Raw genomic sequence first — 114338 nt, forward strand, 5'->3', positions numbered from 1 at the left:
GAGTAGATCTACAGATTCCCTCTGTGTTAGCTACTTGAATATCCCTAGGGAATAGGAACCTACTTCCTCCCAGTTCAGCCTATTCATTAGACATTTCATCTACATAGCACTAAATTCTGTCTCTATTTAACATAGAGCTCAACTGCCTCTATTGAACATCAGTTCTTTGTTCATCTGTCCCTTGATTTTAACACTTAAAGGCAGCCAGCAGGCCCTTCTGCCAAAACCTTCTTTTTTTCCAAGTTAAACACTCACTTTTTCTTCACCATTATTCTTCTTCAGGACAGTTATTAGTCAGTAGGGAAATGCAAATCAAAACACAATGAGGGACCACTTCGCACCTATTAGGGTAGCTAATGTTAGAAACAAAACAAAACAATAATCCACAACAAGCGTCGGTGAAAACGTGAAGAAATTGGAACCCTCATACACTGCTTGTAGAAATGTAAAATGGTGCAGCCCACTTTGGAGAAGTTTGGCAGTTCCTCAAAATATTAAACAAAATTGCCCCATGACCCAACATTTCACTACAAGGGATATACCTAAAAGAAATGAAAACATATGTCCACACAAAACTTAAACTTTTAATAGCAGTATTACTCTTAGTAGCTAAAACATGGAAACAATCCCCAAAATAACTCATTAATTAAATGATAAATAAATAAACAAAATGTGATATATCCATACAATAGAATATTATTCCACAATAAGAAAAGAATAAAGCGGCCCTGGCTGGTGTAGCTCAGTGGATTGAGTGCGGGCTGCAAACCAAAGTGTCACAGGTTTGATTCCCAGTCAGGGTACATGCCTGGGTTGTAGGCCATGACCCCCAGCAACCGCACATTGGTGTTTCTCTCTCTCTCTCTCTCTATCTCCCTCCCTTCCCTCTCTAAAAATAAATACATAAAATCTTTAAAAAAAAAGAATAAAGCAATAAAAAGAATGAAGGACTAATAGATATTATAGCATAGATAAACTTTGAAAAAAGTCTTGTTAATACACTAAGTGAGCCTTGGCTGGTGTGGCTCTGTTAGTTGGAGCATTGGCCTGTGCACTGAAAGGTCACAGGTTCAATCTCTGGTCAGGGCACATACCTAGACTGACAGTTCAGTCCTCAGTTGGGGCACATATGAGAGACATTTAATCAGTGTTTCTTGCACATATTGATGTCTCTCTCTTTCTTTCTCCTTATAAAAAGAAAAGAATCAATAAATATATCCTCAGGCAAGGATTAATAATATATGCCTATTAAAAATAAAGCTAAGTAAAAGAAGCCCAGTCACAAAAAAACACATATTGCACATATTGTGTGATTCCATTTCTATGGAATGCCCATAATAGACCGATCCGTAGAGACAGAAAGTGGACGAGTGCTTGCCGGGGGCTGGGAGGAGAAGGGAGTGGGGAGTGACTGCTGGTGGGTGGGGGGTCTTTTCAGGGCAATGAAGAGTTCTGAAGTCACACATGGTGATGGCTGCACAAATTTGAACACACAGAAACCCTGCTGAATTGTACAATTACAGGATGAATCATATGATATGTAAAAATATGTCAATAAAGCTGTTATAAAAAAGATGCTCAAAATCTTTTAGTATTTTGCTTTATCATTTACTATCACTCAGGCCTTGTGAGCATCAATGTGGTTGTGAAATGAACCTTTCAAGGTGTCTAATGTGGAATCTCCCATTTAGAGGAATGAAATTTCAACAACATAATTTTTAATGAATTCTGAAACTTGTCATATTAGACAAATTAAACCAAACTATTGAAAGCATGAGGTTGAAAAATAATAAACCTTTGGTTTAAAAATGTTTTTTATAACTACAAAGCTTGGTTAAAGTTTTTTGATAAATTAAAAACAAAGAAAAGTGAAAGCATATCATCACTGGTATTTATTAACTTTGAATGTTATGAAAAGACCTAAAGCAGTTTATTTGACTTGGCTGAACATGTATTAATTACTTAAAAATAAAGCATAGTCTTAAAATAACAGGTCTAGAATGCCTGTTCAGTGACTTAGAGCTAATTTCCAAATAGCAATCTATTGCTAAATCTTTACATTTGTTTTACTGAAGTTCACTAAATTAGTTAACATAAACTCAAGTATAGCATATTTCTAGCACATTTTTTATAAAATGTGTCACAAATATACACTTTCCCACATATGTTTAAAATTGTTAATAGGAAACTCTTCTTTCATGGTATTTTCCAGGAAAGAAATTTATATGCAGGAACTTTACTGTAGAGCGGTCCCAGGAACAAAAATTGTGAGGAGATAGGGAAGCAGGACTGGGCAAAAGAAGGTGAACTGTGATGAAACTGCAAGAAAGACCTCCGCAGATCCCCTAAGAACTTGCAATGGTCCTTCAGAGATGTCCCAAATTAAGGTAAAAGGACTGGATTTTTGTATCTCCACCTTGACCAGAGATTGGATATGGGCTGCCCCTGGGGAGTGGGCATAGTCTTGGGCGATGCCATTCCTTTCATCTGAGAGTAATTAAGGAGTAGTTTAATTTTTAATGGACAAAGGGGGAAATTTCATCCCATGCTACCTACCTACCACTTTCCCCGTAATTAGGGTGAAAATTTATTCAGCCAAGGTGCATTAAAAAAAGAAAAAAATCATTTAAAGGTGTATAACCAGTGTCTGTATCCATACCATACCAGTTGATAACTATTTTGTTTACCACACATGAAATTTGATCATTTAAAGGTAAGTTGTAGAGGGACTGTAAGTACAGCAAGGGAATATAGTCAATAATACTCTAATAACTCTGTATGTTGTCAGATGGGTACGAGATTTATCGAGATGATCACTTAGCAAGTTATATAATGTCTAATCACTGGAGTGTACACCTTAAATCAATATAATATTGCATAGCAACTGTAATTGAAAAATAAAAATTATTTAAATAAATAAAAATAAAATAAATAAATAGGTAAATAAATAAAATGTCTTCATATAGGAATATGTGTATATGAGCTCCAAAATAAAAATGTGCAAAACTGAATTCTGTAAATATTTATATATTTAGAAATAAAGCTTCATGAACCTATTCATTATTTTTTTAAAGATTTTATTTATTTATTTTCAGAGAGGGAAGGGAGGGAGAGAGAGAGAGAAACATCAGTGTGTGGTTGCTGGGGGTCATGGCCTGCAACCCAGGCATGTACCCTGACTGGGAATTGAACCTGCGACACTTATTCATTGTTAAATTTAATTTAAAAAAAGAAGAAGAAAGTAAGTTGTAGATACACAAAGTTGATTAGTCTTTTTTGCAACAAATACAAAGAACCAGTCTGGAATCTATTTAAAACATATTTAACAAGTTCACCTCTGCTATCAACTAAAATCCTTCGGTACACAAGAGTATTCTTTTTTTGATAAACTGTCTGCTTATCCACTTTTTGCTAAATCCAACACTCTGTGTTTAATTTGAGGCTATTTTTGTCCTGCATCTATCCTTATTTAAAACGAGATCCACTCTTGACTCTGACCTGAAGTTTTTCGGGCAGCCTGAGCATCCCTCAAGGAAACCAGGTTCCTCCAGGTGCACAGGGGGCACCGGTGAGTCTCAGAGAGATTCTGACCACTTGGCCCAGGCGGCCTGAGACACGGCCACCAGGTCTTCTGTAGTCTGCTGGCAGGGCCAGCTCGGCACAGTCCTGACATTTAGGGAGAAAGGCCAAATGGGTGTTAAGAAACTAGTTGCCTGGCCACCCAGCAATCACTTAAAAAGTTATCGTAGGAAGCTAATTTCACTCTTACATTTCAAACATAATATTGATACTTATAAATTCAACCAGCTAGAATAATCGAGACCCACCTGGCAGCAGGGGGGCTGATGAGGACAAGTAGACAAGCCAAGGAACACAAATCACTCCTTTTGTGAGCGCCCAGATAAGACTCTACCCTCCTTTCACTTCCTCCTGCCTCCTCCTTCCTCTCAGACTCCAAATCCCTCCCTCCCCCTCTCTGCCCATCCACCGCTGCCGCTGGTTCCAGTACCAGGACTTCCAGCACCAGTTATCATTTAGATGGCTGCGTGACCTTGAACAAGTTACTTCTTTGAGTCTCAGTCTCTTCATCTACAGAACGCACACAGTACTATCTAGCCCTAGGTATAAAGTAAAGGAAATAACATTAGCGAAGCACCCAATGGAGGTGTTCAGTAAATGCTAGCTACACCCAAAATCCTTCTCTGTAAAAGATGAAGTCTTAGAACACTAAAACTCTCAGTTACAAATCTAATTATATCTTCCACATAAAGAAATTTGCCTTGTTTCTCAATTGCCCTGAGATATTTTACACTCACATCATAGAGTATAAAATAAATGATTTAAATATAAAGTTAATTGAACACTTATAACACTGGTCATATTTATTCTAAGTGATTTTTTCAGAGAACTGAGGAGGCAAAAGAAAAAGTTCTAACATCATACAGTGTTACATCATATGTTTAGTTTTAACATACATTGAAAAGGATCTTAATCTTATAAATTAATAATTATATATTTAGACTATATTTCCTTTTTAATACTTATTTATTCAAGAGTTTGTTTATCCATTTTTAGAGAGAGAGGAGAAGAGGGAGAAAGAGAGGGAAAGAAACATCAATGTGTGGTTGCCTCTCATGCACCCCCCACCAAGGACCCTGCCCGCAACCCAGGCAGGTGCCCCAACCAGGAATTGAATTGACAACCATCTGATTCACACACCAGCACTCAATCTACTGAGCCACACCACCCAGGGCCCCTTGTTAATATTTAAATAAACTTAGAGCCACTTAGAAATGTTAATACCAATATTTTAAGATATTATATCATCCAATAAGTATTCACTGCTTTAATTTTAAAAAGTAATATTAAAATAATGCCATGGCCATATATGTTATTGATTAAGTAAAGAGCTACTAAACAGGTAGTAATATTTTGCCTCATATACAGAGGAAAGAATTTTAACCAAAGGTTAATCTTCTTTCTTATTTGACTTGGAAAGCCAAAGTTGAATCTATGTGACAACTTTTGGATCAAATATAATAATCGAAAGATGATAAAATTTCTTCTTATTATAATTATCAACTTTCCATCTTCTCCCCCACCCAAAAGAACCTCTCTCTGGTTCTGTGTACTCAGCTTAATTTAAAGTATGGATTTAATGCATAACACATTTGCCTTAGCTTTGCAGAGCACTAAGATGATACAATACTTCTTTATATGATAATGAGAATGAATGTGTAATCAAGAATGCTAAAGTGTTTAAAGATTATGAAAGTTTAATACACCATGTCCCACTGCTTTTAAAATGGTTGATACTTTTCCCTCTTTGAAAATTGTTACACTTGATAATGGAGCCTCCTTGTGGGGAATTAATAGTATTTCAGGCTTTCAAATCACAGATAAAATGCTATTTGAGTTGCTTCCCCCTTCAAGTGTGAGTGAGTCCACTCAAGAAAACATGTCCGTGCCCGTGTACCCTTGATGCCCAGAAGTGGGCAGGCATTACTGACCACAGGGAGTGGCGGACTCTGCTGTCTCTCCTTGGTCTCTTGTCACTGAAGGTAAAAAGGGTTAAGAAAATGTTTTCCAATGAAACTGAGCGTTATGTTCCTTGGAGAGAGAACAAGCCGACTGACCATTGTTTATTTTTAAACCGGCCTATGCAGAGAACATATTAAATTAGGCAGATACCTGTTTTGCCTTAATATAGTGGAGATATTTCTCTGCTTTTGACCAGAGAGCATATTCCTCTGAGAGGAAAGGTGGCCGTGTTCACACGCGCCCAGTGCTTTGGGAGAGAGATGCTAGCCCTCCAGGTCAGCCCGCCCCACTCCGTGGAAGAACGTCTAACAACTGTTAGAATCTGTTAGAATCGGTCGGCTTGTCTTTCTTAACCAGCGTTAGAGGGAGACCCAGCTGACGCTGACGGAGGAACAGGCAGGACGGGAGGAGTAGCGATGTGATGAGCTCATCTTCCTCCCCACTCCGACGTACAGAGGATAAAGCAGGGTATTGGATGCATAAAATATCTGAATCCTTGGTCTATTTTGTTATTCATAATATAACAAAGTGATAAAAAGTAGAATATAAGACTGGCTTCCTAAAGTTTTTACAGGATTTTTTAGAAACTACTTAGACACACAGGTTAGAAGTGTTCCTGCAGTGGTGTGTTCTCAGGGGCCCAGGCCGGCAACTCGGCCTCAGGCGAGACTCCCGGGCCATTGCCGTGAGTACCGAAACGATTCCACTGCTTCCAAGGCCAAGTGGAGGGACTCTTTCACCATGGACCCCTCAAGATGCTCTTTTATGGTTTATCTTTACCATTCACCTTTGAAAAGTAACAGATGCTTATTACAAAAATATAATGGGATAAATTATTCACCACTAAAGAGTACCTATAATTTTATAATTTGGTAAAAATATTTTTGGTAGCAATAACAATATTTGTAGATATCCTTTCAGATTTATACCAATGCAAGTTTGTTTTCCAAAACTGAGATCACTCTATACTATTTTATAATGAACTTTTTACTTTAATAACATACTATGGGTACACATACAAAATTTCACATAGTGAATAAAGATTTCATAATAAAAAACAGCATTTAGTGCCATGTACTCTGTGCAGGCGTCATGCTAGCACTCTGTATGCATATGAATCCCTCACCTTTCTGCCTAGGGCTGTTTTCCAGACTTCAACATCCGGAGGCTGAGCCCTAGTAAAGCACGGTGGTCTTGCCAAGCTGAGACAGTAAAGATCAGCGTTGAGGCAGCTGAAGTGACTGGAACATGTGGACCAGAGAAAAGCAAATGACACTGGATTGAATGGTGCTGGAGTGACAGTCCAACTGGAATGGAGAGATTTCCCTGAGCACCTCAGACATTCATTTAAGACACCATAAAGGCTCTACCTTGAGAATGACGATTATGCCCTAAAAGAAGAATCACATCCAATGACTAAGGACAAAACTAAAGTGTATATTTAGTGTATTCCCAGCATGCTGCGCCTGAGGTTAAGCATCTACCCTATGAATGGGGGCCCCCAACCTCTTTGCTGAAATCACCTGGGATTTAGCCTTTGCCACTTGTACCTAGAAAGGTGAGAAGATCTCATGGCCTGCTCCTCCTGGCAGCACTCACCTGAAGTGAAGTTTCTGTCACACTGAGCTGGAGCATGAAGGAAGGGAAAGGGAGGGAGAGGGAGGGAGAGGGAGTTTTAAATCAAATCCCATGACTTTAGCTGTTCTTACCAAGCCATAGTAGACTTCCTTGAATAAATATTCCTTCATCTGCTGTACACTCTTAGGATAATTTTCAGAGACTTCAAATGGTTGCTTTTTAAATACTTTTCAGCAGTTAATACGTGTTTCACTGGGGAGTAGGTCCACAGAGCTCCTAACTGCCATTCCATAAATGGAACTCCCAAAGTATCCTTTATATATACCTTTGATTTATCGACCCAACAATATTAAATGTCCCAAATAATCAAAAACATGAAGAAATTATTTTTAAAAACAGCCTGGAACAGCACTACAGATGTTGTCACAGACCCCGTGGCACCGAGACGCAGTAACAATCTTTCTGCGTCCAAAGAAGAGCTCCAAAGAGGTCCAACACTAGCGCGGGGTCCTCTGGGACTGCGTGGGGATAAGCACACAGTAAACTGTGGATGTGACTGGAGAGAGACTGACCGGTGCCTCCGCGAGGCCCACACGGATGGGTGAGCACCAAAGACCTATGCTCACCCGTGTCCCGGTGCTAAATGAGCCCCTAGAACCTGGATGTTGCCATCTTGAGTTTTGCCATCTGGCAGAAAAGGAAATTGGGGAGAGAAATGACTTGCATAAGAATGACTTTCTCGCACCATGAAAACTGTGGACTGGGCTTTAGGTCACCAGTAGAGGTGCAATCAATTCTTCAGTCAAATTTAGCTGAACGGAGGGAGCCGAGGGAGAGTAAAGGGGAGGGTGAATAGTAGAGGCCTTTTTTTTTTCTTATAACTGAGAGCTTAGAGCATGCTTAAATGCTCAGTGGAGGGATCTGGATCAGGGGGAAAGGCTAACAGCACAAGGAAAGGAAATAATTGATAGCATGAGATTTAGGGGACTGGTTTATTTATTATTGGCAAGATAGAGCTCAGAACTGGTATAAATTCAGTTTTGTTATGTTTAGTAGCTAAAATATGGGTGTATAGGTGTCTGATGCCTTTTATTTTTCTTTTACTTTATATTTTATTTTATTTTATTTTATTTTATTTTATTTTATGTATTTTTTGGTGAAGTAGGAGCATAGGTCATCTTCCAAAAGCAAAGGGTCATTTAAAGGTTTGTGTGAAGAAAGTTTGTGGAAACATACAGTGAGTACAAAGATTGAGCTGATAAGCAAAGAGGTTCAGGAGGCAGAGCAGGGTGGAGGCCCTCCCTGGTAAGGCTGTGGATTGCAGCTAGGTGCAGAGGGTCTAACTGATCTGACTTTATAATTTTTCTCCAGCTGTGCTCAGCTGCCCTGGAGCAGAAATAGAGAAGACAGACCATTGAGATCACCTAGGCGTGGGGTTATAAGTAATTGCTAAGAATCTCTTTTTTAAAAAACTTGCTTTTCTTTTCTTGATTTTAGAGAGAGACAGGGAGGGAGAATGAAAGGGAGAGAAGCATCCATGTGAGAGTGATCTGTTGCCTCTCACACACGCCCCAACTGGGAACTGAACTTGTAACCCAGGCATGTGCCCCAACCTGGAAATGAACCTGTTATCTTTCAGTTTGTGGGATGATGCCCAGACAGCTGAACCACACCGATCAAGGGCAAGAATCTCTCATATATTTTTAAAACACACGTCTTATGTAGCTGCTCTCCAAATTAAATAAATCCTTTACTTTAAATTTTATGCTACCTATTTTCCCATCCCTTTTGTGGGAGGCCACTCTGCGTGGTGTGGGCCCAACCCTCACTGGGAAATGCACAGGACCCACACCCACAGATAGGTTCTCCCGTGGGGAATCTGGCCTGCAATGCACCTAGGTTGCTATAAGTCTTGCTTTTTGCTAAAACTCCCTCACCCTGAATTGAGGACATTTACTGCAAAGCAACTTCCTAAAAACCATGCTAAACCTTCCACTGATGAGTGTAAGGGATCCAACTACTTTTGCCTTTTCATTTGCAAATATCCCTTTTCTGTGATGTGATCGCCAGCATCCTCTCCTTTGTTTTCTGTATAAGGTAACCACTTAAAGTGAGCCTGTGCATAGTTAATGAGGACCTTCTTGTAATGTGCCAGTAAGACAATAAAAGCTCATTGGAGCAAGGGCCCAAGCTTTTGCTCCCCTTGAGAGAAAAGCCATGCTGTCCCTTTTCCTCCACTGGATTCGGTAATCCGTGTGAATGTCTCTTTTTCATCCATAATGATGTGGACCCCACGAGCTGAGGTCTGCATCACCTTTGATAATTGTTTTTAACTCCTCTGGCTCTTTTCTAGATTTCCCATATTCTTTTACAAATTAGAGGCAGACAATGCAGTGGTTACCCAATCTGCTAGGTACAAATCTTACATCTAGCATGTACTTGCTGTGTGAACATAGGTAAGTCTCACGGCTCCTCTGTGCCTCAGTTTTCTCACTTGTAAAATTGAGGGAGTAATCACAAAAGCATCCCCCCTCAGAAGGTGGCTTTGAGGACTAAATGAGCTAAGGCATATACTATGCTGAATATGACGTGCTGCTGTTACTGTAATTCAAATGAAATAACTCAAGTTGGGAGCTGAATGACATATGAAAGGTTACATTCTGGCCTTTTTGTTTTATGCCACATTTAACACATCCCAATATTTCATACCTTTTCTACATGTCTTTTGCTTCCAAATCCATCAGCTTTGACAACCACTTCTAAAAATGCTGCACCTTTTCTTTTCCACAGGTGAACTGAAGAGTCCTGATAATGGGCAAATTTTATAAAGTACAAGGTCCTTAATGAAGCTGTAAGCCTTCTTGAGGCAGGTACTGTGATTTCCACCTGTTAGTAGGCTTTGTACCCAGGAAGCTGCCCAATGTAAAGTAGGAAATAAAAACGGTGGATGATAATGATGATGATAGTACCACAATTTCTCATCCTTAGTTTCCCTTACCATTGACCTCTGTGGGGACCACAGGGGGCAGAGAAGGAGCATAGCACTCTGAGCCCAGAAAGACCATGCCTCTATCCCTGATGAGCTGTATCCCTGACTAATTGTATCACCTCAAATTAAACAAACACAATGTAACCGGAAAAGACACCGGTGTTCAGGCTGCCTGTCACTACCAAATCCAATAAGCAATGACAGTGATTGAATCGTTTATAGGTGCTTTATTCAGATGGCCGGCGATCCGAGAAGATGGCGGGTTCATACCCTAACAAACCATATCACTCTCTTTCCTAGCCAGATCTTTTATAAGGGGGTTGGGGGAGGGCAAACAAGGTGTCAGCGAAAGCCTTTGAAATTCAACGGTTGCCTGCAAGGGGGTAGGGTAGTCGCTTGCTTCTTCCTGGTACAGACCTCTCCAAGAGGTCATCTGCTTACTCTTAGGCACCAAGATAGGCCTTATCTGTAGTTACTGAAACAAAAACTTAACATACACATTACTTGCTAGATTTATGACTATTTACCTTAAGCTAAATTTTCCAAGTTTTGAGTCCCCTATCAACAACACTCTAGACTATTCAGTAACTTATTAACAACTTTCTCTTTCTCCCCTCCCATTCTTGTCAGCCATTAACATATGGACTCTTCCCCAGGCCATCCCTTTCCTAAAACATCCATCTGACCACTGTCTACCAAAGGTTAGGGTGCGAATTTCTTCTCTGTCTTAAAGTCCTTCATGCCACCACTTTCTGATCTGTCAGATGTGCCCTTCCTTCACCAGGCAGGTTTATCCCATTTCATGATTTATTACACGTTTGGGAAACACCTTCCTTTAGCTCTTCATCCCAGGCAATACCCTACTTTGCAACGTGCTCACCTCCTTCCATCAAGATCTCTAACTCTTTTTCTGCCCTTTATTCACAGTTGCTGAATTCCTTTCATGTGATATCTTTCATAACTGGAATATTTTTTTCAATTGTTTCTCTCTAAATTGTAGAGATGACTTCCATTTTCTCACAATGCCAAAAATATACGACTTTTTTGCCTTTAACCGGCAAATAGTGTAGATATCTGTTAAGTGTCTGTTTGGCTGCATGAAGTCTGTATATGGTTTATAACAACTACTGAAGAGGAGAGATGAGCTCATCTCCTTGGTACTACACTGAGTGTTGCAAGATATATACAGATAGCATAAATTTCCAATTGTGATGATGCCTTGAGGAGAAAAATTAAAACATCTTTAGCTCTGATGCGAATACGTATTTCAGCTTTTGATGACAAAATAATGACATACACCCACCGATCACATAAAAACTTAAATATAATAAACATCTTTAAACACTGTAAGTAGCCACAAGAAAAAAGGTGGCTATTTCACATTAAAACCTTTATATGATAGCAGATGTTTCATATCAAGTTGAAGGTACTCATTCTATAAAGGCTATAAAATGCTGAAGAAAAGAAGCGCAGGATGGAGCAAAGGAAAGAATGAAGGAGAAAACGCAAAATACCTCATAAAAGTCTGAGTAAATGAGTGACTTCTGATAAAATTTTATATACACAAATCTTGAATTGTGCTTCTGAATTTTTTTAAAAGCATCTTTGTTCTATACCTTTCTCAGGATATCTCTATATCTTAATTGAAGTACCTCTCTGACTTGCCTAAGTTATTAAGACCCTTTTACATTATATAATTCAGTATACCTAGTCTCCTTTTCTAATAAAGGTTGAATTGTTTTAGGAAAGTCATATATATAAAGTAAGGATCCACTGTTTATTTTTTTTAAGATTTTATTTATTTACTTTTAGAGAGAGGGGAAGGGAGGGAGAAAAAGAGGGACAGAAACATCGATGTGCGAGAGATAGATCGATCATTTGCCTCTCACATGCCCACAACTGGGGATCTGGCCAGCAACCCAGGCACATGCCCTGACTGGGAATCGAACCAGTGACCTTTCAGTTCACAGGCCTGTGCTCAAGCCACTGAGCCACACCAGCCAGGGTGGGGTCCATTTTTTTAAAAAATGTAACCAAACTTCCAAATGTAGGAGAGTATGGTTCTCTTAGAAAGCTCTATATTTATTCCAAGTGCCACTTCTCAAAATATTTTTAGAATTCCTCTTAGGAAACATCTTCAGTTAGCTAAAAAGCCATGTGACATGGGTAGGTGGGCTGGGATGGGAGTAAAGGACAGAAAACTGTACTTGAACAATGATTAAAATATAATTAAAAAAATAAATTAAAAGAAAAAACATGTGACAGAGTGAAATCTTGTTACTTTATAGAGATTTTATACATGGGGTCTGGCACAAATAATACCCCTTTTTTATTATAAAATCTTTTATTACAAAATCATAAGCATGTAATTCTGTAACATAACAATATCACACTCAAGCACACCATATGACATTTTAGATGAAATGTTCAAGTAAAAACTATGATCGATTACACCCATGTTATTATCCTACCACCACACTCAAGCCGGCATCACTACTGCTGGACCCTGCATACTCACCCGATTCTGTCAACCTGACTTCAAATTACATTTCTGGCTGCATCCAAAAATTATTTTATCTCAATGGACAAAGATTTTCTACTATAAAAGTTATTTTTTTTAAGTGTGAAAGCATCCTGAGAGGGGCACCCACCAATTTATTAGAAACAAAGAGTCAGGCTAGAGTTAGGGCAGAGCCTCAGAGCTGGACCGGGCAGGTGATTCTGAGGGTAGGGTGAAGAATATTAGTTTTTAAGGATGATCTTCGAATACTTTTTTTAAACAGCCACACTTCTTTATTTTCATACTGCAGGTGATTCAATTTTATGACAATAAACCACCTTTTCAAAATCCTACAATGGTTTTATATGGAATAGGAATTTTTAATTTCCCACAGATTGTAGAGTACACCAAAGTGTGTAAAGATAAGAATTTTCTCCCAATCTAAGCACCTCGTGCACGTGTCAGAGTAGCATATTCTAGGAATCTGAAGTTTTGTTGAATGTCGGTGACTTAGAGGGGTGGTCAGCAATTCTGAGGGTGTCTGTTCTTTCCTGAAATTCTAGGTGTTTGAACAAATGCTGATCGCATTCAACGATTTTGTTTGTTTCACAGTGTGAATCCTGTAACATGAGCTTTTCGGTAACTGTGAATTTTATTTTAGACATTTTTGGCACTTCCAGTTCACAATGCTTGGTTGTGTGGTTTAAGATCACTTTAATGTTTGCACTTTACATTCCCTTTGTCCCTTTTGAAGAAGGGGACATTGTCTTATATGTTGTCTTGGGGGAAGAGGGGTAGGCCTCCTCCTCTATACCTTCTTTAAGTGTTTGGCTTTATGAAATACGCGCTTTCCCCCAGAATCCCGTATCGTTTATAAAGCCGGTGAAAATTTGCCTTCACAAACTGTGCGTGCCAATCCTTCTTAGAGGCTGGTATCCCCGACTTCAGATTTAGGCTGTTTGGCCAATGCTGTCATAGGTTCTGGTGGCCCTTCCCGGCAGAAAAGTACAACTGGATTTCTGCGAGCCCACAAGGCCTCGTCCCCAGCCACCCCGCTGGTTGGATTGGAAGAGGTCATTCTGCTGCAGGCTCCCAGCCGGTTGTCACAGCGGTTTCGGTTTCGCAGGCGATTGCGCCTTCTAGCCTGCAGGCCTGGGCCCTGGTTAGGCAGGGAAGCATCTGCGTTCCTAGTCCGGTAACCCTCTTCCCGACTGCGCCCTAGGAGCATCGATATGTTGGGATTGCGAATGGCATAGATGACAGGGTTGATGGCTCCATTGGCCCAGGTCAGCCAGACAGCCACCACGTTAAGGAGCGAGGGGGCCTGCGTGGCCTGGGCCTGACGGGCAGCAGCCAGCAGCACCAGGAAGCAGTAGGGTCCCCAGCAACATATGACGAAGACGATCATGATGAGTACAGTGGTGGCTGTGCGCACCTCGCTGAAGAAGCGCAGCACGCGTGCGTAGGTGGTCATAGGCCGCACGCGCACATCCGACAGGCGCACAGCTTTGAAAATGTGGTAGTGGCAGAAGCACATGAGCAGGAAAGGCAGCAGGTAGCAGGCGACCACCAGCCCCACGCTGTAAGCCGAGCCCAGCTGCGCTGGGTCTGGGGTCGTCCGGTATAGACAACTGTGGAAGCTCTGCACTGCCGGGGGCTCCCGGGGCGTGTGGAGCAGCTCCCAGGGCAAGGAGAAGCCCAGGGCCAACAGCCAGACGCCCGCCAGCAGTTGGAGCGCGCGGCGACGACCAATCTTCTCCCGGGGCGACCGCACGATGGCGCAGTAGCGGTCCAACGAGATGAGGGCTACGCTGAGCGTGGATACGATGCCGAAGCACGAGCTGAAGAAGCGGCTGGCAGTGCAGAAGCCGCGCCAGGGGATTGTGGCGGCGGCGGAGTCAGGCTCGGAAACCCCGGGCGGCGTGAAGAGATCCAAGAAGGCAGCAGGCAGGCATAGCAGCGCTGTGAGCAGGTCCGACAAGGAAAGGGACAGGATGAAGGCGTTGGTGACGGTGCGGAGCTGTCGGTGCTTCACGATCACCCCCATCACCGCGCAGTTGCCCAGGCTAGACAGCAGGAAGATGAGCAGGAGGACGAGCGCCTGGGCCGCCACCGCCGCCCCGTAAGACAGCAGCGGCCTCCCCTCCACCCCAGCCGCCCCGTGCCAGCCGAGGCCGTGGCCAGCCGAGGCGCCAGTGATGTCGCCTTCGGTCCTGCCGCTCTGGTTCCCCAGCGCCGCGGCCGCCGCGGTAGCTGTGGTGCTGAAGGAGAGCACGGCCGCCGTCTCCGCGGAGGAAGTCCCGCCAGGTGTGCCGGCCGCGGAGGGGGCGCCGGAGCGTGGGCTGCTGGACAAGGCCATGCACAGGGGCTGGCGGCCCTCCGGCGATGGCGGCTGCTCCATGGGGCTCCGCGGCCGCCTCGGGGCTGCTCATTACGCACCAGGGGAGGCTTGGCCTGGGCGAGAGGCTGCTGCCGGTAGTCGGGGTCTGCTGGAGGGCTGGCTGTCGCCCCGGACCCCGCGGAGCCTTTAGCTTGGGTTCCAGGCGTTGCCTCGGGAACCGCCTGTTTACGCTGGAGCGTGGGGCGGGACGCTGGAAGTGCCTTCGGGAAAGTCAACACACAACTTCACCTCTCCCCGAGGTTACTCAGCACGGAGTCTGGGCTTTAGAGAATGCCAGATTGACCTCCGCAGGGACCATTGGCCAGATAAAGTGGGAGTGGCTCTCATATAAATGACCGAATTCAACAAGGGTTCATTCTCAGGCTCTCTTCTTGGATACAAAGGTCCTACAGGGTGGCCTTCGTGGGGGAAACTTTGCTTCCTGTGGGTCTTTTTGGCATATACAGGTAGGGAAGGAAACAAGAAACTGAAGTGAAAAACTATCCAAATCCGGAGATCTTAAACTTGAGGGGCTGAAAAATTTGAACCGGGTGTCCTCAAACTTGAACGTGTGCCAGAATCACCTAGAGTTCTTGCTGAAACATAAGTGGCTGGGCCCACAGAGTCTCAGATTCAGTGGGTCTGGGGTCCTGTCCTAGAATTTGCAGCTCTAACAGCTTCCCAGGTGGTGATGATGTCACTGGTCTAATGACCACAATTTGAGAACCACTTATGTCCTGTGCCTATTAAAAAGCAAATTCAGCCCTGGAGGGTGTGGCTCAGTGGATTGAGTGTTGGTCTGTGAACCAAAAGGTCACTGGTTCAATTCCCAGTCAGGGCACATGCCTGGGTTGCAGGCCAGGTCCCCCATTGGGGGGCATGCGAGAAGCAACCACATGTTAATGTTTCTCTCCATCTCTTTCTCCTTCCCTTCCATTCTCTAAAATAAATAAATAACTGACTGAAGACAGGCCCATGAATCTGAACCCTGCAGGTGATTCCGACACAGGTGCTCTGAGGAGCTAGGTTATGGGCCTAGGAGGCAGGATGTTACCTTGTTTTAAAGAGCCTGGATCTCAGGACCAAAACTGGCTCACACATGTGTAGGGGGAGAAGGGAGAGCGGTTGTTCCTTACCCTGTGGCTTGTCCTCTATTAGTTCTCTGGAATGTGATCTATTCTGAGTCTAAGGTGCACCAACTAGACAGTCACCACAGAAGCAGCTCCAGATAGGTAACTGGTTGGAAGACATAGGAACAGGAAGGGCCTGACTCCCCAGGGAAGCTTCTGGACATGTCATGTTTCTGGACATGACTTCTAATGGGGAAAAGTGTGACCAACCCTCAGGGTCTCCAAGGCTGTGGTTTGCAACATGTGGACCCTGGACCAGCTGCATCAGTATGATGTGGGAACTAGTTGGAAATGCAGATTCTCAGGCCCTGCCCAAAATCAGAATCAGAAATTCTGGAGTGGGGCCCAGCCACAGGACCTGCAAATGATTCTGACACACAGTCGAGTTTGAGAAACACTGCACTGAAGAATGAGGAATACATTTACAGATCTTAAAATCTATGACATTAGTGCTTTGGTTGCTTATTTCAATAAGGAAAAATATCTTACTGGAAATTTACAGCATAAATAGGAATTCATTTAAGGTGGTAAACCAAGGTTGGGTTTCTCAGCCTCTGCATAGAATCAACATTTTGAGACAAGTAGTTCTTTGTTGTGGGGGCTACCCTATGCATTACAGATGTTCAGCAGTATCCCTAGCTTCTCTCCACAAGATGCCTGTATGACAACTACAAATGTCTCCAGACACTGCCAGATGTCCCCAGGGATGGAGGGGGGGGGGGAATCAACCCACGTGAGAATCAATGAATTAAGACAAAAACATAATAGATTAATTTATTTAGCAAGTCTTCTCTGTGCTAAGTTTTCAGAAACAACAAATAAGGATTCCAGCTGAAAGAACTTTAGTCTCAGGTAAACACAAATATATTACAATGTTATAAGTGTTGTTAAAAAATACAGAAATTAAATTTATGGAAGTAACTAACTCTTCATAGGGTAGCTGATGGAGACTTCACACAAGAAGTGACATTGGACTCTTTGAAAGAAGGGAAAGGAAAGGAAAGGGGAAAGAACAAGACAGGAAGGAAGAGAAAGAGAGAAAAGAAAAGAAAAGAAAAGAAAAGAAAAAAGAGAAAAGGAAAAACAGAAGGACGTTCAATGCATGTGCAAAGTCTGAGGGTTAGGATCTAAGTACTTTACTCTTGGGTACTGGTGAGAAGTTTCTGTATCTTAAGGTACATCGGGGTAGGGAGTGAAGAAGGAAATAAATAATAAAATAGATGGGGACCCTCTTAGAAAGGGCTGGTGTGCAGTACACACAGTGAAGCACAGAGATCGAACTTCACTGGGAGAAGATGGGGAGGTAGCACTAGCACTGAAAGACTTTAAGCAAGAGATGGCCATACTCAGGTATGGTTCCGAAAGACAAGAGTGGCCTCACGTTGTTCTCCTGGTTTCCCTCCTTCCTTGTTTGCCTCAGTGTCCTCAGCCAGTTCATCCTCCCCCACCGACCTTTAAATTCCAGAGGCCTTCAGGCCCAGTCCTGGGCAGCTCTGGACTTCCTCCGTCATCTCACTCACACTCACAGCTCTGAAATCTGTCTTTTCACAACTCTAAATTATGTCGCCAGCCCCAAACTATCTTGCTACTTGGCATTGCCCCATGATGCACAAAAGCACCTCAAACGCAACATGACCAAAATGGAATTCATGATCTTTCCTAAAAACCTTGGTCCTCAATTTTTGCGTCTTCAAAAGTGGCACCACTTTCCATCTAGTTTACTAGCCAAAAACTTAGGGCTCTTTCTTGATAAATTATTCTTCCTCGTCTTCAGCCCATCTTCAATCACCAAGACCTGGGAATTTTACTTGTTAAGTATCTTTGTAGCCATTCATTTCCTCCACCACTTAATCCTCCACCTGAATCTTAGCTCGAATCTTCTCTTTAGACTACTACTGTTGCTTCCTAACTGGGTCTCCCCACATCCAGCCCCTACTCCATGCTACAGACAGAGTGCTCTTTCGTTTTCAAATCTGTACATTTTCACTTATTTATTTATTTATTTAGAGAGACGGGAAGGGAGGGGGAAAGAAAGGGAGAGAAACATCGATGAGAGAGAGAAACAATGATTGGCAGCCTTTTGGCCTGACTGGGGACTGAAACTGCAACCTAGGCATGTGTCCTGACCTGAAATTGAACCAGTGACCCTTCACTTTGCAGAACAATGCCCAACCAACTGAGCCACAGCACCCAGGGTGGCACAATGATCCTTTAAACAAAATAAATCTGACCATCCCACCCATTTATTTAAATATTCTCATGGCTTTCTCCTTTTAATTTAGGGTAAGAACTCCAATCCTTAATATCTCCTACAAGGCGCGGCATGATTTCACACCTACTTCCTCTCTAGTCTCATTCTGGGTCACCTTCCTCCTTTTTAGCTCACGCTGGCCTTTTGTGAGTTCCTTAGGGCATCTGCACCTGCTCTCCCTTCTGCCAGGAAAGCTCCAGCACCACCACTTCCCCCGGCCCCCGAGGATCCCCATCTCCGAGTGAATGTGAGTCTCTCAGGGGAAGCCTTCCTTGGCTTGGAGGACATACCACTGTCTATAATTATGCTTTCGTGACTATTGCTTGCTTCCTATGGTAGATTGTAGGCTCTGTGAAGACTAGGATTTTGTCTGTTTGTTTTTTTATTAGATTCCTAGCACTCTAGAAAACTGCTAGAAACAGGAAAAAAAATTAAGTGACTGTAGAAGAATCTGGCAACTTGGAGACCAGTTAAGAAAAGGCATTGTAATGGCCCAGGGGAGAAATGAAAGAGTCTGAACTCAGGCATTTACAGCAGAGAGAGGAGATTGTAAGGGTAGTATATGGATTGAGGTATTTGGATATAAGCAACACAAATAGGGCACTGTCTCCCTTAAGTAAGAAAGGAATTTCCTGGAAGGATAGGGGAAGTTCAGACTACAAAAGGATAGTCTGACAGCCAGCCCCAAGGACAAGAGCAGTCAGGGCAGCTCTGTGGGTAGAGAGAGCAGAAACTAACAGAGGGTGACCTCTTTAGGGCTCTGTCAGAATAAGTCTGTGTCAACCATGGTGTAGACCTTCCGTCATTTCTCTCACAATCCCAGGACCCGGGGGAAAGAGCCTGTTTGGCGCACCTCTTGCCTGGTGGTCCCAGCAAGGCTGCATTCTGGGGGTAAACCGTTTCCCAGAGAAAGGAAGGTGTTGACAAAAGGAGAAAGTTAGTGATAGTGTCATTTTTTAGAGAGAAGTGATTTCTTTACCATAGAATGTTATAGAGAATAAGCGGAAAACATTACTTTTGTGTAATTAACTTTGGTCAGGGAAATCCATCACAGACCTAATAACTGGGTCTGTACAGACTTGCTGGATGGCAAAGCCAGTTAAAATGAATTAGTTACCATATTTTTCTGACCATAAGATGCACCTAGGTTTTAGAGGAAAATAGGAAAAAAATTTTGAAGCAAAAATGTGGTAAAATATTTAATAACATAAGTAATATAGTATTTCACCAATGTAAATGCAAACAGAACTCAACAGCAGCATTAACAACCATTATTCCTCCCAAATTGGGGGAGCAAGGGGTGCGTCTTATAGTCCAAAAAATACAGTACTTCAATTTCTGTCTGCTCAGAAAAAAAGATACTGCTCACCTCACAACAGAGTCTAATGAATACTGAGAGGGCCACATGTTGAATAATTTTTAATACTTTATTTTATAATGACTGATAATGATCAAATTTATTTTTAACAGGGTCATAGACAATTTACTAGCAAGGATACCAAGAGTTAACATTTCTTTCATGTTTTCGATTTAGCTGGCGTGTAGTTGGTCGAGTGAGAGACTTGTCCCACTGTAGTGACTCACTACTACGGACCCTTATTTCGACATTGTCACACACAGTCCCTTTCATAAGAGCCTTAAAGATATAGCAAAAGTGTAACTATAGGTTGGTCTTCTCACATCAGTTTATGGAACTCAGTTCCCTCAGTAAAGCTGGCGTTTGCCAGACGGAGAACGCCTGGCCGCGACTGTAACAGGTACCCAGAGAAGCTGGCCCAACCCACTCCTTCCCAGGCTGTGGACGTCAGGGCTTGAGTACCTTATAACGATAACGCATTCTCCTCACCAACACCTTAGGGAGAGGGCATTATCTCACTCAAAAACTGGAAGACTAAAATAATGAACTGGTAAGAGCCCTCATTGTTTTGAGGGTGACAATTCAAGCTTATTATGCCAAGAACATTTAGAAACAGTATTATAATAATTACCATAGAGTAATTTTTAAAACAAGAACTAAGGTTTTATTTTACCTGATATGTTAGTAACTAGAAAATTATGTTGGCATTGTGTTGCTAGACATTGTGTTGCTAGACATGAGATTTATGCCTAATATAGGCAAAGATGAGGTATAATGACTTTATATTTAGCCACAGTGTCCTATTTTAGAAAGAATGGAAGTTGGCTTACATGTACAATTTGGATATAGGTTTCCACATAATTAAGAAAAAAATTACTTCAAGAAAACAACTGCTTGAAAAAGAAAGGTCTTCAAAGTCACAGAAGTCACTTGAGAAGAAATCCATCCTGCAGTGGGTCATCGGCTTCTACAGTGAAACTCGCTGTACCCGTGTAGTGGGCTCGCCCGGACACTTCCACTATAACAGCATTATAATCACCGCATTTTGCTTCCTGGAAAAAAAATATGAAAGGAGTACAATATCAAAATACTGCATTCATATCTGGCTTTAAGTTATTTTGTGGCTTTTTTATCATTTTAAAGAAAACCCAAGGGTTATTTCAACAGGCAATGAAAGGAGAGCAACCTGATCAGGTCTGTGTTTTCCGTAAGTTAGGCTGTAGGGTGGGAGACAAACTGGAGAGGAGAAGAGAAAATGCCCAGAACCCTTTAAGAGGTAAGCTTAATTCAGTGATTGAATCTAGAGTCACTGGGGTAACTTTTAGTGAGGATGGAGAAAAGCAAAACAGAGATACTGTGGAGGTGGAACTGACAGGCCTGGGCACCGATGTATGTGGGACGCGAGGAAGAGGAATACGTTAAATGTGACTACAGCTTTTAGCTTGAAAGTGACGTTGACTCTACCATTAAACAAGATGGGGAACACGGCAGGAGAGGCACATTTAGGAAGGGAGGGAGGGAGGACTATTTAACAAGTTGAATTTGCAGTATCTCTGGGATAATTTTGAGAGTTTACTGGACAGTTGGGAACACACGTGTTAGACTCAGGAGAGAAGCCCAGGGTAGGCACTGCCGGGAGGAAGGTTTGGAGGTCATCATCAGAGGGTGACTGAGAGTTGAAGCTTCAGAAGTGGGTGAAATTGCCCAGGGGCATTAAATTACAGAGGGGATGAGAAGGGAGCTAAGGATAAAATGCGGGGGACCTCTAAGTAGAAGGACAGGGAAAGGAAGCTGGGGCCGGGAAAGGGAAGGAGCAGATACTGTCAGAGAGCCTGAAAGAGCGCAGACAGAGAGGATAGGTAGGTGGTGCAGGTGCCGATGTTCAGGCAAGTATGATTAGTAACTATTACATAAACAACTTCAAATCTTAACTACAGCGTGTCTTTAATTTCTAATTTTTAAAAATGAGAATAACTGAAGCTTAAGGTAAAATGTCAATTATCAGGTTAGGGTACAGTAATTTTATTATCTTGTTATAAAGTTGCTATAACATAAAGCCTCACTGAAAACTTGCTTTGTCTAAGAGCAATGTAATGTAATGCTTAACAGTGTGGGGTCTGCTCAGGAAGACCCCACTCCTAGTCTGGGTCTGTTACCTACACTCTTAAATTCTCCGATTATCACCTGTTAAAGAAGAATGATACCAGCACTGACTTCCTAGAATTCCTGTGAGGCGATGGTGGGCATACAGCACAAAGTGCTGAGCTTGGAAGTTGGCATGTAGTGAAACACCCAATAAATGACGTACAGTAGGGGTGTCAAACTCATTTTCACTGGGGGCCACATCAGCCTCGAGGTTGCCTTCAGAGGGCCGAAGGCAGTTTTAGGACTGTGTAAATGTAAGTACTCCTTAACTAGGGGCAAGGAGCTCTACATTCGGCCCTTTGAAGGCAGCCTCAAGGCTGATGTGGCCCCCCGTGAAAATGAGTTTGACACCCCTGATGTAGTCTTCAATTGCAGACTTGAGACGATATATTCTAAATTTTTGCACACAACATAAATGGTTTGGTATCTCGTAAGTTCATGTACTATATAGGAATGCCTAACTTAAATAAATAAAATTCAATACTCAGAATAATAACCAACCTTTAAAAATAGCTATATTAGGATATAAAAGTCTGTGTTAAAAATAGATTGCTATGTTAAAAGACTCTTTATGAGTAGATTCATTTACTAGGTGTAAATAAGTCATCCTGTAGATTTCATTTATTAATATGAGTAAACTCACTAATTAGCTCTATTAGCTAGCATGTTTGATATTTGACTGCATTACAAAAATTCTACTTCCTGCAACTTTTCAGGACTTTCACATCCTGTTAGAAAATGGAACACTTCTATAGAACAAAAACAAACAAACAAACAAACAAATTCAAACTGTAATTTAATGGTTCTAAAACATTTTGGTCCCGGAACCCTTTTATACCTTCTTAAGGTCTGAAGACCTCAAAAGAGGTTTTGTTTACTTAGGTCATATCTATTAATATTCGCTATTTTGGCAATTAAAGATCTTTGTTCATTAACTCATTAAAAAAACAAAGTCATTACATGTTAACATAAACAATGAAATTTTGTAAAATTTACGTTTGCCAAAACAAAAACATATTTAATGAGAAAAATAGCACTGTTTTACATTGTTGCAAACAGACGAGGGCTAGATGCCCGTATGTGCTCCTGCACTCAGTCGGCTGGGCTACCACGTCATTTAGCCTCCGGAGAACTCCACCGTCCGCGCACGCGTGAGAGAATGAAAGTGGACAGCACATAATGCCTTGGTGTTACTACGAGTATAGTTTTAAGCTCTGGACCCACGGAAAGGACCTTGGGAACCCCCAGGGCTTTGCAGACCACGCTTTGAGAACCAACATCTGAGTGGAACAGTTGTTACAGGCCTGTTTTAAAATTCTCTTCTGAATGCTGAGTGAAGAAACTCATTTCACACCCCACTTACACCTCTTCAGTCTCAAAAGTAACACCGTTACAAAGAGCCACGGGTGTCACTCACCCTCACGGCCTTCCCTGTGAACACTGACCCAGTTGCACTGCTTTTAAAGGCTCTGGTCTGGTCCAGCTCCAGGAGCCCTTTGTGATACTGTAAGGCAATGCGGGCTGTCACTCCTGAGCCGGTAGGACTTCTGTCAACCTGTTTCAGAATAAATGCAGAAAAGCCTGTTCATAGTGCTCCAGTTTCACATTGCATGTCTTTTGTGCCTAGAAATTACAGTTTTAATACCTGTTCATCCGCAAACACACAAATGTTGGTGGTTGGCTCCTCACTATAAGTGTCTTTTCCATCCGTTAATATAGTTCCATATAGAAAGGCAAGGTCTTCACTATCAGGATGAGTAATTTTAAACTGCAAATAACAAAAATTATCAACCACATGTAAATATTTCAATTCAAATATATTTTAAAAAATTTTTTATTGATTGATTTCTTTTTAGAGAGAGAGGAAGGGAGAGAGACACAGTGATATGTTGTTCCACTTACTTATGCCTTCACTCGTTGATTACTGAATGTGCCCTGACCAGGGATTGAACCCACAACTTTGGCATTTTGAGATGATGCTGTAACCCACTGAGCTACCGGGCCAGGGCTAAATTTATATTTTAAATAACATATATGGAGAACTGTTAAACATAACTTTTCCATCTTTATCATTTTAAAAATACCTTTCGGGTCAAGTTACTAAATGCTAGAAGTGACATTTTTGTCTAGATGAATAAAGAAAGTTTTATTAAAAGTTACAATTGTTATGCTCAGAGTCCTTCCTAAAGGGTCGCCCTGCACATAGCCTCTAGAACGGCCCTATTTTGTACACACATGGCCTAAACATACACACTCCACGGCACGGAGCCATGGCTGCTCAGACAGGAAGAGCTAAGACAATCATCCTTACACTAGGGAGCTTGAAGGGATCATGGAAAAAAAAATCAGGCAATGAGAATCTAGAGCTGAAGTTAATACCACTGATAGAGACAAGACTGTGAGAAGTCACAAGCAAGCAAAAGTTACAAGGATGCAGATGCTATTAGGTAACAGAAACAACTGGACAAAAAAAAGATTAATTGTAAAGGTTGAAGTCAGTTTGTATCATAAAACGCAGCAGATACACGCAGAGAGAGGCAGGCACCCAAAGGATAACTAAGTCACGTCCAGGGCAGAGAATGGTCAGCCTAAAGGTATACTGCTTCCTGTTCCCAGAGGCCTGGTGGTTTAATTTTTCCTGGATTTTGGTAACTTCTGCTAGTTTGACCAAGATGACTGTAATTGTACTTCCAAGAGTATCTTTACAGATAGTACATTCCACTACCCCTTACCTGTCATTTAAAGTAGTTGAAGAGGTTTGGATTCTTAGAATCCAAAGACTCCATTTATAACCAAGTTATAGAGGCTTGCATATTGGATCTTTGTTCTCTGTTCTCTTAAAGCCCCTATGCCCCCCTCTACTCCAGCACCATCCAACACCACGTTGTTCACTAGTGTGCTTCCCTCCCTACACCTGCTCCTTGAAGGTGGGCTTCATTCTCCCTTTGTGCCTCCGGCATCTAGCATAGTATCTGACATAAGTAAGTTCTGGGTAAGTAAGTGCTTGTTAAAAGAATGAATGGATGAAGATGCATTTATATCATACTAACTTCAGCCCCACTCCCAATGGCCTTTCCCTAAATCTAAATCAGCATATGAATGGTCAGCAATTCACAAAGTACTTCCACTGCTTGATTCATCCCTAGTAAAAGTTCTGCTCACATTTTTTGCAGAATCCCTCCTTCTTCAAGTCCATCTTTCACAACCTTGGTGAGAAGTTCAAGCTTCGATGAGAAGTTCAAAATTACTTCTATTAAGAAAACTATGCCTTTTCCTTTTGATTTCATTAAAAACAAGTTGACATCATTTCAATGCCAAACTGTTAACTTAAACTATTAATTGTCTGCTTGACAGAACAGAGAACTGATGTAAATTCAGAGCTTCAGGAGTTACAATGACAAAACAATTTTACATATTGGTATTGACGGTTCTGGAAAAATAATAATTTAGAGCAGGATAAACTATATATTTTAATTTTGTTATTTAAGTTATAAATTAAGTTAAAGGTTGAGATATGTTTAATTGGCTCATTATTAGCATAAGTATATTAGATACTATCATTCACAAGCTATCTTTTATTTAGAATAATTAAATTATCAAATACTAAAACATTCAAACAGTGTATATGAGTTATTGGTAGGTCCCAATTTCAAAGTAAAATAACAGACTGGTGCTAGAAATGAAAGAATATTTGAAATTTGTTTATTATCTGAATTGATTTTGTTAGAATTGTTTTCCCAAGCCAAAACTAGAGTTACCTAAGTAGTTATTTAATTAACTTCTTAGCAATATAGGAAAATTCACTGATTAGGAATTAATGTTCTTTGTAAATAAGAGAAGGACTGATCAGATTTAATGAAATTTAATTTGTAATCTATATTTTATATTCATTATTTTCAAGTTTTGTAGAATGATCATATATGGCAAAACATGCATTTCAAATTAGTATAGTGGAACCCTATACTATGATACATTTACTATATTTTTAAGTAACCACAAATTTATTAGTATATATGTATTCTTAAAGTTAATAATAGTTATCATTATTGAACACTTATTATGGGCTTGGCACTATACTCTTCTAAACCTCTACAGCGCAGGTATTTCATAATTTCCATTTTACAGATTGGAAAACTGAGGTACCTGAGGTTACATAACTTGTTCAAGGTTATAAAAGTTACAAGTGGCAAAGCTGAAACTCATAGGTTGTCATGCTCTACAGCCTAAGATTCAAACCAGTACCCTATTCTTAGTACAACTAATAATTTAAATACAAAATATAGGTATTTAAATTTCTACATAAACATGTAACTAATATTTCCTTCATGCCACAGAGAAAGGCGATTGTTTTGATGGCAGCGCTTGTACTGACCTGAGCTTTCACTGCTTCTGTCACTGCACTTGCTGCATCCACAAGGTCCCTCGTCTTCGCGGAACCAACATCCAGTCCTAACTTCTCGGCGCTGACAAACGCATAAAACGCACCACCATATGCAATGTCCACTACCACCTGTCCGTGCCTAGGAACATCCACCAGCAGATCTAAAAGAAATGTGTTTGAAAATAAGTTTGTGTTAGTACTTTAACAATAAAAATCATAGAATATTTCATATGTGTATGCTGTGGGGGTGGGGGATCTCCTCCCTATCATAAAAAGGAATGAAACAAAAGTCCATCTTCAAAATAAGCATCAAGTAAATAATGATAAACCATCAGCTAAGTGCATCTTTGTTTTTAATTTGATGTTTGCATACATTATACACGTGAATGCCATGTTTTCTTAACTTACACATGCATATTTGTTAACTATTCTGAGGATCTTTTTTCCAGGAAACATCATAAAGGCAGAGAGAGGAAAACCCTGGGACATCAATGTGTGAAAATTATGAAGGAAAATGTAAGTTCCCTCTCATACTATTAGGAATGGTTTTATTTTATTTATTTTTACAAAAGATTTTATTTTTAGAGAGAGGGGAAAGGAGGGATGAGAAGAAGAGAAACATCAATCAGTTACAATCTGGGACCAAACCCACAAACTAGGCATGTGCCCTGACCAGGAATTGAACCAGCAACTTTTTGCTCTGTGGGACAACACCCAATCAACTGAGCCACACAGGTCCAGGCAGGAAGAGTTTTAAATAGTGAGGATTTGGAGTCCTATTTACAAACTGGTTTTCTACAGCTCTAAAGTCAAAACAAAATGAAAAAAGATTTTTTTCCTATATGTTATATATAAACACTTATTCACTTATATATTTCATCCCATGAAAGTATCTGCAGACAAATACTGAGAACAAAGCTATTGCAGAATCACTGGCCTTTAGGGTGTTATTTTGCATCAGGATTTTAATGAGTATTTTAAGCGTCCAACATACCCAGTTTCACCTGGAGGTCAGTTGTTTGAAATCCTGAATAGGTATTTCCAAAGGAATGGCGCAAGGTGATATTTTTGGATCGTATAACTGTTTTTCCCTCTCTTCCTCCAGTTCAAGTGGGCTTGGTTATCAAAGTGTCTGGGGGAGGCTTATGGCAGGGGAGAAAGCAGATTTTGTGGAAAACTAGGGACTCGGAGGAAAGAGATTTGTTGTCAAAGGAGTGTTCTGAAGGGAGAAATGTTTCTCCTGGTCAGTAGAGAAATTGCCTCTGGACTGAGAAGAGTCTGGGGGTCCTGAGTGTGGAGCACATGTCTTCCCCACAGCACCATGGGGAGGTTACAGGGTGTGGGGGGGGGGGGGCAGATAGGGGCAGATTGTCAGAAGCTGCAAGGAGGAGGAAGGCAAGGGCAGAGGATGCTTCCTTAGTAACCTGTGCAAGCTGAGGGCCAAAAGGTCCTCCTCTCCAAGGCCTCGGCTTATACATACCAGGAAAAGGGGCACCAAGTGGAGGGATGAAGCTGAGCCGGGTACAGTCTCGAATTCATAAGTAAAGTTGTGAAAAATAAAGTATTTCTTGTATTCCTGAGTTTGCACAGTCATGCAAAGGTACCAGTGTGCTTCTAGTTACAGGCTAGCCGACAGAGCCCTTTTTACATGTGATGGGTGAAAACACAGATAATTTTTCACCGAAAGAGTAAAACGTATCTGTGGAACAGCAAAATTCAATGAAAAAGGTCTTCATCTGGATGCTGGTACAACATGAAAAGCACATTTGATGAAAGAATAAGGAATTAGATGGAAATAGGGGACTGCAAGAAAGCTAAGTGTGTCTTTGGGGTCCCCATGTGTAAAATGGAATTGCTAGTCTCCCCACAAAAAAAAACATTTGAGAATTCCATGTGATAATGTGTAGGGAGTGCTTCGCACTGATGAGATATGCAATAAATGTTAATATTAAAGCCAGAAGTTTAATTTCCAATGGGAACAGGACTCTTAAGAGGACAAGATATTTACATTTGTAAATCAGCATGTCCTCTAAATTTCATTTTAGCTACTCACTCAACAAAAGTTGACTTTCTCCTATTCTAGCACTTGAACACAGTGAACAAAACTTGAAGTTTTCATTTTAGCAGGCGGAGTGGAGGTGGACTCAGCAATTCTCTGAGGTGGGCACTGTTGTCATCTTCATTTCACAGACACGACATTGAGGAGTAGAATCCCTTTCATGAGGTCATGGAGATGGAAAAGGGCAGAGCAGTGATCTTGATTGAACACTGTCAGTCCACCTTTTCTGTATAGTTCTAAGTAGAGAATTTAGGATTTCATTTTGTTAATGATGCAGAGTGACCATTAATGCTCACCGATTATCATACAGTTATGCTGCGACGCTCTCTGGAACTACTGTGCTTACAGGATTGGCTGCCCTGCCGTGACCATCCCAAACTGAGGAAGTAAGTGGTGATCCTGCTGCCTGCTGTCATTCCCCACTAGAGCTGGAGTGCTCCCCTGTGCTGCTTGCATGGCATAGTTAGCCAGGTTAAATTGCTGAGGTGTTGGAGATGCAATCCCAATGCAGATGTGGCACGGTTCTCTCCTAAAGGAGAAAGTGGCATCAGTTTGCTCTAAGACAGACAAATGCTTGCTTGGGCTATTATGGAATCATTCAGAATCAGGCTAATCCTGAATTCAAATCCTAGAGGAGGACCAGGACCACTTGATAGAATAATTTGCATGATCTGAAGACTTTGAAAGAAAGAGGTGATAACCCTGCTCCTGTCTGGACTAAATTACCCCCCAGCTCACTTCAGTCATGACTACTAAAGCATCCTCACCTATACAATTCAGCCCTTTGGAGGGATTTCTATGTAAGGATGACAGTTATTAGACAGCTGTTTTATAGGACATACAGCTTCAGTACTGGGAGCCCAGAAGTTCAGCACACCTAGAGAACTAATTAGTAACCTTGCATATTCTGTAGTCTGTCTCTAGGAATATATATATTCCTAAATTCTAAGTAGTGCCTTATACATACTCATTTAATTCTCACAAAAAACTCCATGAGATAATACACAAAAAGCATAAATAAGGAGAGGGTTAAGTAATTTGAGTAAGGTTGCACTGCTTTAGGGGTTGTCAGGCTTTGAACCCAGGCAAAGTCTGTTCCTGTTTTTAAAAAGTAACAACAGAGACATCCATCCCTATTTTAATGATTTATAAATGGCTTAGTTCATTCTCACTTAATTTCCCCCCAAGCGGGGAAGCATGTTTTACAGATGAGTTTTCCAAACTTACACTTTGTAACTTGTCAGGGGGTATAGTGTGACCAGCGAGGGTATTCTGAGCAAGCCAGGAACCCAGTTAAATTGGTTGTTCTTTGCAACGTCCAAATTGGTTAGACATTGCTTGGCCCAACTGTGAAATCTCTAGGAATGCCTGAGAGTGGGGACTAGGTGCTACGAGAGAAACGCGGAATTCCGTGCTTCCCGAGGCTCTCAAGACCACAGGGCGGCAACTGAATTGCGTGCACCGCACAGATCCGGAAGGCTAAGATGCCGACACACCCGCAGAGACTTAGAATTACCATTTTATTAAGTGCAAAGGCCGTGGGGGTGGGTTAGTTGCTCCATGTGGTTCCAGCCCAGAGATATAGTGTAGTTAGTTGTGTCTCGGGTTGCTGCCCAGGGCTGGGAGGGTCCCTCCGGTTACCTGTGGCCAGCGCGAAGGCCGGGACGCTGTGGAAGCGCACCCGGCCGCGGCTGAGGCCGCCCTCGCACTCCACGAAGGCGGCCACCAGCCCGCACGGGCAGTGGATGTTGACACGGGCCTCGTGGGCGCCGGCCGGAGGTGCTGGCACCAGGCCGAAGTCGAGGGCGAAGCGGCCCAGCGCCAGCACGGCGTGACCGCACATGGAGCTGTAGCCTTCGTTGTGCAGGAACAAGACGCCCAGGTGCGCGTCAGGTAGCTCGCTCGGCACCAGCACGGCCCCGTACATGTCCCGGTGTCCCCGGGGCTCGTGCATCAGCCGTCGCCGCACGTAGTCAAGATGCTGGCGCATGTAGCGCCGCTTGGCCAGCAGCGTGGGGCCCACCACCGCCGGACATCCCCCTAGCACAATGCGCAGGGGCTCGCCGCCCGTGTGCATGTCCACCACGGACAGCGTCGGCGTCCCCGGGTCGTGCGGTGGAAGCCGGAGCCCCGCCAGCGTGCGGTCGGTTGTCTGCATCAGGGAATACGACCACCGACCGGCGTCGTGGCCTTCCCCAGGGCGCACTGGTTTACTCAGCGCGAAGTGGTGAGGACGCGAGGTCTCTCCAGGGGGAGGGGCCTCCGAGCACAAACAAGGAAGTGTGAGGAGGGAGGCGGGTCTTCGAGGCGGTTGCCCGGGTTACCAGGAGACGGAACTACAGAGACGTCTGTGCCCCGGAAGTCTGGGCCCTGTGGCCGGGTCGGCTAATCCTGGAGCATCTCCAGGATAATTTAGGAGCGGCCAATGGGTACGTGGTAGCCGGGGTCCTGGGAAGCGTTTGTCATTGTCCCCGGTTTTTCCCTAGGCCGCTGGCTCTGGGCTGAGCCCCCGTGGGCGGCCCCCAGGTAGCGGCTCATCCTAGCTTTTTGCTCCCACCCGCCCTGGGGCTGGGCCCCAGACTCTTCCCGGGCTCTGGGATGGAGTGAAATGGGATGGGGAGGTGTCGGCTCCAGACCCGCTGCAGAGGGGAAGCCGAGCGCGTGCGGGGAGTGGGAAAGGCTAGGCTTTTGTTCTGTTCAGAAGGTCATTTCAGTTTCTGTGTCAGTCCCTTTCTTTAACATTCCTGAGAGTTGACTTTAAAATCTATATGCGGGCGTTAGTCTGGGCAGAAAAACAGTCAAGGAAGCGGAAGCTACTTGCCGTATCACTGTTGTCTCTTGCTTCAGCATCAAACCTCAGCTAACAGGGCCCTTAACAAAGGTTGGGGGTGGGGGGAGTCAAAGTTTCAGCTCTCGTTTACAGAAGGAAATGTAAGGGAAAAGTGAACGGATAATGGGAGTCAGGCTTTTGTTTGGCTGATGATAAGTTGTTGCTGGTTTTCAGGACTTGAGGTTTGAAAAACTTGACATTACTTACATTTAAATGTATTTATTAAGCATCTACTAGATGCAATGCCTGGGTAGAAGAAACTTCCAATTCTTTAACTTATGCCTTCTCAAAAAATCTGAAACACTTCATTTCCATCTATTAGTTTAGAACATTGTAATTACAATTGATTTAAAAATAAGGGCCAAATAAGGTAAAGAAGCCCGTGGATTTTCTTTAAATTTCAGAAATTTGATAAATGTGAAAATATTACAGTTGAGGCATTTTTGTCAGTGCTAGGTCTTTTTTCCCCCTCAGCAGCACAAGGAGAGAAAAAAAATTAAAAGTCTATTCGAATTTGAGAGGAGAAAGGGTATTGTGGATCGGTCCATTTCCAGACTGTGAATTCATGAAGAATTTGGAAAATGATTGCTCAAGAATAATTGTAAAAATGCATAGTTTTCATATTAAATTACATTTGACCTCAGTTGTTTTGGATTTTTTCCACACTAGGCTGTGGGTTCCCTGAAGGCAGGGTCTCTGTCATGTTCCTCTGTGGACCATTAGTTGCCCCTACCCAGTGGAATGAATCGGGCGCTTAATCTGTGGATATTGAATGACTAGATCAGTGAATGAAGGGAAACATGCCACTGATGAGAAATCCTGCCTCAGTAACTTCTACCTGTTGGTGAGGTCAGAGACAATCTGTAGGTCCTGAGGTTGTTTTGTTTTTGTTTTTGTCTTTTTGTAAAGAAGAGCTGCTTTTTATTTTCCCTAAGCCTTGAGATCAGGGGATTGATTCCATGGCAGGGGTTCCCAAATATCGGTCAGAGGCCCAGTGACACCTTGCTGAAATTTTCTCTTGTCCCTGACAAAAATGACAAGAGTTAGGACAATGTAATAAGCTTTTTATAAAGGTGAATTTGTTGACTCTACAGGCCTGCCCTTTATTCTGAAACTATGTCCTTTATGCTTTTTTGGTGGTAAAATGTGTTCTATGACAGAAGAGGGTGATAATCAGTGTTGCATGCATGTGCACAAGCACAGGCACTCACCTTCCTACCAGAGCAAAATGAAAAGCAGTGATCCTCCCCTAATCCTCTTATTACAGACAGACAGTGTGCATTCGGCAGTCTAGACCACCTGATGGAGGGGCGGGGCTAGGCTTTGAGGTCCAGGGATATCTCTTGATTTGCTGGTAGAGGACTGGGGATGTTAATGATAAGAAACTGTATCAACATCAGAGTTCCAGTATAACTTTCTGCAGTGCCCCAGTGTAAAGGAGAAATTTAATTTTTAAAATAAATGCATCAAGACTTTTGTCATACATATGATTTTTTTAAATTGAAAGCGTGTTGATATTTCTGCCAAGTGCTTCAACTTGCACTATTTTTTATAATCACAAGAGATGTTACTGTACTGGCATTTGTTTTTAAAAAGCTGTCGATATTCAACCAGCATGCCTTGGACTTTACTGTGGGAAGACCCTGTTATTTAAAAATGGCTCAACGGAAATATATGGAGAATGTGGGGTAAGTCTTCATGTTTGTATGCTACTTCATTTGTAAACTCTTCGCTTTTGAAATATTTTCACACATAGAATATCTTTTTTCTTCAGTCTATTCATTATTTCATAAAAGAATATGTAGGCATTAATAAAATATTTGTGTCTTTGTATTGATTGATCGATGGATACTACATCCTTTTTGACAGTCACAGTTATTGTGTTTTTTAAAACATTTTATAATTTTGTAGTAATTTTTAATTTTTATTAATGATATAGTACAGTGACTTGAACATCCAAGTAAATTAACTTTACAGTTCCAGAATACTTGTTTGCAATTATTTTTACACACTATTAATAACTAGGTTTTCCATTTACTATTAGTAAGCTAATTTAGTAACTTAGTGAAAGAACTCCTTTAAGAGCATTACACAGATATAGGCAAATACACTGTAGATTTCTTTTTATTTTACTTATGCTTTCTCTTTGTTTATTTCTAAAAAATGCACATAGAAACAGATGTTTAAATAGAAATAGAATATCTTATTTTGGGGATGTTGATGTTCTCAAGCAAGCAATAGCTGTACACACTGTTTTTATACATTGTAGGTGTGTCCAAGAGGACAGAGAACAAATGCACAGAAGTACTGTCAGCCGTGCACAGAGTCCCCAGAACTTTACGATTGGCTCTATCTTGGATTCATGGCTATGCTTCCTCTGGTTTTACATTGGTTCTTCATTGAATGGTACTCAGGGAAAAAGAGGTTAGCACTTTCTGTGAATGTATCTGGATGGACTGATGTTGGAATAATTATCACTTAGAAGACCTTATCAAGTAATTATACTACCTTTCTTGTTTTAGTTATTTTTTATTTATTTATTTACTTTGTTTTAGAGAGAGGGGAAGTGAGGGAAAAAGAGAGGGAGGGAAACATCCATGTGTGAAAGATACATAGGTCGGTTGCCTATCTCACACATTCAGCTGGGAGCCTGGCCCCCAGCCCAGCATGTGCCACTGGGAATCAAACCAGCGACCTTTCAGTTTTTAGGCTGGCACTCACCCTACTGAGCCACACCAGCCAGGGCTGTTGTTTTAAAAGTGGTAAACCTGTTTTTGCTTTATTTTCTGATTACTTTTGATTGTGGCAAGAAAACTTAATGATAGGGCATGCCTCAGTAATTATTAAGGGAAGTATCTGTTGTCTGTTTTACTTTAAATGAGCTTGAAGAAATTTTTTAAAAAGTATTTGACATTTTTTAAAATAGATTTTTTAAAATCCTAAATTATCATATTTATAGCCCTGGCTAAGTAGCTCACTTGGTTGAGGTGTCATCCCAAGTACCAAAAGAATGCAGGTTCGATTCTCGGTCAGGGCACTCACCTAGGTTGTGTTTCAGGCCCATCGGGGTGCCTGCGGGCGGGGACTGCTCAGGGTTCCTCTCGCACACCGGTGTTTCTCTCTCTCTCTCAAACCAGTAACCATATACCAGGGTGTGGGTTAAAAAATTTATAATCTTTATTGGTTTTTTACAAAGAATGGCTTTTGTTTACAAACTTGATTGTTCTAGAGCAAATACTTTGGAATTGAATTTGCTACTAGTAATCTTCTGTAATGTAGTTAAAATGATACAGCTGCAACCTAATTATGAAAACTCACACTAACACATTAACTCCATAAACATTTATGAAGCACTGTGTTTTGCGTTGAGAAGATCAAAGGAGGTGGTACACAAATAACTGACATGGTTTATAGCCGTAATCATGTAGCAAAGACAAATGTATACAAACGAAATGTAATATAAATCAATCTTAAAAGTATATAAACAAAAAGTGTATGGAAGCATTGTAAACAAAATGCTCTGGAATCACAAAGAGTGGAAGAGATAAATTGTGCCCACTAGGATCTGAAAGACATGAGGAAAAAACGTTTTAGGCAGAGCAAACAGCTTGAACAGTGTGGCACAGAGGTACGAACCATGTGCCCTGTTACGGTGGGAATGGAAGGAATCCCTGTGGTCGAAGTGTGGACTGTGTGTGAAAAAGAGGTAGCGAAAAGGAGAGTGGGAAGGGTAGACTGAGGCCAGAATGTGAGGTTTTCTTTTTATTTTTTAATTGTACCCTTTATTTTTTTAACCTTATTCTATTACAGTTGTCTCAATTTTTCCCCCTTTGCCCTCCTTGCCCATCCCTCCCCGAGCCCCCCGCCCCCACAGTCAATCCCCACACCATTGTCCATGTCCATGGGTCATTCACACATGTTCTTTGACTAGTTCCTTCCCCTTCTTTCCACCATTATTCTCCTCTTTCCTCTCCTCTGGTCACTCTGTCTGTTCCATGTTTGTATATCTCTGGTTCTGTTTTGCTCATTAGTTTATTTTGTTCATTAGATTTCTCTTATAAGTGAGATCATATGGTATTTGTCTTTCACCAGCTGGCTAATGTCACTTAGCATAATATTCTCCAGTTCCATCCATGCTCTTACAAAAGGTAGAAGTTCCTTCTTTCTTTTGCTTCATAGTATTCCATTGTGCAGATGAACCACAGTTGTTTGATCCACTATCTACTGATGGACACTTAAGTTGTGAAGTTTCTTGATGAGGATGGGAACTTTATTCTGTTGGGAATGAGGAATCAAATTCTGCCCTAGTATATTTTAGCCACACTGGTGTTTAGTTCCTCCGACTTCTCAGCATCTTTCCTGCTTTAGGTCCTTTTCCTTTCCCTAGGCTCTTTTTTCTGACTGGAATACTTTCTTGTCCCTCTCACTGCAACTTTTTACCTCTCTGCCTTTTTTCCTTCAGGTTTCAGTTTAAGTTACACGTTGGAGAGGTCTTCGCAAGCCAAGCTAAAGTAGATCTGTGCTCTTATGTTTCTTTTTTAATAGCACTCTTCATTTTGTTGTTTCTGTTTTGTGTTTAGCACTCAACACAATTTATAGTTAGTTATGTTTCTTTTTCTCAATTAATGTTCTGCCCACCCCTGACTCGAAGCTGCAAGAGGGCAGTGGCCATCCCTGTTGTTCTCCACGGAATCTCCGAGACCAGCTTACAACCGCTGGCATGTTGGAGATGCTCGCTTAGTATTTACCGAGTGAATGGTTTATTGGCGAAGGTTTACTTGAGGAAGATACCCTCTGTGGAGGGTGGATGAGAAATCAGAGGGCTGTCTGAGAAACACTGATGGCCAGATTCCGGTCCCGGGAATGGAAATGGAAGGGATGGTCAGATGAATTAGGATCAGCACTTCTCTGCATTCTGCTTAATAAAGCCACAGTGATTATCTATGTTGAAAGAAACTTTTTTCCCCCCAGAAGAATCTGTAAATTGATTTTTAAAAAGCAGCTCTTATTCTTTTAATTTTTGTTATGAGTAATGAAAGATTATGATGAGAAAGGTGTGAATATGTTAAAGCCAATATAGAATAAATGCTCAGTTAATTATTGGGACTTCTCAGGTCAAAGTAGAGAAGAGGTGGTGGAGGAAAGGGGGTACCTTCCAAATGCATTACAACTAAAACATCAAGTATGTTTTGAGGGATAATTTGGAGCAGATAGAGCTTTCTTTTCTTCCCTTCCCCTTCCTCTTATTGATTCCAGAGAGAGGGGAAGAGAAGGAGAGAGGCAGAGCAACATCAGTTGACTGCCTCTTGCACACACCCTAAGTGAGGACCAAACCCGCAGCTGAGGCTTGTGCCCTGACCAGATTCATACCCAAAACCTTTTGGTTTGTGGGGTGACACCCAAGCAACTGAACCACGTTGGTCAGGGTGAGGGTAAAGCTTTGTTTCGTAGGTAGAACAGAGGAGTGGTCAGCGCTTAGGCAGGAACAGTGGACTTAAAAAGGAGTTGCGTCACTGTGCTTACCCTACCTAGTAAGTTGGTAACAAGGAACACAGAGGCCTTCTTTTTCATTTTCCTGAGACGTTGGACTTCTAATATAGGAAGCAGGGGCCTGGCTATCTGAGGCTAACTAGTGTTTCTCAACCCCTTTGTCACTGTCACCTCTTTAATTCCATAATTCCACCTACCCCCATGAAATTTATGTTTATCTGTTTATGTAGTGTATGTACATAAGTCCTTTATTATGAAAAGTGGAAGAGTATTTTATCCTCAGGAGTTAACAGTGAAAATTTCTTTTAGAAACCATTTCTTGAGTCCTGGCTGGTGTGGCTTAGTGGATTGAGTGCCAGCCTGTGAACCAAAGGGTCAGTGGTTGGATTCCCAGTCAGGGCACATGCCTGGGTTGTGGGCCAGGTCCCTAGTAGGGGGCGCACAAGAGGCAACCACACATTGATGATTCTCTTCCTCTCCTCCTTCCCTTCCTCTCTCTCTAAAAAAATAAATCAAGTCTTAAAAAAAAAGAAACCATGTTTTGAATCATATCCAGGTTTTATAAAAAACTATTTGGCACTAACACTTTTTTGGTAATTGTGCTTCTTTTTTCTGTTAGCTCCAGTGCACTTTTCCAACACATCACTGCATTATTTGAATGCAGTGTGGCAGCTATTATCACCTTGCTTGTGAGTGATCCAGTCGGTGTTCTTTATATCCGTTCATGTCGAGTATTGATGCTTTCTGATTGGTACACAATGCTTTACAACCCAAGTCCAGATTACGTGACCACAGTGCACTGTACTCACGAAGCTGTCTACCCACTGTAAGTATGTATTTAGACTAAGGATCTTTTTTTAAAAAATGATAATTACTGATTTCATTTATTTCAACAGGTTGAGCATTGTAAAATGGTATCTAGGCACAGGAGGAAATACACAGAAATGATTTTCTTAAGGAACATCATCTGATAGGAGAAAATAGAAATACATCGTAGTATAATAGAAGTGAAAGTATTTTTGTATTGGTGTTGAAGTATGTGTAGACACTTACAAATTAAACCATACATGTTTCTTAAAAAGGGATTTGTAAGGAAAACCTTTCTGATATGCAGCAGAGAAGTAATATCTAACACGCAGGAAGGAGTATGGGCTTTGGAGTGAAAAACAGGCCTGAGTTTGAATCCCGGGTCTCCCAGTAGTTGTGTTAGCTGGAGCCTGTTCAGAGCCTCTTGTAGCTCAGTTTCCCCATTTGTACAACGGGAATGATGATCCTTTACGAGGTGGGGATGAGGGTTAAATAAATCCGTACACGTCAGATGCAGTGCAGCGCCTTACATGTAGGAAGCACCGAGTAGTGGCTGATATTGTTAGAATGTTTGGGCTAGTGTTCTTTTTTTTGTTTGTTTGTTTTTTCCCAAATGCCATTTCAAATGTTTTATTTTAGAAGTATCAAATTCATAGTATTCTGTATAATACCATCCCAGACTACTTCATTTTTAGAATTTTTGTAAGTTGCTGGTGTTCATTTGATGTGTTTTTGGGAAAGTTCTTAATAGTACTAAGTGCCAAAACACACATATACATATGTAAAAAGATAGTTTTCAAAAAATGAGATCCAGGTATAAATATGTCAAAATCTTTTATACCTGCCCAACTTTAGCCCTACAAATTATTTATTCCACGTATATATTCTCTCTCTCTCCATCTATATGGCTAAAATACACACATACACATACACACACACGTATATGAAGGACTGATAAAGCCCCTTGTTGATTTTTATAGAACTGTACCCTCAGCTTCAATGAATGAAGTAATAGCTACATAGTATTCCAGCATGAATGTACTATAAAATTTAACCAGTTTTCTGTTGTTGAATGTTTATTTTTTTCCTGAGTTTTCTTTATTACGTGATCCAAAAAAACCTTATTCATGAAGTTTTTTTTGTGTATCCTGGAACATTTCCCTTTGATAAATTTCTACAAGTAAAGTTGCTGGACGAAAGGATATAAACATTTTAGGATTTGGGATGCACATCTCCAGACTGCGTCCTGGAGAGGGACCAGCATGCACTTCTCACTAACGTATGAGAGTCCTCTTGGCTGGCCTTCCGCAAATATGAATATTCAACGGGTAGAATTAATATGTTTTTTAACCTTTTTTTCTTTTTAAAAAATATATTTTATTGATTATGCTATTACAGTTGTCCCATTTTCCTCCCTTCACTCCCCTCCACCCTACACACCCCCTCCCACCCATATTCCCCCCCTTAAGTTCATGTCCATGTGTCATAAGTTCTTTAGGTTCTACATTTCCCATACTATTCTTGCCCTCCCCCTGTCTATTTTCTACCTACCATCTATGCTACTTATTCTCTGTACCCCCTCCCACTCCCCTGTTGCTAACCCTCCATGTGATCTCCATTTCTGTGGGTCTGTTCCTGTTCTAGTTGATTGCTTAGTTTGCTTTTGTTTTTGTTTTAGGTGTGGTTGTTAATAACTGTGAGTTTGCTGTCATTTTACTATACATGTTTTTTTATCTTCTTTTTCTTAGATAAGTCTCTTTAACATTTCATATAATAAGGGCTAGGTGATGATGAACTCCTTTAACTTGACCTTTTCTGAGAAGCACTTTATCTGCCCTTCCATTCTAAATGAAAGCTTTGCTGGATAGAGCAATCTGGGATGTAGGTCCTTGCCTTTCATGACTTGGAATACTTCTTTTCAGCCCCTTCTTGCCTATAAAGTCTCTTTTGAGAAATCAGCTGACAGTTCCCATAAGGGAACTCCTTTGTAGGTAACTGTCTCCTTTTCTCTTGCTGCTTCTCAGATGTTCTCCTTACCTTTAATCTCTGCTAATGTAATTATGATGTGCCTTGGTGTGTGCTTCCTTGGGTCCACCTTCTTTGGGACCCTCTGAGCTTCCTGGACTTCCTGGAAGTCTATTTCCTTTGCCAGATTGGAGAAGTTCTCCTTCACTATTTGTTCAAATAAGTTTTCAATGTGTTGCTCTTCCTCTTCTCTTTCTGGTGCCCCTATAATTAGGATGTTGGAATGCTTAAAGATGTCCTGGAGGTTCCTAAGCCTCTTCTCATTTTTTTGAATTCTTATTTCTTCATTCTTTTCTGGTTGGATGTTTCTTTCTTCCTTCTGGTCCACACCGTTGATTTGAGTCCCAGTTTCCTTCCCATCACTATTGGTTCCCTGTACATTTTCTGTTATTTCACTTATCATAGCCTTCATTTATTCATTTAATTTGCGACCAAATTCAACCATTTCTGTGAGCATCCTGATCACCAGTGCTTAGAACTGTGTATCTGATAGGTTGGCTACCTCTTCATCGCTTAGTTGTATTTGTTCTGGTGCTTCGATCTGTTCTTTCGTTTTGGCCATTTTTTTTGTCCTGATGTGCCTGTTACGTATGAGGGGCAGAGCCTTAGGTGTTCACTAGGGCAGGGCAACAAGGTCGCAGTGTTGTGATGCTGTATGTGGGGGCAGGGTCCAGGAGGGAACACTGGCACTTGCTCAGCTCTCTGCCTGATTTCAGTCACTTCCCCCACTTCCCATAAGCAAAGTGAGCCCATCTGGTGCTGATTCCTGGTAGGTGGGCTTGTGAACATTCTAGGATCCCGTAGGTCTCTCCAAGGAACTCTCCTGTGAGGCTGGGAGTTTCTTCCACTGCTGCCTCAACCCCCACAGGTGTTTTTAATCAGAGGTTTGAGGCTTTATTTCCCCGCACCGGAGCCCTGGGTTGCTCAGTCTGTCTTGCTCCCTGTTGTTCCTCCCGGTTTATCTGCACATGAATGTGGGACCACCCCGTCTGCCACTGAACCTCACCAGGTCTGCCAGCCGCCACCTTTCAATGGGTCCTCTCTACCCTGGCTGCCTGTCTCCGCCCCTGCTACGGGTCTGGATGGATGTTTCTTCTTTAATTCCTTGGTTGTCAGACTTCCGTTCAGTTCGGTTTTCTGTCAGCTCTGGTTTTTTCTTTTTAAATTGTTGTTGTCCTTATTTTGCTTGTGCGAGGAGGCAGTGTGTCTATCTACACCTGCATCTTGGCCTGAAATCTACTTTTTTAACCTTTTATAGGATCAGTCATAAACTATTTCAGAACATATTTTTGATAATATAATTTCTTATTTTACAGCTATACCATTGTATTTATCTATTATGCCTTCTGCTTGGTATTGATGATGCTGCTCCGACCTCTGCTGGTAAAGAAGATTGCCTGTGGGCTAGGGAAGTCTGATCGATTTAAAAGTATTTATGCCGCACTTTACTTCTTCCCAATTTTGACCGTGCTCCAGGCAGTCGGTGGAGGCCTGTTATGTAAGTTTGCTGGGAAAATAGCTCGTGTAGTTACTATACGTGACGAACAATATTTTCACTGAGTATAATTTTTGCACTTTTCTTTAATGTAGAATTTCTTTATATTCTTGAAAATTAACCATAGTATATATTTTTGCTGAAATATAATAAGCCTTATTTTGAAAAATGATGGGTTTTTTGGAATTAAATAGAAATTCTCAAGAAATCAGTGGCAGCTAATCAGAACTGATGTCTGTTTACACAGTGCTTTGTATTTGAAGCTTATAACCTTAACAGGAATATTTTGAAGACCTAAGTATACATTAAAAAACAAAAACTGGTGTTGGCAAATAATATATGGAAGTTACTCTTGGTAATGTATCCTATTTATCATTGTTAGGTCTTAGATTTCTAAGTTTCTTTATGGAAGCCTTTTTAATACAGTAAAAGAAGCTTCAGTATATTTATTTTATTTTATTATTATTATCTTTTATCCTCACTCGAGGACATGCTTATTGGTTTTCCAGAGAGTGGAAAGGAGGGAGAGAGTGAGGCAGAGAAACATCAATCAGTTGCCTCTTGTAGGCACCCTCCCCCAGGGACCAAGCCCGCAACCAAGGCACGTGCCCTAACCAGGGCTCGAACCTGTGATCCTTTGGTTTATTAGACAGTGCTCCAACCAACTGAGCCAAACCAGTCAGGGTGATTCTTTATTTTAATGTAACTTTTCATGCATGTACCCGGCACCCAGTTAGACTAAACTGTCATGCAAAGGAAGAAAAAAAGTTGGCATTAAAGGGCTCACATACTACTACGAAAGCTGCAGTAGCTGAGAGGACGCAGTCTGACACTGACCGTTGTTGCAGGGATGTTAGGTACCATCTTTGATGTGGGGCCTACCAGGGTAGAGGGCAAACCTGGCCTAAAGGAACTAGGCAAGACTTGGCATCCATAAGCAAGTCATGTAGCTTGGTAATGAATTTGGTTCAAGATTAGGGTGGTGCTTCGAGGGTAAGGCCAAGGGAAATTGCAGAGTAGTCAGGGCTGTGTTGCCTCATATTCTGGTTTACAGATGTATCATTTTCAGCTGGACTGCATGGTATTTGAAAATCTGTGGTTCCTTCTAGCTCCTGTCATTCTCTGCTTCTTTAGATTTGGCCCAAACTTCAGCTATGAACCTGCCTGGCTGGCCTCTGTAGGCTTCTGAGGTTGCTATTCTTGCTCTAGAGAATAGAGACCTACTCTACAAAGGATTTTAGACAGAAGAGAGACATGACTAGGTTTGCATTCTACAGAGAAAACTGGGGGGCAGCATGGAAGATGGATGGCAGGGAAGCAGAACCTGGGGGATCAGTGGAGAGATTATGAGCCAAGTCTGCCTGACCTAAAGCAGAAAGACACTAGGAGTGAAAATCTCCTTTGAAGGTAGAGCTAACTGAACTAGGTGACACTGCATGCAAGGGTTGAGGGAATGGGAGGAGAACATGATAAAGTAGCTTTCTGACTTGGTAACTGGTGAATGGAAAAACGGAATATAAGAAGCAAAGAGGTTGGCGAGAAGTGAAGTCAGTTTTGGCTGTGCAAGGAGTGGGCAACGGATTACAGGTTATTTACACCTGTCTGGTGCCAGGGCTGGGATGACTTAAGAATTGTCAGCTTTCAGATCCCTGTGTCCTCGGCATGGGTCTGTCACGGGACTGGCTGAAAGATTTTCCAGTTATGGGGACAACTGTACTGTTTGAATTTTTGTTTATCCAGAAAATGTGCTTAATTTTCAACAGAATGTGAATGTTTGTTTTCCAGATTATGCCTTCCCGTACATTATACTAGTGTTGTCTTTGGTCACTCTTGCTGTGTACATGTCGGCCTCCGAAATAGAGGTAGGAAAAGCTTTTTCCTCTGTTAGAGGTTTTTTCACAGATTTCACAATTGAACAGGAGAATAATACATATGACAGCACAACGGATTGTCTCAGTGATCCTTGGCTACTTGACACTAAGTAGCTTTTAGCTCATTGGCTATGTTTATGAAAGGTTGTCTGCCTGGGAATTAGTGAAGTAGTCAGCCTCAGCTATCTAGCATGTTGGAGAAAAATATCCTTTCAGTTATTTGTCCATAGAACATACTTCATTATGAAATGTTGAAACTTACTAACATCATTTTGAGGGACACATAAGAGTGCTTTATTGCATACAGCACTAATTTTATACTATTTATCGTGGCAGCACTGCCATCAGTAATTATATTATGCATTCTCCACCCTTCTGTGTTGTGTCCCCAATTTTATTTTTTTTATTTTGGGTGTTTATGTTTGTCCTCTAATATCTATAATATTTTAGTGATTTGGAAGTAACATTAGTTCTGATACTGTTTCTGGTTTGAGATATCCATTTTGTGCCTCTAACTTATTATTATTTCAGTGGACGGTCAGTGTTAGAAGGCCCTTTATTTTGAGGCTAAATTCTAAAGGAATAGAAGTGTCAAATACCTTAGTACTAACTGTTCCACCTCGTACTCGATGAGCTGCTGTTTATGCACTGTCTTTAACTGCCCACTGCACTGGGCAAGAGAACATTCTTTCTCATAATTCTTAACTTAAAAGGGCTCGACCCAGAGAAAGTAAGTTGTAAACTATTTTGGAATGATTGCTGTTGATGCTTCTCTTTCTGTTACACCAGTGAGAAAGGGAGTGGGAATGACTTTTAGACAGAAAAATACTGTAGAGGAGCTAGACAGAGTATTTTGATGGTGATTTTTCACATGCTCTCATATGTACGCTGACCTCATTTCTCCTGTGATCTTTAATCAGTAATGCAGTATATATAAGTAGATAAGCAAATTAGTTTTGGCACTTTTTTCAACTCTAGAGAAATATTTGAGGGGGAAATGATTATTTGAATAAAATGCAGCTTTTGCATTTTTGTTTGTTATCCATAGCTACTGTGGGCAGTAGTTATGTTAGCTTGAAATCTGTTTGTCTCTCTGCCCCTGGGAATCTCTCCTGTGTAAAATGTCTATGTACTTCAATGAGCACTCTACTCATAAATCAGAAGTAGAGACCTGCAGTAGGAAAAGAAAGTCTAGCTGTAGCTGAGTAGATGAGCCCTTTAGTAAAAGGAAGTCATGTAATATTGCAAATTATACTTCAGAATGTTTATTAGCGCATGCAGCTATTACTTTTGTGATAATTTGGTCCTTTTAGCACATTATAGAGCTACATTCGAGGTTAAAAGGAAATCAGAGTAGTCACATGTCATTTCTGCTGCCTTCTAATTATGCAGGAATGCTGGAGGGGAAGAAACTGGGTGTTCGCACCTCCTGTCTCTCAGCGGCAGTGGATCAGGGCAGGCAGAAGGCACATCATGGGGGGGAGTTCCCCTTCTGGTTCATTCTTTCTGAAGAAGCCATAGAATTCCAGCGCCCAGTGGTGCTGTACACCAGCGCTTAGAGACATTGCTGGTGCTGCCTCTGCCTGCCCCTGGGACCGCTGGAAGCCTCCTCTCCTCCGCTGTGCAGTGTAGGGGCTGGTGTGAGTGCTCTCATAGGTCCCTTTTAGCTCCACTGGTCAGCGATTCTGAGATTATGATTTTTAAATACATTTAATTAAAATATAATAAATGATCTAGCTGATTCAGTCTGATAACGTTTCTCTTTTCTTTCTTTTGTAAAATTACATAGAACTGCTATGATCTCCTGGTCAGGAAGAAAAGACTCATCGTTCTCTTCAGCCACTGGCTACTTCATGCTTATGGAATAATTTCCATTTCCAGAGTGGACAAACTCGAACAGGATTTACCCCTTTTGGCTTTGGTGCCCACGCCAGCCCTTTTTTACTTGTTCACTGCAAAATTTACTGAACCTTCACGGATACTCTCAGAAGGAGCCAATGGACACTGAATATAAAATGCCAAAAAAAACCTAAGAAGTATTCTTAATAAAAAAGTAAAGAAATAAAAAATATGTATTAGTATTCTTCTGCGATACATGGAAATAAGACTGTCAGTATATCTTAATGTTTTTGGTTTTTTGGTTTGGTTTTGCTTTTGACTTGAGACTTGATGGTTAGACCCGGAAAACAGACTGCACTGTCCCACAGTGGAACACACCAGACACTCACAACACACCGTTCCGTGGCACTGGGAGCCTCAGGAAGCACTTGACTCGCAAAGGTTTAAGTTACTGTTCAAAGTAAAATCATGTTCCGTGTACCTGCCAGTATGCTGCTTCTGTTTTTAAGGAAAACTTCAAGTGTAATCTGAAACCCTTAGCTTCGCCCCAGTTGTGCATGCCCATTGTGTTTCAGCCGGTTTCCCAAATGTAGTGAATTACAAAGACACACACCTGAGGGGTCTGGTAGCGAACATGGAAATAAAGTATGTCGATCTTACCTATTTATTTTGACCAACACAGTATTTTGATCTAGTACAAAAATAGACCACAATTTATATAACAGGTTTTCTGTTTATGGGTAGTTTGCTTGAAGTTATCTTCGGGTTATTCCTGTTTATGTAAAGAAAAACAGTCATGAAAAACTTAACTACAGAAAGCCTCAAATGTTTTGCATTTGTATTTGCCACAATAATCATGGAAATTCAGAATGTTAGGTAGTGAGATGAATGTCTTTTTCCCAAATGAATAAACACGTGTACTCACATACTCCTTCTTACAACTCATTTTTTTTTTTGCGGAACATCATTACTTTTAAAAAATTATTGTTCAGTTCTAGTTGTCCCCACTTTTCGCCCATTACTCTCACCTACCCACCCCCACCCCGCCCCGCCCTGTGGCCTGTGTCCACGGGTCCTTTACACAGGTTCTTTGACTTGACCCTTCTTCCCCTTCTTCACCCCATTGCCCTTCTCAACCCATCCTCCTCCCTTCTGGTCACCCGTATTTATTTCCATGTGTCTGGTCTATTTTGCTTGCTTGTTTTGTTGATTAGGCCCCACCTATAGATGAGACGGCTCATTTTTTAAGGATGCACACGCATGCCATATTTTTGGATTCTGAAGCACTGTTTTTTCCCTACATTGTGATATCTCTGAATCTTAACAATTGATGGCTTCTTAGATTTAACAAAGTACAGAAAATATACCGGGTATAAACTGTTCTCCTGAGGTGGTTATTGATGGGTATGCTGCTTGTCAATTTTTATAATTGTAACCATGGAAGCAAAAATAAGATTTTTAGTGCTTAACCTGATAGTTTGACCATGTTTATTCTTTTGTATTGTTTGGGAGGTTATTTACCGATTCTGCTATTGGTGGGGGTTACACAAGTTTGTTAAATTTCAAACTTTAAGACTTCTATTGACAGTTGCAAATTGTGAAAAAAGTACACTCACTTTTTCTGTAGTTTATGCCTTTTGAATTCACAGCAGTTGTATCCTTGAAATTATTTTGTTAATGTTTTTTGCAGTACTCCAGCAAACGGGAAACAGGCTTTTTTGATACGTCTTTCTTTCTTCTTTTCTGTAGGAATAAAAATAAAATGTAAAACTCCCATATGTATCTCGGACAGGTTTGGGTGGTTATCAGTGTCCATTAAAATTCCAAGTCGCCCAAAGGATCCCAGAATTGGGTGTTGTACAGTTGGAAAGGGGAGGCCTGGTGGGTTATGTATCTGATCCCTGGGACTATTTTTGCCCCACTGCATTTGGGGTCACTTTAAGTCGTGTCCTGTTCTACGAGAAAAATGTGTATGCAGAAGGAGAAATATAAGTAATCATGATTACAAGTCCTCGAATGCAAAGAACTTCAGGAATACTTAATATATATCTTTTTAATTTGCATTTTTAAGAACATGATGAATAATTAAAATATAGTTATTAAAATATTCAAAAATTACCCTTGCCCTAGCTCAACTTAGTTTTGGCTTAGGTCCTTGTATATTACAATCCTCACTACAGTAATTACTTCCTTAACCAGTGCTGGCTAGGTAATTTAAAAGTTGAAATATTTTCTTGATTAATTTGGGCCAATTGACCAATTTAAGTTACAGTGTTACATTTTTGTCTAAAACCATTAGTTTGCAAGACTTGACAGTACATTGGAGCAGCTGGAGAGATTTCCAGAACCCGGCCTGGGTCCCCCCCAGCAGCTCCCGTGGCGCTCTGTGTGGGCCCAGCCCGGGGGTTTCTAAAACCTCCCGGCGACTCTGATATTTGGGAACCATTGTCCAAACGCTCCTCCTAGTTAAAAATCTTAATTTTCCCAAGAGACCTTTTCACAATTTCTGGGAAAGTCATTTTTTAAATTACTTCTTACTGAAATTTTGATTCTGCTGGATTATAACTGTTCTTTTCCAGGAATAAATGGTCAAAATACAGATAATTGTGTATCTTTTTTCCATTACAATAACAACTTTAACAGACACTTACATGAATTATTTAATATTTCTTTTGAAATATCTCTTGGCCTGAAAAGTGTCTGTAGAGCAGATAGCAAGATAGCAGATAGTATTTGGTTAATACACAAATTGTTTATCTGCAACCTTAATTGTAGTACATGTATATACTGTATAGTATATAATTCAAGGGCTTTTGGAATTTTAAAAGAAAATAATATTACTTCCAGCCAACATGGAGGCGTAAGTAGACACACTGTTCCTTCTTGCACAACCAAAATAAGGACAACAATTTAGAAACAAAAAACAAGTACCGACAGAAAATTGAACTGTATGGAAGTCTGACAACCAAGGAGTTAAAAAAGTAGACCCATTCATCCAGAGTGGCAGCTGGTGGACCCAGTGAGGTGGGGGATTGTGGAGGGGCGCAGCATACAAGATGGCAAACCTGGCAGTTCCACATTCGCATGCAGATAAAACCCGGCGATACTGGGGAGCGAGGTAGACTGCGCAGCCCAGGACCCCAGAAAGTCATAAAACACTGATTGAGAACATCTGTGGGGGTTGAGGTGCCGGGAGAAACTCCCAGCCTCACAGGAGAGTTCCTTGGAAAGGCCCACAGGGTCCTAGAATGTGCACAAGCCCACCCACACGGGAATTAGCACCAGAAGGGCCCACTTCTTGTGGGTAGAGGGGAAAGTGACTGAAAGCCAGCTGAGATCTGAGCAAGCGCCATTGTTTCCTCTCAGACCCCTCCCCTGCCTACAGCATCACAACCCAGTGACATGGGTTGCCCCACCCTGGTGAACACCTAAGACTCTGCCCCTTAGTACATCACAGGTGTGCCAAGACAAAAAAATATGGCCAAAATGAAAGAACAGATCGAAGCACCAGAACAAATACAACTAAGCGATGAAGAGGCAGCCGACCTATCAGATACACAGTTCGAAGCACTGGTAATCAGGATGCTCACAGAAATGGTTGAATTTGGTCACAAATTAGATGAATAAATGAAGGCTATGATAAGTGAAATAACAGAAAATGTACAGGGAACCAATAGTGATGGGAAGGAAACTGGGACTCAAATCAACGGTGTGGACCAGAAGGAAGAAAGAAACATCCAACCAGAAAAGAATGAAGAAATAAGAATTCAAAAAAAATGAGAAGAGGCTTAGGAACCTCCAGGACATCTTTAAGCATTCCAACATCCTAATTATAGGGGCACCAGAAAGAGAAGAGGAAGAGCAACACATTGAAAACTTATTTGAACAAATAGTGAAGGAGAACTCCCCCAATCTGGCAAAGGAAATAGACTTCCAGGAAGTCCAGGAAGCTCAGAGGGTCCCAAAGAAGGTGGACCCAAGGAAGCACACACCAAGGCACATCATAATTACATTAGCAGAGATTAAAGGTAAGGAGAGCATCTAAGAAGCAGCAAGAGAAAAGGAGACAGTTACCTACAAAGGAGTTCCCTTATGGGAACTGTCAGCTGATTTCTCAAAAGAGACTTTATAGGCAAGAAGGGGCTGAAAAGAAGTATTCCAAGTCATGAAAGGCAAGGACCTACATCCCAGATTGCTCTATCCAGCAAAGCTTTCATTTAGAATGGAAGGGCAGATAAAGTGCTTCTCAGATAAGGTCAAGTTAAAGGAGTTCATCATCACCTAGCCCTTATTATATGAAATGTTAAAGAGACTTAACTAAGAAAAGGAAGATAAAAAACATGAATAGTAAAATGACAGCAAACTCACAGTTATTAACAACCACACCTAAAACAAAAACAAAAGCAAACTAAGCAAACAACTAGAACAGGAACAGACCCACAGAAATGGAGATCACATGGAGGGTTAGCAACAGGGGAATGGGAGGAGGAGAGAGGGGAAAAGGTACAGAGAATAAGTAGCATAAATGGTAGGTTGAAAATAGACAGGAGGAGGGTAAGAATAGTATAGGAAATGTAGAAGCCAAAGAACTTATAAGTATGACACATGGACATGAACTTAAGGGGGGGAATATGGGTGGGAGGGGGTGTGTGGGGTGGAGGGGAGTGAAGGGAGGAAAATGGGACAACTGTAATAGCAAAATCAATAAACTATATTTAAAAAAAACAAAAAGAAAGAAAATTCTTTAATATTTTCAAAAAATCTGTGCTCAACTACTATTTCATTTAGGTATACACTAAGAATTAACTTGTTTACCTTTGTTTATGAGAAAGAATATTAAGGCAAAAAGGGAGGATCGTAGTTTCAGAATGAAGGCTGTCACTCATGTTCTGACAAGCTAATCCCCGACTCCTGCCACTTGGTGCCCCCAGCAGATTGCCACTCAGCCAAGCTGTTGCAGTTCTTGGCCGGGTTATGTTGGCTGCTCCTTTGGGAAGATACCCCTTTGTGTTCCCAACACCCAAAAAGACTTAGATGTCCCTCTTCACCCTCTCCTACAGCCACTCATTAGAAGAGGTCCACTGGATTCTAATCACCTCTTGTCTCATTCTCACAGTATGTGCTCTATGAAGTTCAGAGACTGGGTGTCATTCAACTTTAAGGGCAGCATTTGCTCTAGTGTCAGACTCAAAGGTGCTCAATAAGTTAATGAAACCAGTGCAGTGTTTCTGAAGAGGAGGGTTAGGACCTGCAGAGCTGCAGTAACATCACATGTCCAGAAGAGGGCAGGGCAGAGCTGCTGAGCTAAAAAATCAAGGGCTTGTCTTGAAGTCCTGTGAGAAGCCATTCCACTAGAACCTTCAAAGCTAGATTACAGGTAGCTCAGAGATGGCCAAGTAATTCAAGGAGTCAAGGTTGACCTTTATTACCTCAGCAAGGTGATGGATTCCAGGGATCCAATGAGTGCCTAATAAAGGCTTAATGTTGTATTACTGCTGTTATCATTTATATTTTCCAACCAGGGAAACTGAGGAGTGGAGGTTAAATAACATGTAAGCAGCAAAGCTGAGGCTGGATCCCACCTGGGGCCAGTGCTCCAGGAGCAGAAATATGTAGAGTTAGGGGAGCGAAATCTTCCTGCAGATCTCAGAGCCCACCTCCAGTTCTTCAGAGACCTCTCCAGATTCCTCAGCTAGGCCAAGGCTCCCTGCTAGGTTCTCCAGTTCTTAGGCCCCACCTTCAGCACACCTGTGACACTGACACTCTACACACATTTGTGTAACACCTGATTCTCCCAAGTTACTGGGGTGGGCAGATCACACTTGAGGGGCAACTCTGCTATCAGGGCACAATGGAGTAGTTGCTACAGAGACCGCTAAGGGCTGCTAAGGCCAAAAAGACCCTCTGGTGCTCTACAGTGTGCCAGCCTCTGAGCCTGGCTGTGATTTCCATTTGAGCAGGAGCTAGATCTGTCTCCATTTACTATTGTAACCCCACCATCTAATATAATATTTGTCACAGAAAAGACACTCAATAAATACTTGTCATGCAGTTTACAGTTAATAGGGAAACATGGATGGAACCTAAAAATGGGACCCATGAGAGAAAGGCAGATACGCCTGCTAATGGGCCAGATCGCACAGGATTTTCTGCTCCCAGCCAGGCTGCTCCCAGCCCCCGCAGGCCGCCAGCCCCATCTGCGCCCACTGGAAGCCTTCCCTTTTGGTTTCCTGACCAAGCTGCCCCACTCCCCTGCCTGCCTTTGCATCTCTGCCCAGTGCAAGTGGGGATGACTCTGACCGACCGCCTTGCCATCCCACGCCTAGTGCCTCTGCTCGTTCTCATTCCGGTGGCCTCCCTCTTTCCACACTGCAGTTCTCCCTTTTCCACAGGTTATCAAGAAGACAGTCCTCCAAATATGTGAAATAGGGAATATGACAGCAGTTGTTCAGTGACTTCTTCAGACTGCCTTCCTCAGTGGCCTGTTCAGACTCTTCGGTAGAGTCTGTTTAGCTTTGCTCCAACACAGAGATTCTATCAGACTTCAGACAAAAATGGAAGATTCGCTCATGTGATAATAGTGCAGTCGACACTCAGAGATGATGTAGCTCTTAAAATTCTGCCCCATCTGTGGTCGCTGGGGATGGCCAAGCCTTGCAAAGGAAATGCAACGTGAAGCAAGGCACGCCAGGGGCCCATTGCGCACTTACAGGCAGTAAGTGTCGCCAGGCACTGGCAGGAACACCCCAACAGCTGTTTGGCTGACAAGGAGAATACCCACAAAAGCCTTCATTATTCTCCGAAAACATTATTTCTTGTGTCAGCAATACCCTCAGATCATTGTTCTTTTTAACCAAATATTGATGAGTTTTTAATTCTATTGCTTTTTCTCATTTTACTTTTATTATTTCCTTTGACTTTCTCCAACCCATCTAATGGCGATGCTCTGTATGTCTTAGAAGTTAAACCTTAATAACCTCTAATGAGCCCATACGCTAGCTGAATGACATTTTTTCATTGCATGACTCCTGTCCCCCACACTCTATTTTCCAGCCTTCTCCCCAGCCTTCTCTACCTCCACCGTCCCACGTGATGGAGGGGTTCCACCCCTGGAGCCTCCAGGCTGTACCTGTGCAAGGGCTCACCTCGGTTTCTCCCTGCCCCCTACTCTGGACAGAGCCCTAACAGGACATGAGAGTAGGAATGAGGATGATGTTGCTATTGCTCTGGAGAGACCTGGCTGGGGCGCAGGGGGCAACCGATCCTGTGGTACCGGGTGTATGAACATCTCAGAAGCCCCAGGGGGCAACACTGGATTTTTGGAGAAGGCAATAGTCGCAGTTTTCAATGCTAAACTTAACCCGGGAAGAAAAGGTAAAATGATGCTCAGTATCTCCTATTTATGAAGACAAGGAAATATGTAAAAGAGTTTCAAAAGATCGCTTTGGAAAATATTTTTAAGAAGGGTTTTTAAAAATGAGAGAGAAGTTGAGATTCAGTCACTTAGCGAAAGCCCTTGAGCGGAGGGGAGACGAGTCCGGCCCTGCAGCAGTGGCGCTTGAGCCCACACGCGGGCGCGGGGGCGCACTTGGGTGTCTGCGGCAGGACGAGGGACGGATTACTGGGGAGATAACTAAGTTCCTCAGGAGGCTCTCTTATTTGCCGGGGTTGGGAGGTTCTTTTTTGATGTCTCCAGCTACAGGAGAAGAACAGGAAGTTCTTTCTTACCCAAAGTTCTTGAGACGCTACTTACCAGGAGGGTCCATAGTGGCCAGATGACGGAGCTCCTCCAGATTCCCTTGTAGCCAGACACTGATGCTCTCGACCTTTTCATCTCTCTCATGTAGTTTGTCTCTTAGATACTTTATTTCTTGCAAGGTCTTGAGACCATCTTGTACAAATCCCTTTAAAGGAAACATTTTTGGGTATGTAAATATAAATTGTAATAAAATAAAAAACATTCTGTGCAGTGAGTGTGTATACACAGCGGATTCATGAATTTCTATGACAGAGCTCAGGAAAATGGATTAGTAAATGAGATTTAATAAATGGCTCACTGAACTCAAAATTATTTCTCAATGATTAACTTTTCACTGAGCTATATTGACATATAGTATTACATGGATTTCAAGTGTACAACGTAATTTGATATTTGTGTATGCTGTGAAATGATTACAATGATAAATCTAGTTAACGTCACAACCACACACAGTCACAGAATTTTTTCCCATGATGAGGACATTTGAGATCTGCTCTCAATAACTTTCAAACACACACAGCACATTATCATGAACTATGGGCATCATGCTGTGCCTTGTGTCCCCATGATTTATGAAGGTCGCGCCATGTGACCCTGTCCCCCACTTCACCTCTCATATCTCCACCCCCACCCATCACCCCAACCACTAGTCTCTGTTTGCATCTGTGAGTGAAGGCGAACCTTTAACTGCTCCCCCTCAGGGCAGTGCAGCCCTGAAGAGGAGATTTAGCACGACTTAAAGTTTGAGAGAAAGGACTTTGGAAATCAGGCTGGATCTGAGTTTTAAATCCTGTGAGTTCACTCACTGGTTGGTTGGTCTTGGGCAAGTTACTTAAACTCTCTGAGTCTCAGCTTCATCTGAAAAGGCATTACTGACATTTCCCTGATCCAGAGTTTTGAGGGTTAAATAAGCATCATATTAAATGGTAAATAATTCGGAAGTGGCAGAGCCAGGACAGAAACTGCAGCAGCCGCCTCTGAAGGGGGCGGCTCGGGCGTGGGAGTGTTGCTTGGCTGCTGAAACTCTGAAGATGGATGGAGAACAGAACTGATGACTTTGTCCTAAAACAACACATTCAAATTCAGCTACCCAAACAAAACAAAGCAAAACAAAAAAGGCATGCCCACTTTAATTGAAGTGGTACAGTGGGAAGACAGTTTCCCAAAGGACTGAGATTTCATAGCGACATTCGGCATAAGCAACACGTTTTAGGATCGGACGGTCGCACTAGCTCTGTGACTCCCCAGTCATCCTGACCTCCGACTTTAGGGATGCCCGTGCACACACACATGCACACACTTGTCAGGTAGGTAAATACTCTTAGAAATATGGTACAGAGATAACCCAGAAAACTCACCTTGACAGTAATCTGGAATTCAGCCCACAAATCCAAATATCGTGCTAAAATAAAGATTTTCAAAATGGTAAGGTTACTGAAACAATTTGAACATTTTAATAAAAGTAATGCTATTTGTTTTTCAAACATTGTTTTTATGTAAAACTTTCTAGTTCCAAAATGACAGAAGAACTAAATTGGACTTGGCCTCCCACTGCAAACAAGCGGAAAATGGGGCAGCCTCAGACACGTGGGTGAGGGGGTCTCCCAGTGATCGCAGGCCCAGCTGCTGAGTGACCCCCGGACATCAAGTGGCCCAGCTGAGGCCCCATGAAGCAGAGCAGGACTGTCTCCATCTGGCCCTGACCAAACTAGCAATTTGTGAGCAAAGCCAATGATTTGTTTGTTATGCTGCAACAGATCCCTGGTTCGAGATGTTGCACGGAAGATGAAATACAAGGCCCGAAGTGCATGAAAAGATGCTCAACAGCGTTACTCATCAGGAAAATGCAAATTAAAGTCACAATGAAATATCATTGCATACCTATTAAAGATGGCTGAAATGTTAACAGTTTTAAGTGTTAAGGGTGGGTGAGGATGTGGAGTGTCCCGTAGCTGGCGGGATGAGAAATTTGTAGAACCACTTTGGCAAACTGTTTGGCAGTTTCTTATAAAGTTAAACATACGTTAATCATATAACCCAGCAATTCCACTTTTTGGTATCTACCCAAAAGAAATAAAAACAAATATTCGCAAAAGCACTTGGAAACAAACAGTAACCCCAGACTGGAAATAACCCAAATGTCCCTGAGCAGGCGAGCAGATAAACACAATACGGCATGTTCATGGGGCAGGACACAGCCACAGAAAGGAGCCAACGAGTATGCGTGCGTCGGGGGATGGTAAGAGGAGTGGGTTGAGTGGAACAAGCCACGTCCGAAAATGCACATGCGCCATCATCCTGGTTACATCCAGTCCTCAGTGGCAGAAAGCAGAGCAGCGGTTTCCGAGGACTGGAGTCAGAGTGGGATACTACTCCGAAGGGGCACTAGGGGCGTTTTTCAGGGATGAAAGGGTTCTCGCTCTTGTTTGTGATGGTAGCGGTTACAGCAGAGTGCACAGTTATCAACACTCATTGAACTTAAGATGGGTGCATTTTCTTGTATGCGAATCAGTAAAATTTGATTTAAAATGGACTTAAACAAAACAAAAACTTTATTTTTTTAAATGTAAAGATCACCCGTGACACATTACTTACTGTGATGAGCTATCAGGTGCCAAGACAGGTCGCTTGAGACGTGCAAGAGGACATCTTCTCCCTGAGCGTACCGCTGTATCTTGTTCTTCAGGTATGCAATGTACTGGAAACCAAAGGCACAGCATTGGTTTAAGCAGTTTAGTTACCGCAGATTAGTTGTCTGTGTAGCCATCCAGCAAACCATTACTGACTCCCTCTGAGCCACCAACTGCTCCAGGTGCAAGGGCGACAGTGGTGCACAGAGCCCCTGTCAAGCTTGCATTCTAGTGAGGGAGACAAAGGGTCCTACTTTCTGGCAAGCATTCCAGTGCCCAAATGAACACAGATTCTGAATATAATTTTACATAAGAAAAAAATAAAAGGCAGTCTGTGTAAATGCATCACACACATGCACATACAACGTCCTTGGTACAAAGCGTGTGTGCAGTGAGTGTCACAGGGCAGCAACGCTTCCTGACTGGAGGAGCTTCACAGAAGGCCTCTGACACTGGGTTTACTCTTCCAGCCAAGACGGAGGCGTAGGTAGGTACACTTTGCCTCCTCACACAACCAAAAGAAGGGCAACAACAAATTAAAAAACAAAAAATAAACAGAACTGCCAGAAAATTGAATAGTATGGAAGTCTGATAACCAAGGAGTTACATTCATCCAGATTGGTAGGAGGGACGGAGACGGGCCCCCCAGGGCAGGGAGGACTCACGGCAAGGTGGCAGCTGGCAGACCGGGCAGTCCCACATTCATGTGCAGATAAACTGGGAGGAACAACAGGGGAGCAAGACCAACCCAGGGCTCCAGCGAGGGGAAATAAAGCCTCAAACCTCTGATTGAAAACACCTGTGGGGGTTGAGGTGGCAGCCTCATAGGAGAGTTTGTTGGAGAGACCCACAGGGTCCTAGGGCATACACAAGCCCATCCACCTGGGAATCAGCACCAGAAGGGCCCAATTTGCTTGTGGGTAGAGGGGAAAGTGACTGAAAGCCAGCTGAGATCTGAGCAAGCGCCATTGTTTCCTCTCGGACTCCTCCCCCGCCTACAGCATCACAACCCAGTGACATGGGTTGCCCCACCCTGGCGAACACCTAAGACTCTGCCCCTTAGTACATCACAGGTGTGCCAAGACAAAAAAATATGGCCAAAATGAAAGAACAGATCGAAGCACCAGAACAAATACAACTAAGCGATGAAGAGATAGCCAACCTATCAGATGCAGAGTTCGAAACACTGATAATCAGGATACTCACAGAAATGGTTGAGTATGTTACAAAATAGAGGAAGAAGTGAAGGCTCTGCAAATTGAAATAAAGGAAAATGTATAGGGAACCAACAATGAAGGGAAGGAAACTGGGACTCAAATCAATGGTCTGGACCAGAAGAAAGACATAAACATTCAACTGGAATAGAATGAAGAAACAAGAATTCAAAAAAAAATGAGGAGAGGCTTAGGAACGTCTCAGACAACTTTAAACATTCCAACATCCAAACCATAGGGGTGTCAGAAGGAGAAGAGGAAGAGGGAGAAATGAGAACTTATTTGAAAACATAATGAAGGAGAACTTCCCCAATCTGGCAAAGGAAATAGACTTCCAGGAAGTCCAGAAAGCTCAGAGGGTCCCAAAGAAGTTGGACCCAAGGAAGCACACACCAAGCTACATCATAATTACATTAGCTGAGATTAAAGATAAGGAGAGAATCTTAAAAGCAGCAAGAGAAAAAGAGACAGTTACAGCAAAGGAGTTCCCATAAGACTATCAGCTGATTTCTCAAAAGAAACCTTGTAGGCAGGAACAGCTGGAAAGAAGTATTCCAAGTCATGAAAGGCAAGGACCTACATCCAAGATTATTCTGTCCAGCAAAGCTATCATTTAGAATGGAAGGGTAGAAAGAGTGCTTGCCAGATAAGGTCAAGTTCAAGGAGTTCATCATCACCAAGCCTTTAGTATATGAAATGTTAAAGGGACTTATCTAAGAAAAAGAAGATAAAAAATATAAACAGTAAAATGACAATAAACTCACAACTATCAACAAACAAACCTAAAAAAAACAAAAACAAAAATGAACTGAGCAAACAACTAGAATGGGAACAGAATCACAGAAACATAGATAACAAGGAGGGTTATCAGCAGGGAGGTGGAGGGAGAGAATGGGGGAAAAGGTACAGGGAGTAAGAAGCATAAATGGTCGGTATAAAATAGACAGGGGGAAGTTAAGAATAGTATGGGAAATGGAGAAGCCAAAGAACTTATATGTACGACCCATGGGCATGAACTAAGGTGCAGAAATGCTGGCGGGAGAGGGTTGCAAGGAAGAGAGGAATAAATGGGAGAAAAAAATGGGATACTTACAATAGCATAATCAATAAAGTATATATAGAAATTTAAAAAATGGGTTTACAGAGTCAGAAGACCCTGAAGAATCGCTCACTTTAGTCGAATGTTTTATCAGGTTGGGTAACAGTGGTAGAAGTGGTTTGGATATGAAAGTCACGGCTTTCTGTTCTGACCACACCAATACTCGGGAGCTCTAGAGTGTCTGAGAACTCGGAAAGTGTGGGCTTTGGGATATAATCTCGGCACTTGTCCAATTTCAAGAGAGAGAAATAGCAGTTACTAGAAACTACTGATACAAATCTAAGAAATAGCTCCCAGTACCATAGAAGGGGATGGCATAGAACTGTTTTTAAGCACATGGTACAGGGTCTACTCATGCAGCCTTGACCTTGTGTCAGTCTTCACATGGCTTATTGGCAGATATTATAGTAAACCAAAGTCAAGTCCTAGTCATCATTCTGGTCACTGTTTGTAGACTTACCTAGGTCAGCTGGTCTCCCAGAACTCTCAAGTGTGCCACTACACTGAATTGTACTTATCTATGTGTATGCCATCTCCTCAGCCAGATGGTGAGCTTCCTAAGGGCTTGGGGGCAGGGTCCTGTTCATCTCTGCATTCACTGCACCTGCCAGGGTCTGGGACTTAGTGGGCACTTAGAGCATTTGAGTGAAGGGATGTAATCAGCCAAACAGTGGTGAGTGAATAAGATAAAAGCACAAGGCCATCCAGAGGATTAGTAGATTGGGCACTGTATTTAGAAGCAGAACTTTTAGAATATCTGACACATAGCCATTCATTTGCTCACTCATTACCAAAATAGCAACAAATTTTCAATTATTTTAATAAATAATACACATCATCTTGACCGAAAGACAGTGTAGTGGGATATTCCTGTGAGTAGATGGAACTCCTTGAGTTTCTTACAAGATCCAAAAGAACCAAGATGCACTGCATGTGTGGGGCTGTCGGGGACAGTCCCTGGGCTCCATGGAGCACGTCTCCCTTTCCAAAGCACATCAGTAGTTTTCATGCCATTTTAATTCTACCAAAAACACATGCTATTGTGGTTGGAAAACTGTTGCCATTGCAACACTTTCCCAGAGAGGTAAAGGAATTTCCCCCTTAATTAGAGTCTCATTGCTGAGGACTGCTTTTATTTTTCCAAGCAAAAAAATGTAGAGCCTCAGTTTCCTCATCTATATAAGGGGCAGAATACCTTATTCACCTAATAAGGTTATTGTGATCAGCAAATGGGACCGAATCCCTCTTACATGTGAGGAATTCCACAAAACACTTGGGATGCACTGATACATTTCCTGGCCTAGGGGTCATTCTGGTTTACTGAGGGAAAAAAGATGCAATCAGTACCAACAAAACAGACAACCTAATTTTTAACATGGGCAAAAGAACAAGCACTTCACAAAGAGGGTGTACAGGTGACCAACAACACATGAAAAGGTGCTTCATTAATCATCAGGGAAATGCAAATAAAAACCACAATGGGACAGCATTACACACCCTCCATAATGTTAAATTGAAAAAGACCAAGTTTCAGAGAGCATGTGGAACAGCTGGTGTCCTCATGCATTACTGCTGGACTGTCACTTACTGAAATCTCCTCGTCAGACGGGCACAGTGCACACAAACAGATGACAGGCATCCCCATGGCTCTGTGACTCAGCTGGAGTGTACACCCAACAGAAATGTGGACATATGTCCACTAAGGAACATGTACTAGAATGTTCACAGCAACACTGTTTGTGATGGCCCACATTGGAAATTCTCTAAACCCCTGTCAACAGTAGAGTCCATAAATAAAGTGCAGAGGAGCCATGCAATGGAATGCTATGTAGAATTAAGAATGAACAAGCCTTAACTGCACTCAGCAGGAAGGAGGAACCTCGTAAACACAGTGTTGAGCCAGAGAGTGCGCACTATGTCATTCCACACATACAGTGTTTGAAAACAGACAAACCAGTCCACGGCGTTCAAAGGCAGACCGGTGCTATTCTTGTGGGGAGGCTGTGACAGGAAGGGGTGGAGAGGACAGCTGGGTACCATAAATGCTTTGTGTCTTGATCTGGGTGCCAGTTACCCAGGTGTGTTCATTAAACTGTACGCTTAAGATCTGGGCACTTTTCTGTACGTAACTTAAGCTTCATTTTAAAACCTTTAAGAGCTGGTCTCCCATAACTATTACAGGTCTAGGCAATCAACCAAAACCATTGTGCAAATTGAAGTGCTCTTGAACTTACTTTTTTTAATTTTTTATTTTCCAGGAGCAAAGCGTCTGTTTTTAGGTCATGTGCATAGATTTCATTTTCTAAGTTCCTCAGAATTTCAGAATGAGTTTTGATTTTTTGGTTTTCTTGATCTCGTAATTGTTCTAATTCCTCCTTCACTTTATCCTGCTCAAGCATAAAACCCACAGTTATCTCACAGAGGCCAGTGAGCAGGGCACCGCGCACTAGGTCGCCCGGGCCACACTCACAGCGGGGTCCCAGTTCACTCCTGGGCCCCCAGCACAGGCCGCAGGTCCCTCCCCTGGGAAACACTGTGTATTAACCTCAACAGCTGGTTCCTGGACGTTCATTCATGGGTTCTGGGAAGCGGGTCCATGGACCCCAAGTTAAGTCACTGAGACAACTTTGCAAAATAAAATATATGTTGATATAGGAACAACTGTCTGGCAAAAAGGGGAAGATGGAGGAGAGGGAAATTTCTTGAGGATTTTTAGAGAGGATTTACTATTTCCTGAAGGGAAAGAATATTACTTTATGGATTTCTCTGAATTTTCTACTTTTTTCTCAATTGAATCTCTATAGTTATCATACTGTTATAAATCACTTAACCTTTATTCATTGTATAATCATCACTAGCAGCATCTTACTAATAGAACTGTATATATAGTGTATTTACTTATAATTTCCCCTTCATATTTCTCTACACCCATAACATATTGAAAGTTGCTTTTGATACCAGTGTATACCGAAGAATAGGATGTTTCTATTTTTAATTAAGCAACTCCACATACATGTTTATCACTAACTATTGATTTTAACTTTTAAAAAGTTAGTAACCATCTCCTGACTGGCTTTCATTCCATCCCCTCCCTCCCTATCCTGCAGCCTCTGGCCACTTAACTCATCCTCGTCTCACGGGAACCCACCAGACAGACGGATCTGAAAAGACTTAAGAAACCATGACTCAGACCCTGCCTTATGAGTAAGGAGCCCGCGGCTGCGCAGTGGTTTTCCCAGGGCCACGTGTCAGCTGCTTCTAGGGTCTCCCCCTCTCCCGAGGCTGCCTCCCCCTACCCCGCCGACCATCCAACATGTAAGAGTCAACCACTTCAAACTCAGTTTAGCTTTTTTCTCCCATTTCCTTTAAAAATGCTTACATGGCTCTGTCTTGATTTGTCATCTTAAGACATTTTCTATTTGTCATTTTAAGACATATACACACATGTATGTGTATATGTGTATGCATGTTTATGTATGTGTATGTTGTGAAATTTCAAAACGGTGGCATTAAAAGGATAGGTTTAATCAGTGTGGGTCTCCTAGAAACTCCAGTAGTGCCGGGGAAGAACTGCTGTTCCTGCACAGCAGCACTCCGTCCAACGAAAGACAGGAGAAGGAATGCGTGGACTCTCTACCTTGTTGTTCATGTATCTTGCAAAGTCTCTTGTCATTTGAGAAATGCCTTCTTCCAGCAACTTCTGTTCCTCTTTTTGTGCTATAAAAAAAGAGGGGGGGGGGCAGAAAATAACTATCCCTAATGTTCTTTGGTTGAAAAAACAAACAAACAAACAAACCATTAATCAAAATAAGACATGCACCTGGTTTTAAAAGTGTAATACGGTGTCTCAGCAAAAACCGGCAGGTAGGGGCTCCCCGGCGTCACCTCCTCCCCTTCTGACTCCTGAGAATCAACTACTTCAGACTCATTTCAGCTTTTCCTTCTTCCATTTTCTTTAAAAATGCTCACGTGGCTCTTGCTCGATGTGTCACTTTAAGACATTCTATTTACTTCCTAATCTAGCAGAGGACAACACGGCACAGCCGCCCCACCCCCACTCCACCCCACCCCCGATCTCCACGTCTTCCTCCTCTACCCTCCCCATAAAGTTAGGTTTTCTGTTTGACTGGACTTTGTTCAGGTCACTATGAGAATGTGACCATTATTCACTCACGACACAAATGGTTTAGTGTGATTATATGTACTTTCCTGAATAATTTTTTCGTTTTCTGGAGTTAAAATCGCCTCGCTTTATTTTTATTTGCTTGGTTTTCCAGGTACATATCATAGTTCACATCAAAATCTACAGCACAGTTATTACGTCTCTCTGCACACGACTCCCCTCGCGGCCCACTTCGGGGGATTTCTCAGTCCCACTTCTCCTCCGCCCCCACTGTGTTCCGTGCCCGGTTTCCTCCGGGTCTCACGCACAGCGGGCCTCGTGGGACTTCCCTTTGCATCTCCCTCACGCTGGACCTCCTGTCTCCTGAATCTCATATCCTCCTCTCTTCATTTATTCCCTCTATTTGTCGAGACAGTTTTTCACTAGCTTTCCAAGACAGAGTAAATGAGATATTTTGAGATCTTACATATCTAAATATGTCTCTGTTCTATATTTATACTTGACGGATCATTTGGATGGGTAGCTAAGGCTGGAAATGAATTTCCCTCAGAATTTTGAAGGCCGTGCCCTCTGACCTCTGGTATAATTTCTGCGGTGAAGAAGACTGCAGCAATCTGATTCCGGATCTTTTGTGAGATTTCCTGTCTCTCTAGAAGCTTTTAGGATCTTCACTTTTTTCCTCCTGAAATCCCACTGTGATGTAGCTTAGTGTGTTATCTTGCATATATTTTGCAAGATATTTATATTGCAAATATAAAATGTGCATTCTCCAGTCTTGAGACATAATATTGTATTGTCTTTGATAGCTTTATACTTTTTACTCATTCCTGTTCTTTGTTTCTGGCCTTCCTGTTAGATATTTAACATCTGAGTAGTTTAACTTTTTCTACCCTTTTATCCTGTTCTGAATCTCCTTATTATATTTTTGTTTTATATTTGGAGAGATTTCTTTGACTTTTCTTATAATCCCCCTATTGAATTTTAAAATTTTAGTTACTACATTTTTCATTTCTAAGAACTCTTTCTTGTTCTCTGTTCTTTCTTTTAAGCTCCTTGCTCTTTTTCATACTTGCAATAGCTTCTCTTAGTTCTCTAAGAATATACCGGTAAAATATATTCTCTATAATACATAGACAGTAAATTCTCTAAGAACATGTTCTAATGTTCTTTGTGTTGTCTGTTTCCACTAAGCTCTGTGCCACTTTTCTGTCTGCATTAGCTTTTCTTTCACATTGGAATTTTTCCTGAGATATCTGGTGACCTTTCCTGTCTAGTCCTATTTAAGAGTGAGGCACTAGCTCTGGCCAGGTGGCTCATCTGGTTGGAATATCATCCCACACACCAAAAGGTTGCAGGTTTGATCCCTGGTTGGGGCTCATACAGGAGGCAACCGATTGATGTTTCTCTCTCACATCGATGTTTCTCTCTCATCAATACACATACCCACATATCCTTGGGTGAGTGAGGATTTAAACAAAAATTGAGGCACTTAAAGGTTTGGTTCCTGGGTGGGCTTGCCTATGCAGCAATGAAGAAGGGACCAGCCATTTTTGTTGGGGGACCCTCAGCTACTAGAGTCTATGGGGCTTTTCTCTGAAACGTCAGTCTCCTTAGAGAAAAATCCAACTGTCTCAGTTCAGCACCTGTCTCCTGCCCTCTGTCACAGCTGATATCCTGCCGTTTAGAATCCTCTGGTCTAGTTTCTCTGCAGCGTTCAGGAGGAATAGTCACTCAGCTGCACAGAAGATGCCATTTGACCTGGCGATCTAACTGCCCGTTAGAAAGACTTTCAACCAATGTTCAGCCCCAGGACGCATCTCAGTCTTCACAGTATCAGGGTCCCCCAAGGGCCAAGACTTCCCAGGTCCTCTGGAGAGGATGTCTCGCCTTCATGGTGGGCTTCTCTGCACGCTCTTGTTATTCTCACCTCTCTTTCTGCTCATCCTTCTATCCAATTACTCCTTCCAAAAATGTGTTGGTATTTATTATCTGCTGATGTCTTCTCTGCCAGTCTCTTTGTACTTGTGGATTTATGTCTTTTTAAAAATAAAAGTTCTTTACTTGTATTTTTGTGAAGTTCCTCTAGGGAGCGAAGATAGATGCATGCGTTTTATCCATCACATTCAACCAAAAGTCACCACGGGGCTCCAAGTGTCCTCAGCCCCAGTGTTCTGTCCTCTGTGAGTCACCACTGGCAGGGCTTCTACCCTCTGAAGCACAGATGCTCTATGGCCCTTTTCCTTCCTTTCTCCTGCCTTCCCTTCATTATCGACTTTCTTCTGTATTTTTTCTCTTTAACCATAAGAGAATCAGTACTTGCAATATACTGCTTGCTTTCGTACTTATAGTGCATGACAAGCCTCACACCTTCAGGGGTAATTCTGGATCTGTGAACTTTTGGGTGCAGGGTTAGATGCCCATGTCCAATTATTGTGGAAAAAATAATGATTTTATATTAAACACAGTTATGCCAAGTCATAGAATGCAAAGAGTGCATACTCTCAGACACATTTCACATTCTCTACAAAGCTCCCAGATCTGAGACAGGCTCTCGTCTATCTCTGCCTCAGGGGTAGGGTAGTGGAAAAAAACAGACAGGCACCCACTTCCTAAGTGGTTTAAGTCATAACTGGAAACTGTACAACTTGCAAATTCACATTAAGGAACAGAAAAGAACCTCCACATGGCAGTGAGATAGAGAAGTTGATTCTGCCTTGACCAACTACAGAGAGAAACCACAGAATATAGTTGCTACTAATTCTTAATTTTAAACAGTCTTCAAAAGAGAAAAGGAAAAAATTGACAACAGCAACAGTAGGATTTTGTGATGCTGAGGAAAGGATACTCACAGATAAGAAAAAAAACCCTAGAGAATAAAGAGTGATGGGAAAAGTTTGAAGAACTTCACCCTTGCTTTGATGGGTGACCCACCTGGCTTTCTGTTAGAAGATAACAGTGAACTCCTTACCTGGAGTTGAGGTCAATGACTAAGTGCTTCACACATACCTTCGATAATGCTATTGAGCTCGTCACACTTTTTGTTTTTGATGTTAAATTCTTCTTCTGCCACCTGAAGGTAGGGAAGGCACTCGACTAGTTCATCTTCCTTTATTTTGGTGCTTGCTGTTTCCTGAACATATTTTTCCTTTAAAGAAAGTAAAGCTGATTGTGAGATATGATTTTGGAGAATCGACATAGCACTCTAGAGTAGAATACAAATTCTTCTGGGAAGAGAGTCTCTCTTGGTCTGCTTCTACCCTGAGATGCATAGCAAGGTATCTGGCACACACTAGATGTTTGAAAAATATCTGTTGATTGACTTACTGACTCTGGCAATCTATAAACAGGGAGATTAGATTCAATGGCTTTCCAAAGATCCTTTCAGTTCTATAGCTCTATCACTATAATTCTATTGAGGCTGCCGTGTATACACCTCAAAATCATTTGAAGAATTTCTCTTGGTCGATCATATTTTATTAAAAGAAAAACAGACAGCTGGACAGAATATATACAAGTTCTAAGAAATGTGTATGTAAGAAATGGAGAGTGTGTATCAATAATTAGATAAAAGTCTACAACAAATGGGTAAAAGTGCCGAAGCAAAACATGAATTTGCCTCCTTAATTATTCAAACTCCGGTTTTGTTTGGTTTCAAATGGAGTAACAGTTAGCCTTTTTTAGAAGGGCAGGGTGGGTTTAAGATGGTGACGAAGGCAGAGACAGCCCGCTGACATTTACTATCCATCCTCCTGTCCTCGAACAAACATCAGGACTCCAGAGTTTCAGCAGAACATGCGGCTGCCAGCTGAGTGATTTCTCTGTTCCCCATGCAGGTGGGGCTGACCAATGGGTTTGTGAGCCGAAGAGGTCTGTGCCCCTTCTGGGCCTTGTCCCTGCAACAAGAAGGGGGACGTGCTCCCTTGGCCCTTTCCTCCTTCCCCTGGAGGGGACCATGTGCATGGAAGCTGCAACTTGGCCCCATGGGGGTTGGCCTCAAGCTGAGCATGGCCAACCTGCCCTTCTGGGCCTGACTACTTTCCTTTGGCTGATACCAAGACAGAAAAATAAATGTCTCTCTTGCTGTAATGACCACACCAGTGGGTTTTCTCAACTAAATATGAAGACTCTGAAGATTTGAATAGACTATACTTGACCCAGTTTACTCTTAAAACTTTAATTTTTGTTTTCATCCCATTGTAACTACACATAATTTGAAGGAAACCCCAAGTGCCAAGCATGATTCCCCAGCAGGAGGGGCCCTAAAACACAGCTGACCACAGGCCAGTGTCCTTTGACCTCACTGAAGTGATAACGCATTTGCAAGAGGGAGACTCACACAGGTGGGTGTGCTAGCCCTGGGTTCAAATAGGACCCAACACCTCTTGGGCATAACTCCTAGGTCCCCACAAGGGATATGCCTACTCAAAAGAGGCACCAAACCCTGGCTGGTGTAGCTCAGTGGATTGACCACCAGCTGCAAACCAAAGGGTCGCCAGTTTGATCCCCAGTCAGGGGACATGCCTGGGTCGCGGGGCCAGGTCCCCAGTAGGGAGCTCTTGAGAGGCAACCACACATTGATGTTTCTCTCACTCTCTTTCTCCTTCTCTTCCCCTCTCTAAAAATGAATAAATAAAATCTTTATAAAAAAAGTGGCACCAAACCCAGAAAAGCCCAATATCAGAGTTTCCCACCAATGTTCCTCCCAGTCAGGATGCAGCATCCCCATCAGGGCCATTCTACATAACCGATGCCACCTGATCATACCACTGATGGTCCGCCTCCATCAGGCTACCTACCGGGGCGAGAAGCCAACAGGTTAATACAAGGTCAGTTTCCCAATAAAGGAAAGAGGCTTGCTAACCCTTTAGACACATCTTGCCTACGTTCACTGTATTTGACATCTCTTTGATGCAACGGCTTGCTCATGCCCTATGAATTAATATAATGATATGCTGGCTTGCTATGCCCCCTTCCAAATTGCCATTATAATCTTTAGAAGTAAAATATAGAAAGAAAAACACACATAAGACCCTATAATGTGGAAATATCACAGTGCAGTATCAGAGAAAATTTCTCGGACTGCATTGTTAAAAAAAGTCAATCATATGTTGTTTACATGATGTTTTCTACAAAAGAAGAGCCTGGTGGGGATAAGGAGGTATGCGAGTGCAGTAATTCATTCCCATTGCCTGCCCTCTCCCCCATCTCTGTGCCAGCCCCGTCACCCCGTTGTCATTCCTCAAATAGCTCAGTCCTGCCTCAGAACCTTCATGCTCAACCTGCGGTCTGCTGGAACCACCGTCTGCAGGTTTCTCCGCGGCCTGCGCTCTCCTGTCCTGCAGGGCTGTAGCCTTCGCTGACCACCCTGTTCCAAATGGCACACACACCACATCACATACACGTCCCTGCTTTCTTTTTCTCTGTAGCAGCTGTCCCCAACCTTTATGCACCAGGGACCGGTCTTCCCAGGAACAGTACCCTGTGAGGGAGTGGGGGGAGGGGGTCCAGGAGGAGGAGCTGGGGGGTCCTGGGGGCGGAGCTCAGGCGAGCTTCTCTTGGGGGCAGCGGCTCACTTCCTGCAGTGGATTTGGAAGGAGGGGGATGGGGGTGGGGGGGGCCGGTGGAGACCGGAGGTGGAGCTCAGGTGACCTTCAGGCCACTGACCTGTACCAGTCTATGGCCGGGGGGTGAGGGGGGGGTGGGGGGGGTGGGGGGGGTGGGGGGGGTGGTTGGGGAGCTCACCCCTCCCCCCCATAACGTGCATCACCATCAAACGTACAACACATTTCATTTGTTCATCTTGTTTATTTTCATTCTGCCCCCACGGGATGTAAGCTCCATAAAGGCCAAGTTCTACTCTTCTGTTTTTGTTTTGCTTTATTTTAAGCATCTAGAAGAATATATGGCACCCAGATGTGCTACAACCAACAGAGGAATGCTCCTCACCCCAACTGCTGTGCATTCTGTTTCTTCTCATTTTGTACCAGTTCGCACCGTGCTTTTCCCCTTATGCGTCCCTGAGTTGTGCCTGTTCGGTTTCCCCGCTTCCTAATCAGGGCCTCTGCCTTCTGCCTGTACTCCCATGTGGCTGATTTCTGCGGCACCTCTATGAAATGATGGTGTTTTTTTTTTTAATTCACGAAAGAACGTTTGATCGCAGTTTTCATCTTATCCAGCATCATTTTTCCGAGTGTTCTGCATTTGTTGGACAGTTTTGCTCCGCCTTTCACTGGTTTTTCTCATAGCATTTTTGTGTGGAGGACCTGTCTGCTTCCTTCTTGTTACTCCTGTTAGAAAGAAGTGGGTTTTCTCGGATCGTTTCTCTGCAGAGGGTTTCTGGAAGATGCGGACACGGGGGGAGGAGACGTGGGCTTGGACCAGGATAAGACCTAAACTTTGAAACTTAAGGACTCCCTACTCCGTGGTTACAGCAAATACAGACCCTGGTTGGTGTAGCTCAGCCGCTTTTCCTGCTATGAACGCTTCTCCCACCATCTCTTCTGTCCTCGGCTTCTCTACCAGTGGTGCCTTCCACGAAATATACCTTTGCCTTTCAAGGCCACACCATCACCTCGAAAAGGTGTATTTTCTGTTGTTTCCAGACTCCGGCCCTCTCTGGCCCCCCCGGGGGTACTTGCGGTGTCCGGTCGCTGCTCCTCCCTCAGCACCCATGCCCTCCCTACGCCACCCCGGGCAGCGCTCCGCAGTTCCCAAGTCAGTGCAAAAATGTTTCTTGTTGCTCTATTTCCTTTTTGGGAAGGAAGAAAGATTCAAAATGAAATTGGAACCTTGGTCATACAAAAAGATTTATTGTACATTTAACTGAGAAGAGCATGAATATACAGCTCTCCCCTGCAAATAGCCATCTAAAATTATTCTCAGATGTAAAATAAAATTTACCTCATACTTGATCAACTCTTGAATTAACTTTTTCTCTTTGACGGTGAATTCCTCCTCTTCTTGCTTTAATTCTAATGTAATTTTTTCAATCTGTACCAAATATTCAGTGATCTCTTTTTCTCTAGACGTGGTCTAATTAGGGGGGGAAAATAGAGGATTTGTCATTTGTCTGGTAGCAGTCATCCTTACATTTTCAAACAGCCAGGTAAATGAATCTCTCTTTGCATTAGATTGGGCTCTGATTTCAGGTACTTATTCTGCAGTAACCACTGAGAAGTCGTATTTATGTATGTATTAGTTTATTCCATTCAAAGGTCAGCGGCCTCACCAAACAGCAGGGACAGATGTCACAAGGACGTGGAGAGTGGGAGCAGTGGAGCAGGTAGGGTGGGCAGAAGGTAAATGTGGAAACTAAAATTACATTTGGTCTCTATTTTTAGAGATAAATTTCTACAAAACTATCAAGTTTCTCATTACAGTCTTCAAAAACGTATTCTGGAGAAAACTGCTACTTTGTTTGCTAAATTCCTACAGTTGATACACAGCAAATGGATACATCTGAGAAAGTTAAACAATTCACCTTAAACGTGAAGGTGGCAGAAAGAAAAATACCCTTTGGTTAAATTAAATATTGAAGGAGAATCACTGATACACAGTACAGGGGACTAATACTAAGTCTGCTGAGTTCCCTTACCTCTTGTAATAATTGACTGCGTCTTGCTTCTGTGGCCTTGATTTTATCTACAAGTAGTTGCAATGCAATTTGCAATTTGAAAAGCCAACGACTATGCATTCTTTTCAGGCAAGCTATTTTCCACTGAGTTATAACACTAGAGGGTAGAACAAATAGAATGATTATTAAACTGGCACAAGGGTCTTCAGAAAAGATGAAGGAATGCAAAACAAAACAAGATTACATGAAATTGTGCAATTGGGGATGCAGACTGCACCTTCACTGAAAAAGTAAGACAGAAACATCAACTGCTTAGCTGCTGGATGTGTACGTTGCTTCCCAGTGGAAGCCACTTAGGTGCGAACAACAGGACAGCGGGCAAACCACACTTGGCAGCCCGCCCCCTACAGGGAAAGGATGGGCATGGGAGAGGTTCAGAGGCCGGTGGAAAAAGAAGAGGCCTCCGCAGAATTAGTCATGGAAGTACCTAAATTACGCAGACTGCTAATAAGAGATTACAAATTTCTAGGCTCTGGGATTTTTCTCTCCACCATGACATAAAAAAGTTACATATAATTGTGGGTGAAAATGTGCAATTTGACTCATAAATCATATGACTAGAAATGACAACACCAGCAATAAAAAAAAATAGAGGTAAGTTTTCCCAAGTGCTCCCTAGTGATGGGTGCTGCTCCAAATACTTTACGTGGATCATCTCATTTACTGCTCGTGGCAACCTGATCAGGTGGGCACTACGATCATTCCCCACTTTACAGGGACGGGAACAGAGGTTATTAATGAACTGACCGAGGTCCCAGAGCCAGCAAGAGAGAGGCAGAGCAACCCAAGACCATTGCAGAGGCCGTGCTCCTAACCACTCTCCTCCGTCCCCGCCCATCGCCTCCCACGCTGTCCACGCAGAAGCCTGCGTGAGCAGGAGGCATCCCACACATCTTGGCAATTCTACTCTTTCATGACTTCATTCTGTTCAAATGGAAAACTTTGGTTCTGTTCAATGCCAAAAATCAAGCAACACACACGGCCAGATAGACGAACTCAAGAGAACTCAAACAGTTTAACTTAGGAAAATCAGATCCCTGGGCTCTAGCAACCAACAAGTACTCTGGTATCCTTCCTGTGTCCGGGCGCTGTTCATTCAGATGGCATACACTATTTATAACGCAAAGGAACTTGCTTTCTTTACCATCTCTGGCGTTCTCTTTCCAGGTTATCATTCAGGATTTTTATTTGTTTCCGGTAGACTTCCTTTGTTGCCCTGAAAACAAGAAAAAACACATTGGATCCAGCACTTGTGGGAGCTGTTAGAATACATAAAACCTTCTATATAATTCTTATGTACAGTAAGGTTACTGCCTAATTGGGAGACAAAACAAACTTTGTGGGACAACCAAAGGCTTTAGTGCCAGACTAATAGAAAGACAATTACAATTCTATGCAAGCACAGACTGATTCTGCAAGTATTGAGGTGTATTTCTAAGGACAGAGCACAGATTTTTTTGGAGACAGTAGGGGAAAGGTTATTGGAAGTTAATGCTTAATACAAGGAGGAAAATGGAGGTCCAGAATGGCGGTGCAATCTTACCAAAGAAAGGACGTCATCATTTGCTGAGACACAGGGGGAGAGAACAGCAAGTCAGGACTCTTGTGACCCAGGCAGGCTCGCTGCACAGAGGACAAGAATGGAAGTAACACTCTGACATAGGAGGACTTAGAGTCAACAGATCCGTGAGGGGCTCTGTCTTCCAGAATGAGTCAGGATTTGATACAATGTCTGTTCCAGAAAGTCAATAGAAGTTCTTGAACTAGAGGGCAAACAGTAATTAAGGATGGAAGATTTTCTGATGAATCTAAAATGGATGAAAATGTGAAGACTCTAACAGAGGTATTAGAAGCCTTTATTATTTTTATTCCCTCTTTTCCTTATTAAGTGCTTTCATACACAGAGAAGAATTGAAGGCCACATAAGTAACATGTGACTGTGTCTTTATAAAAGATATTCATAAATGTAACTTAGAATATAAAATGCTCTTAAATAAACTAGAAACACACTATGCTTTTCTTTTTTCTATTTGAAATCATTGTATGGGCTCTCATTTCCTTACCTAAATAAACCTAACATCCCCCCCTGGAACTGTAGGGTTCTTCATAATTTGCCCCAAAGTTATTGATTTTATTTACATATTTGACTTAATTCACAAAGGAGCTCATTAATTTAAAATAAAGCAACAGTAATATAAAAAATCCTAAATTAATACCAATATTGGGCCACAAATTTGGCTCTCAGCTTTCTGGTGACCAGAGTAATGATGACACAATCATTCATTATAAATTTGCGTTTTTCATGAGGAAAATAAAGCCCCAATTGTATTTTCTTGCTCTTCATAGATAAGAGTTTATAGTTTCCTTTCTGAGGCTCACATGATTAGAATGGGATGTTTAAATATATTATTTAGCAATATATGGATAAGCAACCAAAAAGTTACACTTCCTGCCTTATTCTACATTTCTGTTGCTGTGTGTCAAATTTTCATCCCCACCCATCTTAGATTTCTGTAAGTTGGTCTCTTCAGTGTCCTATATTCAAATTATTTATATCTCTACATGTGGTGATATTACTCCACCATTTAATAAGCAAACAGAAAAATCTGACTTGCTTTTAAAGGTATAAAGTTTTAAATCTTTATATGACAAAGAAGAACTTCTTGACTTTCTTTCATCCTTCTGAAAGGATGAAAGTTTTTTAAAAAGAATTCACACTGTTCTTTAGTCATACACATTTCACTCGCTTGCATGTGTTTTAGTCTTGATCATCTGCCCAACTAAAGTATAAGGGGCTTTATGCCCAGCCTTAGTGAGAGTATAAAATGGCAGAATATTTATGTAGGGCATTTTGATAATAATTATAAAAATAAAAAATACACAACTTTCTTTGATCCAATAATTCAACGTTTAGGGCTTTATTATAAAGAAACAGTCACATAGGTGGACAGAGATAAGTTAATGTTAACTTTGAAAATGGTGTCATACAGGAAACCAAAAATGTTTATCAATAGAGCACAGGTTAAATAAAGTACAGTATAATCTGTGAAAGGATCACTATGCAGTTAGAAAAAAGAATGAGGAAAGAAGTCCTGTGTATATAATTTTTTCCTTTATTTGAAATTTGAAATAGCTTCAAGCTCAATAGGTAAGTGTAAAAATTAGTACAAAGAATTCCTATATACCTTCCACCAGCTTCTCCAAATATTGCCATTTTATCATGTTTTATCATTCTCTTAGAAATAATTTTCACAGTTTATGTAATTGACATATAACATCATGTATGCCACCCAGATACAATTTTAAGTGGAAAAGTCCAATTACAAAAGAGTATAATCCAAGTTTTGGGTACATGAATACATACATACATACACACACACACATATATACAGTATATACACACATATAGTATATATATACACATATATAGTATAGACTCACATATATACAATATATACATACATAAATATGGGTATATGTATTAGAAAGCTTGTATAACACACTGCTAACAGTAATTTTCTCTGTGGAGAGAGTAGGTAACTTTTACTCTCTAAGTTATATATTTTAGTATTTGAATTAAAATCAGATATAGGCATTACTTCTGAAATTAAAGTGACTTAGATAGTGGAAATGGATGTGACAGAGGTCAGTGTTGTCGTGATATCTGGGCACATTCCTGCCACTGGCCCCCCCGCCCGCCAGCCTCGTGCCCAGCAGCTTGTGGAGAACTCGAACCTGCCCATCCTTTGATGAGAGACTCTCTGACGGTGACTTTTCAGGACCGTAGAACAACTAGAACTCATTATAAACCTCCTTTTCTTAGTAGATTAGAACTTGACACAGATTTGTTGCTACTATTTATTTAAAATAAATGAAGAGGAGACAGATTAAAAATCTCAAACAGCAAACATACCGGAGAAGCTCCGTGAGCGTGTTGAGTCCTTCTTCCATATTTTTGATGTCTATTTTCCTTTGCGACAGGAAGTTCTCTTTCTGAGTGATAAATGCCAGCTGTTTGTGATTCCTGTGGTGACAAGAAGACAGAGCTGTCACAGGCTGAAGGTTTAAACGATCATTTTTAACTCCTCAGCAGGAGAAAACACACTGTCACCAGTAAAAATCTCAAAAGTAGTTTGGAAGATTTAGTTCATGAACTATTGACCCAACGAATCAAGAAAAATAGAAACAAAGTCTTTCTGCATGTGGCGGCCAAACCTATGGAAACCCCCACATTAATCCAAGAGCACTCACAAAGCAGTAAGAAACGCTCTGTAGGACTCGATCCCGATCCCGCCGAGGGGGTGTCTCTCTCCTGCTGCATGTATCAACTCTGTCACGTTCTTTTGTGAAAGGCAAAGGAGTCAACCGGACCAATTTTGAATGCTGGCTCTACCTTTCCCAGGAGTGTGACTTTGAAAAGAAACTTTACTTATTAATGAGCCTCTGTTTCCCCATCCATAAAATGGGGATTACAGTACCTGTCTTCTCGGAAATAACAGTTAAATGAGAGACGAAAGCATTTTATAAATGCAGTTATCTTTTTTTGGTCTCTAAGTTGAAGAAAGAATGATAGGAAAATTATGGTTTTGTTCACACTTCCAGACATTGAGAGGAGCATGCCTGTAACAGAAAGTACTTTTTCTGAGTGCCTTATCTTCAAAACCGCTGTGGACTGAGTTGTGTCTTCCACAAATGCACATGGTGAAGCCCCCATGGCCAGTGCAGTGGTATTTGAAGAGGGGGCCTTTGGGAGGGTTAGGGTTAGATAAGGTCATGAGGGTGGGCCCCTCATGAAGAGATGAGTGTCCCCATAAGAAGAGTCCAATTACAAAAGAGTACAATCCAAGTTTTGGGTAAATAAATACATACATACACACATACATATACACAGTATACACACACACATATAGTATATATACACATACAGTATATACATACATTTATATAGTATATACATACACGTATATAGTATATACATACACATATATAGTATATACACACATATATACAGTATATACATACATAAATATGAGTATATATATTAGAAAGCTTGTATAGTGTACTGTTAACAGTAATTTTCTCTGTGGAGAGAGTAGGTAACTTTTACTCTCTAAGTTACATATTTTAGTATTTGAATTAAAGAAGAGACAACAGTGCAGTTGCTCTCTCTCTCCGTGCGAGGACACAATGAGAAAGTGGCTGATCTGCAAGTCAGGGAGAGAGCCCTGGCCAGAGTCTGACTGTGCTGGCATCCTGATCTGGGATATATAGTCTCCAGAACAGTGAGAACTAAGTTGCTGCTGTCTCAGTCACCCACTTGATGCCATCTTGTCACAGCAGGCCAACTGAAAAGGACAAAAACCAATAAAGGTGGTCGACGTCTCAACTGATGACTATTTGTCATCAGTTCATTTTATATTTCAAACAGATAACTTAGTATTGATGTGAGGAAAGTTTCTGCCTGAAGAATATTAAGTTTTAGTCTCAGTAAGCTGTTCTATTGCATGAGATAAAAAGATTGCAACAGCTCTCTGTGGCTTCAGGGCAACAGCAACGCCCATAAACTCGGCCTTCCAATAAGTGGGCCTGCACACTATAGTTACACTTCCGTGAGATTTAACTCCAAGTGCAGAGATGGGTTATTGCTTACATAGTGTATGCTTGCCAGATGTCATTCTGTAAAATTCGTTAAGAAGATAATTGTGAATGCCCACAACCTGCTAAGCAGTGCACAAGATCTTGGAGATATTGTGCTGAGGGAGACAGAGCCACTGCCCTGATCTGTTCGAAGTTCAGTAGGACAAAGGGATTTGGACCCAGTTGATTACAATGCAGGAACTCAAGAAAAGGCATGGCATTAGAGGGATGTTTCATTCTGGTGTAAGGGAGGAAGACAAGATGGAGAAAGTGGGAAGAACTTTTCAGGGGAAAGTCAAACCAAAGAGGCTGAAAGAGGTGAAAAAAATGAAGTTGGAGAGAAGGATAGGACATATTTGAGAAATATTTGGGAGGTGGTATCGACAAGCCATTTTGCTTAAAGGGAGTCCAATGAGTAGTAAACGATAGGGATTTCCTTGAATAACTTCCCAGGCTCCACATCAGAGGACTGCGTCAAGGACCTAACCCTTCTCTGACACAGGGGACGCACGTGTGGAGCCAGCTTCTGATGAGGGGAGATCTCATAGTTTCTCCAGATTGCCTTGTAGGGTGAAAGTATGATTATTCTTTCAGGAACATGGTTTAGAAGTAAAAAAAAATGCATTTGATGTTTATGAATTAAAAATGACCCATATGAGGAAAGTATTACTCAATATTATAGAGAAAGATTAGGAGTGTGTGTATTTATTATTAGGTAACAAATATTATATCATTGTCAATAGCTTTTAAAACGAGGATAGGCTTAATTGGAGAGTTACCACTCTGACAGCAAGGAAAGCTCCCCATAACTATGGCACGCATGTATGGATCGTGAATGGATCGTAAACATACTCATCATGGATTTTCTTTTTCTGCAGAAAAACTTTATCCTCCTCCTGTACGACTATATCGCATTGTCTGGCAAGAGTAGTCAATTTCTCATGTAGATCTTTGTTCTCTAATTGAATTCTGTGTATTTTTTCAGCCATCTAGGAAAAAAAAAGTCATTAAGGTAGAGAGAGGACTTGCTTCCCAGTTCCTTTGCCGGGAGTCAGGGTTGGATGGGCAGAGCACGAGCACGCCGCTCAGCATAGACTGGCTATGCCACCAAGGGTGAGTGAGCGATTTCTACGTCCAACATGCAATCACACGTTTTGGGACCTCTTCCATAAATTACGACAAAAGTGTAGAAAAGTAGCTAACACTGATGCAAAACCACAGAGTAATAATTAATATTTAAATAAAAATTGGGATTAATAAACTAAGATCATTCCGTTTATGACATATGCCTTTCTTCTAGAAGGTAAGTCACACTGGGGAAGTAAAGTGTAACATCAGCAGAAGCTCTTGCTCACAGCCTCTTTGACTGAATATTATACTTACTTTTTGTTAAATATTTCTATTTGAGGACCAAAAATGACTACTCATTAGTGTTCTGAAGAAGGCAAAGTAAAACCTTCATGTTTGGATGTTTCTATTGAATTGATCAAATGCAGTGAAAAAGATAAATTGAGCGTCAATGATGTGCTCAATAATTCAAAATAATCTTCTGGCTGGGGATTACTAAAATAGCTGGGGAAAACTTTTCTAAGTGTTGAAGAACTAACAAGAGACTGAGGAATTATTAGGCCCACTTCTACAAGAAAGCAAGACTCCACAGTGATAAATCTATTTTTAATCCATTTTTCACCGAAAAATCCTTTTACCTCAGGACATTTACAGATATGGAGGAAATCACTTGAAAACTGAGTTTTGGTTCTCTTACATGACAAGGGGGACGAAAGTCAACACTTAGAGCTCATCCAGGTGTTGAGTCTGATAAATGTCCCATCATGTTAGTGTGGGATCCCAGAGAGCTTCACCCTCTGATGAAGGGTGGATCGGAAGCTAAGAGGCGATGGTCCATGACCCAATAGAACAAGAAGGTGGATTAAGGTAGTCTGGGACTGGTGTGCATGTATATTTGTGTATCTATAAAAATAAATTGGGTTATATTATATGTACTATTTTATATTTATCATTCATAATATATTTTAAACTATGACATTTAATCAAGGCACTTCTGTTAAACTTTATTTGTATTTTCCCTCTGTTCAACTATCAAAATAAATGCTTCATTGATATTTTATGGAGAAATCTTAGTGTACACCCATGTTTAATTACTTAAAATATCATAGTTCTTTTAACCTAAGTTTCAAATGTCCAGCAAATTCCCCTGGGGGCTAAATCTGACTTAAATGTTTCAGTAACATTATTAAGAGCAATATGGGTTGCTACACTTTATGTGTACCACATGGCAGCAAGAAGCTCCTAATTTTTCTAATTAATTAACATGAAAATTGTCCATTAGTCATGGATAGTCTTTAAAATTTTTTTTCTTATTATTGTTCAATTACACTTGTCCCCATTTCTCTCCTATTACTCTCCCCTGACCTACCCACTGCCTACCTACCACATTCAATCCCCCCTCCCATCCCCATTATCTTTGTCCTTGGGTCTTTTATACATGTTCTTTGACTTGACCCTTCCACTCCTTTCCCCTCTTGTCCCTATTCCCCCTGCTCCTCTGGTCACTGTCAATTTGTTCTTTATTTCCATGTCCCCGGTTCTATTTTGCTTGCTTGTTTGTTTTGTTGATTAGATTCCCCTTATAGGTGAGATCATATGGTGTTTGTCTATCACCACCTGGCTTATTTGACTTAGCATAATGCTCTCCAGTTCCATCCTTGCCATTGTGAAGGGTAAGAGTTCCTTCTTTCTTTCTGCTGTGTAGTATTCCATCGTGTAAATGTACCACATTTTGTTTATTTTTTCTAGATTTTATTTCTTTGTTTTTAGAGAGAGAGGAAGGGAGGGAGAAAGACAGGGAGAGAAACATCAATGTGTGGTTCCCCAGTTTTTTGATCCATCCATTTATTGATTGACTCAGGCTGTTTCTAGCACTTGGCTATTGAAAATAATGCTGCTATGAACATGGGGCTCATGGGGTCCCAGCAGTGGAATCATTGGGTCAAAAGGCAGTTCCATTTTTAGTTTTCTGAGGAAATGCCATACTGTTTTCCACAGTGGCTGCACCAGTCTGCATTCCCACCAGCAACACACTAGGGTTCCCTTTTCTCTACAGCCTTGCCAGCACTTGTTGTTTGGTGATTTGTTAATGATGGCCATTCTGACCAGTGTGAAGTAGTATCTCATTGTGGTTTTAATTTGCATCTCTCTGATGGTTAGTGATGCTGAGCATCCTTTCATATGTCTCTAGGCCCTCTGTATGTCCTCTTTGGAGAAGTGTCTGTTCAGGTCCTTTGTCTATTTTTTAATTGGATTGTTTGTCTTGCTGGTGTGGAGTCATGTGAGTTCTTATATGTTTTGGAGACCAAACCCTTGTCTGAAGTATCATTGGCAAATACACTTTCCCATATGGTCAGGTCCTTTTTCATTTTGCTGTTTTCTTTAGTCGTTAAAATATGGAACTCTTCACAGATTTGCATGCCATCCTTGCACAGGGGACATGCTAATTTTCTCTGTATTGTTCCAATTTTAGTACACGTGCTGCTGAAGCAAACACAGTCATGGACGGTCTTAACGTAAAATAACCATACCCACGTGAAACACTACCGAGAAAATGGTTTATCTTCACAAGAACTATCTTTGCTCATCTATACAATTAAAGTATTTGGGGAGGGAATAAAATCTTTCAATGAGTAACTGTTAATTATCATGATTCTTATTAGTTCATGAAAATGTACTTTTGGAAAATTTCACGTTCCTCACATTTATTTAAAATATTAACTAAAAATAAAACCTAATTATAAAGATCATCATTTCTGTTTTCCTACCTCCTTTATCTTCTGCAATAAATCATTTTTTTCAGTAGTAGAGGCTTCATTCAGTTCTTTCTTGTTCTTATTAAAAAAATTCCTTGAACAAAGGAGGTCAAACAAATCCCTATTAAAACATGTTTTTCAGCAAAACTGCATCACCCTACATAACATATTCACTTACATAGCCATTATAATAAACAAAAGAAGTTATTGTTTGAACTGATGAATTAATTATTTATTATTATATTCAATCATTTAAGAAATGATTATTGAACACCTGCACTTTGCATGTGTTACAGGTACAGGAGCTGCTGCACAAGCAAAGAACCTACTCCCGTAAAAACTGCACTCTAGTAGGGTAGCCAGAACATAAGCAAATTATCACAAAATAAACAAATAACATATTTCAGACAGTGTTAAGTGCTGAAAGAACACAAAGTCGGGCAAAGGACATTTGAGAAAGCCTGAGAGCAAGGTTGCTACTTTAGAGAGGAAAATCCTCTCAGAATGACCTGTGAAAGACCTGAACGACGAGAAGGAGCCACATATGTGACGATCCGAATGAACAGCTTTTCATGTAGGAGAAACAGCCGTTGATAACCTCCTGAGGCAGAAACAAGGATAGTGTTTTTTACAAAGAGTGGGTATGAGAAGGCAGGAGAGGTAAAAAGAGACTAGATCGTAGAAGGTCTTGGGGACCAAGCAGAAGTTCAGATTTCATCCTGGAGGAAACCAGGGAAGGACTTTTACAGCAGAGGAGTGACATGAACTGAGTTACATCTTGTAAAGACGACCCGGGCTACTCCATGGAGTAAGACACCAGTATAGGAAGACAAACAATGTAGACAGCTATGGAAGTGATCCAGAAGAGATACTCATAAATGGTGGAGGTGGTGAGAAATCGTTAGGTTCAGGATATATTTTGAGATGAGGGCAACAGGACGTGCCTTTGGATTTGGCTAGTGTTAGGGTTAGGTAGTGATGAAAGCAGGAAAGGTAGACGATGTCTATGTTTTGGCTTGTATTGATTGGTGAAATGGTGGCATGGAAGACTGAAGGAAGAGCAGTTTCGAGGAGCTGGGGAATTAAGAATTCTGTTTAGTACATGTTATAGCTGAGGTATCTCATAGATAGCCTCCAAAAGAAGAGGTATAATAAGCTATAGAGTATATGAATTTAGAGGTTAGGGCTGGGTATATCAATTTGGGAGTTATTGGCATGTGGAAGGGTTTTAAAGCCATAAGACTGAATAAAATCATGTATGGAGAATAGTGAAAAGAGCTGGGAACTCCAAAATTTTAGAGTCAGAAAGCATTGGATGGAGTCAAGCATCCTGAGAAGGATCAGTGCAGTGAATAAAGTAACAGAATGTGAGGCTCAGCAAACCAAGGGAAGAAAGGATTTCCAGAAGGTAAAAGTGATTACCTATGTCACATTCTGTTAAGAATTCAAAAGCTTTAAGGAATAGACTAGACCACTGAGGTTTGGCAGGACAGAAGTCATTGGTAACCCTGAAAATTTTGAAGCCATTTCAGCCCTTTTAAAAAGCATCTATAATTGCCATAGTCTCCTGCACTATGATGGTATTATATACTCTGGGTCACGAATTAGATGTCATTTATATGCAACATTTAGCTTCCAACCCCCTACTTCTTGTGTGTTAAAAACCAGTGGAATGGCAAAGAAAGATCATAGCAATTTAGAAAGGTAGGCACTGATCCACCTTTATTCTTCAAACACATCATGATTAATAACAATAATAACAAAAAACAAGGATTAAACTATCAATACCTCCCCTGGGCTTGTGGAGCACTGAGGTACTCTTAACTGTGTACATGTCCAGGGGTGTCAAACTCATTTTCACAGGGGCCGCATCGGCCTCGCGGTTGCCTTCAAAGGGCCAGATGTCATTTTAGGACTGTATAAATGTAACTAGAGGCAAGGAGCTCGGCGTTGCCGCCAGGGAAAACTAGGTGCCGCCAGGCTGGATAAAACACAGTGGAGGGCCGGACTCAGCCCATGGGCCTTGTGTTTGCCACCTGTGATACAGAACTTAAATTCATGGTTGTGTGATGTTTGTTTTCCCACACTATTTTGTCCTCCAAATAGGTAACAAGCTTGCAAATTAAAGATTTTCTAGGGTGAACATTAAGGTTTACAGATTAATAGGAGTTGTGCAGATTATTTTAGTTTCTTGTATAATTTATTCTTAGAGAATCCTATAAAACAAACTGGCTCTTGAAATCCACCAAGCAAAAACTAGGCTACCTCTCCTCACCTTCACTGACAGAGAAAATGAACTAAGTGGCAAAATAAAAAGAATGAAGAGAATTTTTTAAAAATTCGCCAAGTAAAAAAGAGGAAAAAGTTTTATTAATCAAAAGGGGTTAACCTATACCTTCAATCACCAAATTAATCAAAAACACTTGTCCTCAGTGAGATTCCAATAGAAAGAAAACTCTTGAAAAGTTGGGGTTGGCCAAAAAGATGAGCCACTATTTGTGGAACAGCTAAGGACCCCCATTTCCTTCTTGAACGTATATTTAAAATAGTTAGCTAACATGAAGAATGCTTATAAATAAAATTTCATCAGCATAGCAAGATTTTTAATCATAACTCCTAGAAATAATCTGAGCTAACCTATATATTTTACTATGATTTTTTGGCCTAGTTTTTCTTTAAAACATGGCAGAACTAAAACCTATTGACTCACTTTCAAAGGAAAAGATTTCTTATTCTGAGTGGGAATCAGATTAATGCTTGAGTTTTCCTATTATCAATCTGGCACTGAGTGCAAAGGTCACGGCCCATTTTGTGGACCAGTGCTGATGATTATTGTCCTGTGCGAATTCTGCTTTAGAAGACACAATTTTAATCACAGTGCATTCAAACCTTTATATGTAGAAATGAGCCATATCATAACAGGATTCCACATGTGAAGTTACTTGTCTTCTGCAGAATCTACTCAGTTCACAACCTGTCTTTTAAACTGCTGGAGAACCCTGGGTTAGGCCTAGCAGCCAAGTCTGTACCACAAAACCCCACCTTCCTGTCCAGAGCTGAGTCAAAGAGGTTTTGATGAGAAATGTGGGAATTCTCCCAGAAGAGTCTGTTGGCCAGTCTCTAAAGACAGATGGCTCTACAATGACCATGCTCACCCATGGGCTCACCAGGAAGAGAACACAGCATGTAGATAAAGAGACAAGGATGAAACATTTTTGCAAAAGGAAGAGAGACTGTGGGCCTTGGGGTGGAATGGAAAATGTCCTGAAGTTTCTGGTTCATGCCCCATGGGTGACAGGTTTTGCCCTGAGGCTTCCCCATGTTTTATCCGTATGTTCTGCGAGTCCACCTTGTCTAAGAAAAGCCACTGTAACGGCAGGGGCAGGTGACTTGTAGCCTTGTGGCAGGCCCCGCTAATGTCTTCTGGGGGCGTATTTGCTCACAGGGAGTCAGGAACTGGAGTGGAGGTGACACCTTCCACAGAGTCCCTTCCTTTTCCTAAGCTGACAGCATCACCCTCCATATTTTCTCTTGATCACCTGAACACACAATTAATTACAAAATAAAGAGATGCTTCTGTAAAGCTGACATTACACAAATTTTAGTAAACTAAAATATTCTAATTTTCATCTAATTAAAAAATTTTAAGGAAAGGAACGTAATATCTAGAAATGCTTCAGTATCATGCTTATGAAGTATCATGCTTACATTTTATTCTCCAGGGTCCTACAGGCTTTCTGTATTTCTTCAATCTTTTCTTCCCAATGTCTTATTGCTTCTTGCAGTTGTTCTATCTCTACATTGTGATCAGTAAGAACCTATTGAAATTTTTAAAAGTTATGGCATTCAATCATTGTCAGATGATTCGTGACAACATTTCAATTGACTTAATATTCAGGTATCACTCATTCAACTTTTACTTTGTCCTTTAGTTAAAATAAAAGAAACCAACCCTTATAATTGTTTCTTCAAAGTACAAACTTGGACAGAAATAACTCTGAAATCATCACAAAAAAACCCCCCAAATTTGGGAGGGAGAGCAACCAAATACAGCAGTGAGGATGTGAAAACTATAAAAACAACTTTCAAGACATGAATTCATTTTGACTATCTTTTATAAAAATAAATAAATCTATATTTTCATATATGTCTTCAAAGTGTTCCTCCAGGACAGTAGAATGAATATTATAAACAAGTGAAAAAAATGGAGTCTTTACATGAATTGATAGCTATGTTCATGCTGAAAAAATGTTTCTTTATTAATATTTAATCAGAAGTTTGAAAATGAAACAATTGGATACTGTGAAAAATGGTAGCATAATTTTGAAAAGGAAATATGGATAAAAATTCATAGCGAAACACATTTTTCCAGTGCAGTGTCGGAATAAAGAAAAGGGAGGCAAACCTATCAGCCTTGGGTCTGCATCTGGGCTTGTAAGGGGCACGCGGCTGACCCAGTTCCTCAGCTTCCCAGCACAGAGTCCCGAGGACACATTACTGAGTGCCGTCGGACCCTGCATACCAGTGTGGGTCACAGAAACACCTGTGGGCAGTATAAAGGTGCTCTCCATCACGCAGGTGATTCAGGGGAGTGGCAGCTCCCCCAAACTCTTCCTTTCTCCAAAGCACCCACGTGACTGAAATGCTGGGCCATAATGAGTTCCAGAGTAACAGGGGTCTGAAGTCCTAGAACTGCCACCCCAAACCAGCAGAGTGTCTGAAGGACTCTGACCAATCATCAGGATGAGCGAGTAAATGCTGAAGGCCGCCAGGCCTGACATCGGTGACCTTTAACCCTCAGTCCTTCCTGCTGTGGACTTGTAGGCCACCTGGAGAGTCACACACATTGTTACTGTTTTCTGCCGTCACGACGTCCGCTTGACCTGCCCTCAGAGTTTTCTAAACTGAAGGTACTGCATGAAGGTTAATCTGACATCCCCTATTGTCTCAGTTCCACGCCCAAATGTTATTTTCTAATCTCCGGCGGTAATGGGAACAAACTTTACTAAACATACAGCACTCAGCTAAAGCCATACAGGCATGACCTCATTGATCTCCACAAGAGCCATTTGCAATAATAGGCAATAGTATTAGTGCATTTTATAGGTGAGAAAACTCTGAGCTGGTCGAGCCCAGGTTTGTGACACTCAGGTTTGTACTGTAAATACCATTCTCCACCAGGAAGCTGGGGTGGGGTGGACAGGCTACACTGGGGGAGAGGAAAAATGAGAAGTTTAAGCCTTGTCTGATTTGGCCTCAGAGATCTTTGGGATACAGGTAAAGGAACGTGTACTTCATTTTTGCAAGCTGGAATTCGGAGGGCTCATGGCTTATAATTCATGGGGCCCAAACTGGAGATGTGAACTTGGGCGTGCAGGTGAAATCTGTGCTATCCCGCCCTTATGCTCTTCTCCTTTGAGCCTGACTCACGCTTCCTTACCATGCTGATGTTCAGAAAACAGATGATGATATTTTTAAATGCATATATTTGAAGGAAAATTTGTATTGTACTAGTGTTTTATAATTGGATATCAGCTAGTATGTTATAACTAAAATGATCAGAACCACCCTATACAAAGTATAATGGAATTAACTGAGTGTTCCGATAAGAGTGTTCTGATATGTGTGAAGTTACAGTACGACCATTGCCCCATACATAGTGTTACATGTATTCATCAATACAGATAGAAGAAAGAAGGACTCATTAATTGAACTAACTCTGATAGAAGACTAACAGGCATTTCTGTTTTAATAACATGAAGGTGGTATTAACATTAATCTTTTCAATTATAGTCACTTCCATAAGCCTCAGTCTTCTTATCTTTAAAATAAGGATGGTCCTCACAAAATATTCAACATAGTACTGGCTTTTACTCAATGTTATTAATTTTTTTAAAAAGTAGAACTACAGAGTTCCGAAGTATCTTCTAACTCAAACAAATGGGCCCCTTTCCATATGCATGTTCCTATTGCCAATATAAATTGAGAGACTAAATCCTTTGTTATCATCACACATTCAGAACTAAGGAGTCTGTCCATGGTTATTTATTTTGTTATGTAAAATAAAGCAATATCATAGAGATGTTATATATGGTTCTGTATGCACTAGGATGGTTCTGTGTGCGTTTTTGAAAAATAATTTTTACAGTATTTTGGCCCATCAAATGTAATTTGTTCTTAAAGCATGCCAAACTTCATTCTTCCCACCATATTTCTGAAGAAGAAAACATAACTGCACTGTAACACTTTATCAGAAAATGATAAAATATTCTTCCAGAACGACAAAGAGGTAAATTAAAATCAATCCCTTTTTTAAAACACCTTTACCCGTCTCATTAAGGGTCATGTATATTGAGGTGCCCGGGGTTGGGCTTGAAAAATAAGGTTTATTCTTTCTTACCACTGTGGTGGTATTCATTTTTTCTTTCATCTTTGCCTCTTTAAGCCTTAATTTATCCAATTCTTTCTTCTTTTGATAAGCGTCCTGTCTCTTAAGTTCACAGAGACTTTCTTGTTCAGCAACCTGTAGTGATAAACATAAACCCATCAAAAAGCTTATGAGGACAACAAAGTTTAGAAAAATCTTTTTTTTATTTTGTCAACCTAATTCACATTCAACCTAAGCATACCATAGTCAATCTCAGTATACCAACAACTAAAAAAAAAGGGTTTGCCTGTTTCATAGCATCATAGGAAAAAGAGTGAACTACGAGAACCAAACTGCCATTATAAAATATTGAAATAGTAAATTTATAAGAGCACTAAAACAATGATTATTAATGGCAAATTACAAAAGAAATAGCCATTGTAGCAATTTATGAGTAAAATACCATAGCAATAGTTACCAGATTTACAGTGTGCTAGGAGATCAGGAGAGTCAAAGGAAAGAATGAAGAGTTGTGTCTGGAAACCCAACTTCACAGTATTTAACGGGCAACAGAATGGACTGAAGACAGAGGACGCAGACTCACTGAAGACTGGGCAGCTTACAACCCTGGACAACTTCTTACCACTTTTCAAACATAATCTGATCACTTGTCAAAATATTAAGTATGTCGCACTGTTATCACAATCAAACACATCAATGAATTTGTCTGGCAAAATGAATCATCAAGAAAAGGAAACTAAGAGGTTAGTAAGGCCTGAGGAAATGTGTTCAACTCTGCAGTAAAGAGTTATGAAAACGTATGTTTGGGCAACTTTCCATCAAAGCCACCAGCCAAGTCACCCAAAGTGGCTACTCTGAATGAATGGGATTATTAGCAATTATATCTACACTGGGGCACAGTTGAAGGAAACTTGGTGATTAATAAATTTTGCTGAAAGCCCTGGCTGGTGTGGCTCAGTGGACTGAGCTTCCGCCAGTCTGTGAACCAAAAGTCACCGGTTTGATTCCCAGTCAGGGCACATGCCTAGGTTGTGGGCCAGGTCCCCAGTAGGGGGTGCATGAGAGGCAACCACACATTGATGTTTCTCTCCCTCTCTTTCTTCTTCCCTTCCCCTCTGTCAAAAAATAAATAAATTTTTAAAAATAAATAAATACATTTTGCTAAAAGTTAGAATTCTGTGTTTAGGCTTTGGCTTAAGCCTTCTCCCAAGGTCTTGCAATTATAGATATAATATTAGTGAAAAGCATTTTGGTGTGTGTTAGGGGAGATCTTATGGGTTGGAAGACTCTGATAACTGTAATTGCTTTTCCTCTTTCACAGAAAGTAAAGGGGATTAACAGGATGTCACTATGTCTGTCCTGTGCCTTCAGGGGATATTGGTGGCTGCCTCCTTCACACCCACTACAGCTGGTCTAGCCCGCCAGTACAGGGGGTTCCTTTAGGATCCATTACTGTGCCAGGGGACAGTAGTGTCTTAACCTGGCCCGATCAGACATGGCAAGAAGATTTGCAGTCCTTGGTTAGGAAAGGCTTTCCTGTTTTCACTTGAATAAAGAAGCACAGAGTATACTTGTCACCGGCAGTCATCTTGCTACCTTGAGAGAAACCAGCATTAAGAAGGACGGAGAGGAGGGAGCAGCCACTGACTTAACTCCTCCAGAACTCTGCTCTGCATTGGGAATTCCTACTGTGTGAGACAATAAATGCCCCTACCGTCTAACCAGTTCAAGTCAGGGCCTCTGCTATTCGCATCTGAAAGTATCCTAACTGTAGCCATTTCTCAGGGGGATCACCAGAGATAGACCAACTACCTGGCCCCCAAACCCTGATCAAATCCAGGCACCACCTGTTTTTGTAAAGCTGCTCTAATTTATTTAGTTATTATTTAGGGCTACTTTCCTGCTAACATGGCAGAGTTGAGTAGTTGTGACAGAGACTGTGTGGCCCTAAGGAGGAAACTATCCTGTTTGCAAAATGCTCATTTTAAGCTGTTCTGAGATTCTTTTCTTGCATTTTAATGTTTACATTAAAGAAGAGGAAGAGGGGGGCTTCCCTGTAGAGGTTAAAAGGGAGTTAGACACTCACTCATTCAGTGAAGTAACATCAGAGAGTGCCTACCACTGGCCAGGCCCGGCCTGCACTGTCAGTAGTGCTGGGACACAGCAGCGGAGACAGACAGGATCCTGCCCAGGGGAGCCTTCCTCTGGCGGCCAGAGCACAGATCCAATGCCATTGCTGAGGGGCTGTTTAAGTCCCAGGGGAAGTAAGGAAAAGAACAGGGCTCCCCACTCCTCAACCCGCCCCCCACTCAGCTCTGCCCACACAGACACACCTCACTTTCGATTCCTGTAACTTAAATGAGCTGCTCCAGCATGAGGGTGTGGGGTGCTCAGGGAGAAGAGAGTAGTGCTTTCAGAAGAGGACTGTGTCCATATAAGAAACTTCCAAACCTGTAAGAGTTTTTATGAGTTTATTTGAGCCATGCTGACAAATGCCAGTGTGAGGAAGCAAAACAACGATGGACTGAGAGAATGTTCCAGAAAATGGCAGTTCTGCACCTTGTTTTATTCATTACAATCAGAAGAGGAGCTATAAGTGGGTTACATGAAGTCCATTGGTAATAGATTAGGGAGGTGGGAGAAAGCAAAGAGGGGGAAACTTCTGGGTTTGGATAAAAGTAAAACGATAAACACCTCACTTCATCATTTATCAGGACAGAAACAATGTACAAGCAACATGAGAACAATAACAATGACAGGGTCTGTGGTCATCCTCTGGCCTCAGTGGTGGTGCTTTGAGAGGTAGGGAAAAAGGACATTTGACCTTCCGAAAGTGTGTTATCATACATGCAAAAGACAGTAGCCAGGCTCAATTAAAGTAAAGATAGACTTTTGCCAGGGAAGATTCTAGCCTAGGTCACGACTGCTTGCCGTGAATGTTGTTAACATCAGGCCCTCCCGTGTGGTTTTGTTAGATCTCTGAGTCTGTGAGGCTGCCATGCAGACCGCCCCTGGGCTTGTCAGGTTTGTTACGTGGCCCCTTTCCGGCCCCAGCTGGAAGCTGCAGGGCGATGCCAGTGCTGCTCATCATCATCGCTGTCAACACGGCACGAAAACAGTAAAATGCCTTTCGATCCTTTTCCTAAAATTTCCATTTCCTTGTGATAACAATAAATTCCAGTAAGTTCTTGCCCAGTGACGGAGCTCACTATTTTTGAGACATGCACTAGTTGTGAGCATATGTTCGTGATAGAGTCTGTGCTGTAAGTCAGTTGGGCAACTGCTCGGCTAGCTGCCTGCTGAGCAGCCCGGCACCAAGGAAGAGACAAGAGCCACACACAGTAACTATGACATTCACCCAGGTTTTGGTGAATGCAGCTTCACTCAAAGTAGAATATCAACAAACATTAATATCCTACTCACACTCCAACAATCTAAGAGAAATATAACACGTACACACACACAGCAATCAGTGGGAAATAATGAACCTGAGTCCCAGAGTCTCAGTCTGCAGGTCCGGGGGACAGCATGGTGGGCAAGGGGGTCATCAGCATCTTGCCAGGAAGGATGACCAGAGCCAGGTGGGAAGCAGAGTGGAACAAGTCCTCAGTCCAGCAGGGCAGAGCTTCCAGTGGCTGACGCCAAGGGAGGTCAGTGTGGCGTGGAGCAGCGCTCTGATGTGTGGAGCTCGGCTGTCTCAGCAGTGGTCTGGAGCCTGCGTCAGCTATACCTTGAGGGCGGTGCACTCTGCCCTTCTGGGTCTCTTGATAAGCACTTTGGCACCCCTGATGCCAAGTGGGGAATTTGCCCGGCAGCCTGTCTGTGGGTGGTCCCACTCTGCAGACACAGCTGGTCTGATTACACACGGGCAAATATCTTGAGTGTGTCCTTGCCAGATGTGTCAGGTGGGACTCAGGTAGTTTCCCTCTTAAAACAAAGCACCATGCCTGATTGGCAGCCATCTCGGTTGACATGAGTGACTCCATTTTGTTTTGTATACTTTATGCCATCTTGATTGGACTAATGCCATTGATAGGTCTTGCTCTCCACAGGACTTCAGCTGGTTCCTGCACTGCAGTCCAGGCTAACAGCCAGCTTCAACCCCACTAAGGTCCAGGGAGCTGGGCATTTACAAATTCAATTTAGTGGCTGCAGTTGGCCCGAGGTATGCCTTGCCAGCTCCTTCACAAAGAGCCTGTTCCAAAGATGACGAAGGCTGAGCTATCTACATACAAGACATATTACATTCAGTGTAAAACTAATCCTGAAGACACAGGTGCTTTCAAGGACAAAGAAGCTTAGACCTGACTGGAATCAATCAAAGTAAGAACCAAATGTTGGTCACTGCTAGTTGTAGTCCTCTAAATTTTTAATAACAACTCAACAAAAGTAATTGAGCTTTTTTCTTTCTATTCTTTTTTTTTAATTAAATATAGCAGCATTGTGAGCTTGAATACAATTTCCTGCCTTTATGACTGGAGGTTAGGGCAACTCTGATCATGGAGAGGGAAGCACCAGGTGCTTGCCAGTAATTCTCACCAGGAACTGGCCCCTACACCACAGGGAAGAAGAGACTGATGCTGGGCCGCCCAGTGGAGACAGTCCTGCCTCTCCTGGAGCAGTCGAAGCAGAGCAAGAAACCACCAAGAGTTAACCATTCTAATGGTGAACTTTAATTAACATGGCCTAGCAGACAGCAAGAAGCTGAAATTATACCTCACACCACCCCCTCACAAAATTCCTGTTTCAAAATACTCTTTTCTCTTAGGGCCTTTGGCTCTGCCCAGCCCCTCTGCAGGCCACTTCTCTCAGATTCATTCAGCAGGAGCAGCAGGCTGGGGCCAGGCTGAGCTCCCTGGTCCTGTCCATAGAGACTGGGCCTCAGAACTGGCGAGGCAACCAGATGACATGGAGGCAAATCCCTGGTCCCTATAGGGCTGCATATGAGCAGGAGGCCACCCCAGGGATACAAATCCCGCCACTCACTCTTTCTCATAAACCAAGATGCTGCTGCTACACAATTCACTGCCTTCCACAAGGGGCCTCAGTGTCCTGTCTCTGCTCTGCGCCCACCCCAGTCTTCAGAGAAGATGCTACGGGAGTGCTGGCTGGCCTCGAGGGCGAGTAAATCATTTCCCGTTTCGTGCTCAAGATTCCGTATGATTCCGTATGATACAAAAATAAATCACGCCACTTACTCTTTCAATCAACTTTGATTTTCTTTTCAAATATTCAGTTCTTTCTTTTTCAATTTGTTCCTCTACATCTTGAATGTGTTTTCTTTGCAGTTTTATTTCTTCCTTCTCCATGTTTATTTTGGTGTAAGTCTCATTGATGTAAATAGTAGCAGCGGCTTTCTTCCCCATCGTGTTGTTCAGTGACAGGACAAACTTTTGGTGCTGTCTCGCCAGCTCCTCTTGCTTTTTACTAGGAGGAAAAAAAAATCATTCATGGCCTGAAAAGTATGGCATTTAGGAAAGGGATTTAAAGTCTGTTTAGTGAGATTAACCACCATAAAGGGGGAAATTGTAAGGGATGCTGATTTGACCATTGTATTTGCACTTGTCTAACCTTGGTTGAGACAGATGGCAACACAAGAGTCAACCTTGTAACTGTTTACCACAAGGTCCAGCCCACCCCACCCATCCCCACATGGCAGGTACTACCTATAGGCTGTCTAGGTTTAAAGTACACAAGGACTCAACAACAGCTTTGAACAGGGAAATGAAATCTTGCCAAATGGTTTGCTGTGTAGCCATATCTGTCTTATCATCCTGAGATAGGCAGTTAAGTCAAAGGAAGATAAACGTCCCACCACCCCTCCGGCCACCTTCTGATGCCAGGGCCCTGCAGGGAGGGCCCAGGAGGACGCTAGCTTTCCTCTGACAGACAGGAGTCAGGCGAGGAGAGGGTTCATCTTCACTGTTCAGAGGATGCTTGAAACCTAATTTGAATGCTCTTATCTTCTCCCAGCTGCAGCCAAATCTGAGTTCGAAAGGAGACACTAACCTCACACACCAGTGAGTCACATTCACTAGAGGAAGACCTTCAAGCTGCTAGAAACATCTGTCCCTGGGCTAACAATAACAAACCGGAGGAGGGACAATTTGAGCCATTTATTTATTTTCCTTTTTTGTAAAAGCTCCTGAAATGTGAAGAGCTTTTTCCTTTTTCCAGTCCGCAAGGTTAAACATGTTGCAGTTCAGATGGTTGTGTGCAAAGGTTTGGGCCAAAGGAAACAGATCGTCAGTAAGTTCCATTTCCAGACGTCAGCTCCACCACAGAAATGCAGTAACACAGAAGCCTGGGCTGGAGCGAGTCAGGCCAGGGGTGCTTTGTGGTCCAGCAGAGGGAGCCTTCTAACAGTGAATACACCTCAGCATGCAGTAGCCTCAGGGAAGCAAAGGGAAACAACTTGAACCAAAGGCCCTCACCCCGTGTGGAAGAGAGCACTCAGAAACCGCCCCCCCCGCCCCCCGTGGAGCCCAGGGAAAGCACAGCAAGGAGCCTGCAGGGATCCAGTTTGGGTTTTGTTTTTAGGCTTCCAGTTCACGTTTATTTTTATTTTTATTTTTTAAAATTTCTGTTAAAACCAATTCACATTTTTAATAGCACATAATCCACGTTTTAAAAAAAATATTTCTGTATGTATTTATAATATTTTTTAACCAGGACCCAAATAAAATATATACATTGCTAAAAATCAGTATCCCTTAAATCTCTCTTTTTAAAATCTCATTTTTCAAACATTATTGTTGTTCAGCTACAGTTGTCCCACCTTTTCCCCATCACTCTCCCCAAGGACTGTCCAGGAGAGGCCGCCTGGCAGAGAGTGAGGGTGCCTTGAGATCCACCTTTCTTTGAAACATGGGTGCCACAAGTGATTGTAGCATGATGATGCTCGCTCATCAAGCACCCCCGCCCCTTACTTTGCCATTGACTTTTTTTTTTTTAAGATTTTATTTATTTTTAGAGAGAGAAGGGAGGGAGATAGAGGGAGAGAGAGAAACATCAATGTGCAGTTGCTGGGGGTCATGGCCTGCCACCCAGGCCTGTACCCTGACTGGGAATTGAACCTGCGACACTTTGGTTTGCAGCCCGTGCTCAATCCACTGAGCTACACCAGCCAGGGCTTGCCATTGACTTTTCCATAAAGATTTCTCTAGAGCAGTGATTCTCAAAATGTGGTCGGGACCTCCCAGCAGCAGCAGCAGCATCACCTAGGAACTTGTAAGATATCCAAGTTCTCACCCTCACCTCCAAGACCTCCTAAATCAGAAATTCAGGGGGTGGGTGTCCCCAATAATTTGTTTTCACAGGCACTCCCAGTGATTCTGATACACAATGAGGTTGGAGACTCACTGGTCTTTAGGGGTGTGTGGGTGCTGGCCAACTGCTCTGAGGATCCCCCCTTGGAAATGGACAGCTCAGCTTACACAGCCGCCGCTGGCGATCATGGCTAGTATGCACCACACAGTCATCTGCATTGGGAATCACCAACAGGGAGCAGAGAGTGAGTATATCTCACACTTAGGTGATGATGAACTTTCTTTATCATGGAACATCTCCCAGAACAGGTGATCTGAGGGCCAACTTCAGGAAAGGTGTCCCTGGGCCTTGAGGTCTCCACCACACTCCTCATGCTTTGAAATCTTGTGTGCCAAGCAATCCTCTGGTTATTTCAGCTTCCCAAGAAGACTTTTCCCCTATGATGAGGGCTTTTTGAACATTTCTCACTTTCACACTGACATTCTGATATTTGCATATTAGCCTTGCAAGTGTGCTCACAGTACTGAGTTGTTCTTCCGAGTAAGTTTATTTTTTTTTCTTTCAGAATATATCTCTTCCTCCATGAGCTGGGTAAATCAAGACTTGCAATCCCCATTTAACAGATGCAGAAAATGAGGCCCCCAGGGTGAAGTGCTGGCAAGGCAGCTAGGAATAACAGGAAGAAACTAACAGGTGTCAGACCCTGAGCTACAGGCAGTTACACACATTGTCTCACTTAACCTCAGGGAGAATCCAGACCCCTCTCCTGGGAACCAGTGCCATCCTCACTCAGCCCTCCAGCAGATTATGACTGAACACCTTTAAGGAATTAAACTACCTATAATATATCTGGTTTGATGCTATATTTGCACCCAGCAAGACATCTTCCTTTGGTGGGTAAGGTTTGTAAATTCAATTTTACTAAAATGCACGCTAAAACCACTGTGTGCCCCTGCATGGGGAGGTGGTGTGCACAGCAGTGTGTGATTTGCACACCATTGTCATTGCGTGTGAGGATGGATGGCTCTGAAATTGTATAGGCCTCCTGACTGCAGTGGTTGATTTTCTGCTCTGCTCATCAGATCTCTGTAGCCATCACACGCCCCTTAGCAGCCCGGGTCCCCTTCCACATGGGATTCCCACCTCTTACCTTGCCCGGCACAAGTTTGGGTCAGAAGACAAACCCTTCAGCAGGATTTTCCCACCCCCGCCCCAGGCCCCAACTCCCTCAGGTGCTGAATAAAAAAGCAGTACTTGCCCCAGAACTTTATTCTTGTTTTTCAGATAAAGTATTTTCTTCTTTAGAAACTCTATTTCATTACTTATCCTTGTAATTTTCTTTTGTAATTGATCCATCTCAAGAAGGTTTAATCTGCGAGCATCTCTAACACATTCTAAGAAGGGGAAGAAATGTTAGTGTTATTTGAGAAACAGCATAATTATAGATAATGACTTTTTTTAAAGATTTTATTTATTTATTTTGAGAGAGAGAGAGAGAGAGAAAGATCAATGTGCAGTTGCTGGGGGCTGTGGCCTGCAACCCAGGCATGTGCCCTGACTGGGAATCAAACCTGCGATGCTTTGGTTCGAAGCCTGCGCTCAATCCACTGAGCTACGCCAGCCAGGGCCAGACAATGACTTTTGAAATCACAAACAAATTGTCTTTCTTGGAGCTTTCTTTGCATCATGTTTCTGATTCACACGCCTCTTCCCACCCTTGGGGCCCCTCTGTCTCATCTACCAATCATTTCCCTTATTTCAGCTGCTGCTCTGGTGACCAGCTTTCCTTGGGCTCTGAGCAACTACAAACTGGGGCATTTGGACAGCACCCAATTGCTGCTTTTTCTATGCACTTCTCACCTCCTGCCCAACACTTCCCTGTCACCTCCACCATGGGACTTCCTTAGACAGCCAAACAGGCCTGTGGAAACCAAAGTGCGGGAGGTGGGGCCAACACTGGACCAGTGACAGACAGGAGCCAGCCAGCACCTGGATGGTCCTGAGAAGAGGTGACTGTGTCTTAGGGGTCTGTATGCACACTCCATTGGTTACATTGGCAGCAGTCAGCATCATCTTGTACCCCACATTAACTCTCCCTTCTCCCCACTCCGGTCTCCTTATCCCAGTCTCCTCCTTGCACTATACTCCTTAAAATCACAGTGCAAAAGCAATCGCCTTTGGTTCTGCTGTGAGGGAACCCAGTGGTTAAAAACAATAGCAACAGCTACAACTAATTATTTATCAATAAATAACAATTCAGCGTAATCATGTAAGACTTCAGGTTACCTCAGTGCATGATAGAGGGTAACAATGAACATTTGAACACTGCTGTTTTAGGAAAGTCCTGAATGACCCATTTCTTTGAGAGACCTTATTTTTTCTAGACTACTAGTTAAATTGTAGCAGGGCTTCTCAAACTTGGTGTCTCAGATATGCAGATGCAACACCTGGGGATCTTGTGGAAATGCAGATTCTAATACAGCGCATACAGGGTGAACCCAGAGAGTCTGTATTTTGTGACAAGCTCTCAGAGGATTTTGATGCTGCTGATCCAAGAACCATTTCGAGTAGCAAAGCTTTATTCATGAGGTCAATTAAACGTGCTTGGTTGAGTATTCTGCATGTATCAAGGATCTTATAAGCTCCTATGGTATTGTTTTTCTTTCTAAAATATGTTTTCCTGGTTATAAGATAACCTAACCTAGAACATAAAAAGCTACCAAAAGTAATGAAACAAAAACACTCCTAATTCTGCCTTTGACACAGCTTTCTTCTAGGTGCTATTTTTATCTGCATGTGTAGTTGGTTGTATTTTCCTTGCCAAACTAGACTAACACCATACATATTGTTTTATAACTGGCTGTATCACTCAGGGTCTAAGTAGGTCATAGATATCTTACACTAAATTATAGGGAAATTTTTAAAAACATTTAATGATTAATTTTTAGAGAAGGGAAAGGAGGGAGAAAGAGAGGGAGAGAATCACCAATGTGCAAGGGAAACATTGATCAGTTGCCTCTCCCACACCCCCAGCTAGGGACCTGGGCTACAACTCAGGCATGTGCCCTGACTGAGCATCTAACAGGCAACCTTTAGGTTCATAGGCTGGCCCTCAATCCACTGAGCCATATGAGCCAGGGCTGATAGGGGAAGTTTACTATGAAGAATTATTGACCATAAAGTGGATTCGAGTAATGAGGAAAAGAATATTAAGAAAGTAAAGAGAACACTAAAGAATTCAGGAGTAGCAGGAATGAGAAACAGCCACTAGACCTGCCGCTGAGAGGAAGTGTCCTCCAAGAAGCAGCACTTCCACACCCCAGATCCGGACCTCACTGCAGGTGGCTGTGGCTCATTGGATGACTCCAAGAAATTCATAAAGTGCTGGGCTGGCAATCTGGCTTCTGGGGTACTGAGGAAACCTGTCCAAGGGAGGTGCCACACTTTAAAACTCACTGCAAAACCACCCACGGGTGCTGGGGAAGCTGCTCATGGGAAGTTGGCTCAGTGGTAGCAGTCTGCCATGATGTTGCCCGAGGGGTACTGGAGGAAGCCGCTGGGCACCCTGGACTGCCACGCTGCAAGAGTCTTCCAAGCTGAGCACCTGAAACCAGAAAGAGAACCCCTTCTTCCTCTGGTATCCCACCAGTGCCCTGGAAGGACAAAGCTTCATATTGTGCCAGCTGGCAAAGGGGAAATCTCCAGGGTCCAGCTACCTATGACAGAGCAGACAACGAAGGTGGATTTGGATCTGCAAGGCAACAAGTGCATAACTGAAACAGCTACTGAAAAAGCGTTTTTCCCTGACTGGTGTGGCTCAGTGGCTTGGGCGTTGTCCCACAAACTGAAAGGTCAGGGGTTGGCTTCCCAGTCAGGGCACAGGCCTGGGCTGCAGGGCTGGTGCTCAGCTGGGGGTGTGCCAGAGGCAACTGATCCATGTTTCTCTCTCACGTAGATGTTTCTGTCCCTCCCTTTCACCCTCGCTTGCTCCTCTCTCGAAGAGTAAATAAATAAAAACTTTAAAAAGTGTTTCTTAAAAGTTTGTTTAGACCATTGTTTTAGGTTGGTCTCCCTGGGAAACAGGTTGTAAAATGCGCGTGTTGAAGATGTACTGGGAAGTGCTCTCAGGAACGTCTCAGAGGAAATGAGGGGAGCCGGGCTGGGCAGAAGGGGAGGAGAAATGACCCTGAGCTTTAGAGCTGTGAGGACACTTGGCAGTTGTTCTGCCTTGAGTCCAGGAAGGCAAGCCTTTACCCCTCCAGTGACCAACCAGCAGCACCCGGGGAGGGCAAGTACCCCAGAGTGGAGCCTTTCTCTTGGCCAAGGACAGTTCCTGTGGAGGAACTGAGCTGTGGGCCTCAGCCAAGCCTTCTGGCAGCTGGGAAAATGAAGTTGGACCTTACCTTACACCAAATACAACAGTTAACTCAAAATACATCAAAAGCCTTAATGGAAGAGCTAAAACTATAAAACTCTTCTATGAAAACATACAGGGAGAGCTTCATGACATCGGATTTAGCTATCATTTCTTGAATATGAACCCAAAAGCACAGGCAACAACAACAAAAACTAAACGGGACTACGACAAAATTCAGAACTTTTGTGCATGAAAACTCACTATCAGCAGAGTGAAAAGGCAACTGAGGGAATAGGACCAAATGTTTTCAAATTTATACCTGATAAGGGGTTATCATCCAGAACAGACAAAGCATTCCTACAACCCAATAACAACAAAACAAACAACCTGATGCAAAGGTGGCAAAGGACCTGAGTAAACATTTCTGCAAAGAAGATCTACCAACAGCACGTGAAAAGATGCTGAACATCACTAATCATTAAGGAAATGCAAATCAAAACCACCATGAGATACCATTTGACACCCATTAAGGTGGCAATTATTTATGAAACAAAAAACAGGAAAATGGTGGCATGAGTGTGGAGAAACTGGAACTATTGTGCACTGTGGGTGGGAATGGAAGAAGGAACAACCACTGTAAAAAACACTGTGACAGTTTCTCAAGAAGTTAAACATAAAATTACCATGTTACTGTACCACCCAGTAATTCCCTTCTGCGTACATACCCAAAGAATTTAAAGCAGTGACACAAAGTGATATTTATACACCCATGTTTACAACGGCATCATTCACAATAGCCAAAAGGAAACAACTCGAGTGTCCATTGGTGAATGAGTAGATACATAACACATGGTATATACGAGGTCTGTCTGGGAAAATTCCAGCCACTGTTAATATAAAAAGAATGGTGTCTGTGACACGGAGGTAACCTGGTGCCAAGGAGAGTGGACTGGAACGCTCATGTGTGAACATGACGACTTCACTGCACTAGTCAGTGGGAGTGGTAGACGCCCTTGAGTGGGCATGTGTACTGTGTGGCCGTTACATTCAAAATGACTGAGCAAGTAGAGCCATGAATCTGCATCAAATTTTGTGTTAAGCTTGAACATTCCTCCACAGAACCTACTCAGATGATTCAGAAGACCACATCTATGCGCAACTGGAGACTGGCAGCTTCATCACGACAACACACCCACTCATGCAACATGGCTAGAGCAGAGTTTTTTTGGTGATACATCAAATCACCCAGGTGACTGAGCCCAGCTACAGTCCAGATTCGGCACCCTGTGGCTTCTGGCTTTTTCCAAAACTAAAATCACCTTTGAAAGGGAAGAGATTTCAGATCATCAATAAGATTCAGGAAAATATGACAGAGCAGCTGATGGTAAACTGTGTGAGGTCAAGGCACCTACTTTGAAGGGTATAAGGTGCCATTTTTCTATATACAACATTTCTTGAATCTTGTATATTCTTCAATAAAATCATTTTTTTTAATATTACATGTCTGGTTACCTTCTGGACAGCCCTCATACATACCATGGAATAATTTTAAAAAGGAGGGAAATTCTACAACACAGATGGATCTTGAAGACATTATGCCAAGTGAAATAAGTCAGTCACAAAAGGACAAATATTGTAGGATTCCACTTCTGTGAGGTGTCTACAGTAGCCAAACTCACAGAGAGAGACAGTAGAATGAATGGTGACTTAGGCCAGTCAAGCCACCTAACTTAACTGGATAAACACCAATTTGCAACAGGCTGATTCTGTATGCCTTGTCTCTTCAGACATGAAATTATATAAATTTAAGTTATATATATATATATAATATTTCCACGTAAAATATCACAGAAATTATTTTGGATCTCACTGTGTTAGTGTCATATGCTCTTTGTAACTACATTTGGCATGAAATAACTAAACCAGGCTTATATAATCATAAATTAAACTCCTTTTTTCACAAGAACTTGCCTCTATTTTTTATACGATAAACTAAATTTCTACAGTTATTAACCTCAAAATACCTTCGAATTCTGTGTTAACATTAGTGGGAAGAGTTTCCAACTGAAAATATAGTCTGCTGAGTTCCATGCTTTCAATTTCCAGAAGATCAATTGTGGCTTTTCTCATTTCTTCCTAAAAATTTGAATTATATATTAAAAAATAGAAGTTATCTCCTAAACAATGTCCTATAAAGGTTTTGAAAGGTCAAAATTTGATTTTCCTTAAGTACCTGCTGCTGCTATTTTTATTTGGAATAGAAAGAAGGGAAAGTAACTACAATAAGTTGTTAAGGTGTCATTGTTAGTTTATCTTTTAACTTCTGTTAACTTCTTCGACTGAGAAATCATCTTTCCCTATGTGTTTCCTGCTTTGTTTCAATCATTTTAAAGTTAAAGACTTCAACAAAAAGGGTAACATTGAGAAAGAAAGCTACTTAATTTTAAAAAAGAGGAAATGCCTATAAAAATATGCTTAGTATAAAGAGAACATTGTTTCTCTTATACATACCAAGAAATCCAAACAAAAAGTCAGGTGGGCCTATTGTTGTTGTTCTTGTTATTATTATTGCTAATTTATAATTCTGGGGGTGGGACTTTTTGAAAAAATTTCAACATACATTAGTAGAAAAACAGATAAATCATCTTTTAAATAAATGGTCACACTGTCCATAGTTACTATATGACCTGATAAACTATCATCCAATTTTATGAACAATGAAAAGCAGGCTGCATAGTTGTACTGGGTTGGCCAAAGTGTTTAGTTTTTTCCATAAAATAAAAGACACATTTTTCATTTTCACCATTTAACTTTATTGATTTGGATATTTTGAGTATGTCAGCTATCTCCTGCTACTGGCTTCTAGTGGGCAGAAGGCAGGGGTGCTGCTAAACATCTTCCAGTGCATAAGACAGCCCCACAGCAAAAGATCATTTGGCCAAAATGTCAATGGTACCAAAAAACTTCACAAACCACTTTTGACACAATTGATCAGTCACAGCACCTTCTCCATACACTGAACAAATCTTTATCTGTAGTTCAGTTGCATTTTTACCTTTCTTGAAATAATAAATCATAATACACCAAAAGTGTTGCATATGTTCTTCCATCTTCAATATTAACATGGTTGCACAAAAATTTACTAATTCTGGTAAGTTTTTGTAAATGCACACTGATATGACCGCTGTCACAATACAATCTGACAAAGTTGTTTCAAATGAAGTTAGAATGGCTAAGCACTACTAGAGCTGTGTACTTCTTGGCCAACCCAATATCCATAGAGTATGACCACTTTTCTATAAAATGCAATACAGGCATCACCTGTACAGTGAAAGCAGGAAGAACATTCACCAAAGAGGTAACGTGATTATTTGAGAGTGGTGGGATCATCGTGGTTTTCACTTTCTTCCTTTTGCTCGTCTCTTTTTTTCTAAGTTATCCAGAGTAACCATGTAGTGCTTTTATCATAGTGGAAATTTGTTACTTTGAAAAATGGAGGGATGTACCTCTATTGAAGAGATTTCACAGCTTAGATATTAAGTGGACATGTACTAGATACTTTAATATGCTACCATTAATATTTTGATCCCCTCAATTCTGGAGAAAAGCATAACTAAAGCAAAGCAGAGGGAAAGATTTGCACAAGACCACAGTGCAGTACAGCATGCACAGACGCTAAGTTGTTTATGTTCCATACACATGTATTCTGTATGTATTCAGTTAAGTGTGATTATAAAGTATAATTCTGTAGTATACATATACAACTATATAATTACATAAAATATCATTGTAAAGAGATTAACTTTTATCAGCAGTCTGTAGACCCAAACTCATTTACTTCACCATATTTCTATGTTTTTAGATATTTGATATGTAGTAGATTCTTACTCAATATTTTAAAATCAAAGACGGGACTTCACCATTCTAACCCTGCTGGGGAAACATTGTAAACATCATCCAGGACCAAACAGAGAAATGATTGTGACACCTCAAAAGGAAATTCTTTAAATTCTTCTTTGGTTAATATAACCAAAAGAATTTCTGTTCAGTTTTTTTCACTGAACAGCATGGTCTACTTCAGTGAAATGGGTGCCAAAAATATCTTTCACCAGTTACATTAGGAACTGCTTATAGAGAACTGAGTTCATTGGCACCACATATGCAGTTTATTTCAGAGGTTATGTGATGCTTACATGTTGGGGTCACAGCATTTGCCCATTTGGCTCACCCCTCAACAGAGCTGTGTCCTCACCAGTGTTGCTTCTCCTTAGCTGGCTTGCCCTCATCCATAGAGTACAGGTCTTAGTTCAGTGTTCTGTGTGGAAAATCGGGCAACAGTCCACAATTGAGCAACACTGGTTAAAATGCTTCGTTGGGAGGACAAAAAAAATTTTTTTTACTCAGGGTAGATATTTTCCCAGTTTTTCTATTAAAATCCTTTGAACAGAGTTGGTGCTAAATGAAAGTCTGATGAGGAAATAAGTGGAAGATTTTTTTAAAAGGCTCTTATTAGCTAATACAATACCAATTTCTTGACAGCTACAGCAATGTCCTTAAGAAAGATCCTAGCTTCTTCGTTGCATTTAAAATAGTCCCCTTGCAGTGATTGTTCTAAAAAAAAAATGACAAAATTAAGATATCTTGTTTATCTGTCCAAATCCTATTTAACCCTTTAAGATCTGGCTGAAATGCTAATGCAGCTGGAAATTACATCTCTGTGAATCTCCATAGCACTTTATATAAATCTTTTGTATTTGTTATTTTCTATTTCATAGTATTCTAATTTAGGTATATATTTTAGGTCCCTTCAGGAGAAACTCCCCTTAAGAGTCTCTCTTTGACCTTGGCTGGTGCAGCTCAGTTGGCTGCAGCATTGCCCAACTGAAAGGTTATGGGTTCAATTCCCAGTCAGGGTACCTACCTAGGTTGCAGGTTTGATCCCTGGTGGGGCATGTATGGGGAGCAACCAATTGATGTTTCTTTCTCTCTCTCTCTAATACCAACAAACAACATCAGAAAAAAAAAGTCCACCTTTGCATCTCTCATGGTAGAGAGAAGGATGTGTATAGGAGAGGACAAAGTTCAACAAACATTTACAAAAGGATAACAAGCCTATAATGTAGGTTTAAGAGTGTTTTCATGTATATTTAGAAATATATATATATCTTAAATATAGTATTATTGCCCAAACCACACATATATTTAACTGTATAAAAATCAAAGTTGATTCTCATAAACTTAGAATAATTCTCATTCCACAGAGAAGAAATCTAAGACATTGAGGTCATGTCACATGTTCAAGGTCACAGACTCTCACTGATGGAGTCTGGATTCAAATGCGAGTGGCATGACTCCAGGGTCCATGCCCTTAATGGCTCTGTTCACCTCTTACAAGAGTACATACCAATTTCGGCCCTCAGTTCCAGGGAACTTGGATTCTCTTAACGAACTAAGCTCTCAGACCAAGTGAAAAATCACTTACCGAGTTTGCAAGCAAGTATATGTGAGGGAGAGACAGGCCTTGCCTGCTATCTCCTTTCCTTCCTTCTAAGGAGTGAATGAGCAAAGAGTCTTCCCACTTGCAAATGGGCTGGAGAGCAACATATTTTATAACTCACACTCAGGACAAGAGTTTTAATGAAGTTTTTTCCTAAGAAAAACATTCTGAGAGTCCAAAAATTATTAGCAGCACAAGTATTTGTGCTTAATTGCTAGGGCAGAATGGATATGCTGATTTAGATGACTTTGCACACAGGCAAATCATTTAGGCATCTTCCGTGGTTAACAGTTTTACTGAAAACACTCCTCCAAACTTACAAGATTTGTGAAGTTAAGGTAGTTCATGTAAGGAGGGAAAAAGAAACTATCCCCAAATAAGAGTAACAAGATAGACAGCAATATGATTGTCTAGAAACAGTGAGATGATGAGGAAAGCAATGGTTTTAGGAAACACTCTTCCTTGGTCTGGGTCTCTCCTTAAGCTTAGGTGACTTGGTTACAGGTTCAGCTTTCTAGCTGAGGAGGTATTTTAACCTGGTCCCATCCTTGACTCCCTTTCTTGTTTGCCTGTTAACTTCCTCAGTTTGGCTCTGGGGCTTTGATTTGTACTTCTTTTTTTTAAGTTCTTTATTTTGAAAGATTTTATTTATTTATTTTTAGAGAGGGAAGGGAGAGAGAAAGAGAGAGAGAGAAACATCAATGTGCGGTTGCTGGGGGTCATGGCCTGCAACCCAGGCATGTACCTTGACTGGGAATTGAACCTGCGGCACTTTGGATTGCAGCCCGCGCTCAATCCACTGAGCTACGCCAGCCAGGGCTTGATTTATACTTCTGTTTGAGCCATTTTTATTTTTTTAATCTTGTCGCGCCTGTTAGGTGGTGAGGGGTGGAGCTTTAGGTGATTTCTCAAAAGAGACCTTGCAGGCAAGAAGGGGCTGGAAAGAAGTATTCCAAGTCATGAAAGGCAAGGACCTACATCCCAGATTGCTCTATCCAGCAAAGCTTTCATTTAGAATGGAAGGGCAGATAAAGTGCTTCTCAGATAAGGTCAAGTTAAAGGAGTTCATCATCACCAAGCCCTTATTTTATGAAATGTTAAAGGGACTTATCTAAGAAAAAGAAGATAAAAAAACATGTATAGTAAAATGACAGCAAACTCACAATTATTAACAACCACACCTAAAACAAAAACAAAAACAAACTAAGCAATCAACTAGAACTGGAACAGAACCACAGAAATGGAGAACACATGGAGGGTCAGCAACAAGGGAGTGGGAGGAGGAGAGAGGGGGAAAAGGTACAGAGAATAAGTAGCATAGATGGTAGGTAGAAAATAGGGGGAGGGTAAGAATAGTATGGGAAATGTAGAAGCTAAAGAACTTACGACACATGGACATGAACTAAAAGGGGGGAATGTGGGTGGGAGAGGGTGCTCAGGGTGGAGGGAGATGGAGGGGGGTAATGGGACAGCTGTAATAGCATAATCAATAAAATATATTAATAATTAATTAATTAATTAATTAATTAATTAAAAATAAACTCCCCAGTTTGCATGGCATAATGTTGGAGGAAATGAACTTGTAAAGAAAGGTTAAAAAGGCAAAAGGCAAAACTGAATGCACAATCTAACTGCAGGTGGGTGGGTACTCCAGATGCAGGCAAAGGGCAATGGCCTGGGGGCCAGGATTTGTCACCAGCTACTAAGTTGAGTTGGGCCAAGTAAATGGAGCCGGACGCGTGAGGCGTCCGGAGCAACCCCGTCCCCAAATCCCAAGCCCTGCGGCCTCTCTCCCGCCCTGGGGCTGAAGAAGGCTCTGCACACCCAGGGATGCGCTGGGGTCCAGCGGGGTTACTGCCGAGGGAAGCGCATGCGCCGCTGCCAGGGGCTGCACCTCCAGCGCCCATAGCCTCCTGCCTCCCTGCCCACGCCCCCACTCCCCGCCCTCCCCGGACCCCTGCCTCTTAGGGGAGTCGCCCCTTCCAGCGCCTGCGGCCTTCTCACCCACAACCAAGAGTTGCTCCAGTGCTGCGTCTGCCACCGAGGAGCCCAGGCTGGAGGGGAAGGTGCACAACTCCAGGGAGGGGCCGGTGGAGACCGCCGCGGGTCGCAGCACCTTCTCCCCGCACCCCAGCTCCGGGGACCAGGAGTGCAGCGCCATCTTGCGGCTCCGGTGCTGCGCCCAGCGGCCAGAGCCCGGAAGTGCCGTTGCCACGGGCAACCAGGACGTTGACAGTTGACCGTTGACCACTGACGGAGGTGCACACATCTTGCATGTTACCTGGCAATCCTCAGATGGAGTGCGCGTCACCACCTAAAACTCCCCGCTGGTTCCCTGAGGGACAGAGGATGCTTGGAGCACTCTTCTCGCTCTGGTCCTGCTCCACCGGTGTGCAGCCGCCTTTGGATTCTCAGAAGTCGCCTCCTCCGGAGGCCTTGTGAGCAGCCGCCCACCGGGTCAGGGACTGCTGCGTGCGGTGGGTTACAAGTCACCACACTTCCCTCATGAGGCCCTGAGTTGGGGCGCCGGCTTGTGGCCCTCGAGTGGGCTGCGCACCTCCGGGTCCCCGACTTCCGCCGCGATAATCAGTGATCCGGGAAGGACGAGTCCCGTCTAGCTGCCCTTTTCCCCTCCTTCTCCATTCCCTTAGGTCAGCACTTGGACCTTTTTCGTGGCCCGTTGGAAACGTGGTAAAGATCCCTTGAAACTGGGCTCTGTCAGGCACTGCAGGAGGGCCTTAATTTTCACAATGACGTTGTGAGGCTGGGTCTTTTATTACCTCCACTTCTGCAGGCGTGCGCCAGTGGTTACTCACCTGCAAGGCATTTTGTAACCGTTTCTGTGACTTATTTAGCCTTATCGTAATGCTTCAGGGAGATTGTTCCCCCCCCCCCCGAAAATCATACCCAAGTGAGAGATTCAGTGCCCTTGGGGATGACATCTGGCCCAAGAGGGCTGCCTTGTGACTGCGCAACCAGGGCCGGCAGCGGGGCTGGGGCGAGGGCTGCTCGTGCCTGGACAGGCTGTCCGCAGAGCCACGGAGCTGTGGCTGCAGAGTGTGGGGTGCATGGAGGGGACAAGCAGGAGCCCAGCCAGAAACTTGGGTCGTGATTTTACTGTCAGGGCCTCATTTCCCCATCAGTAGTTTGGGTTTTATTGCTGCAGGCAGTGCTGCTCTGAACAGGAAGATGAGGAACAGGTTAAGCTGCTCCCTGCTGGCAGCTGCTGGGTAATTCAATTTATTTCTGCCTAAGGGAACATACTCTGGTAGCCTACATGAAGAATATCCTTATCAATTGCAGGCATTATGAGTTTTCAGGGAAACACCTGTGGAGTAATCAGAAATTAAGTTGGGCCTGAAACAACCAACCCATATTTAGCATAAATATTTAGCATAAATGTCTTATTTTGCTATTATTTAGTAAGTCGCTGATGTTCAGGGTGGCATCCTCATTTAGAAGGGTACCAATGATGTTACTGCTTACTTAGTATTTTTATAGACATTTCAAACACTCATGATCTTAAAAGAGCAGTGTTCTCATTTTCCTTATTTTTTCTTATTTTAATGAACATAATTGCTATTTTTACAAACCGTTTTAGATATGATGATTTGACCTGAAGATGATCTGGTAAAGCTCACTGGAGTATTAAGCTGTCTATTGGATTCAAAAATCTTTGTCTTCTCTCTTTCTGTCTCATTTTGGTTGTGTGTGTGGGAAGGGGTACTGACCATTTCCTTATATAGTGATGCAGTTGAGAATTTCCAGAACTCATTTGGGAAGTGAAAATACAAATAAGTCACTGCTGCTCTGAGTCCTCTTCCTTTGGACCTCGTCAAGGACCTTCCTCAGTCAGCTCCTCCCTCACCTGTGTCTTCTCTGTGTTCCTCAGAACTCATGCCATTTCCCTTACTAAAGCCACGCCTTTCCCAAACCCTTCTGCCACCCTAACTCTTGCTTCCCTGCATCACCAAACTTCTTCAAAACATGGTCTCCATCTTGGCCATAATGCATTTCTTCACCCCAAATTTTATTTTATTATTTCTTATTTTGTTCAATACCATTGTCCGCATTCGCCTCCACTACTCTTCACTACCCTACCCACTCCTACCTCCTACATTCAGTCTCTCCCACCTCCCCCACCCCTTGTCTTTGTCCACGGGACCACCCTGCCCCTTCTTTCCCTCTTATTCCCTTCCCTCCTCCCCTCCGATTACTGTCAGTTTGTTCTTTATTTCTATGTTTCTGGTTCTATTTTGCTTGCTTGTTTGTTTTGATTAGGTTTCACTTATAGATGAGATCATATGGTATTGGTCTTTCACCACCTGGCTCATTTCACATAGCATAGTACTCTCCAGTTCATCCATGCTCTCGCAAAGGGTAGAAGCACCTTCTTTCTTACTGCTGTATAGTATTCCATTGTGTAAATATAACATAGTTTTTTGATCTGCTCATTTACTGATGGGCACCTCATGGTGTTTCTAGCACTTGGCTATTGCAAATTATGCTGCTATGAACATTGGGGTGCATAGGTTCTTTTGAATTGGTGTTTCAGGGTTCTTAGGTTATAACCCCAGCAGTGGAATCATTGGGTCAAAAGGTAGTTCCATTATTAGTTTTCTGAGGAAATGCCATACTGTTTTCCACAGTGGCTGCACCAGTCTGCATTCCCACCAGCAGCACACTAGGGTTCCCTTGTCTGTCTCCACAGCCTCGCCAGCACTTGTTGTTTGTTGACTTGTTAATGATGGCCATTCTGACCAGTATGAAGTGGTATCTCATTGTGGTTTTAATTTGCATCTCTCTGATGGTTAGTGATGCTGAGCATCCTTTCACAAGTCTCTTGGGCCCTCTGTATGTCCTCCTTGGATATGTGTCTCTTTAGACCCTTTGCCCATTTTTTTAAATTGGATTGTTTGTCTTCCTGGTGTGGAGTCATATAAGTTCTTTATAGATTTTGGAGATCAAATCTTTGTCTGAGGTATCTTTGGCAAATATATTTTCCTATACAGTTGGTTCCTTTTTCATTTTGCTTATGGTTTTTTTTTTTAGCCTTGCAGAAGCTTTTTAATTTGACTAAGTCCTATTTCTTTATTCTTTCCTTTATGTCCCTGGCTCTGGGGGACATATTGGTGAAAATACTGCTATGTGGACTATCTGAAAGTTTCCCACCTGTGTTCTCCTCTAGGATTTTTATGGTGTTGCCACATATTTACATCTTTTATCCATCTTGAGATTTTTTATAGGGAACCATTCCACGTGGCATGTGAATGTAGCCCATCTCTCACTCAGAAAAACCAGAGGGAAGCAAGGTTCCTGCACACAGGAGCCATACCCACAGATAGGTTCTCTTGTGGGGAACCAGGCCTACATTGTACCTAGGCCGCTGTGAGACTTGCTTTTGCTAAAACTCCCTCACCTGGATTGAGGCAGCAAGTGCTTACCGTAAACTTCCTAAAATCTGAGCTAAACCTCCCAAGTATGGAGTATAACCAGTCCAACCACTTTTCCCTTTACATTTGCAAATAGCCTTCTTCTTTGATGTAATTAGCAACATCCTCTCCTTTGTTTTCTGTAAACGGTAATCACCTACAGTGAACCTGCGCATAGTAAATGAGGACCATCCTTGATGTAATGTACCCAGAAAAGCAATAAAAGCCTGTCCAGGCAGAGGCTGAGGCCCTCTCCTCTCACTCAGAGAGTGGCCCTGCGGTCCCTTTTCTCCACAGGACTTCTGAAGTGCATGTGTATTTGTTCATAGCTGCCACAACACACAGATCCTGCAGGCCAGGATCTGCATCAATTTTTGTGTGTGGTGTAAGTTGGTGATCAAGTTTCATTTGCATGTAGCTGTCCAGATCTCACAACACCATTTGTTGAAGAGATTGTTTTTACACCATTTTATAATTCTGCCCCTTTTGTTAAATATTAATTGGCCACAGATACATGGGTTTATTTCTGGGCTCTCTATTCTGTTCCATTGGTCTATGTGTCTGTTCTTATGTCAGTACCAGACTATTTTGATTACAGTGAGCTTGTGATACAGTTTGATATCAGGTATGGTGATCCCTCCTACTTTGTTGTTCAGTCTCAAAATTGCTGCAGCTATTGGGGGTTGTTAGTAGTTCCATATAAATTTTTGAAATGTTTATCTATATCTGTGAAATATGTCATTGGTATTTTAATAGGGATTGCATTGAATCTATAAATTGCTCTGGGTAGTATGGACATTTTGAGGATGTTAATTCTTCCAAGCTTTGAACATGGTACAAGCTTTCATTTGTTTCTGTCTTCCTTAACTTCTTTCTTCAGTGTTCTATAGTTTTCAGAGTACTTTTACCTCCTTGGTTACTTTATTTTCTTGTTGCTATAGCAAATGGGATTTTTTCCCTGACTTCTATTTCTGATATACAAAAATGCCTTCAATTTCTGAACATTGACTTTGTATCCTGCTGCTTTGCCAAATTCAATTACTGGGTTGAGTAGTTTTTTTGATGGAGTCTATAGAGTTTTCTATGTAAACACAAGCAATTCTTGGTAAAAAAAAAAAATAAAGATTATAATTTATTGTTTTTAATCCACATCCAAGATATGGTTACTGATTTTAGAGATAGAGAGAGAAACATTGATGAGGGGAACATTAATCAGTCACCTCCCACAGGCAGGACTGGGGATAGAACCTGCAATCTAGGTAAGTGTTCTAACTGGAAATCGAACGTGCATCCTTTTGGTACATGGGATGACATTCTGACCAAGTGAGTCACTCAGCCAGGGCTGTAAAGATTATAACTTGAATTTTTAAAAATTTCTTTAAAAAAGGTCAAATATTAAAAAAAAGTTTTTTCAGGCTCATTTAAAGTAAAACAACAACAGACACTTCCCTCAATAATTACCGAGGCACGGCCTATCATGGAGTTTTCTTGCCACAATCAAAAGTAATCAGAATATAGAGCAAAAGCAGGTTTACCACTAAAAGAACAGAAGTAGTATAATGACTTGATAAGGTCTTCTAACTGGTCATTATTCCAACATCGGTCCATCCAGATACAGTCACAGAAAGTACTAACCTCTTTTTCCCTGAGTACCATTCAATGAAGAACCAATGTAAAACCAGAGGAAGCATAGCCATGAATCCAAGATAGAGCCAATCGTAAAGTTCTGGGGACTCTGTGCACGGCTGACAGTACTTCTGTGCATTTGTTCTCTGTCCTCTTGGACACACCTACAATGTATAAAAACAGTGTGTACAGCTATTGCTTGCTTGAGAACATCAACATCCCCAAAATATAAGATATCCCATTTCTGTTTAAACATGTTTCCCTGTGCATTTTTTAGAAATAAACAAAGAGAAAGCATAAGTAAAATAAAAAGAAATCTACAGTGTATTTGCCTATATCTGTGTAATGCTCTTAAAGGAGTTCTTTCACTAAGTTACTAAATTAGCTTACTAATAGTAAATGGAAACCCTAGTTATTAATAGTGTGTAAAAATAATTACAAACAAGTATCCTGGAACTGTAAAGTTAATTTACTTGGATGTCCAAGTCACTGTACTATATCATTAATAAAAATTAAAAATTACTACAAAATTATAAAATGTTTTAAAAAATATAACTGTGACAATAACTGTGTCAAAAAGGATGTAGTATACATCAATCAATACAAAGACACAAATATTTTATTAATGCCTACATATTCTTTTATGAAATAATGAATAGACTGAAGAAAAAAGATAATCTACATGTGAAAATATTTCAAAAGCGAAGCATTTACAAATGAAGTAGCATACAAACATGAAGACTTACCCCACATTCGCGCACCTGGGCGTCTTGTTCCTGCACAACGAAGGCTACAGCTCCATGTGCGGTCACGCCGTGCAGGCGCTGGGCCACTTTGCGCTCAACTTCGGCCTGGCGCCCACGAGGCCTGCGTCAACATCCACTGCCCGTGCGGGCTGGTGGCCGCCTTCGTGCAGTGCGAGGGCGGCCTCAGCCGCGGCCGGGTGCGCTTCCACAGCGTCCGGGCCTTCGCGCTGGCCACAGGTAACCGGAGGGACCCTCCCAGCCCTGGGCAGCAACCTGAGACACAACTAACTACACTATATCTCTGGGCTGGAACCACATGGAGCAACTAATCCACCCCTACAGCCTTTGCAATTAATAAAATTGTAATTCTAAATCTCTGAGGGTGTGTGTCAGCATCTTAGCCTTCCGGATCTGTGCGGTGCATGCAATTCAGTTGCTGCCCAGATGTACAGGCCTGTGGTCTTGAGAGCCTTGGGAAGCACAGAATTCCGCGTTCCTGTTAAGTTGCATTGGTGTTAAGTTCCACAGACATGTTTTACTCTTTTGGTGATAAATGTTCTGTGTTTTCACCCATCACATGTAAAAAGGGCTCTGTCGGCTAGCCTGCAACTGGAAGCACACTGGTACCTTTGCATGATTGTGCAAACTCAGGAATACAAGAAATATTTTATTTTTCACAATTTTACTTATGAATTCGAGACTGTACCTGGCTCAGCTTCATCCCTCCACTTGCTACCCCTTTTCCTGGTATGTATAAGCCAAGGCCTTGGAGAGGAGGACCTTTTGGCCCTCAGCTTGCACAGGTTACCAGGGAAGCATCCTCTGCCCCCTTCCATGTGGCCGCTGCCCCTGCCCCTGCCTTCCTTTGAAATATCAGGGTGGGGGGAACACTTTGTGAAGTATGTGATTATCTAACCACTATGCTCTATACCCAAAACTAATACAAATTATATTGAATGCCAACTATAACTTAAAAAGGAAAAAAATATGTTTATGGACATTCATACATACAAAATTATATTTTTGAAATATTAAGGTATTTGATCACTTAAGCTAATTGGCAACACATAATGACATAAAATAATTTCATTAACAACACTTGTGATTCAAGACCTTTTCATGCTGTCTTTTTAGGATTCAGGCGAAAATCCCAGGGGCTAAAAGGCACACTGAGTGAGCAGATATCACACTGGGACGGGACACAGACAGGAATGTCCTGAGCGGTAACAGTTCGGTTCTTACGTGTTCCAGCACATCGATTGTTTCTCCCCCCAGTACCATAATCTTACAGACAAACGTGAAAACAGCTGTTTTCAGGCTGTTTCTGTACTCTTAGGATATTTAAGTCACTTGTGTCAAGCACTAAAGTAGAGAGAAAAGTTTATTAGATGTGGTTTTTAGTTTGGTGTCGCTACACAGCAAAGTGCATGATGGTGAGAGCCCCAGCTGTCTGTCCTCCCTCTGTGCCCCTCCCCTCCTCCTTGCCGCGCTTCTGCAGCTTCTGACGCTCCCTGGGGCCAGGCCTGCCCTGCCCAGCGCACTGATGCCCGCAGTGGAAATCGCTTTTCTGTACTTCAGTTGCTGGTCGGGTTATCTTTAATAACAATATATAGAGTTGTAGACTGATGTTTTAGTGTTTTTCCAACACACGTAGTGTAAAAGTAAAAACTGTCGCCTGAACTTAGAGTAATCAGTTTTGTATAACTTAAAAGAATTGAATAAATAAACTAAAAACAAACATTCAGTACTTTTGTTGTGTGGGACTGATGGGCTGACTTACATGTATGGTAACGAGAAAGTACCAGCATGTTAACTTTATTACAATTTGTATTCCCTTCTCTGTGGTTCCTAATGGACTTAATTATGGACTCTGGATATTTGCACTTATGTACTTGATACTGAAGAGTAAATAAATGTTACTAAATGTGAGAACTTCTCCCTCTCTCCTTGTGGTCCTACCAGAAAATGCAAAGGTCATAAGAGATGAAATCTCCCCAGGACGTGCTGGGAAGGCTGAGACCAAGTGCTCACTTCACTCCTGTCTCCTGGACCCCATGGTCCACCCCAGCCTGGTGTATGGCTGCTTTGGGCTAGTAATAGAAGTCACCAGAGAGTAGTAACACTGGAAAATACTCTTCATACTAGATGATGGGGTTGATGCAGATATTTTAAATAGTGTTTTTTCCTTGAAAATGACATATATCCTTCCACAACTTCTTATAATAACATGTAACACAGCACTGGCATGAAGCTATTGTACTTGCTATGAACTCTTTGGTGATTACTTACTGAGCACCTGCTATGTGCCAAACACTCAGAATGGGGCTGGGAATAAGGGAGACTACAGTTCCTGCCATCACAGATTTAAGTCTTATAAAAACTGCTCAGTTTTTGATTGAAAGTCCACTTGCATACTTGGTTTCATTGTCAGAGTCAAAAGTCAAGGGTGATGAGGAAGAAGTGGATGAAATTGTAGCAGTGGGAGGAATGAAGGTAGGAAGAGAAAAGAAGGAAAAGTTACAAAGGCTGCTTTGGACCAGTTTTGTGCATAGGTTTCTAAGCACTATGGAGACCACAGGGCAACTGGACACTGCACCAACAGCCAAGATGGGGGAGATGGGAGGTGGTGATGTGCAAATGCTAAGGAAGTAAAGGGCAGCACCAAGTAGCATCAACAGAGAAGGCGGACTTTGGGGATGGGTCCCTATCTGGATTTCCCACATGGAAAGGGTTCATTCCAGTGCAAAGAAAACATGAAGCAAGGCGCTAAGACACAGAAGTCTGAGTAATAAGCTGAATTGGTTGTCAGGTGCTTGGGGTGGGAATGGTTGTGCCAGGTGAGGCTGAAGGGCTGGGTCCAGATCACATGGGAAAGAAATGCCAAGGGGCTTGGTCTTTTTCTCCAGATCTCAGAGACTCCCACAAACACAACTGTACCCTAACCAAGAGCAAACAGGTGTGAACTGACTAGGACTCTACTAAAGCAGCTACAGTGAAACTAGAAAGGAGCTACTTCCCTGATCCTTCACATCAGCCTGGCCTGCCAAGCACCACCCATGCACCCAGGAATGGCTAGGAGAGTTCACATGGAGGGAGATGGGACTAGAGCTGGTGCTGGATTTGATACAGGGTTTCAGGAGCAAAGCTGACCTTGAGAGTTAGCACCTCCTTGGAATTTGCACCCTGGGCAGCTCGCATACCTCACCTTCCCCAGCTCTGTCTGATAATGAGCTGATCAGGAGGATACAAAAACCATTTTGAGAAGAGAAAGCCCAGAAGACCTGGTTTGGGGAAGAGGATAAGCTTACTTAGGTGCCTCTTATTTTTTACAGTTACCAGATACGGAAGAGAACTTTTAAAGTTTTTTTTTATTGTATTTCATTGTTTATGCTATAACAATTGTTCCCCTTTTTCCCCCATTGCCCACCTCCACCCAGCACCACCCATCCCTTGGGCCATCCCCTTATTGTAGTCTGTGTCCATGGGTCAGGCACATATGTCCTTTGGTTTGGTGGTAATGAACCCCTTTAGCTGCTTTAATTTTGTATTTTACCCAGGGAATTTTAATTTTGTTTTTCAAACAAGTAGCACATGCATATACTTTCACAATTTGAAGATACAAGGATCTCAAAGAGATGTTCGCACCCCAGGTTGACAGCAGCCTTCTCCACAAAGACAGACAGGGGGAAGGGCAGGAACCCAGGGCGGGAGGAAGGACAAACAGGACATGGCCCACACAGTAGACTATTATTCGGCGCCCCCACAAGTTACAATAGGGATGAACCTGGAGGACAACGTGCCCTGAGAAAGAAGTCAAAGACAAAAAGGCAAACACAGCATGATCCCACCTGTATGAGATACCAGAGGGACCAAGTTCACAGGACTTGGAAGTGGAGAGATGGTGGATAGGGGCTGGGGGAGCAGGACTGGGTAGAGTCCGTTGGTGGAAGATGAAATGTGTTCCGGACAGGAGTGCTGGAGTCGGCTGCACAACACAGTGAATGCACATGATACCACAGAAGTACACACGAAATGGTTAAGTGGTAAATTTTATGGAATCCATATATTTACCACAATCAAAAAGAAATAATGAAAGTATAAATAGCACAAAAATAATCCTTCCACTGCTGTCTAACAGCCAACCCACTTGTTCACCCAAAACACCAAACATCACCAGATTCTGTGTATCCTTTCAGAAAGCCTGTGCATATACGAGCAAAGAGAGAGAGACAAATCCACATGGGGAGGAACTGAGGCCTCCCTCCAACAACTGCCACCACCTTGGCAGCCACATGACTAGACCCACCTGGAAAAGGACCCTCCAGTCCTCCTCACCTGGCCTTCAGATGACTTCAGCACTGGCCAACCTCCTCAGAGACCCAGAGCCACAACTGCCCAACCACTCCTAAGCTCTTGACCCGCAGAAACTGTCAGGA

General features: G+C 42.1%; 4 protein-coding genes and 1 non-coding gene across 8 annotated transcripts; 1 reads left to right on the plus strand and 4 right to left on the minus strand.

The window, feature by feature from the left end:
- Positions 1–12571: 12571 nt before the first annotated feature.
- On the minus strand, positions 12572–15341 carry GPR135 (G protein-coupled receptor 135). The gene has a single exon (XM_045823250.1). The coding sequence runs from the start codon at positions 15007–15009 to the stop codon at positions 13531–13533; it is 1479 nt and encodes a 492-aa protein (XP_045679206.1). The 5' UTR covers positions 15010–15341; the 3' UTR covers positions 12572–13530.
- Positions 15342–19814: 4473 nt separating this feature from the next.
- On the minus strand, positions 19815–30548 carry L3HYPDH (trans-L-3-hydroxyproline dehydratase). 3 transcript variants are annotated; one of them, XM_045823056.1, is made up of 5 exons: positions 29953–30548; positions 26244–26413; positions 23517–23639; positions 23317–23426; positions 19815–20778 (listed from the first exon to the last, which is right to left on the minus strand). In XM_045823056.1, exons 1-5 carry the CDS (start codon positions 30467–30469, stop codon positions 20745–20747), a joined length of 954 nt encoding a protein of 317 aa, XP_045679012.1. In that variant the 5' UTR covers positions 30470–30548; the 3' UTR covers positions 19815–20744. The 3 variants fall into 3 exon arrangements, with proteins under 3 accessions (XP_045679012.1, XP_045679011.1, XP_045679013.1); XM_045823055.1 differs by having other exon boundaries at positions 23289–23426; XM_045823057.1 differs by lacking the exon at positions 29953–30548 and adding an exon at positions 28608–28740 and having other exon boundaries at positions 23289–23426.
- A 71-nt stretch (positions 30549–30619) lies between these two features.
- LOC123808791 (JNK1/MAPK8 associated membrane protein) lies at positions 30620–44898 on the plus strand. Of its 2 annotated transcripts, none has more exons than XM_045823637.1 (7): positions 30620–30740; positions 32738–32829; positions 33411–33565; positions 37251–37457; positions 40780–40961; positions 42744–42820; positions 44619–44898. In XM_045823637.1, the coding sequence occupies exons 1-7, from the start codon at positions 30737–30739 to the stop codon at positions 44835–44837; spliced, it is 936 nt and encodes a 311-aa protein (XP_045679593.1). In that variant the 5' UTR covers positions 30620–30736; the 3' UTR covers positions 44838–44898. The 2 variants fall into 2 exon arrangements, with proteins under 2 accessions (XP_045679593.1, XP_045679594.1); XM_045823638.1 differs by having other exon boundaries at positions 30627–30740; positions 32756–32829.
- A 391-nt stretch (positions 44899–45289) lies between these two features.
- On the minus strand, positions 45290–104259 carry CCDC175 (coiled-coil domain containing 175). The gene is made up of 20 exons (XM_045823636.1): positions 104103–104259; positions 101127–101212; positions 98626–98737; positions 93503–93638; positions 90174–90402; positions 84988–85110; positions 82296–82405; positions 78600–78681; positions 75616–75752; positions 73040–73150; positions 70271–70342; positions 69088–69223; positions 68394–68525; positions 64500–64638; positions 61008–61087; positions 59605–59757; positions 55023–55125; positions 53786–53829; positions 52422–52572; positions 45290–46411 (listed from the first exon to the last, which is right to left on the minus strand). The coding sequence occupies exons 1-20, from the start codon at positions 104257–104259 to the stop codon at positions 46335–46337; spliced, it is 2370 nt and encodes a 789-aa protein (XP_045679592.1). The 3' UTR covers positions 45290–46334.
- LOC123808979 lies at positions 78222–78328 on the minus strand. The gene has a single exon (XR_006783865.1). It is a non-coding gene; the product is annotated as a U6 spliceosomal RNA (small nuclear RNA).
- Positions 104260–114338: the final 10079 nt, after the last annotated feature.

The sequence above is a fragment of the Phyllostomus hastatus genome, unplaced genomic scaffold, assembly GCF_019186645.2.
Source record: "Phyllostomus hastatus isolate PE091 unplaced genomic scaffold, TTU_PhHast_1.1 phas_scaffold_501, whole genome shotgun sequence".
NCBI lineage: Eukaryota > Metazoa > Chordata > Mammalia > Chiroptera > Phyllostomidae > Phyllostomus > Phyllostomus hastatus.

What these genes read in the sequence shown, in the direction of transcription:
- LOC123808791 (XM_045823637.1), top strand. An exon ending in TGGTACTCAGGGAAAAAGAG is followed by an intron (nt 33,566 to 37,250) that starts GTTAGCACTTTC and finishes TTTTTCTGTTAG; the next exon opens with CTCCAGTGCACTTTTCCAAC. An exon ending in TGTCGGCCTCCGAAATAGAG is followed by an intron (nt 42,821 to 44,618) that starts GTAGGAAAAGCT and finishes AAAATTACATAG; the next exon opens with AACTGCTATGATCTCCTGGT.
- CCDC175 (XM_045823636.1), bottom strand. Translation starts at nt 104,259, where the DNA reads ATGGCGCTGCACTCCTGGTCCCCGGAGCTGGGGTGCGGGGAGAAGGTG. An exon ending in GCACCTGATAGCTCATCACA is followed by an intron (nt 53,830 to 55,022) that starts GTAAGTAATGTG and finishes TCTTTATTTTAG; the next exon opens with CACGATATTTGGATTTGTGG. An exon ending in AATTCCAGATTACTGTCAAG is followed by an intron (nt 52,573 to 53,785) that starts GTGAGTTTTCTG and finishes TTTCCTTTAAAG; the next exon opens with GGATTTGTACAAGATGGTCT.
- L3HYPDH (XM_045823055.1), bottom strand. Translation starts at nt 30,469, where the DNA reads ATGCAGACAACCGACCGCACGCTGGCGGGGCTCCGGCTTCCACCGCAC. An exon ending in GGCCTTCGCGCTGGCCACAG is followed by an intron (nt 26,414 to 29,952) that starts GTAACCGGAGGG and finishes CATTTCTTTTAG; the next exon opens with ATCTGCTGGTGGATGTTCCT. An exon ending in CAGAAGCAGTGAAAGCTCAG is followed by an intron (nt 23,640 to 26,243) that starts GTCAGTACAAGC and finishes TGTTATTTGCAG; the next exon opens with TTTAAAATTACTCATCCTGA.
- GPR135 (XM_045823250.1), bottom strand. Translation starts at nt 15,009, where the DNA reads ATGGAGCAGCCGCCATCGCCGGAGGGCCGCCAGCCCCTGTGCATGGCC.